The sequence below is a fragment of the Callithrix jacchus genome, chromosome 1 (assembly GCF_049354715.1).
Source record: "Callithrix jacchus isolate 240 chromosome 1, calJac240_pri, whole genome shotgun sequence".
NCBI lineage: Eukaryota > Metazoa > Chordata > Mammalia > Primates > Cebidae > Callithrix > Callithrix jacchus.
Window position 1 is genome coordinate 163,292,725 of NC_133502.1, and position 144,179 is coordinate 163,436,903.

Consider the following 144,179-nt stretch of genomic DNA (forward strand, 5'->3'; position numbering starts at 1 on the left):
GGAAGGTTGAACACCCTGGAAATTACTTCCCAACTGAGATGTTTTGACTGTTTCATGGGGGGCAGGGATAGGGCTCAGGCCTTGAGGGTGAAGTGGAATTTTAAGAGAACTTTCGAGACGGAGGAGGTTTCCTGAACTAAGCCACAGAGGCAGAGACTGAAGGACATGTTTGAGAAATGATAAGCTCACACTAGAGACTGTGGTCTTTGAATACTGTGGCCTCAGACCCTGTTGCCTGCCCTGTCCCCATTGGGGTTATTACTGACTCCTGTTTGATGTGGTTTCTTAACCAACCCAAATCTGATTCTTGTGTGGCTTGTGGGGAATACCTTAAAGCTTAGGTACATGCACAGTTCTGGAGAGGGGATAGGGCTTGGGTTTAGAGACTCTCCAGTCAGCAGCCAATGGAGAGGTAAGCCTCCAGCTTGAGGCCTGGTTGCTGCAGGGAGCCTGTTTGTTTGGATTTATACAGCCAGGAGAGTGTTGCTATGGCTGAATTGCATGCAAACAGTTCTTATGATCTGGAACAGCAAGTTGTGTATATAACATGACAGCATTTATTAAAGCAAGATAAACTCAGCAACAAAGGATATGGCTGGAGCCATAAATTCCTCTGATCCTTGCTTCGGAGCCATCACATTCCATTTGAATGAGGCCTATCAGCCCAAACTTGACTTATTTTATTAAATAAGCCAATCTTCTGAAAAATCTCTAAGACAATGAACTGGGAATTACTCTCCCTGCCATATACCCTTGTTTAAAAAGAGAAATGTTATGTTTTGAGTGGTTCTGACTCACTGTATTTACTGAGGACTAACAGATCTGCCATCCAGGGCAATGGGTTCCCCGTCACTAGATGTGTTCAGTCTGAGGTTGAAGGAACATGGGCTCTGTCCCTTTTTGGGGACTGTGATGTAGGGGAGAAGGCAATATTCCTAATAGGCCTTCTTCCTAGTTCTAAGGGTTTAGGATGGTAGAAGCCTGATGAAGCATCCAGTTGAGCTTTTCCCCTACCCCACTCTGTAACCTACACTCTCTTGGCACAGCACACATTTCCCCAAAGAGGGAGAAATTTTCATTAAGAGACCAGCAGAGAGCAGGAACACTGGAGCCAGAAGACTGGTATTTAAATCCAAATTCTATTATTTATTGAGTAGCAGCCACAATCAAGTCATTGGGTTTCTGTGAACTGCAGTGCGTCTCATATAAAGCGATAATGGTGGCAGCTGCAAGGTACTAGCATTTGCTATACCCCAGGCTCCATGCTAAGGGCCTCACATGGACAACATGATTTATCCTTCACACAGAAATGTTCTGAAATAAGAAGTGCGAGCATCCCCACTTTACAGAACAGGAAACCGAGGCATAGAGAAGTTAGGGACCTTGGGAATAGTGGAGCCAATAATTGAACTCAGGCAGTCTCCCTCTGGGGATCTTACCCCTTGTGTGATAACAATCCTCACCTCATTGATATCATAGAGTTTCTAAAAGGTTGCATTAGAAAATGGGTATAAAAGCATCTTTTAAACCATAATCTATTAGTCTTTGAAACACTGAGCAAGATGCTGAATCTCAAGTTGTAAGCTTTTTCTTTTCTTTTTTATTTTAGAGACTGGTCTCCCTCTGTTGCCCAGGCTGGAGTGCAGTGGTGTGATCATAGCTCACTGTAACCTTGAACCCCTGGGCTCCAGTGATTTTCCCACCTCAGCCTCCTGAGTAGCTGGGACTACAAGTGTGCACCACCAAAATTGGTGGCTAATTTTTTTTGTTGTTGTAGAGACAAAGTCTCACTATGTTGTTTAGGCTGGTCTCCAACTCCTGGCTCAAATGATCCTCCCACCTCAGCCTCCCAAAATGCTGGGATTACAGGCATGAGCCACTGTGCTTGGCCTGTAAGCTTTTCCGAGCATGCTCAACTTTGTTTAAAACAGTGCTTTCCTTCCTCCCAGTCTTCAGTCTCCTTCCACCCCTCCCACTTGACCACCATTCCTACTTGCCTTTCCAGTCCCAACATTCCTCCCTTTGTTCAAATGATGGACTTTCATGAAATTCAGACTCAACAACAAAAGGCAAAATAACAAACTCAAAAGTACTTGTGCTTTTATTTAAAAAAAAAAAATACAATCAGGTACTGTCCAGAAATGTTTTGGAAAGCAAAATCTCTTTAAAAGTCCTTAGTTTTCATCATCATTATTATATTAATAATATTAATCATATCCTTAAAATGGAAACAGTATTGCTTTTCTGGTTTCTGTCATATGAAATGTAAAAAAACAAAGGGACGGCTTCCAATGACACATTTAATCTTTGCTAACAAAAACAATGACAATTAATTATACAGCTTCATGTAAAATATGGCTGGTTCTAAAACAAACTACCCCTGTACATCCTACCCCTCTTCTAATTCCCAGAGCCACCCAAGAGAAGTAAAAACCATTGTGATGTCGTCACTGGAAGATTTTTTCTGAATCCAAACAACATAACAGAAACATGTTGGAGACTGATGTCTTTGGTGCAAAGACAGAAACCGCATAGGAGGTGAGGTCTGTGCTGGCGCTGTTGGCCCCAGGGATCCGTGGTCAGCTTTGACTCTCACCAAATGCCCAGGTGTGGACCGATGGTTGGGCTGGCTGTATTGATGCTTTGGTAAAATCCTTTCCTTGCTCTGGGCCTTATTCCCCTCTCACCCAGTGGTCCCTGGAATTTACGCCCGTTTGCGCCTGCCTTCTAGATTTCTGAAGTTGCTCGGTCTCAGCTTCATCTCAGCAAACTGGATTGAGTGTTCATGGCCCTTCCAGTGGAACCAGTTAACGCCCTGTAAAAAAAAAAAAAAAAAAGAGAGAAGTCCCCCAGGTTGGTTACTGTTAGGCAAGGTGTTCACTGATCATTGCTATTTAATCGTTCAAACTAAACGAGTTCTGTTTCAATTTGACCGTTTGGCGTATCACAGCTGCCTCTTGCCTATCTCTCTGTTGGTTTGGGTTGTGAAAACTTTCAAAGGGACTGGCTGAATCTGACCCAATTTTTCACCTTATTCAAGAATCACCTGAGTTTTCATGGAGCTTTGTGCTGCCATCTTGAAGCAAATTGTGACTGATGAAACCTGCCATCCCAAGAAATAAGTTGTGAAGGAATTAAGGTCATGATTAGAGGTTCTGGAATTGAGTAGCTATATACAGGGTGTGTGTGTGTATGTCTGTAATTCACGGGATTTCTATGGAGTATTTTAATAGGAGTTTAATATGGAATAGCAGAAAAAACATGAACGAAGAACACATTTTGCAACTTGACATATAGGGTTAAATATTTGTGCTCTTACCTGAGAGGTAAATAACCTTAAACAAGTTCTCAATATTTGCTGAGCCTCAGTTTTACTATTTTTTTCTTTCTTAAGATCTGACAATGCTAGCCTTGAAAGACGTGATGAAAATTAGTGGATTTGTAAATGAGCTATCACAGAGCTGGGCACATGGTAGGTGGTTGGTAAATATTACTTCCCTAGTCTCAAGTAGGGGGAAATGTCCTTGAAATTTAGGCCAAAGCTTTCTACAAGAAAAGCCTGTAATTGTGTCTTGGCTTCCAGGTTCCAAGTTTGACTCTTCAGTGAAGTCTGCAGATGGTAGAGTCCACCCATCGAACCTCACATGGCCCCTTGCCCCACTGTGAGGAAGCTAACAGCTAGTGAGATGGGAGAAAAATAGAGACAGTTTATTTGCTTCTAATTTTTTGATGTTCACTGACATGAGTGGCTTCTGAGTCTTATAGGGATGTGAGGTTTAAGAATGGCTCATTCATTTCATGGGCAAATGTGCTTGTAATCACTCAGTTACAGTGAGTATGGTAATCCAACAGCCTGGTACACACGCTGCCTCCCTTTATCCTGGTTCTTTCCTCTAATAGTTCAGGGCTGGAAGCCACACCTTCTTGTACTGTGGTAGACACTAAAGCCAGAGAGGGAGAGTGACTTCACAGAGGCCACACAGCAGCTGGAGCAGAGCGGGAGCTGGGGCTCAGCTCCTGTGGCTCCATTCCACGTCATCTCTTTCTTCTTCCAAAATAGAATGGAAGGATGGAAAGAGAGGCTTGCTTTCTGACATGTAGCTTATTTTTTTCCCAGAAGAACTTTGTGTTACACAGGTGTTTTGAGACAGGGCAATAAAGATCATTAAAAAAAAAAAAAACAGAATGGAAGTATTGGTGAAATAGCACAATAAGATGGAAACAACACAGGACTGCTGTCAAGAAATGTCCTGTAACTCTTGCCTCTTCTGGAACACAGGCATGAAAAACCACATCCCAATTCCTGTGCAGGCTAAAAGTGATAAGCACTTGAGATACAGAAGGTAAGAGTGCTTTGAAAAGTACCAGAAATTATGTAAGGTAAGGTCTACACTTAAGGTTGCAGGTGTTACTCGCTAGCTGTTAACTAGGGCATAAACACACGTATCAAAATTACTAATATTGAAGAGCAACAGGTCCCCACACCTGCTGCATGTCAGGAATCCCTTGTGGAATCTAACAACAACAACAAAAACCCAACAACAAAAATGGAAATATTCAAAAAGATAAGATGCTGTATCTCGCCTGAAATCATTGAATCAGAATCCCTGGGGTTGTCATAAAGTATAATTTGGGCCGTTGCATTTTCACTAATTCCCTGGGATTCCAGTGATCAGACCTCTTGAGAATCCTTGCGGTCCAGGGATCAGTGTGGTGTGGCCACATGGGCACACCCCTCCCTCCTCCCTGGGATGGTGACTAACTTCTGTGGAGGGACTGGGCAGATGCTTGGTTGTGACTTATCTTTATACTTTTCCGGAATGTGCCAGTGTAGGCAGGGCTCAGAGTGAGGGAGATTACGGAATTTGATCCGTTGGCCTATTTCTAAAGGGGATGGAAAAAATCTGTGTCTGTGACTGCAGAAGAAGTGCTAGAGGTGTGTGCAGTGCAGGGAAAATGCCAGGGGCTGGAAGCGGGGAGAGCTGGCTCTGCTGCCAACTTCACTCTGTGATCTCAGGAAGGTCAGCTTTCTCTGGGCCTTGGTTTCTTCACATAATGAGGAGACTTAAAGTCTGTGGACTTCATCCCAAGGTGTTCTTGGGATCCTGAAGGTGCCCAGTCCAGGGGTTCTGTGTCATCAACCCTGCTTCACCTAAATGGCCTCTACTTTTATTTGCTTTACTTTTAGGTTTTAAACAGAGAGGAAAGCTTTGTGTGAGGAAACCTCTCTCTGTTTGGAATCCATTTGACCAGTGGTTGTCCCTGGGATTGTCAAGTGTTAACCCGTGCTGTTTCTATTTTACCTACCTGCAGTGTCCTTGACATTGCTCACTGCCTTGTGAAAAACATATTGTTATATAAGTAAGGTTCCTGCCTCCTAATCTCTGCTAGGGTAAGGGGTTAAATTCTGCTTCCATCAGCCCCTCTTGCTTCCCAAGTCCTGCCTGCTCTGGGCTCTCATGGTCCACTCACCTGACTGTGGTTATTGTCCCCATATCTCCCCATCAGGTTGACACGGTGACAATTCCTGTACCAGAAAGCCCCCTTGTAGGACAGAGCACAGTTGGTGATGGCTGAATCTGTGTCCTTGTCGAAGGTGGAGAAGGATCTGCCATTGTGGTAGGCCATGGAGTCACCTGGGAGAAACAGAAAAATCCCAGCTGAAATTTCCATCCTGGACTGTAAAGGGTAGAACTAGAGGTGACCGCTGGAAGGTTCTGGGGGTGGGACTAGCCTTGAACATTGAGCCCAGAGTCAGGATTGAACATGGAACTGAATGGGGCATGAGTGTCACCCCCAGTACTTATTTCCGACAGAAGCCGCGTAATGTGGTGGGAAGAGGGCCGTAGCTGGCTTTGGAGAGTCCAGCTTCGAGTCCCATCTTCTCACTTTTTAGCTGTGACCTTGCACAAGTCAAGCCTCTTGTTGAGCCTCAATTTTCACATCTATTCAATGGAACCAGCATTTTGATTCTATTTACTGAGCAGTGCCATTGTGACAATGGATATAAAGGTGTATGCCAAACAGCTGGCATGGCATGCAAATACATATGATGATTGTTGTTATTTTTAGGACTTTTCTGCATTATCTTTACATAAAAGACCTCAGAGAGCAAGGAGAAGTATGCACTTAATAATGGTATGCTCTTCTCCCACACAGAAATTTTATTAGTCATGCTTATAATTAAGCCCTTCAGACATTAGATGTCCCTAAATACCCCTGTATCACATAGCTATTTTTAAAAGTGTTTATCTGGCCGGGCGCGGTGGCTCAAGCCTGTAATCCCAGCACTTTGGGAGGCCGAGGCGGGTGGATCACGAGGTCAACAGATCGAGACCATCTTGGTCAACATGGTGAAACCCCGTCTCTACTAAAATTACAAAAGATTAGCTGGGCACGGTGGTGCATGCCTGTAATCCCAGCTGCTCGGGAGGCTGAGGCAGGAGAATTGCCTGAACCCAGGAGGCGGAGATTGCGGTGAGCCGAGATCGTGCCATTGCACTCCAGCCTGGGTAACAAGAGCGAAACTCCGTCTCAAAAAAAAAAGTGTTTATCTGACCATTGTTCCATGATTCTTAGACAAGAAGCCCATTTCCATATAGTACTATTTGGAAACAAATTTGTAATTTAACATATTAAAATTTTAAAGCATTGCAATGCCATTGCTTTGTGGCATCTCCTTGCTCCCAACCCAGCCAAGTGCTGTGTGCAAAAATTTCAAGACTCCGAGGTATTTAATTTGAAGCAAGTTGTCAAAGGGACCCAGACACATTTTTAACTGATGATGCTACCCAGAGCCTGAGGACTGCACGTAGGTATTAATGAAACAGGATGCTCTCCTGCAGAGGGCCTGGCTGCAGCCGAAAATCACAGAGGAAAATGCAACCTTACAAATGTTATCTCACTAAAGGGAAATATTATGGCTCATTCCTCAATGGAAGTACAAAGAGAGAGGAAGAGAGGCCACATTCCTGCTGCTTGATGAATTTGCTTGCCCTATAATATTATTCTTATGCCTGAAGCCATCTCAACCAAAGAGGTATTTATTTCCAGGTCATAAAATACCAACATTCTTTGAGGGATTCAAGAAACAGAAAGCAATGTTTGCCCTTGGGTGTCTCTCTTTATTATCACTAAATTGCCATCTCAGAAGAGCTCTGTGCCTCCTTAGGCCTCTGGCTTTTGGTAACCTTTTGTCTGGAGAGTTTCCCCCATATGGATGTTTTCATTCAAGGCTCAGGGAGGTTGGAAATGTGCCAAGCATCTGTCTCTTCTGCTTTCACAAACATAACAGAAAGCCACCCAAAGTGGGCATGGGTTGCATGGGGTGGTCCACACTCTGAGTCCCGACCTTTCTTTGTCACCAAGAATGCTGTCGGCAACAGTTTTCTGCAGCCAGGCTTGCATCCACCTTCTACAAGCTGTTTTACCTTAGGCAAATCTCTGAGCTCTTCTGCACTTCTATATTAAAATAACATCTATATAAAATGGTTTATGAGAAATAAAGGAGATGAATACAGGGGGAATATCTACAAAAGATGGTACCTAGTAGGCCTTAATATGTGTTGTTTCCTTATTTATCTCTCCTGGAAGAAACCAGGAAACCACATCAAACCAGTTCAAGTCCAAGAAATTTTCAAAACCTAAATGAAGGTTATGAGCCAGACAAGGAATGGAGGGGCCACTTGAGAGGCAGGGACCTTCTGTTCATGGGGATGCAGGCTGAGACCAGATGACCAGGGATGTCTTGGAAGAGATTCAAGCAGTTAGGTGATGTAGTAGAGAGTTTGTTCCTCAAAGTGTGCTGCATAGACCAGCAACACCAGCCATATTGGCATCACCAGGGAACTTGGAGAAGATGCAGAATCTCGGTCCCATCCCAGGCAACCTGCATCAGCATCTGTACATTCACAAGATTGCCAGTGGGTGCATATGCCCTGAATAAATTGAGAAGTGCTGGATTGGATGAATATTAAGGCCTTTGGGAGACTTTTTTAAAAATCAGCCTACAACTGATATCTAAAACTGGGTAAGAAAGATACTTTTTTTTTTTTTTTTGAAAGGTGAAATCAATCCTGATTGCCCTGATTCTCAATCCTAGTCAGTTTCAGGATCCAAATATCTATCCAACCATTTTGAATCACAGTTTTTCTGGATTGGACCCCAGTAGGTAGTTAAATATTTGTTGATTTAATAAATGGCTTAATAACATTGATTTAATAAATGTTGATTTAATTAGTGAGGAAGGAATGAAAGAATGATGAATGGGGAAATTAGCTGTAAATGCCAAGAAGGCTCTAAGTGGCTTCATAGGCTCTAAGTGCAGCTGCTGCTGTACCTGCTGTCCCGCTGTACCCCTCCACCTTCAGCTTGTAGCGAGTCTTGGCATCTCCCACGCTGAACTTGTCATAGACAGCGAAGGCTGTCTCCCCATTGTCCTGCAGGTCCACCCGGAGCTCGTACTGCCCTTGGGCTGTGATTTTGTTCAGGTTGTCCAGCCCTGTGGATGACAGGCAAGGGTTGCTAAGAAGCACAGGTGGCTGAGGCCCTTATTTCTATTTCACTCTGTAAAAGCAGCAGCTGGGTAAACTTAAAAGAGGACCAGCTGGGCACAGTGGCTCATATCTATAATCTCAGCACTTTGGGATGCTGAGGTGTGGGGAAGCAGGGGTGCGAATTACTTGAGGTCAGGAGTTTGTGACCAGCCTGGCCAACATGGCAAAACCCTATCTCTACTAAAAATACAAAAATTAGCTAGGTGTGGTGGTGAGCACCTATAGTCCCAGCTACTTAGGAGGCTGAGGCAGGAGAATTGCTTGAACCTGAGAGGCGGAGGTTGCAGTGAGCTGACATTGTGCCACTGCACTCCAGCCTGAGTAACCAGAGCAAGACTCTCAGGAAAAAAAAAAAAAAAAGGCCAAATCACACAAGGCATGGGCTGAAAGCTCACTATTCTGCTTGCTGGTATAACATTGGACCAAATGTGTGATGTTTTTGAGTCTCAGGTAAAATTGGGTTGACATTTTTGCCCCACTTCCAACCTCAGTGCATTAGTGAAGACCCAAGGAGATAAGGTGTTGAAAGTACTGTTTACACTCTGAAGTGTCTTACAGGCCAGGCTCGGTGGCTCACGCCCATAATCCCAGCACTTTAGGAGGCCATGGTGGGGGAATCACCCGAGGTCAGGAGTTCGAGACCAGCCTGGCCAACATAGTGAAACCCTGTCTCTACCGAAAATACAAAAATGAGGCAGACATGGTGGTGGGTGCCTGTAATCTCAGCTGCTTGGGAGGCTGAGGCAGGAAATCGCTTGAACCCAGAAGGCGGAAGTTGCAGTGAGCCGAGATCGTACCACTGCACTTCAGCCTGGGTGACAGAGTAAGACTGTCTAATAAATAAATAAGCAAAATAAAGTGCCTTACAAATGAAGGACAATGGATGATAATATGATAAACATTTCCTGGCATAGGCAGTGGTATGTAGAACAATGTTCTCTGCAGGTAGGTGGTTGGAAAGTGTGGGTTGCATGGATGAATGGATGGGTGATAAATTGTAGAGTTGACTTGGGAAATTCCAAATTTCAGCTCAACTGTTCATTGGTTAAACTCCTATGGGTAAACCACTCAACCTCTTTGAGGCTGTGATTTTATCCACGCAAGGCGGCAAGGAGAGCAAAAATCACCTGCTGACCATCAAGTAAATCCCAGAGACAAAAACTCCTTATCTGAGCGGTTTAGAGTTAATTAGGCTTCCCTATTATCTCAAGCAAGCATCTGGGGTTCCAGGTTTCTTTCCCAAAAGTATATAAGTAACTAGAATTTCTATACGTCTCTGGAATATATGCATATAGAAAGTCATTTTACAACCCTTGCTGACATTAAGGCACAGAAATATCTACAAATGTAATCATTTATTATGATGTACATGGCTAATATGGTCCAAATTGCCCTTAAGCTCCTGCCTTAAGGTCCATAAATATCCCTAAGGAAAAATCCACTGCAGAGCTCTCAGTCCTTTGGAGGCATTCTTTCTTTCTAATACACTTTGCCTTTTTCAAACTTTCTTTCTAATACACTTTGCCTTTTTCAAACCTATACTGTTGTTGGGAAATTCTTACCAACCCACAAGTCAACCACTTCTGATACCTGACACCTTGCCCAGCAGGTGGCAATTGAGTACTTTGCAGGGGTGCTATCGGGGTTAAAGGTTATGGCTGTAAGAAACTCATCTTAGCACCTGGAGCACAACCTAGGGCACAGGAGGGAAGCTGTCAGTGATATCAGCGAGAAGCCTGCTATAACTGGTCCGGCGAATGCCTTAAGGCTATGTAAGGGCTGACTTGAGGCTCTTCCTTAATCAGATTTTTACTTTTTGTGAATGGAAATAAAATATCAGGACCGCAATTTATGCCAAAAGGAAAAAATTGAACTGAAAGCTGAGTCATGCAAGAAACTGCCTCTCCTTTTGTCCCTAAGCAGATGCTACAGATAAAAAGGCCAGATATCTCCTCAGGTAGTTATTCTCTCTTCACTTTATCTTATGTAAAGTGCTGAGTACTTTACATGCATGATTTGCTGAGTGTGAGATGAATACATAATTGACCATTCTCTTTTTTTGTCATTCTTTTTTTTAAAAAATCTTGCAACATGTGGATTCGGTAACGTGATCATACCTTCCACTTTCCCTACCAGCCCACTTTTCTCCTTTAAATACTAAACCTCTCAACATCATCTTTGAAAAGAAAAGAAAAAAAGGCATGGACCACAGGTTGCTCTTGTGGCTTTGTGTTCCTTTTCTTCTGGGCATGTCCTTAACCTTGGCTAAGTAAACCTCTAAATTGATTGAGATCTATCTCAGATACTTTTGGTTTACATTTTAATGTTTCAGAGCATTTAAATGCTTTTTCATTAAGAATTTGATATTCTGTGTCTGCCACCAGAACTAGTGCTTCTTCCTCATCTCCTTCTCCCCGCTAGGTCAGTCACTGTGGGTTAGAAAAAATGACAAGGAGGGTATTTGAGATACAAACATGCAGAGCTGGGCATTACCAAGCCAGAATTCTTCTCTGCGGTCCCCGAATCCAGCAGCATAGGCCTTCCAGTTTTGGTAGAAGTTCTCACGTCCGTTTTTGCGTCTCAGGAACACCTATAAACATATTGATGAATCTGGGTGTACTTAAGCTATTGCAGGAAAGAGAGGGCATCGTTCTGAGAGGAAGAAAGCTTGCACTGTGAACAGAGCGCCAGGCCCTGGCTCTGTCCATCCTGAATTTGCCATGTGACTTTGGGTGGTCACCTCTCTTCCCTAAGCCTTGGTGTCCTCATCTGAAAAATAGGGATTAAAAATGCCATCCAGTTTTGCGTAACAATGACGTGTCAATGTAGGTTCATTGATTGTAACAAATGAACCACTATGGTGCTGGATGTTGATAATGGGGAGGTTGTGTGGGTGGGTGTCGGGTATATATGAAAACTTTCTGTTCACTTAATTGTGCTGTGGACCTAAAACTGTTCTAAAAAAATAAAGTTTATTAATTAAAAATATCCTACCCAGCTCCTATGGTAATGGGGTTGGAATAATTCATCTAAAACTTTTAGCACAGTTTATTTCCCCATTTCAAAAGGTACCGAGCTTGTTTCCCATTCTTTTGTCTAAGAGAGAATTCCCAAGTGCCTCTGTATGACAGGCAGTATCTTGCAAGGCCTCACATGTGTGGGTGTCAGGATGCACCAGGAAGAGGAGATTACCCTCTTCTCCTCCCCTGCTGTGCCCTGTCCCTCCTCCCCGAGGCCTGAGAGCTCCGCAGTCCCTGATGGTACTCACAATCCATCCACCCCCATCGGAGGTCATGTCACAGAAGACTTCCAGTGCCTGGGTTTTATCACCATTCAGATAAATGGTGTAGAGGCCAGAGGTCGTGTCTCCATTCAGCATTGCTTGGGAGCAGTCCCTGGGGAAGGGGTACAGGAGTCCAACTGTGGAATAAGTAGAAATGGTGATGCTCACAGAGCAGAAGGACTGAGCTGGAGCTTAAGTCTCAGCTTAGCTCAATTGACTAGAATGCCTGGATAATTTCCAAGTGTAGTAACGTGATACAAACAATTAAAAACTCATAGAAATAAACAGTCTTGGAACTATGCCTGGTAGATGGACCTAAGAGCTGATGGTCATAGCAGTTCTTTTTTCTGACCCAAGGACATTCATCTGGAGTTGTATCATCAGTTGTTTACTTATTTATTTCACAGCCCTTGTGTAAGAGCATCTTTAGGACACATTTATCTTTAGCATTTGGCATAAGATCTGGCAAAGAGGAAGCACCTTCTTTGGCAGATGTGTGCAGAATGACTGTCACGTGAATTGTGAAAGACAGGGCTCTCCAAAGGCCAGCTCCTCCCATTCTCAGGAATGAATGCTACTTTTATTTACTAATGGAACAACTTGCAGGTTTGCCATCTGCAGAAGACTCTGTGGCAGGTGCAGGGGGAGGCTCCTTGGGCGTGGAATATCTGAGCCCAACTCTGACTGTAACTCACAAGATAGTCTTGAACAGGGCATTTAATCTTTGAAAGCCTCTGCCTCCCTACTAGGACACTGGGCATTAGGCCCATCATACCGGCTTGGTGGGAGGACCATTTGTGATTCTGAATGTGGACAGGCTTTGTAAACACCGGCTTGATGAAGGAGAAAGGAAGAGACTGTGAGCTTATCTTAAACTCTGACAATAAAAGGACCACACATTTATATGGGCCACATACTGGGCTAGGAGTTCAAATGCAATAACTCACGAACCCTTGCAAGACTCTGTTGAGGGAGGGATTACTACTAATCTCCCTGTATAGATGAAGAAACCAAAGATTATAGGATGGAAGTAGCATTCTTAAGGCACACATAGCAAGTGATAGAAATAGGGATTAAATCCAGATGGGCTCCCTCGTTTTCTTTCACCAGGATGCTCATAACCTCCCACTCTTGCCTTCCTCAGGCTTCCAAGTAGAGGCAGTGAATTGATTCTTTTCAGAGGTTTGTTTGGAAATGTTAAAGTCAAAGGGGGAAGTCAAGGGCTGATTTGAAGTCAGATGTCAAGGCCGGATTGCACCCTGGGCCTCCTTACTTGTGGTGAAGATGGTCTGGATCAGATTGCTCCTCAGGGGCCCACTGAGTGCCTGGATCTTGGCTGTGTAGTGGGTGGATGGGCTCAGGTCTGCCAGACTGTAGGAGGTGGTATCTGGACCCACGATTACTTCCTAAGAGCAGAAGAAAGAGTATAATGCCTTTTGATCACAGAAATTCTCAGGGTATAGATAAGAAGTCATTCTATTTATTCATTCATTTACCCATCCATTCATTTATTTACTCAACAAGAATTCATTGAGTATCCACTCTGTGCCAGGATCCATGTGGCCTGCTGAGATATCAGAGATGAGGAGGGTGCAGCATAGGCAAAGGTCCTGGGGCCAGAAGTGCAGAGCAAGTTAAATTAATATGAGGAGGCGGAGACTGCATCTGAGGGTGAGAGCCCTGCTATAGACTCCAGAGCTGAGGCTACCACCTGCCCAAGGCCCTACCAAACGATATTGGGAGAATGGGATTATAATGATTAATTTTATGTGTTAAATTGGCTGAGCCATGGGGCCCAGATATTTGGTCAAATATTTTTCTAAACGTTTCTGTGAAGGTAGTTTTTTTTTTTTTTTTTTTTTCTGGATGAGATTAATATTTAAATCAGTAAGCTTGAGTAAAGCAGATTTAAAAAATAAAATGAAATAATATGAGAAGGCAATAAACTACTTTAAGCATACTTAGCTTCAGGTGCCGGAACAGTGGAAAATGTTACCAGATTATAAAGAGCCTTTAAATGACAAGCTTTGAAACAAAGTTTATCATTATAGGGTGTGAGGATCTCTGTAAGGTTTAAATGCTAAGCTTTGGAACTTGAAGTTTATCATTATAAGGAAGGGGGAGGCTTGAAAGATGTTTGGACATGCAAATGACATAAACCCAGCTGTGCTTTAAGAAGCTTAATCTGGTGGCAAGATGAATCACACAGAATAAGGGACTTAGAGGTCAGTTAGGTCAGTGGTCCCTAAATACAGCTCTTTATCACTCTGGGAAGCTTTAAACAATAGGACGCCTGGGCCTCATCTCAGACTAACTGAATCATCAGAGCCAGAAGTTGAGCCTTGCTATATTTGAGAACCTTCCCAAATGATTTCGAGGTTCAGTCAGTTTGGGGATCTCTTGAGTTAGGAAATGATTATAATAGCCCCATAGGCATGGTATGATGAAAACTTAAGCTGACCCTGCATGCCTCTCTTCTAGAACAGAGATATCCATTAGACACGTGTTGACCAACTCTAACTATGCCTGTAGTCTGTGGCTGGTCTCTGTGCTGCGGTACAAAGGTGATTGGTTTCAGTTTGCAGGAGGTCCTCTTGGTAGCTTCCAGTTCTTTTCAGCAAATGACCTTGGTGTCTGGGATTGGAATTCAACCTACACTCCTGGTAAACAAAGCACAATGCTGTTCTCTACAATCTGCAAATACCCAGCTGAGTTTGGGCAGTCACGTGTCAGTGCAGAGACTCCTGGAAGGTTCTCCTGCATCCTGGGAACTAGGAAGGTACCTCATCCTGATTTTTTTTCAATGGGAGAATTGAGTTTCAGAGAAGCTAAAAGACTTGCTCTCATTTCATAAATTGTTTGAGGCAGAGGATGATCTTGCATCCTGGTTTCCCAACACCCTGACTAGGATTCTTTTCTCCTATACCAGGTTGATTTTTTTTTTTTTTAACTAAGACATATAAAGCTGGTGAACAGACATACAGAAAAATAAACTGGGGTGAGTGTTCATTTAATACCCAGTGGCCTTTGTGCCACCCTGGTTCTAGTCCCTGGGGGAAAGATTAACTGTCAAGGATAAAGTTGGGCTCATTGAATTACTTAGGAATACAATTACCTGTCAGCTCTCTAGGCTTCTATGCAAAGTCATTTTCTAGGCAATCAGGGTACCTAGGTGAAAATGAGACTCACAATTCAGGTAAACACAGAATCCTAGAATGCCTGACCAGGAGAAGATCTTAAAGATAAGACCAAAGCATTCATTTTACAGATGGGAACACTGACACCCAGGGAAGATAATGGATGTGCTTTACCTCACACAGTGAGATAGTTCACTGTTATATCAACTCCAGGAAGGGGTATGACAGTAATTAGCAATGTGTCCAGTTCTGGCTAAATGAAAGATTGGATATAGCCACTTATCTCTACTTGTTTCTGAAACCCACTAAAAAGACAGCAAGGGAATGTAAGGTATAAATCCACAAAGATGAGGGGAATGGGAGAGGAGACAGCAACAGGCATGCCATGTCAAAAGAAGATAGAAAGTGAGTGGTAGAGAGACCGTGTAGGGGAACGAATAAAGAAAGCCGAGGTTAACTAAGGAGCATGGGCAGAGCCAGTCAGAGGCTGTTAAGTGCAAGCCACGGAGTCCAGCAAGTTCAGGAAAGGAATGTGTACAAAAGCAGAGATGTCTTTGAAAGCCAATGTGGAGTGTGGTTGTACAAAGTTTTGATTTGTTTAGAAGCTTTTCTTGTGAGAAACAGACCCTGAAATCTCCCCATTCCCTTCAACAGCCTAAATGACTGCCCTTTTCCATCCAGATGGAAAAGGGTTTATTCTCTGGAGAGGTTGAGCCAAAGAGGAGGCTCTGGATTCAAATCCACCAGGCTCAGTTTTCAAGGAGGCCGAGGTGTTACACTGGAAACATAATAAGATGAAGGTTTGTACATAATGAGAGCCCAGGCTTTATGTCACTGTTAATTGGGGTCCCCCAAGAAAACTGTTGGGTATTTGCCCATTCATTCTGCAGGGAGCCACAGAGTTGACAAGCCCCGCCTGTGCAGTTGGAACTTCCAATGAGCTCTTTCATTCCTACTTCAAATACAGAAAGACAGACCATGACTGATAGACAGTGGGCAGATATCTCCAACGTGAGAGGCAGAGACCCAAACCCAACCCAACCCAACCCAACAACAGTAGCAAAACAAAGAAACTGGAAACAAACACTGTGCAGGATATAGAATAAAACACCAGCAACATATATTCTCAGAGATAAAGAGATGATGATACATGAAACACAAGGTGCTAGAAAAAGATGAAAGTGCAGAGAATAAGCAAAAGATCTTGTAAATAAAGTAAGATAACCAAAATGAAAAATTCAATAACAGGTTTGAAAGGTAGAGTTTAGGAAATCTTCCTCACTTGTCTGAAGGTCTAAAGTTATTTCAAATTAAAAGGTAAAAGAAAGAAAGTTATCGGGCAGAGAATATAAATACTATAAACACTGGATAAAAACAGTATTAACAATTGATGTCATAAGAACATGGTGAAAAAAATTATAATACATAATATAATGATACCATCTGTGAGATAATACACGTGGCAAACATGCAGAAGAACCTTTTGGTCTTCGTTCAACAAAATATTAAAAGATCAAGATTCCAGCTCCTAAAATGTCCTCAAGTCTTGTAAGCAGTGGTTCTTGATCTTGGCTGGCTATCAGAACCAGAGTCTGGTTAAAATGAGAGAGGCTGGAGAGTATGATTCAGAAGGTCTGGCATGCCGTCCGGTTTCTACTAATTTTTTTTTTCAGCTCCCCAGTTGCATTGGGGTAGAAAAACAGCATCAGGTCATTCTTCCATACTTTGAAGATCATGAAAATGCTTCAACCAGTAGTGAGAAGTTGTTATATACTTAAAATACCTTGACTGTGCCATCTACTGATTCATAGACCAGCAGGTAACCGGTGACTGATGCCCGAGGGGGTCGCCAGGTAAGGAGGGCAGTTTCCGACTGAACCTCAGTAGCAGTCAAGTCTCTTGGAGAATCGAGGTCTGGAAAAAATGGGACGATTAATATCAGATAAAGTCAGCAAGTGTAGGACAGAAATCTGGGCTGGGTATCAAGAAGACTGGGTTCAAGTCCTTTCCCTACCACTGAACTATGTGATCTTTGGCAAGAAACTCATCTGTTTATAAATAAGGTGGTTGAGCCAGATAACCCCCAAAGACAAATTCTCTATGGTTTATCTCGTCCCAAGGGCTGGGTGTTCCTAACTGGCCTTGGTTGGATTTAGGGAGAAATATACAGCTGTCAACATCATTATGAAGCCCATTGTTTCTAAGTAAGAGGACAGATGAAGGCTAATATTGGTGCTCACCCCGACAGAGAAGACGGTTCCTCTGTTTCCCTGCTTGCAATAGTTTGTAAAAAAAATCTCAATGTACAGAAACCTACCAAACATCTAGAAAAAAAACTGCCTAAAAAATCTGCCTCTTCAAAAATATTTTCCTGCCTGGAACATGGATCATTAAATGCTAGGTTTAGGGCCAGTGGGAACTGTTTTTCCACTTACAAAGCCCTCCTCTTAAAATTTTTTCCTTGCCCATGGGGAGACCAAGGTCATTTCAGTTCAAAAGGAAATGGTGTGTTTCTTCAGGCCTTGACTGAGTGGGCACTGGTGAATTCTGCTGCTGATATAATCACACTGCAAGGCCCTGACTTAAGAAAGAAGAACTGGCTAGGGGTTCCCATTTAGAATGCAGGCTGTGGGTGGGCGTCTCAGAAGGGAGAGCTTCCAGCTCTCGGTGTCTTTCTTTGTACCTGTTGTGAACTTGGCAGTGATGGTTGAGCTCTTCTGGGGACCTTTCTCTGCAAAGATTCTCAGTGTGTATTCCATGGCAGGCTCGAGGTCGGTCAGAGCATACTCCACTGTGTTCCCGGACACCGTGCGTGTAATTTCTGGCACTAAACATGAAATACACATACCGAGTTAGTTACCTCTCACTGTCTGAGCTACGAGTAGGCTTGGCAAACCGCACACACACCTCCTTTGAACATAGAAACTTTCAGTGACCCTGCAGAAAAGCAGGTCTGATTGCTGAAATGACTCATGCTCTCTTTCTCTTGAGCACTCACCTCACATGTAAAGGATTTTTCATATGGAGATTAAATTTTTCCAGGCACCAAATCAGAAGGAAGGGAAACTGGGGGTCAGGAGATTTTTTTCCACATAGTGCCAGCAGGAATAGCTTTGCCACTGAGACTGAGGTAGAGGACAATTGGGGGGGACATTCCAAGCCTTGTGCTGCCCATGCTTAATGTGTCCTGATGCTTGCTCTCCTCTCTTTGTCAGTTATTCACATGCCCTTTTTAAATTTACTAAATGTCATCAAGTCATTAGGCTGAAGGGTCACAAAAATTGGACAGTGGTGGCTGCACCAGAGCCTGTCCACTGTCTCTTAGGACTGCTGGATCATGTCTAGTGGTAGAAAGTGATACTGACCACAATGCCCAGGGCCATGTGTTTATTTCCTATTCACAGATGACCAGCCATCCTGGTTTGCCAGGGACTGAGGGGTTTCCTAGGTGTGGAACTTCCGGTGCTAAAACTGAGACAGTACCAGGCAAGCAGGCACAAGTTGGTCACCTTACCTCATCATTTGTGAGCCCCCCTTCTCTTCTGAACCAAGCCCCTTGTTTGCCCTGAGTCCACAATCTCCATGGTTCCCATGAACTATACCCTGATTTATTTTAGGTGCAACACCATCTCCCCTGACTCAGAAGAGTTTTCTCACAGGGACTATTTAAGAATTAAAGAGTAAAAAGAATAAATCCAACATCCCTCCTCCCTGCCTCTCCCCCACCCTCAACTGTACTCTGTCCTCAAAAAGATATTTTCTAGATGCTTTCCAGGGCTAAATTAAAATTTTCAGAGGCCCCAAACACAGATGCTGGTGACTGCCCATATTGTCACTGATAGCAAAACACCGAACCATAAAATAGAAAACTTACCTATACCTGGAAATTAAAATTACATAATTCTTTCTAGAGTAGCTCATTACAAAATGATGGAGAGGTTCATTGAAAAGGACTCTCTCTTTCTCCTGTCTCATACTTGTATTTGATTTTACTTTCTGATGGCTGTAGTTTGCTGGTGCTCTAAGCAAGTGTTTAATCTGCCAACTGGGTAAATTAGCACTGGTGGTTGCCAAACAAGAAAATATATCCGATTTTTTTTTTTTTCTGAGACAGACTCTCCCTGTCACCCAGGCTGGAGAACAGTGGTACAATCTTGGCTCACTGTAGCCTCTGCCTCCCAGGTTTAAGCAGTTCTCCTGCCTCAGCCCCCTGAGTAGTTGGGACTCCAGGGGTGCACCACCATACCCAGCTAATTTTTATAGTTTTTGAAGAGATGGGGTTTCACCATGTTGGCAAGGCTGGTCTTGAACTCCTAGCCTCAAGTGATCCACCTGCCTCGGCCTCCCAAAGCGCTGGATTACAGATGTGAGCCACTGCACCTGGTCTACAATTTTTCACTTTTCAATTGAATTTGCTAAAACTAGCCTTTCCTGTGGTCTCTGAAAAGCTGAGACTCCTAAGTACAGCCTGAAGCTGTCTGGTTAAGATTTTAGATTCTGGATTTCTTCTTTGTAAAAGATGTCAGCTGCTTCCTAAACAGGGTGTACATGCTGGTAGGAAGAGAGACTATGAGGAAAGGAGGAATAAGCCAGGAAAGCATGTAGGGGCTAGAGATGTATCTATTACTTTTATTTTAAATGGCTTACTAGACTCCCTTGAGGTTGCAGTTGGGAGCCACAAGAACATGACTGGCCTTTTCAACTTGCCCGTGCGTTTTTATCACCCTGTACCAAATGCGGCATGGAGAAGAGAGAATGGGAAGTGTTTACAGCAGGAAACACACTCCTTAGAGTGAGGAAGACTTGGACAAAACCTTACCTTTCTCCCCTGTGTAGGAGATGACATAACTGTCCACCGTGGCAATGGCCGGCTGCCACCTGGCCAAGGCTTCCGAGTCAGTGATGTTGGCTGTCACCAGGCCAGATGGGCCATCCAGAGCTGCAAAGAAAGACGGTGAACAGGAGGGAAGTCATTGGGTGGGACATCAGATCCCAGCTGCTCTGCTTTCCACACTGCTTATGGAGTCCTGGTGTTAGGACACAGTGTCAGCTGCATGGAACGGTTCAGAGACCTGAACCTGGAGCCAGGCTGACCTGGCTTTGAGTAATGGCTCAGTTACTTTGGGCCTCTATTTCCTCACGTGTAAATAGGGCTAGTAATTCTGGCTGGCTTCATCCTCAGTGTTATTTTGATTTTCCCATTATATTATGGGTAGAAAGGAGCTGTGTAAACTGAACAGGGCTAAACACATGACAAGAATTATTATAGTTTATATCACTTTCCCCAGGGAAAGAACTTACACAAACAGAAGGAACTAGCATAGTTAAGACTGCCCAAGCCATTTTTTTCTCCTCTCCTTTCCTCTCCTCTCCTTTTTGTTTCTTTTTGAAAGGTCTCACTCTGTTACCCAGGCTGGAATGCAGTGGTGTGATCTCAGCTCACGACAAAGTCTACCTCCTGGGTTCAAGCAATTCTCCTGCCTCAGCCTCCCAAGTAGCTGGGATTATAGGCACAAATCACCACACCCAGGTAATTTTTGTATTTTTAGTAGAGAGGAGGTTTTACCATGTTGGCCAGACTGGTCTCAAACACCTGGCCTTGGGTGATCCACCTGCCTTGGCATCCCAAAGTGCCGGGATCACAGGCAGCAGCCACTGTGCCTGGCTTCAAAGCCTTTTCTGAGCCTTGAATGGTATCTCTCATTAGGCGGCTTGCAGAGAATATAAAGCCAGGCTCTGGGGGCTGATGGTTCTGGGTTCTACCATGGCTTCTTGGCCTGGTGCCTCTGTGCCCTGGGGAAATCCATTTCCCTTCTCCAAACCTCACTTTCTTTAGTTGCCAAAGGGTGACTGTTTAATTAATAAAGACTAGCTAAGAAATGTATGTAAAGTGTACTAGAGAGCTCTCAATAATTGCAGTTGTTATTAAGATCTCTATTAAAGGTATTTGAAGTCTTAAGTATGCTTTTCAAAGGACTTGTTCTGAGAAAGGATGACTATTCAAAGGGTGTTTATCCCTGGCCTTTTGAAACTGACCTCTCCCACTCCCCAACATCACTTTCTCAGAGGCTAACCTGAATCTAACCATTTCCTCTTGCTTTTTCACTTACTTCTCAGTTATGCCCATGACAGTCCTGGCCGGGGTGGAGGGAAGCTATCCTCAGCTTATTTCACAGAGAAGCACCTGAGTCTCGAGGGATAAAATGACTGGCCTGAGAGCCAGGATGTGGCAGGGCAACTGCGGAGCCCACATTGTCCACTCTGAGTTTCTTCCTGCTTCACTGTGCACGGACAGAATCTCCTTTAACTGGTGATGACAATGGGGCATTGGGAGGGACCACGTCCAGCTTTTGCAATCTGTTGCCGTGGAGAATCCATCGATGAAAGATTTCTTTGGGGAAATAAGGGCCTGTGAGGAAGGGTGGATGGGACTCTGGGTTCAGATAGGATGTTTTAATTGTGTGTTGTCAACTCTTTTTGGCTATGAGGATATTTTTAAAATTTCCTATGAGGCCCATTCTTTGTATCCCTTAATGAGTTGGACTGGATAATTGCTCATATATCAAAGGATAAATTGTTTAGAGACATGGCTGTCTGAAGAGAAATTTTCCACTTCATTCTCCTTCAATGCAATTCATTATTTCCCCCTCTTTATAGGGTACTCTACCAATCAGATTATACTAGGAAAGGAACCCTTTCTTTTAGAAGGATAGAGAGTTTGGAGTCAGACCGACACATGTTCAAATTTGTTCCAGCATTTACTAATTATGTGGGCTTGGCCAAGGTATTTCACTTCCCCAAGTCTCAGTTGTCTCCTCTGTAAAATGGGAACGATAATAGCTGTGAGAATTAGATGAGAAGGGTTTAGTAACAGTGCCTGGAATGCAGGAGCCACCAAATAGAGAGGAGTTGGCTTTCTTGCTGTCACCATTACATGCTCACGTGAAGCACCTGCTTTGAGGGACCCTCATAAGGGTTCCAGGCAATAGGCGGGGAGGGGAAGGAGGTGGTAGCCTAATACATATGCTTTACAAATACCGTTTCATGTGAGTTATACCCTGTTAGGGAAGCAGAATTGTGTCTGAAAGTAGACCCCAGAAAAATGGACTGGTAGCTCATGTAGCTGGTAGAATTTGGATTTTAATTCAGGTAATTACAACTGCCAAACTTGGACCTTGTCTTTCACCATAGTCCAGGAAATAGAGGCCCAATGAAGTTAAGGTTACTCAGCTCACCAGAGGCTGGGATGAGCCAGAAATGAGGACTTTGGCACTCTAAATCCTGTTCACTTTCCACCAGGATCTCAAAAACGAAACCCATTTATTTCTAGCTGCTGAGTCATGAGTTACAGGGCTGAAGGTGAGAAATGACATAAGATGTACAAGTGATCTTTGAAAAATACACACACACACACACTCCCCACCAACTCACTTGTGGTAAATGACCCTGAGACAGGTTCACTTTCCTCAAAGCCCTTCATGGCAATGATGTTGACAAGGTACTCTACCCCAGGTATGAGTTTCACCAGCCTGGTCTGAGTCTTGGTTCCATCCACAGTTACCATGGAGGGTTTACCTAGAACACAGTAAAAGCAAGACCAGGAATAATGAACCTCATTGACACTTATTCACTGCTGCCCCCAAAAAGGGTGGATCTGGTTTAGAAATGAAACTATATTTTCATCCAACACCACCTTCTTGACTTCTCATTTGCTCCTACCCTCTGGCATAAGGGAAGAAGCCTTACTTTTTGTATAATGCTTTTTCCATTGATGCAGATGCCAAAAACAAAGCCAGGAGAGAGAAAAAAGAACATAACAAATGGCAAGTTTCCATTCATTAGAGCGCTGGCATGTTGTGTAAGTTTTATTTAATTATTTTTCCCGGCAAAGAATATGGGAAGCTTACTATGTAATAGATATCTGAGCTATTTCCCCCATTGTCTTGGCTTAGGATTATAGAGACTCCTTTACTAGTGAAAATTCTACTTATTAAGAAAAGAAAGCTGGTCATAGTCAAGTTTGTGCTGTTGCATTTATTAAAAACCACAGAAATTATATTTCTTAGAATTTGGGGGCTAATGAAGAGCTTGCAAATTAGCTGGTCAGACTTACAATACAGATGCAACAGCATTCCTGTGAAGAGGTTATTAACCATCCTCTCTTTACACACTTCCAGAAACAGGTAGCTTACTACCTGCCAGTATGTCTTTAGGCAGATTTGACTGGGCTTCCACCCTGTGCTCTCTACTATAGCCCATGTGCTTTGAATTAGAACTCACGCATTTTCTAAGGCACAACTTGCCATTGTTTACTGAAACAGACAGATTTGGTACCCAAAGGCAAAACTTCTCAAACATCCAAGACTAGCTTTTCAGATGAGTGTGCTCAGAGAGAGAAATGCCAATACATTTAGAATCTTTTGTCATTGTGTGCAGACAATACTGGAGACCTATTTCTCAAAGAATTTTATAATTTCGAGGCGAAAAAGGTCTTGTTCAAATGACCCTTCACATGATAGTTTCTTCTAAGAATCTCATAGCACTTTACAAATGAGGTACCTTCTCTCCAGATGGTTTCAAAAATAAAGAATTCATTTTCTTTGGCCATGTTGTTTAGGGGGATGAAAATTGTCAGAGTCTCTTTCAGGAATCCATCCAAACCTGCAACACTCCTCCTCTCCCTCACCCCCCTTCCAAGTCTCCTACCTCCTGTAATGGGCACATAGGTAATTCGGAAGTTCTCCACCTGGGCAGTGGGTGCCCTCCAGCTGACAGTAGCTGAGTTTTCAGTGATGTCGGAGAAAATGACTTCCTTTGGGGAGCCCATGGCTGTCAAGAAGAAAACACGAGAGAAGCCCAGAAACAGTTAACTATCTGGTCCTTCAGTGGTTCTACTTGAATTCCTTATTGAGGAAAACTCAGTGCCTAGAGTTTGTGTCTGAGCCAAGCCTTCAGGATGGAGAATGTGGTGATCTGTGGTTAAGCTGTGACTTGCTAGGACTAATTGTTGTTTCATATCAGATACAGGGCTCAGGGTTGTAGAAGAGTCATTTGGTCTAATTCAAGGCGAGTGATAGCACCATAGCCGACTTCCAGGGAATCAAGAGAGAATGGTTTCCTAGAGTGGAATATGCCCCCCTTTTATTTTTAATTTTTTTTAGCATTTCCTTAAATCTTTGCTTTCTAATTTCTTTTATTAAATAATACCAAGACTTGACAACTGTATAGTTCTTTGCAATTTGTAAGACTTAATCCTCCTATAGAAACCCCTGAGAAGATGTGGTTGTAGCCATGTATACAGAGGACAAAACCAAGGTTTCCTTAAACATTCTTGTCATGTGATTTTTCAGGGTTCTAGGAGTAGCCAGCAGAGCCAAGCAGAGTCTGGAATCCTGGAAATAATGCTCACACAAACACTGACCTGGACAAACCCATTCCTAGAACTGGAAGGAGGTCCAAAGCCAAGAGAACAACCTCAGGCTCATCACCAAAGCAAACACCTAGTGGACACTGGGTCTACCAGTGAGGAAAGCAATGCCCAGAGGAAGTTTCTGCCTCCCCAAATACCTCCCCTCAAAACCCAGTTTCATTTGGCTTTTCTCTATGTATTTTTTGGCTTCCATTTTTGTCCTCTTCAGCTGACCATGCCTACCCAGAGAATTCAGGACACAATTTTCAGGCTCTAGGGAGCCCACTTCCTCATCTTTCCCCCTCTCCAACCCACAGGGATTATTACATTCTGAAACCCACAGAAGTTCAGCAAGGTTTTTTTTTTTCCTTCCCCTTTCTGTATTTCTCTCTGATCCAAGGCATCTCCTCCTACAGCTTTCTTCTGTGACCTGGTAGCCACCCCCAGACTCTGTGGCTGCCTGGGTTTTTGCCCTGTTCATGGAAAGTTTCAGAAACCACATGGGTCTCTGGAGCCTGGAAGATCTTAATTGTCCAAATACCACTGAGAGGCTGGGTGACCTGGGGCACGTCCCTTTATTTCTGTGAACCTCAGTTGCTCCATCTGTCCAGAGGGAAAAGTGGTACCCACCCACAGGAATGTTTTGAGGATTAGCAGAGATAATAAATGTGAAACTCCCAGCACAGCATCTGGCATGCGGTGAGAATTCAGTAAGTATGATTGCCCTCTCTTTATTTTCTTTCCAATATCCCTCTTTCCTCCTTGAGCCATACTAGACTTTAAGGTGTCCCTTAGGAAAGATCAAGATGAGGCCAACTGAGAAAAAACAAAACAAAAGAGTAAGGTGTATAAACGCAGGCAGTGAGGATCTCCCTCTGCCAACCTGGTGTACTCTCACTGTACCTACACCAATGACTGAAAAACTCAGTGGTGTAGGTACATTTTAGTAGGTGTATCTTATAGCCAAACACAGTAATATCTAATACAGTTATGGTGGGTAAAGAAATTCTGCTAAATACTAAACATTCATGATCTTACTTAAACTTTGTGGCTGAGCTTTGAGCTAAATTCTCTTTTCCAGATGACGGAATTGAGGTAGACCCATGATTAAACTCTGAGGACACTGCCCCACAGTTGTTGGCTTAACCACTAGGCAACACTGTCTCTCGCTGCCACTTCTACTGCCCTGGGAACTGAGAGCTGGCAGTTTGTGCTAGGGAGGGGTACCTTGTGAGTGAGAGGAGGAACTATAGCAGGGCCTTCTTAGGAGGAAGAAGGATAGACGATTAGAGAGAAGAGCTTACAATGGTATGAGGGAGGAAGAGAGGAGAGGAGAAAGAATGAAAACAACGAAAGGGGAAATTTATAAACCCGATGAGGTGAAGATAGAAATTAGGCATCTTCTGTACTCAAGAGCCTCCTGTCCTGTCTTCTCCTGGTCCTGGAGCGCAGGCATGTAGACAGACAGACACACACACACACACACAGAGGCTCCTATGTTTGGCCGTAAACTACAAGGCTCTAGAGAAGAAAGTCAAAGAGAGAACTTTACAAAAGAGGAGGGTCTGCCTCACCTTTTTTTGTTGTTCTTTAAAAAAAAATGTAACTCATGATTATTCATTCTATTTTTTGCTTTAGAACTGCAGGGTTTGTAGAAAAAAAGAAGATCAGCAAAACAAAATCAATGATCAGAAGTAAACTTTGAAGAGCACTGTTTATAAACCAAGGTCAAAATCAAGGCTCTGCCTCTGATCTGGAGTTGTTTTATGGGTAGCCACAGGGAGGAGGAGACTCAGACCTGCATCCCAGGATAGGGTGTTCCTGTTAAGAAGAAACAGGATTTTTCCTCTTACTAGGTTGCTGCCTAGATTCTAGCATTTTCTCCAAGTCTACAAATACTGATTATAATTTTTCCATTGGTGGTTTCTTGGCACTTGTTAGGTCCTGAAAACTTGACAATATAAAATATCTATCTTTAGACAGACAGGAGAGGTTTTGGCAAGTGTCATGCCTATGCCTGTCAGAGATGGCAAGCAGGTATATTGATTGGTTTTCTGTCATCCAGCCTGCTCACTTTTAATAGTGTTAGAATAAGCTGGTCATTGGGTTTTACTCCAAATCTAGCTCTATGACTGTAGAAAAATCACTTCACCATTCTGGGCCTCTGAGTCTTCATGCACAAACAGAAGAGTTTGAGCTACATTATTTCTCAGGTCCCTTTTAACTCTCCTGGTGATTTTGTGGTTCTGTCCCTTGGTTTCCTTTGAAGCAGCTGTCTCCAGTGAATGCCATATCTCTGCATTTCCCTCAGCTTCATGAAATAATTTACTTGTTGGAGGTCTTTCCTTTTCTCTGTAGTCATGTTCATCTTAGTATTATTATTAAAAAGAGTCATATTACTATTGTTATTATTTGAGATAGAGTCTTGGTCTGTCATGTAGGTGGGAGTGCAGTGGCACGAACACAGCTCACTATAGCCTTGACTTTCTGGGCTCAAGAGATCTTCCTGTTCCAGCTTCCCAAGTAGCTGATACTACAGATGTGAGGCACTACACCTGGCTAATTTTAAAAATTTTTTTGTACAGGCAGGGTATCACTATGTTTCCCAGGCTGTTCTCAAACTCCTGAACTCCAGTGATCCTCCTGGCTCAGCCTCCCAAAATGCTGGGATTGCAGGTGTGAGCCCTCACCCTGGGCCTAAGAGTCCTACCTTGAAATAGCTCCTATGGAAAAAGGTGATTAAACTCCAAGGACACTCTAGGTGCCTTTCAGAGTTGTTATGAGTATCACATAAAGTTAGAGAGCTTCACAAAGAGCAGCATGTTAATCTTGCTCGCTCTCTCCTTTATCTTTGCTGATCACTGTGCTGATTATTCACATGTAGCACTTTATAAATATTAATCTTTATAGGTAGAGGTGCCACTTCTCCGTATCTCCCTGGTTGGTGTAGCTCGAACATTTAGCCAGAGAACAAGGAGGTGTATCTCTGGATAAAATATGATGAGATAATAGATAGAAGAAAGAATCTGCGGAATGTAAAAAAAAAAGATGAAGATTGTAATGATGATGATGCATTAATGACAACGTGGATAGCTCTCATTTGCGGAACCCTTGCTATGTGCCAGAACTTCCGCTTTGGGCTTTACATGAATTATCTCATTTAATCCTCACAACCCCATTAAGTAAATGGCATCATACTTTTATTTGCATAAGGACTTAGCCAAATTGTCTAAGGAAACACAATCTGTAATTGAAAGAGCCAGGGTGGGAGTGCCAGTTTGCCTGCACCCAAAGCTCCTGTGATTACCCAGCCCTGTGAGAAGAAGACCCTTGAGTCATGACTTTTCTCTATTCTCTCCTGTTTATTTACAGTACCTGTTGTTGCTCTAGCACTGACTGGCTGGGATCGCCTTCCTTTGCTTATTCCATAGAGTTCAATTTCGTATTCAGTAGCCTCTCTGAGACCTGTTATGTCCCTGGTACGTTCAGGGGCAAGTAGGGTTATTTCCAGTGGCTCAGACTGTTTTTTGGTATCTCTTATTTTGAGAACAAAATTGTCGAAGACCCCTTCATCAGCTGTCCAGGACAGACGGAAACCATCTAGGGTGGCATCTGAAACCAAAAGGTTGTCAACTTCCGGTTCAGCTTCTAGAGGGAGAGAGAATGGCGGGAGAAGGAGGAAAGACAACATCATTTACCGGTCTGTGCAATCTTCTCTCCAGTGGGGGTATCAATATGTAGTGATGCCCCAGCTTTCAGAGATGCAAGTGTCCTGAGATACCGAAAATAAAATCATTCAACATTAACAAGTCCAGTAGGATCAGGAGAGGGGAAAGATGGAGTTGAAACATTCAATACAAGTCAAGCATATGCTTGCATATGTGAGTTTTGTCTAAAAGCAATTCTGTAAATCCACATCTGAACTCAGCATCGGCCCCTCCCACATATTATTAAATAAGTTCAAAGGCAGTAACTTGTTTATATTTGCTCTCTGTCTTCCAGTGGCTGAGTGCCCATCCTCTGCAAGACCTTTTTTCTTTTTGAAAAGACAAATAAACCAGCATTAACGATCTGTAGAGCTGCTCGTGATGATACTGCTGATTACATTCCCCTTGAGTATAACCAAAATGGCTTTAAAAATGTTACGGTCTTTTTGCTTTTTCTTAGTGCTGTTTCACTAAAAAAGGCTCCTACCCTTGCCTTTTTTTTCTTGCATTCTTTCTTGCTATTTTATTAACCATTAGATAAATGTTCAGATGGTAGAACTGAGATTGGAGTCTTTTCTGCTACATACTGTGGACCCAGGGTTTCATCTTGTATTGCCTTAACTAGACAAAACTCAATGTCAGTGTAGATTTAGAGCTGAGTTTCCCAAAGTGTGCTCAGAGTGGTACTATTTCTATTTGATCCTCTTCCTTAAAAAGTATCCATTGTCAAATAAGTTTGGAAAATACTGCCTGGATAAGTACTTCTTGGAGATAATGCATGTTAGGATGCTCTGAAGAGGCTTGCAGTTAAAGATCCTCTTTAACTTTAACTCAATCTTTCCAAACTTACTTGAACGTGGAATTTCATCACCAAGTAGGACCTTTGAACATTCTGTGGAGCTAGTAATCTCTAGAAAGACTTTGAGAAACACAGATTTCCAACTGGCAGAGTTGTTAATTTCTGTAGGAATCATTAGTCTTGAGAATATTATGGATTTAGTCTGTGTTGCAGAATCTCTCTATATTAGTGATTACCAATAAAACAAGTTCACATTTGGTTTTCCAATGATGAGCCCACTGGGTAAGTTTGTTAAGATCATGGTTGAGACTCTGAGATGCAATAGGTTTTAAACACGTTTTTGAAATATACTCATTGGTATATTTCTTTTGAGAAGGCTGAAATGTGGCTGGGGACCAGCCAGGTTGATCATCAGGGAAGATGATATAAGATAAGCACACAAGAGCTATGAACAAGACATGGTCTAAAGAATTTTGAATTCAAAGTGGAAATATTTCGACCTTCTCATTTCTGGGGTGACAGTAGGAAGTGTTCATTAGGTACATATGACAAGAGGGAGTGTGGGGAGAACATGAAACAGCAGACACATTTGTGGATTAAGGAGGGAATGTGAACAAAGATGTTAAAGTCATGGCGATCTGGGAGACAGGTTACACAGGAGGGGACCAGGAAGAGGAACGAATGGCTCACTTGATTTGAAATACCTGTAACAATCTCAGCCCTCAAGGGCTTGGTTTGGTGCCCTTGGGTGAAGCCAGAGACCATAACCTCATAGCCAATGCCAGTTATGAGGCCTCTAAGCTCCAGCTTCCTCTGGTTTCCTGAAAGTGTGAATTCCTGGGGGTCCAGCAGCTTCCCAGAATCCACCACCGTTACTAGAAAGCTGTCAAAGGCATTCTCCGATGCCATCCAGGAAACTGTGAACCCGTAGGGATTAATGTCGGAAATGGTTAAGTTTTCCAGAAGGGGCAGGGCCTCTGAAAGAAGGGAGGAGTGAAAATAACTCAGGTTAGCAGCACTGACTCTGTCAGGATAGCACACGTTTCCAAGAACACCAATAGATACCCAAGTCCATCATCATTCCATTTGTGTTATATGAAAATGAAAATTCAATAAGAGCTTATTGTGTGCCAGATAGTGTTTTCTTGTACAATTCTCTTAATAGCCTGTGAGGTAGGTATTATTCTCCTTTTACATGTGACAAAAATGAGTTTCAAAGAGGTTGATTGATTTGGCCAAAGTCACAAGCTAGTAAGGGATAGAGCAAAGTTTTCAGTTGGGTCTGACTCCAAAAGCTATGTAGTTCTCTATACGAATAGGATACATTGTGTTGAATTTGGATCCCTTTCTCTACTTCCCACTGCCTTCCACTTTTTTTTTTGGAAGTATAATTTTTATTTCATTATACTTCATATGTTTCTATCCCTCTTCTAGTGCACATTTTGAGTCAAATTAATGAAGCCAATTAGTGCCATATCCTCACAAACTGAAATAAAAAGAGGAGGTAAGTTTTTTGTTTACGTGTCAAAGTTAATAGCTTATGGTTATAACCCACTAAGAAAACAAAAGATTTGCTAAATCTTCTGCTGTTTATTTTCCTGGATAAAGTAAGAAAACACATCTGGGTCTTAGTAAGTTCTGTAATCATCCCTCCTTTCTTCATTCATTCACCTTCCTTTCTTCACTCACCAAACATGTAGGTCCCAGGCATTCTGATTTCTCAGGTGCTAAAGGGCCTGTTCACACATTGGGATATCCAAAAGAAGGGAGCTTATGTTGGCTGTTTCTGTTAATAGTTCCCAACTTACAAGGCTTCACGTGATTATCCTTGTTAATCCTCAGAATGATACAGTAAGATGGATATTGCTACCTGCCTTCCAACTCCAATCACATCTAAAAAAATCGGAGATGTTAATGACTTAGCTTAGGTGATACATCCACTAACTGCCTAAGCTGAGACCCAACCAGGTCTTCTGACTCCAAGTTCTATGTTCTTTCCATACCCAAAGCCAACCCCAATCAGTGATGGCAATCCTGAGGGATAAGGAGGGTTAGTGGAGAAGGTCCAGTATCTCTTTTCTAGTTTTTTGTTTGTTTGTTTTTAACCCCTAGTAATGGTAAATGCATTTTTTTAATCAGAAGAAAAAAAAGGAGACAGAAATTTCAAAGTTAGCTGCATCTAGTTTAGAGACTTCTTTTTCCATTGCAGCTAAATGGAAACTTTCAAAGAGATAAATGCTCTTGCATTAATTCACCAATGCTCACAGTCTAATCCGTGAGACATAAAGATAAATGTTTAAAAAAGAAGCGTTTGGTGACTGAATGAATAAGGGAATGAATGCCTTCATCCCCTGAATAGAGATTTAAATTTTGCTGTGGCTTGGACTTCCTGTACTTATTTGGAAACACTTGGTGTTTATTCTGAGGCATTTTTTTTCCATGTAAAGATTTCCCAAGAATCATAATCCTATCAAAGGCGAAGATGAAATCATTTATACTGTGCAAACAATCTTGGTCTGAGAGACAAGGGTATCAAATTCTGCTCCTGGATTTTGTTTAGATAAGTGGCGTCTCTCTTTGATAGCTGGCCCCTTTGCACCTCCATGCCATCAAAGCAGTGAATTCCAATGAAACTGAGGGCATTCAGGCTAATTAGTCAATCAAGGGCTTGTTATTTAAGATTCCATCCTGTTTCATTTTTTTCTTTTTTAATATGCTTCTCTTAAAATGCAATCTTTTCACATCGTGGATTAGCTGAGACAATGCTGTAACTGGATATAGGATTCCGAAGACCGGCTCTCTCAGCTTCCCTTTCTTCTGTCACGTGGGGGGTCCTGCAGGCCACTACAAGCAATGGCCTGATAGGATCTGTGGCCATTTCTCTTGAGTAGTAAGAATCTCATCTTGTTCCTCCTTGTCTCACTCCCTTAAGAAATTACCATGTTCTGCATTTGAAGACTCATCTGAATGATTTAATTCAGATTAGGTAACTGGATAGGAAAAAATAATCACTTTTTAATCTTATAATAAAACACATCCAATGTTCTCTTAAAAAGGAGAGGGAATTCATGATTGCATAGGTCTATTGTTCTATCTAGGCTTATTGGTTATTTTTAAGAAAGCCACTTTCCCAATAATGTTGGGAGATGGTAGGAAGACCATAGCATCTATAAAATACCTACTGGATGCTAGGCAGTTAAATTTCATCAATTCCATTTAATCTATGAGACTAGGCTTCCAGAAGTACCTGCGGTATCCTCTCTCCATGCATAAGGAAATTAGGGTTCAAATAAGTTAAGAACTTGTCAAAGTTATGTAACTAAAAGGCTGAGGTTTAGAAACCACATAACTTTGATCTCAAAATCCTCACTCTTCCAGGATGCCATGCTGCCTATAATTAAATATTTAATTATACTAATTAACATGTCTTAGTTATGGCAGTTTAGACCCTGGGAGAGACCTGGTTTAATGTGAAATATCCGATGGCAGTCTGCCTTCTGGAGATTACCATTAATGCAAAGCAAGAGACTTCTAAATATTGTCTGAGGCTCTTTGGGCTAGAAATTTAGTAAACTGACACCATGTGCAGCCTTTGCTATTGCAGTCTTGGCTGCCACCAGTTGGCAGCATTTGCCAAATTGAACACTGGCAAATGTTCAAGAAGTCAAGTTTAATGAATGGGTAGGGCTTAATTAAACTTGGAATTTATCTGCCATCTTAGGGTGAACCTTCATCAATCTATTGTATTGCCAATTTTAAAATTATTTTTTAAAGAAAGGGATGGTTATATTTTTGGGGTACATATATGAACTGCCTTACTTCACATGATTTATGAGCAGAATTCCTATCTTAGGCCTTTACTAACTTAGGATTCACTTTTTAGGTAAAATCTCTAAACTGTGGATAAAACAGCCAATAAAACTGGGCACAAAAACCCTAAAAGCTTTATACAACTCTTGAGAACATTGTCTCCATTTCCCAAGGGTAGCTGTGAAAGACCTCTCTTTTGTAATAGTATCTGCCTTCTCTTTACTTAGAAGTTTACATGTATTATCTTGGCTATCATGAATAATGTATTGCAACCTGTGTCAATCAGTGGATGAATGGATTAAAAAAATGTGTGTGTGTGTGCATATATACATAAATTTTTATATAATTTATAAATATACATATTCTGTGTTGTGTATGTATATATATCGATATCTATATAGATATCGATATATAAAATGGAATACTTCATAGACTTGAAAAAGAAGAAAATTCTTTCATTTTCAGTAACGTGGTTGAACCTTGAGGACATGGTACAGAGTGACATAATTCAGGCACAGAAAGACAAATGCTGCATGATCTCATATGTGTGATCTAAGAAAGCTGAACATATAGAAGCACAGAGTAGAATGATGGCTACCAGCGACTGAGTTTGGGGAGATGAAGAAAGGGGAGATGTTGGTCAAGATGTATAAAGTTCAGTTAGACAGAAGGAATAAGTTTTAGTGATCTATTGCACAGCATGGTGACTGGCCATAGTTAATAATAACATATTGAAGATTTCAAAATTGCCAAAAGAGTAGATTTTAAATATTCTCAAAGCAAAAAAAAAGGAGGTGAGGTGATTGATATGTTAATCAGGTTGATTTAATCATTCCACAATGTATGTGTATATTAAAACAATGCATTATTGTCCATAAATATACAAAATTATTATTTGTCCATCAAAAAATTAAAGAGTGTACATTTGGAGTGAAGACTGTATTTTGGTTGAATTTTCCTTTAAGATGACTTATCTGTTTTTCTCCCTGTGTTAGAGTTTTAAACAGGCAAGTGAGAACTTCTGATTGAGTACCTGTAACGACAAAGGCAGTGAGGGTCTGGTGGGGTCCCCAGCCCAGGTGGTCCCTGCCACACTGACGTCATAGCCAGTGTTCTCCACCAAGCCCGTGACGTGAGCTTGCTTTGCATCTCCTGATACTGTCAATTGCTGGGACTCATGCAGTGAGTGAGTGTCACTCACATTGATAACAATCTTCGCAAAAAGCCCAGCTTGAGTAGTCCATGACACGTTGAAGCTGTTTGGAGTAATATTGCTAAGAATTAGCGTGCCCAACTGTGGCTCTGGCTCTAAAGGAGAAGGAACATGGGTAGAAAGAGAGAGAGAGAGAGAGAGAGAGAGAGAGAGAGAGAGAAAGCAGATTTCCCCAGAATGTAGCCATCGAACACGAAAGCACTGATATCTCCAAATATATGCAGAAGAGGTAGTATGTTAGCCTGTGTCTACACCTGCACTGAATATGATGGGAGAGAATATATTGCTTTCTCTGTGGGCATAGATTTGTGTTCTTTTTCTAATTTTTTATTTTTATTTTTTAGATTTGTGCTCTTTTAAAGCATAGACACCACCATTTGCTAGTCATGTATGAAGAAGAGAAGACAAGCCATTAGAGTGGTAGATCAGAATAATGTGAAGGATATTAAGGCTACATTGTCTAATGTTTGTAATGGGGACACAAGGTCTGTAAGATATTCCAAGAAAAGACAGCTTTATGATTAAGTATGCATGGGAAACACTGAATATTGTATCTTACCATAGAGATTCACAAGGCGGGTTTGCATTTTAAAGGCTCTGACAGGCTGCTTCTATAAATAAAACTATTTCATTTTCTTTAGCTCACAATTTCATAAACTTACTGATCAATGCATACCCTATCTGAGGAATATTTTTTGAATATGTCAAGGAGCTGGTATTCCAGAGAACATGCTTTAGAAAATGCTTCTTTGGAGTCTCCTTATTTAGTATTCTTTTTAGTATCTATTGGTTGCACAAATTACAGGCTAATATCCATATAAGAGAAATTTTTACAGTATTTAATGTGCATTGTAGAAAAATCTATATTTCACTCTTTAATACCATAAAGGCAAAGATGGCTTCCATTACAAATTGCTGGTGAATGCAAAGTAAAAGAACAACTTGAAGTTAGGCATTACATTTTTGCTTAGAAAACTCACTTACTGGATAATTTGGACAGATAGATGGTTTCCCTGAGGTTATATAACTCTTTTCTGTTAAAATCTGGACATTCAGTTTTGAGAGCAACTCATTTAATGTTAAAGGGCCTATACGGCTAGTTGTTTATGGGGCTTGTCTCCTAAATGCTCATTTATCAAATAAAACTAATTTTAAAATAAGTGCAACCCAGATTGTACTTTAGAGAGTACTGAAGGATTCAGATATTAAGCTCAGGATTTAGGGTTGGGAAGAGGCACACCAAAGCATTGGGAGTTATTTTGCTTCAGCTCCAAAATTTGGAGGAAAGAAGGGGCTCATTTGGATAAACTTTACCTGTACAAGGGCACAGCATAACTTGATGCAATAAAATCTCTAAGCACGAAAAGGATTTGGTTTGGAAGCAGTATACAGCCATTAGCATTGACTTCAGATTTCCTACTTATCAATTAGTTTGAGAAGGTAACAATGCAATTGTTTTCAGCTATAACCTCAACAAATTCCCTCAATCACACAAAAGATAAACATTTTCCAAGTGGAACTCTGTTATTTCCCTATATTTTGCTGTAGAAGCAATCTCCCAAATTAAGGATGCATGCTAGAATTCTTTCCTTTTCATGCTATCAGACAGACTGTCAATACCAACAGATTCATCATGCAGAATAAGACTTAGATGCCTGAGGTCAGCTTTACCTCCAGCTGTTTCTCAAAGGGTGCAACCAAGCTGAGAAATGAGATGCAAGAAAAAACAGAGAAAGTGGTAGTTAGGGTATGGTCAGTGTTCCATGCAAAATTAGGGGCATTTTTCTCTCACTCCTTCCAACCTTCTGAAATGATTCCTTGACATGCTAGCTGCTTCCAGGAAAGAGAACCATTTTCAAAAATTTAATGCTATGAATATTCACCACATGCACCAAGATTTGGACAAGATGATGGCTGGAGAGAAGAGCCTGAGACTTTGTGACAGCTGTCAGTGAGTGACAAAGCATGCTTGACAAAATACATGTCAAAAAAAAAGGGTAGTCTTCAGACAAAAATCTCAAGAACAAAATAAGACCACTGGGTCCTCTCATGCAGTTGTTGATTTCTGATTCAGTGTCTGTTCTCAGCACGCTCAGCTCAGGGCACGCTTATTTTTTAAAAATTCTGCTGGAGAGAAAGAGTGTAGATTTTTCTGACCAAGTCACCGGAAATGGCATGCACATACCTCTTTGAACATGACATATGCAAACTTTGATTAGAAAGACCACAGGAAGATGATAATGGTGGACTGGAAAAGATTATTCAAGATCAGAGGAAAGGATGGTTTAGAAATTCAACCGAAGCAAGTCAGGGTAACTCTATACAAACAGAACAACTCCAGATGTGAATGGATATTTAGGAAAAAGAGGTTACATTGAAATTCTTTAATTTGGGGTGAGAGTCATTCTAAAGCTTTAAAGCTTTTATTTGGATGGTTCTAGCAAATTTGAAGATTGGGAGCAACTAGGAGGATGAAAAGTGTGTAGCGAGTGATTTTTGGAATGCTATTCAGAGGAACTTCAATGAAGAGTGAAGAAGCTATAATAGGAAATACCTGTGGTTGCTTGGACCATCAGGGTCTGAGCACGATGCCCGCCAATCAGTCCATGAAGGTGGGCAGTGTAATTAGAAGCAGCTTTGAGGTTGTTGATGACAGAGCTGCGAGACACCCCAGGCACAGAGAGCACCATGGTCTCATGGGGGTGATCAGAATTACTGACTTCTATAAGAAAGCTATCAAAGACAGACTCCTGAGCTTCCCACGAGATGGACACACTGCCCCAGGTCATGTTTGAGACAGTGAAGTGGCTAAGAGGAGGTTCAGCTACTAAAGCAAGGCGGGGGGTTGGGGGGGGAGGAAGAAAGTGTGTCAATTTAAAACACCATTATAGAGTCAAAATCAAAACACATAAGACTAAATCCATAAATTTTAGACTACCCTTTGTTAATAGTAAAATAAGTTGTCCTTTGTTGAAAATCAGTTTGAGCCATGAGAAATAAGTATACATGTTTGCCTAATTTTCTCCTCTAGGATTTTTTATACTTGAATCTGGCTAAGATAGGAACTAGATAATGTTGGCTCTCTGCCTTATCTGTGGACCACCTGATGACAATTTGTAGCTTCATGTAGAAAGAGGACAGACCCTCCCTCAACCATGGGTGACCTAAATGACAGGCAATTTTGATGCTATAACGTCAACCCTTTTCTTGGATTTCCCAGACTATGAGTCCCCTTTTTGTGGACTATAAGGAAAAATCTCCTGTGTTTGTTCTGTATTTTTTTTCCTAGTTTGTGATTTCTTCATTACCTCTCAAGAGATGGCACTGTCTAAAATGTGCTAAGAATATTATTTTGAGTGTACATGGCTCCCCTTTATAAATTCACTTAGAGTTCTATTTTACTGCATGGCAAAGAGCATCTGACTTACTGCACATCTCACAGATACCACAAATTTAAAGTGAGAACACATTATTCTTTTTTTAAACTAAGGCCCTTGTTTGAAACACAACTATTCTTCTTTTATTTTTGCCATCTATCAATTCACTATTTTCTTGAGGGCAAGACAGCATGGGCTGGTCTTCTAAAGGTGATGTTGAAACTGAAATGGTCTGAATGGCATGGTTGCCTCCTGTGCTCATCTGATAAGTAATCTTTGCTGTTTCTCTTTATTTTCCTAACTGGGGGGAAAAAACCACCCAACACCATAAACGCAATTATTAAATCATTGGGATGTTTGGGTATTTCAAGATCAAAGAGACGAGGAAGACAAAGACACTAAGCTAATACAAAAAAATATTTATAAGACCTCTTTGACTGAGGCAGACATCTTTCAAAGTCAAGAACAGCTCTTCTTATATAGCTTTTTAGTTATCAGAGGCTAGAATTCTTTTCTCTAGATTCCATGTGGCAAACTAGACTGAACTGCATTTTATGCTGTAAATATCCCGATCAGTGATAAATCTGGCAGGTGACTTTATGGCAATCCATTATTTGGGCTGCTGTTGGAAAAGAGTTATGTTAAACAGCACTCCAGCCTAGCACCATGGAAGAATTAGCCCTGTGGGTTGTACAGCCATGGGCGAGGAGAAGGAGTGGCTTCACCCTGCAAAGAAGACTGTGGAGAGAGTGTGTTAGAAATGGGAGAATGCCCATGTACCTGTCGTGGCTGTGGCACTGATGGTTTTAGTCCGGATGCTGGGAGCAAGTCCAGAGAGGTAGACAATAAAATCAGTACTAGGGGGCAGCCCTGAGATATGGGCAGTTCGTTCAGCACCAGAGATATTATATTCTGCAGTCTCCAGCAACCTACTGGAATCAATAATTTCAATGGTAAAGGTCTCGAAGATCCCCTCGGTAGCTGTCCAGGAGAGATTGAAGCTCTCGGGAGTTATGTCAGAAACATTTAAGTTTCCAATTTCAGGTTCTTTGGCTGAAAAAGGAGGGGTAGGGGAGAAGAAACAAATAAATTTGAGTTAATTATCTGGCTTTTTTAAGATTAGGGTTGTTAATGGAACCATTGCTGGGTAGAGAGATCTGATAGTTTAGGGCTATGATGGAAGGAAGCAATGTTACCAATTAGTGCCAAAGAGAGAGAAAAAGCAGTTTTGTTAAAAGAAAAATTAGAAAAAAAGAAGGTAAGGGTATGGCAATTAGGTTTCTCTACATGCAGTTGCCACATACAATCAGGCCCTAGCCAAGAAGATGTGCTGAATGGTCTTATCAGGAACTGTTGCATCTCAGCTGCTCATGCCTCTGGGAGCCCTACCTCAGAGTTGCTGGCCACCAGTCAAAAGATATGAGTCCTGGCAGCTTCCAGTCTCTTGAATTGGATTCAGGAGACCAAGATTACTTGGATGCCTCCCACAGACATTCTTTGCTTTGAAGGAGCTCCCATCTATTCAAATGAAGGCTAAATAATTCTGATGCCATTATCCTCCCAAGGTGGTAACTTGAGGCTCCTGATTTTGTGACTTAATGGGAATTCTCAATTTCTCAGTGTGATTCTTGTTTTTTTTTTATACTTCAGACAAGGACCAGCCAGCCATTCTCATATTTTGTTGAAATAGCGTGTCCTCACTTAACTGCTGCTGGGCTGGTCAAAAAGGCTAGTACTGCATTGGCAACCAAGAGGTCTAAACCAAGGCAAGGCAGTTTAGGTCATCCCTTTCAATGAACAAGTAACATTTTGTCTTGGAGATGGTCCTGCCAGTGCTTTCCCCAGCCACAAGAATAAAATGTGCAGAGGGCAGGTAGGAGCAGGGTTTGAAAAGCTAGTACTGTCTCTTTAGCAAGAAAGAAGGCTCCTGGTCTCTGAGATCCTTCTAATAAGTTTGTTGAGATACAGATCAGATGGGATTAGGGTGCTTCCCACCCATAGGCCAATTCATCAGTGGCAAGAATCTTGCTATTGTTAAGAAGAAAAACAAACACATAAAAATACGGAGGCCATCCAAACCACAAGATCTGCAGGAAAGATCAGAAGTGGTGGGTGATTACTTTGCCTTCTGGGAAGGGATGGTTTATGGGTGTCAGATAAAAAAATGCCTGGGTGCCTTCAGAGTAGCCTCAGCTGCAAATTCTAGGCATTTCAGGGTCACTGTCAGGCAGTGGTTTATGTTTATTTATATTTATGTTAATAAGTGAAATGACTGAGGTTAAAAGGCAGAGCTATGCTCTTGCTAGATTCAATTGGGATGTACAGGTATGCATTAGAGTTTACTTGCAATAATTATTTTAAAAGGGGGAAGTCATATGCAAAATGAAGCAATAGGCTCTATGAGCTTCAAACCCATGGAGGCACATAATAAAGATGAGCAATGGAAAACAGTGCCAGGGGAAGGCTGCTGACTTTAGCAGGCTCCCGGGAAACACTGAAGCCTTGTAACAGGGTTAGAGCGATGAGTAAACAGTAATGCACCCTCCTGGGTCTTGGTCTGGGACTGGGAGTTTGCCATCCAAAGGCCAACACTCCAGAGAGAAAGTTGACTCAAAGAGCTAACAGGGTATCAGTTCTTTGACATTCATAGCCCAGGACATTCCTTGGTCCAAAAGCTGCTGTGTGTTCTTGTGCTAATGAATGGCTTTCTCTTTGGTACAGTCTCCAGTCATAATTGTGTAATTTCTTTTTTCCCTTATGGTCTAGCTATTTGCTAATTTGATGTTCTAACAATGACTCAGTATCTGAGAGAATTGCCCGGAGGAGGGTAATTCAGTTCTCTTATTATACTGGGTGCATTTTAAAGAAACATTTCTTAAATGCAAGAACCACAGTACCCATATCCTTGAGGGCTTTAGAGCTAGGAAAGCACCATTTCCAACTAACAAAAGACTCTCTAAAGGAAATAATCTGTGCTCTACCAGAACTCCTATACACAGAGTGGGGCTTTTAGTTAGACCCAAGCACTGGAGAAGTGAATTAAAACCATCTGGCTGATTCCTGAAACAAAAATTCATCATTCAGAAAAGATGTAGAATCAGCCAGGTAAAGTATGAAAGGCAGGGGGTAGGGGGGCTGGAGATCAGAAAGGGCAACATCTGCATCATTCGCCATCCACGTGGCAAAGGCATGGGAACAAAGGCAGCCCACAGGGAGGTCTCTGAGCATGCACAGCCAGCCACTGAAAGGCACATGGACAGGATTCAGTTATGGTGAGATGCTGACTCTGCACATGATCTCTAGGAGAGGAAGAAAAGAACCCTGGGGAGAAAGCATTGTCAGGGAGAGAAAGTACCTGTGGAGGCCTCAGCAGAGAGCACTGGTGTTCTATAGCCCTGGATCACCCCATAGATGGAGACTCTATAAGGTGTGGCAGCCTTGAGGCCCGGGATGTCCACAGCTCGGAGGCTGCCAGGCACTGTGAGGTTCTGGGCTGCTTCCACCTTGTTGACCTCCTGCACCTGAATGACAAAGTGCTCATAGGCCTGGTCAGCTGCGGTCCAGTTGAGTCTGAGGCCATCCCAGCCAACCTGAGATGTGGCTAAATCTCCCAGCTGTGGGAGCTTTTCTGAAGAAGGATAGAAAGGTATTTGTCAGTTCTGCAAACAAAAATGAGGTAACCAAATATCCCACAACCCAACTCTAGGAAAGAGAGAAAGGGGAAAGATAAATTTTTTAAACATTTAATTCTTGGTCTCTGAGCATTTGCAATTTGAACTGTGGTTCTCTGGCCGTAGCTCTCTTCAGGAGTTGAAAATGGCCAGAAAGGTGAACATCTGCCTGGTTTATCCTTGAGATGGCAAAGACATCTGCACCAATGCACAACCCACTGGGAGCATGCATTACCAGCAGCTGAAGTTCACATGGAAAAGTAGGCTTGTGGGTCAGGGTAAGAGAAATGGGAATGGTTAGAAGTGCAGACTTTGGAGGCAGGTGGTCCTTGATTAGAATCCCAACACGAGCATTTGCTAGCTGTGTAATCTTGGGCATGCCACTGAGCTTCTCTCTGAGCCACCCTCTCTTCACCTTTAAATGGAGTGGATGGTGCTGTTTCCTGGGATTGCATGATGATTAACTGGTAATATTGATCAACTTCTTAGTAACATACTGATACATGGTGAGGACCGATAAGTGGCAGCTTGATAAATTTATCATTGTTCAAGTGTGTTCCCTTGGAATTTCTTACTCGGGGAGAAATGCCTGCTTTATTTCATTATTTGTAAATAGAAAGGTTATCTCATCACTAGCCACTGGCTACCTGCCTGGGTTTATAAAGTGTGTGCTGTCTCAGCTGTGAACAAGTATGATGTTTTTTCTTTGGTCTTTTATCAGCTTTCAGGGATCAAAGTTTAGGTTCTGGGTTCTCAGCTTGCTTCTTTTTTCACCTTTTTCTATTTGTACTTTGTGTCTAAATGAAGAATGACTGTATCACAGAGCATGGCTGTTTGTGTGCAATGAGTGTGCCTACTTTTAATTAAAAGAGAGGATGTTTTTCTCAGGAAATGGTGCAGAACAGAACCCACTATTAGTGTTTCTACAATGTAGAAAGGGAATTTAATGTAGTTGTCATTGGTGATTGAGAAAGTTAGGATTTAGGATATGGAAAAACCCACTGCTTTGTGGGATACTCCTCAGGGTTAAAAGCAATCTCCTAGCCACTGTTTTGGAGGCTGAAGTGGCCATGGGTTAGAAGTTAGGGAGGAAGCTCTCTGCAGAGATTTCAACCAAAAAAAAAAAAAAAAGGTGAAAGATAGATACTTGTTCTTGGGTATCCAAGGATTCAGTGCATTGTGAAAGTCTTAGCAACTTCTTCCTTTTAAGAGGGGCTGTTTTCAAACTGTGTTTCACATAGATCTAGAGCTTTTCTAGAAGAACTGTGTTGAGAACATGGATGGAGATATCCCCCCTTCCTTCCAGGTTCATGAAGAATAGCTGTTCATTATCTGTCAAATAGCAGGGTTCCTTAACCTGCTATTTCATAAAGGAGTTGTACTGCTAAAGACAAAAGTTTGCAGACTGTAGATGAAGATAATGAGCATCTTGCGCACAGGCCACACCTGTCTCAAAGGTCCATTTTGCTTGTTTGATCAGAAGATATTCCAGGAAACACAGGAATATGACCTGGCCCCTGATTTTTGGAATTGTGTGTAGTTTCTAGCAACCACCAAGTTTATTTGTTATATATAAGCAAGGAATATTTTTTAATTAGGTGATTTGGATTGCATTATCAAAAGGCAGGATATATAGAGTGGGGCATGGGCTTAGGGCTCAGCATAGAAACCCTATTACCAAAAAGTTGGCCTTTTTCCTCATAGCCCTTTTTGAAGCTATTTCTAGAAACCGCATATACAGCACATAGTTTTCTATAACAGATGGAGCAGAACATTTTGGTGGAAAATTGAGAGGAATTGTTTTTCCTTCCCAAATTGAATGAAAAGCATTGAAGTCAAAGGTGGCTGTCCTTTTTTGGAAATGTCCCTGCTTTGAGTATCTGTTAAGGAATGTCTTAGTTTCAGCAGAAGCTAACTGTATCACTTCCAAGGGTTATTATGCAGAGATATGCCTATCAATTGGGTATTAGTTGGTGGCTCTGAGGCTAGTAATGTTTTTTCTAGAAAGTTCTGATCCTATTTTTGTGCCACAGCCCTCATGTTTGTGCTGTTTTAAAAATCATGAGTCTGTTGCTGATGATAATTGAGCTAGTTGCTATTCAATATTTACTACATGAAGGGCAGGCACTTTACTAAGCACTGACGTTTATTCGCTCATTTATTACTTATTTATGACAGTTTTCTGAAGTAGGGTTATCATTGCTGATTTAAAGATGAAAAGAGGAGGCTCAGGCTGTAAAGAAATATACCCAAGAATAGAGGCAGGGAACACTGGCTCGTGCCTGTAATCCCAGCACTTTGGGAGGTCAAGGTAAGTGAATTGCTTAAGCCCAGGAGTTTGAGGCCACCCTGGGCAACATGGTGAAACTCCATCTCTACAAAAAATACAAAAAACTTAGCTGAGTGTGGTTGAGAGAATCACTTGAGCCTAGGCTGCACTGAGCTGTGGTCACACCACTGCATTCCAGCCTGGGCAAAGAATGAGACCCTGACTCAAAAAAAAGAAAATATATGGCATAAATACACTATATTAGGTATATATTTGTGTGTGTGTGTGTGTGTGTATAATATATCTATAGATCTATATCTATATATAGATATATACACACACATTCCCAAGACTATTTAGCCAGTGAGGTAGAATTCCAACCCGAACCCTCCTGAGTTTATGCTGTCTGCCGACAACATAGAGGTAGAATTCTGCCACATGTGGGAATTTTGCACTATTTTAATGGCATGCTGGCTTCTATCACGTCTCAGGTCTGGGAGGAGGATCATATACCTGTGATGACCTCTACAGCAAGGGGTCGAGTGCTGTGGCCCCTGACCTCGCCGTGCAGGGTGATTGTGTAAGGAGTGCCGGCCCTGAGGCCTGGGATTTCCACGGAGCGTAGGCTGCCAGGGACGGTGAGATTGTGAGCCTCTTCCACCTGGTCAGCCTCCTGGACCTGAATGATAAACTGGTCATAGGTTCCATCTGGCGTGGTCCAATTCAGTCTGAGAGCATCCCAGCTAACCTCGGTCACTGTGAGGTTTCCCATATCTGGAACCTCCTCTGCATAAGGACACAGAGTTGCTGAGTTACTTAAAAAGGCAATTGCACTCTCGGATTCAGGTGAGATGGCATTTTGGCTAAGGGTGGGATGAGTCGTCTGGTTAGTGTTGATTACAGATGCATGATTTACAGCAGGTGTTGAGCACACTCAACTTGTTGGCACTAAAGCCAGTGTTTTTCTATTCAGCCTTTGGGAATGAAAAGTAGTTTTAGGAATTGTTCACATTTTCTATTCTTGACATACAAATAGGGCTATGGGGAGTCCTTTCGTGTTCTTAAAATGAACTCATGAGCTCAGAGCTATTTTTTCTTCACTTACAGGTTGGGCTTTCCAACTTTTTTGATATTGTGACTGAAACTTACTTTGAAAGAAAAGTCACCTCTCACTTTTTTAAAGGAAGAGTAGCTGGAATTTTCCATGGAACTGGGCTACAACTAGGACTTAGCCAAATAAGGGATGTGACATTTAGGAAGAACCAGAGATGATTCACTGGTATTTCCCCAATGTTGTAGGAGCTGATCTCAGTTTAGAGCAAGATAGTGCTTTGATTCTTCCTGAGCAGAGACAAAGGGGAGAAAGTGAATTAATGAATTAGTCTAGAATACCTGTCAAGACTTCAACAGAGAGAGGGGTTGTGCTGAAGTCCTGAGTGACCCCGCGAATGGTGATGGTATAATGAGTGGCTGCTTTGAGCCCAGGCAGGTCCGTGGACCTCAGTCCTCCTGGGACCGTGAGGTTCTGGGCTGCCTCTGCTGTGTCAGCCTCCTGCACCTGAATGAAAAAGTACTCATAGGCCCCTTCCGGAGCAGTCCAGTTGAGTTTGAGGGCATCCCAGCCCACCTCGTCCACCACAACCTCTCCCAAATTGGGAGTTTCCCCTGGAGAAGGACAAAGAACTAGTTTAGTGATCAAATCCCACAACAAGGTCCAGGGAATCTTTAACACAAGAAAAGTCTTTGAATTACTTTAAAAATGTGACTTTCTTTGCATAAACATAAACATGCATCATGCAACACTTTAACGTTTAGAAATGGAGCAAAGAGAGGGAGGCATGGGAAAATGTTTTTTTGTTTTTTTTTTTAAAATCTTAAAGCATTGCCTTAACCCTCAGTAGATGAGAGAATTTTGTGATTTTGTTTCCCTTTCGTATATAGTGCCTTAATGTCCCTTAACAGGAGGGAGGCTGTTTATGGAGTTAAAGGTCCTCTCCACGGGAGCTGTGTGTTTAGTCCCTCAGGTTGAGCTCTGTACAACTCCCAAGGGTGTCATTCAAGTGGAGTGAAGCATTAAAGGTGGCCTTGGGGTTGTGTAGCCTGATGGCCTCATGTCACGATTATACCCCATAGACATAACTAGTGGGAGAACATGTCCATTCCAAAGCTAGTTGTGTTTAATGATTCACTGACAGTTTCCTGCTGGGAAAAATAGAAGCTATAAATAGAAAGGGAAGAGATACCTGTGGAGGCCTCAGCAGAAAGCACCGGTGTTCTATAGCCCTGGATCACCCCATAAATGGAGACTCTATAAGGCGTGGCAGCCTTGAGGCCTGGGATGTCCACAGCCCGGAGGCTGCCAGGCACTGTGAGGTTCTGGGCTGCTTCCACCTTGTTGACCTCCTGCACCTGAATGACAAAGTGCTCATAGGCCTGGTCAGCTGCGGTCCAGTTGAGTCTGAGGCCATTCCAGCCAACCTCAGTCACGGTGAGGTTTTCCAGTTCAGGGGCTTGCTCTGAATAATGACAGAGATGGGATCAGTTAAACTATTCCTCAGGAAGTTTTGCTTCTGAGAACCTAGGAATGGCAAGCTCGATGCCATATTTACAGGCCATTGCAGCCCAAGTGCCGTGTTTTGCTCACTGCCTCCCCTACCAGTGCTTTCTCTATTAAAACATTAGCAGGACAACAATGTACTATTTCTTTTGCGGCCAGGTGTGGTGGCTCACACCTATAATCCCAGCACATTGGGAGGCTGAGGCGGGCAGATCATTTGAGGTTAGGAGGTCAAGACCAGCCTGGCCATCATGGTGAAACCCCTTCTCTACTAAAAGTACAAAAATTAGCTGGGTGTGAAGGTGGGTGCCTGTTGTCTCAGCTACTCAGGAGGCTGTGGCAGGAAAATCGCTTGAACCCAGGAGGCAGAGGTTGCAGTGAGCTGAGATGGCACCACTACACCCCAGCCTGGGTGACAGAGTGAGGCCCCATCTCAAAAAAAGAAAAAAAATTTGCCTTCTTGAATATTTGGGTTTTTCTCTTGGAAATGATACTTTCCTGTTGATCAGTGTCCTGCAGAATTAGACAACTATACGTCTATGTTAGCGATATTCTGAGCTTCAGTTTTCGTTTTGGAATGTCTTGCTTCATAAGGGAATGGCCCTCAGTTATTCTGGGGGTCTTGGTTTGAGCTGTCTAACCTTCTGTATTTTGAGACAGTTGGCTCCTCTTGGATTCCCTTCTTTTTTTGAGGCTGAGGTGGGTAGATCACCTGAGGTCAGGAGTTTAAGACTGGCCTGACCTTCATAGTGAAACCCTGTCTCTACTAAAAATACAAAAGTTAGCTGGGTGTGGTGGCAGGCACCTGTAATCCCAGCTACTTGAGAGGCTGAGTTAGGAGAATCACTTGAACCCAGGAGGCGAGGGTTACAGTGAGCCAAGATTGAGCCACTGCACTCCAGCCTGGGTGAAATAGCAAGACTCCATCTCAAAAAAAAAAAAAAAAAAGCTTATCTTCTTTTTATGCTGCCTTAATATCCTCTGGGAGGTCTGTTTTATAGTTTATATTGGGATTTTGTCAGTTTCTTGGGTCTAAATCATTTACACAGATCATATTAGTGAAGATTAGAGACACTTTGAAAACCTGTTCCTTATTAGAAAAAAAGAAAGAGGCCCTGGGAGAAGCAGATCTTATGAGGCTCAAGGAAAACTGAATGCACCCTCTTCATTCATCTACTGAATGCATGAAATTCCCTAAAAACTCACTGGTCTGAACTTGACTTAAGGGAGAAAATTTGGCCAGAGCTGAGCTTAAGTGGACTTTGCATAACTTAGGAAGGAAAGTATTTCTCTGTAAACTAGAGAGTAGAAACTGCCTTTAAATCATTTAAGAGAACAAATTGTTTTTTAATTTGTTCTTCACATTGCTGCTATTTCAAATGAGACCTGTGTGTCCATTAGAGCAGGCTTCTAACTTGAAAATCTTAGCTTGGAATTTGATTGAGGATATCCTTTCAGAGGAGAAAACATTTCTTTACTAGAATTGATTTAACTCAGACGTTTCCAAGTTCTGGGGAACATTCTTCCTACTTGTTTCATATTGTCAGAGCATATGCTCTTTCGAATTTTGTTTGATCGAGAACAGAGATCCACAAACTGTTAGCTGAGGCCCACATCTGGCCTGCTGCTTATTTTGGTAATCAGCAAGCTAATAACAGCTTTTTATTTTTTTACATGTTTGGGAAATAAATCCAAAGAAGAATTTTATTTCATGGTACATGCCAGTCGTATCTGGTGCCACAGATAAAGTTTAATTGTAGCATAGCCATGCCTGTTCACTTATATATTGTTGATGGCTGCTTTTGTGTTACAAAGGTACAATTGAATAATTGTGATGGAAACTGCCTGGCCCATAAAGTCTAAAATATTTACCATCAGCCCTCTACAGAAAATGTTTGCAATACTTGATCATGAATGCCAGTACACAGACTCTTCTTTAACCCCAGCTCATGTCCTGAAGCTTATACCTGAGGCTCTGAAGTGTTTCTTAACCACCTAAACACGGCCTCGATGAGAAAGGGAGGACCCCAAACTCCAAGCGATGTATCTAGATTTAGGAAAAGAAAGGAGGTATCAACTACCTTTAATTTTGCTGGGCCTTGTGAGGTCAGAAACAGTGGCCCCTGATATAGTGATTATATCCCTGACCTTGGGATTTAAGCACAACTAAAACTCAAAAGCATGTCCTTCTCAAATATTCCAGCAGCCCTGATGCAGAAAGAGATATAGGACAAAAACAGAGCTAAGTGAAAATGAAATCAATCCTATGTCTTTTTAGCTCCCCTTCTTATCCCACTTTCCTGTTTTTGTTCCTCTGCTGTCCACCTGTCAGGCGCTAATCGGTCATTGACAACGTACCCCTTCGTGTGAATTAAGTTACTATCTTTCCTCTGCGGGTGTCTATCTTTTAATACTTATCTTGTGACATAATGATATGTGACATAAAACATATTCTTTTCCATGAAAGAAATTCTAAATGTAGCTTGTAAGTGATATTGGGAAAGTTACCTTACTGGGGTTGGGGAAATGTGATTATGGATTGCCCATTAAACTGTGGCAAGAGATGGATGGAGAGAGAAGATGCACGTTGGAAAAACTGTCTTCCTGATGGGAATCATATCTCTGAATCAGGTTTCTAATATGACTCCGACATTTTTATCTAACGGTCCCCACATCCTGTTTAATCTGTTCATATAGTTGATAGAGTGATTTCTTTTTAACATAATGTCATATTGTTCAGTAAATAGTACCAGTGATGATGGTGTTGGTACTTCTGCTAACACTTTTGACTATTTCTCTACTTTTTTTTTTTGGTAGGCAAATCAAGAAAGAGCATTGGTTTATAACTCAGAGAGGCAGTAGTTCGGCCATGTCAGTAGAAAATGCTATCGGTGCCCCACCCAGATCCCTTTATTAAATAAATGCTAGCTAAATAAGTAAAAGGTACAGCTTCCACAAATAAAATCAGTAGCTAAATTAAAGAGAGAGGGGTTCAGAATTATGAATGAAGGGGGACTATTATGAATAAAAATACAGTAGACAATAGTTGAGGTGAGGACCAAGAGGCTTCACATAAATGCTGGCTCCACATTTCAACAGCAAATGACACACTGTGGACTTACTGCCCTAGCAGCCAAGGGTTTCCATTATAGATTCCACACTGAATTTCTTGGCATTTCTTTATGAAAAGGCTGTTGTCTTTTTCTTACAGCTGTGCACTGGAATCTACCCTCTAAACAATGTCAGTGGGCCTGGGAAATTAGAATTTCGAAATCCCATTGCTGTGCTCCTGGTGGGTTGAGCAGCTGGTCTGGAGGAATTTCTGGCAGTGCCAACTTAAAACCTTTAGATGGTTACTATCTTCTCGACGCTAATTATCAAGTGCTGGCTTGATGAGAAACCCACTTCAGTGTCCACTTATGGGAGAAAGGGTGATTCTCTCTCAGTGGGGGAATGGTCACATCCAAGCCTGACAGCCCCAAGGGGTATATTCAGTAGCTTTCCTGTCATCTCGCAGAGATAAGACAATTGGAATGAGAATCACTGGCTGCCTTAAACACTTTCAGTGATTTCTTTATAACTGTTGAGAACCAAGCCCCTTTGCAGATGTCCCTGATGATTTCTATAGCCTCCTATCCTACTATTTTCCCACTCTATCATATAGCAGGCCTGTAGAGCTTGCAGTTCACTAAGGTAAAATTTCTCATGTCTTTCAGCTTTTCAGATGCTATTCCTCCTGCTGGAAATGTCATTATTCTTTCTCCACTTGCCCAACCCCTTTTCTTTTTCAGAACTCAACCAAGCATCACTTCTTCCAAAAAGCCTTCTCCAATGCTCTTCATACCCTTTGCTTAGGTCTGTGAGGCATACCTGCCTCTATGCTCCTGTGGCCTCCCACAAATCCCTCTAAAACAGATAAGCTACGGTGTTACAGTTTTGGTTTTGGTTCTCTCTCTTATAGCAACGTGCACCATTTCTTGAGAGGAGAAGCTGTTTCTTTCTGTTCTACACACAGCATCGCCTGACCCACGGTAGGTATGAAATAAATATTTGTTGGATGGATAAATATTTGAATAAACTTCAGTTTGCCCTGTGAGAAAATCAAAATAGCAGATCAGAAAAGAATGTTCTTTATTACTTGTAGCTGTGGCTAAAAACAAAATTCCACCTCTCTTCTTCAAAATTTTTGAGAGTTACTGGGATGTCACTGTCAAGGCTTATGCTGCTATGAAAAGATGCTTTGCTGGGTTTGTGTTTCTACCTATCACCCCTGCCTCCTGTTGTTTACAACATGCAGCAAATTCATGGCTTTGACCTTAAGCAGGGTGTAGTTGTGTTTATGAGAGTACAAAAGCAGAGAGAAAAAGGGAGATAGAGGAGAGGAGAGAGAATAGAGGAGAAAGGAGGAGGAGAATAGCGGGGAGGAGAATAGCGGGGAGGAGAGGGCAAGAGAAGGGAGGGATTGGGAGAGGAAGAGAGAGAAGGATGCCTGGTATGCATTAATTTGTTAAATGCCAACAGACATAGTACCTTTCTTTCTTCCCTCCCTCCCTTTTTTCCTCCTTTTCCATCCTTCCTTCCTCCCTCCCTTCTTCCCTACTGTTTCTTTCCTTCCCTCCCTCCCTTCCCCTCATCCCCCTTTCCTTCCCTTCTTTTCCCTTCCCTTTTTCCTTCCTTCCTTACCCAGATTAAGCTAAATTTAAGACTTTCTAAGGGAACGATTTTCCACCCCTTATTCCTTAAGGAAAGAATTGGGCTGTGAATGCAGAGGTGGAAGGGGAGAATCAGAAGGTTCAATGGAAATGCTGACTCTGGAGTAGCCAGGGTCCCCAAACCCTTATGAAGCTCATACCACTTACTTGTCTGTTTTCAGGGCACTGTGATGCAGCAGTAGATAAAGGAGTTGGTCATTATGCTCTGGCCACTGATGGGGAGTTAGGCCCTAGATATTATGGTAAGCCAACACTTGCATAATGTCAAGGCAGATAAATGTCACAAGGAACTCTAGAGCAGCATGAAGGGGTAGATCAGGATGGGGGTGTCTTTCGAAGTTGGTGGTCAGAGAAGCTCTCTGTTCTGGGTCACACCTGAGCTACTGAGTGAAACGAGGGAGGACGCTGTGGGAAGTGCTGGGAGAAGAGTGGTATCCAGGGAGCGGGAGTAGCACACACCAAGGTCTGAGGGTGAGAGCAGGCTCAGCGAGCTTAAGGAACAGTGCAAAGGCCGAAGAGGCCATGGAGCAGTGAGCAAGGGCATGAGTGGCAGGACTGAGGTCAGAGAATGGGCCAGCCAGGCCAGATTCTGTAGGGCCCTGTAACCCACAGCTGGATCTTTGGGCAAGAGGTGCAATTGGTGACCAGGTTATGCATACTTTTAGTGTGGTGCCACATCAAGGAAAAGCCTTGCATTATGGCCCAATCCATTGCTAAAACCCTGGAATTCTCTGGGAAAACTTCCATTTTTCTTTTTTCTGTAAACTGCACAGATCTTGAGTGGCACCTTGTAAACTTCTGCTATTAAGAATCCAACGATACGGAGCTGGGAGGTTCTTTCTTCTGATGGTTGAACCTAACACTCTGCAGCATTTCAGGACTTACAGCAACCTGGTTGTTTCACCCAAGAGCTCTCACTTTTCCTGTTTTCTTGCTTCCTATATGCTTACCAAGGCCAGGGGCCTGGGCTTCTACTTCTTTACCTATTCTGTGTAACACATAAAGTCCTGTTTGCCTTTTATGTCTCCGTCCAAAAGTGTCTTCCCATTGTAAGCCTTTCCTGATTCTCTGAAGTCAGATCCAGTGTCACCTGTGCACTGGCTGCATCCACTGTACCCTCAGTCACAGTGAGCAGGATATTGCCTCAGTGTCTGTTTGCTAAACAGTGCATTCCTTGGAGTTGAATACCCATCTTCTTTGCTCTAGTAGCCCCAGAACTTAGCACAGAGCATGGTGATAGTATTCTATTGACTGAGTGAATGCGGAAGACTTTAAAAGTTAGAATTCAAGAGAGGGAAATAAATGTCTGCTTCACCTTAAATAAAGCTCATATATATATATATAATTTTTTTCCCTCTGGAGAAAGGGATAGGGTAAATATTCTGTGGACAGTGGGGAAGAACCAGCAAAAAGAACTTTGCAAATTTTTCCCACACTGAAGAATGTCTTTAAATATGAAACATGATATCTTTGAAATGTATTAAGGAGGTGTGGTAGGGGAAATGAAATTACTGAGACTTTGGAATGCTGATATGGGGCTCACATTCAGAAACAGAATAATTCTAGCTAGTAAATCTCCTGGCAATGGCCATGTTACCTCCATTCTCTAGTGGAGAAGCCCCACACCCCAGAATCTCCGGGAGATAAAACCTCTCCAATGACTGCTGAGGTGTGGGGCTTTCTCACTGGAGGAAGGAAGCAATGTGGCCATCACCAGAAGGTGGAGGGGCCATGACATCTGCGTTCTAGGCAGCATAAGGGAGGGAAAACCAAAATTCCCAAAGAGGAGCACCTTCTAGGCAAGTCAATCACTTCTCCGTAGTTCGTTGGCCACTCTTGGCTGTAAGGGAGACACGGAAAGGTAGCCTTTCATCCAAACATGTTGCTTCCACATAAAATTGAGATTATTTGTAAAAGGGAAATTTGGCAGACTGAGGGGCAATGAAAATCTCTCTTAGAAACAGCATTTATCAAACTCAAGGGAAAGCTGAGAGAAAGGGGCAGAGGAAGGAGGAGGAGGATGAAAAGGAGGAGGGAGGGAGGAGGAAGGAAAGAGAAAGAGAAAGAAAAGAGAGGGATTTGTCTTTTGTCTATTTCTGATTCATTTGTTGCCCCTTGAAACTTTATAACAAGCTCATGTTTATAAAGCTGAAATACTTAAATCTCTATGGTAGATTTATTTCTTCTTGGTTCTATCCCCCTCTTAGTTTTGACTAAATTACTCTTTCAGAGCATCCTTGATTATCATCTTATAGTTACATTAATGCAGAAGCAGTTAATGCAGTCAACAGAATTGACCACCTGAACTCATTTCAGATGCTGGCAGAGACTACTCATTGTCTGCCAAATTTCCCTTTTACAAATAATCTCAATTTTATGTGGAACAACATGTTTGGATGAAAGGCTACCTTTCTACGTCTCCCTTGCGGCCAAGAGTGGCCAATGAACTATGGAGAAGTGATTGACTCGCCTAGAAGGTGCTCCTCTTTGGGAGTTTTGGTTTTCCCTCCCTTATGCTGCCTAGAACACAGATGTCATGGCTGTACTACAACAGCCGTGTTGTGACACTGAGATGACTTTGAGAATGGACAAGAAAGACAGAAAGAAAAGAAAGGACTAAACATGGTGGAAAAGAAAGACAGAAGCAGCCTGTGTGCCTCACAATTTGAAACTAAGTTATCCCTGTATGTCCCAGCTCCAGATTCATTTAATAGGAAAGAAAACCAACTTCTATCTTACGTACATGACTGTGATTTGAGACCAAGATACTGCGACAAAGACTCTTCAAGCCAATTCCAAATATGCCCATTCTTCTAACCCTTTTCTTGCTTATCAAGGTTTAACTGGAATTAACATCTCTTGCCATGATCTCTTTGCCAGCTGCTCCTGATTTCCCTGGATCACTGTTGTTCTTGAGTTCTGTCTAGATCCTGAGTATCTAGTCTTCTCCAAGCACTATGAGCAGGCACACACGAGTCCACATAACAATGCTGACTTTGAGAACTACTTTTCCTCAAGTATCAGCACGGTACAATGTATGTAGTAGGTAGTCAGTACATGCTTACTAACTACATTGGAGGTAAAAACTATTACTTGCCAAGCCCTGGAGAAGTGACATTTTCCACCTATACATTTTGAATATTTGGTGGCCAAAACTGAATGGGATTATTTTTTGTAAAGGAAGAAATATTTTAAAAACCTGATCGTCTCTTCAGTTTAGCTACTAAGTAAGCATGGGAGCAGGTTCAGTGAAGAGGTTGCATGGGCCAGAATGTCAGAATTAAGCTGTTGTAATAGACAAACCAGGTTAATGTCTTAATGACTAAGAGAAAAGAGAAAACGAGAGGGCACCGTGGAAGTCTCAAAGGGACATGTGCCCCACTCTTCAGGAATAACACGGAAGGCAAAAACCTGGAATAAAAACATTTTGTGGAAAATAATAAAAAAAATATTGTTACCAACATCTTGGTCATCTTTAAAAGAAATAAAATGAAAAGTAAATTCATTGTTAGGCCAAAAGAAGGAAATAGAAAATAAACAATTAAAAAGATTCTGTGAAGCACACATAGTTTAAAAAAAAAAAGAAAACAAAAATCATAGGCAAATGCAAACACAAATCCTGATGTTTTAGTTCTTCTAGGAAGAGATATTTCAAAACCCTAATTGCCCTGTGGGAGAACTTTGCTGTATCAGTTGACAGGAGGCAGAAAAGATGAGTAAGCAGCCCTTTCAAAGTGGCATTCAGGGGCTTCAGGCATGGAGAAAGTGGCTTGTTTTGGCAAATGGCTTACTCATGTGAGGGCAACCTGGCTGAAGAGATCTGAAAACCTCAGAATCAACCTAGAGTTTGGAGGAAGCTCAGGGCAGACTCACCAGTGGATGCCTTCAGGCGTGCAGGCTTGCTCTTCTGCCTGCCCTTCTCAGCTGTCAGGAGGATATTGTATTCCTGTCCTGGTCCTAGGCCTCTCAGGACATAGGAGGTGGTGTTTCTTGGCAGCTGCACCTCCACCCGCTGGCCTGTGGGGAGGCTGTAATTGAGGCGGTAGCGGTCAAACTTGGCCAATGGTGTCCTCCAGAGCAGGGTCAGGCTGGTCTCTGCGGTTTCAGAAACCCGAAGGTCCTTGGGTGCATCCAACTCTGGAAGGAGAACAGAGATGAATGCTCTTCAGGTTGCAAGGCAGGGCTGCATTGGGGCTGAAAGTCAACTGCTCTGGGCTAGAATCCTAGGTCTGCCACAGAGGAGCTGAGAGACCACACAGGATTCACCTCTCTGGGTCTCTCCTTTCACTTCTATAAAACAGGTCTAATTATAAGGTCTAATTAAGACCTGGACTTAAACTATGATCCTGTTACTTATAATCTGCTTGACAGGGGTATAAAAGTTAGGTGTTTTCTCAGAGAAAACCCCATAGATATGTTTGCACTAGACAATAGTTTATTTAAAAGATGCAATTGATTACCAATTTAAAAATGTTTGTGAATTTCTTATAAAGCCTGGTTCCAATTTTTCTTTTAAAAATCTTCCATCCCTTTTCCTGTACAGGGGTTGACGTTGGCATCATATAGATGGACTGTGCTTATGTTCCTTTTGAATTTCAACATTGGGGGTAGATGGCACTACAGGGCCCTTTCTCCTCTGGGCTTCTACTTTTTCTCTTTAAACAGGTTTTGGCCACATTGGCCCTGTCTCATCTTCCCAGCACCAGCTCAGTGGGATGGGAATCCCAGGTATGCCTCACCTGTGGCTGCGTTGATGGTTGCTGGATTGCTTTCCTTGTCTTCCTTCACAGCAGAAACTCCAATCCCATATTCAGTTCCTGGCCTCAGACCTAAGGAGAGAATGTGCAAGCTGAGATTCATCCTGAAATCAAAGGGACTTTCAGAGGATGATAAAAATGGCTTTGAGTTGGTCTCTGGAGGTTACAACCAATGTTCAGAATGTTTTACAAATGAACTCGCTGCAGTCCAAGTACGTGGTATGGCTGGAAATTGGACTTATTTCTGAGGGTCGCAAATGGGGACACGTGGGAGGAAGTGCCCGTCCTTTAAGGGCCCTCTAGGGCTGGCTGGCTCAGGTAGGCAGAGACGCAGAGCTCACCTGTGAGTGTTGTTTTGGTCGTGGCTTGTTGGCTCTTTGGAACATCAACCTCAGCATGGTCCCCTCCGGAGATGGGTGCATACTTAATTCTGTAACTGTCAATAGCTGCCTTGCCATTCCTCCATTCCAGGGTGATGCTGTTATCTGTATGGGAAACACGTCGAAGATTCCTGGGAGCATCGAGGCCTGTTTGAGAAAAGAAGGAACATTTGCATTGAATATGTCAGTCACAAGAGATCAAGAATCTTTGACAGCTCAAGCTGACATAGGAAAGGTGCCTGTCACTGGAGAGAATATACAACATTCTCAGCACTCTCATCAGTCCTCATAGTTGATATGCAAATCTAAACAAACGCTACAGATTTGGCACCTTTCCCTATTATCCTATCATGGATGACTGCAACAATTTAGCCATTTGTGTTTTTCTCCGACTTTGTGCTTAAAGAACAATACAAAGACTCAAGAATAAGCTCATGAGAGCAAGAACTGGTCTTTTGCATTTTCTCATCGTATTTCTTTTCCTTTTCTTTCTTTTTATTTGTTTTTGTTATGGAGTCTCGCTCTGTCACCAGGCTGGAGTGCAGTGGTACAATCTTGGCTCACTGCAACCTCTGCTTCCTGGGCTCAATCGATTCTCCTGCCTCAGCCTCCTGAGTAGCATGTGCCACTACACCCAGCTGATGTTTGTATTTTTAGTAGAGATGGGGTTTCACCATGTTGGCCAGGATGGTCTTGATCTCTTGACCTCGTGATCCGCTCGCCTTGGCCTCCCAAAGTGCTGAGATTACAGGTGTGAACCACTGTGCCCGTCCTTCTCATTATATTTCTAATAACTCACAAAGTGCTTACTGAGCTCTGAAAAAATATTTACTGAATGAAAAATGGACACTTCTGAACTTTTAAAATAATGCCAGAGGCTAAGGTGATAGGAGGCTCATTTGTCATATATGTTTTACATATATTGTATTTTACTTCAAAAATATTTATTTAAACTTTAAGGAGAACTCTTGTCAGAGAATATCAGACCAGCATCTTCTATGTATGTCCCCCGCCCCCGAAGGTGCATTGGAAGATTATTTGGAATTTTGTGGGTTTTCTTGAAAAAATGAATTCCAATTGCTACAATATTTTCAAATTTAAAAGAGTAGAAATACTCCCTCCATTTTTCTTACTGTAAAATGAGCCTGGAAGACATCCCAACATGGAGTGGGATGGAAATTTTTCAATCTCTCCTTTACTGTATCTGTTAACAGGGGAAGGCCTTTTACCTGTTGTGAAGGTCTCTTTGGCTGGGTTGCTCGACATGTCACCTCTGCGGGAGATGAGGGACACCTCGTACTCAGTGTCAGGCTTCAGGTTCCCGATGGAGTACTGGTTCTCGTCCTCTGTGAGATCGACGGTGGTACGGTCGCCTGGCGCATCTTTGATGCCGTAGGTCAGCTCAATGCCGTCGATCTCAGCCAGGGGCTTGAACCAGGTGATCAAAGCAGTGGTGTCTGTGACATCTTTCACCTCCATCTGGCTGGGGGCATCCAAGCCTATGATGGGCAGAGGACAGAATGAGTTCAGAGGTCAGGGCCAGTGCCTGAGGCTGAGCAGAGAGAGGACTTCGTGACACTCCAGGCCTGTGGGTGAACACTTAGCTGTATACTAACCGCTTCACTTTAGTTTACCTTTCTGATCCTCAGTTTTTGGTTTGAAAAGCTCTAAGTAGGGATAATAGCAGCTATCTCTAGTGTTTTTTGTTTTTGTTTTTTCAAATCTTAAGAGAGATAAAGCTTGCAAGGCATCTAGCACGGAGCCTGGCTGATGGATGTCACATTAAAAAAAAAAAAAGGTTGAGGCCAGGCGCGGTGGCTCAAACCTGTAATCCCAGCACTTTGGGAGGCCGAGGCGGGTGGATCACGAGGTCAAGAAATCGAGACCATCCTGGTCAACATGGTGAAACCCCGTCTCTACTAAAAATACAAAAAATTAGCTGGGCATGGTGGCGCGTGCCTGTAATCCCAGCTACTCAGGAGGCTGAGGCAGGAGAATTGCCTGAACCCAGGAGGCGGAGGTTGCGGTGAGCTGAGATCGCGCCATTGCACTCCAGCCTGGGTAACAAGAGCGAAACTCCGTCTCAAAAAAAAAAAAAAGGTTGTTCTTTTGTTATCATTACTGTTCTCATAAGTTGAGAAAACATGCTTTGGGGATACGTCATTTGAAAAAATGAACTTACTCTTACTACATTAGGCAAAACTTCCTGAGTGGCTGAAAACTTTTCCATCAGAATTACAAAGCAGAAAAGTGAGGCAGTAGACTGTCTTGACAGTGCATGGAAAGTTATTTTTGATAAAAAAAAATTCACTCAAGAAGTCATTGCTGTTTCAAGCCTTGCCTGTTTTTGCATGCTTGTCTTGGCTTTCTCTGCCCCACCCACTCTGGTGGTGTACTTGGATAGCTGCTCAGAGCTCTGGACGCACATTATGCGATTGAGCACCACCTGGTCTCTGCACATGCTATTCTCTCTTTCTTCTAAGATCATACTTCCCTCCCCAAAAAATCTCCCATGCATCCTTCAAAAACCAACTTAAATGTTATCTCCTAATGAAAAGGCTTTTTTTTTGTTTGTTTGTTTTTTTACCCTGCTGCAGTCAGGTAAACACATATTCCCTCCCTGTGGCTGTGGCTGTCCTTTAAGAGCATTCCAGTGTCATACATTTTTCATTGTTTCATAACAGATTCCTGTACAGTAGAACCAATTTAGATGGGGTCATTGATTCATTCAGAGAGTGAGTCTTTTTTAATTCCCAGCATAGAGACGGGCACATTCTGGGTATTCAGTAAATGTTTCTTTTTTAAAACATGTTTGTGTTTTCAGCATTGGTTCAGTAAACAGTAACAAGCAAAAGGAAATCAGCTTTATACAGGGATTAAAAAGGAAGAGTAATTCGCAGCTGATTGTGAGAAAACTGCAGTCTGTTTTTGAAGTCTAAGTGTTCATATAACAGTCTCAGCTCACGGATAATGTACTTATCAAATGTGTAATGAAAATGATGCCACAAAAATGGATGGAAGCTGCCTGTTCTACGTTCTTATAGGTGCTAGCAAGCACCCAAACCATACCTACTCCTTTCCTTAGTACCGCTTTCATTAAAGAAGTTGGGATTCAGTCAAGGACACTGATATCCCCCAAATTTTGGACCCTTGAATAGCAGAAACTAACACTGCTCTGTTCTTATTAAGTGCAGACGTGGTTCTTTGTTATCTATGTCTTGAGTCTTATGACAACCCCACCAGAAGAATACTGTAAACCCATTTTCAATTGTGGGATTTGAAGCTTAAAGAAACAGATTTTTCCAAGGTGATGGTGGATGGTGAAGATGGAATTCAAACTCAGAACTGATTGAATCCAAGCCCATCCTTTTTCCCCTTTCCATGACAATACCTCTCAATATTGACCTCAAAAGTAAGTGTAATACCACCTTTATATAGATGCCAGAGAGAAGGAGCCAAAGGTGTTTTGAACTGAAAGTTTAAGGCCCTTTAAATCTGGAAAAAAGGTTAAAGATTTAAAGGCTTCAGGTATATCAGCAAAATGAACAGGTAAATAACTGACCCCCTATGTTGAAATTTATATGATTATGCAACTTCAAATGTGAGAATGTTTGTTCTGAAATAAGAAGAAACAAAGCAGCCAATTCCCTAATTTAGATTAAAAAGAAAAGAGCAGTGAAAAAGAAAATCTTTTGTATTTTCAGTGCACCTCCTCCAATGGCAACTAAGCATTTGCTTTGCCTTCTCTTTGTCTTTCTGTTGATCTAATGATTTTTTTTCCTGTTGGTACCTGCTTTTCTACCTACCACAGTGCGATGTCGTTAGGATGATGGAAAAAGCTTGCTTATGAAGGAGAAAATCCGTGGAATTGGCTATGAGCTAGGCAAAATGTGCAAATATTTAAATGCAAGATGTTCTTTCTTGTCATTAGCAACTGATTTAACTTTTCCAACAACCCCTGCCAAGAAGAGTCAATTACTTAAAGAGTTGATGCATATGTTATCTTGAAGAAAATAAACAGGTTTTCCTTTATGGAAGTGCAAAATTATGCATTTTTTTTCTTTTTAAAAAACTTCAGCCTGTAATCTTAGCACTTTAGCAGGTTGAGGCAGGTGGATCACTTGAGGTCAGGAGTTCAAAACCAGCCTGGCCAATATGGTGAAACCTCGTCTCTGCTAAAAATACAAAACAATTAGCTGGGTGTGGTGGTGGGCACCTGTAATTCCAGCTACTTGAGAGACTAAGGCAGGAGAATCACTTGAATCCAGAAGGCAGAGGTTGCAGGGAGCTGAGATCGCACCACTGTACTGCAGACTGGGAGACAGAGTGAGACTCCGTGTCAAAACAACAAAAAAATTGCTTCCTGGTAGAGACTCCAAATTCAGATATTTTTCTTACCAGATGATCTAGAACTTCTAAATCCTATTCTACTCACAAGAAGTTCTGACATCATTAGCATTGAGTAAATTTTTATTTAGTTTCCCATTGAAGAGATGGAATCAACATTCTGCATAAATCAGAGCCTAGTCAATGTTAGCAGAAACCGGGTTAAAATTATAAAACTTACCCTGGCTTAAAGTTATGCTCTTGATAGTGTTAACTATGTGATGTTAAAGTGATTTAGCCTCTTACAATTTAACGTTAATATTTTCCCCTCATCTGTCCTAGAACTGGGTGCTAATATTAAACTAGTGACATGGTAGATCGTTAGCAATGGACTTAATTATCTTCAGGTGGTTCATGCCCCTTTGAAAGGCGATTTTGAAACTCCTTTCATTAAGAGACGGATCTGTTTCTCCATTCTTTAAACATAAACTGGCCTTGGGATGTACTTTGATAGAAGTGATCCAATGCCAGTTTTGAACCTGTTCAACAGTTGTGTGAACAGGACCAGCATCCTGGAGAATGAGACACCATCCTGTCTGAGGCCATCCTAGGCCAATCCACTCCTTAACCACACAGATATATGAGGAGTGCAGTCAAGAACAGATAAACTGCTCAGCTGAACCCAAACCTAGATCAACAACATGCAAAGAATTGTTATTTTGAACCACTGTAACTGGACTTTAAAAAATGTAGCAAAAGTTAAATGATATAGATGCTATATGAGAAGGCACTTTCTCGACCAGGAGATGCTATGAGGTACAATCAGCCTTATCATTGTATCAGGGGTAATAAAGGTGATACTTACGTGTGGTGGTCACCTTCTTCAGGCCAGGGCCCCGGGTATTGTTTTTCACTATGTGCAGAGATATCTCATACTCTTGCCCAGGAGCTAGACCAGTTTGCTGGTAAGAGGTCTCTGGCCTCCTCAGGCTTTTGGTGATCTCTCCCTCATCTTCTTTATTCTGAAAGATAGAGGGAGCTTGGTAAGACTTAGGGGAGGTGTTAGTCTCTTAATTTATGTGATTCATTCACTCTGTATTCATTCATTCCTCTTTTATTTTTTCATCTATTCATTAGGCACTTACTATGCATCAGATCCGTATGTGAACTACTGAAATACAGAGATGATAAAGACGTTTCTCTGGTTTGTTTCTCCCTCTCACAAACCTTTACCCCTTTGTCATGCAAGTAAAATGACAGAATGTAAGAGCCAAAGGACTTCTGAAGCCACGAGCTCAATCCCTCCTTTGGTAGACTGAGACCAGCATCAGAGAAGCAGGGTGACTGTTGGATAGTCACACAGCTAGTTGGTGGCAGAGGCTGGGCTTAAATTCAGAGAACAAGTTCCCTGCCTCACATGTGCTTTTGGACCTGGAGAGAAGGGCTGCTCAAGTCTGACTTGTACCTGTATTTTGAGGGAGAGACCATTTCTTCTCTTCTTTGCCTCTGAGTAGAGATTTCCAAGGTGATGAGGGGCAAGTGGAACCTTGAGATGACAAGTTCTATTTGTCTAGGCTCTTAGCCCTAAGTGCTACACTTACTGACTTATCAAAATCAGGGGGAAACCAACATCCCTTAAAATATAGATGCTAATACAAAAGGTGGTAATTAGTCTTGTCCTCCACTGAAAGCTAAGGAAATCGAGTGGATATAAAAGTCTTCAGAACCCATTGATGATCTTTCAAATCCTTGAGGTCAAATGGATCTGCTCTTTTGTACTCCTTACCATATTCCGGAAGATGATCTCCCAGGTTTCAAAAGCAATGTCTAGAGGATCCCACTCCACTTCCACAGATGTCTCCTTGATGGACTTGAATTTCAGGCCTTCAGGTGCAGGCAAGTCTATAAGGAACAACACAAATAGAACGTAAGGATAGGGCAGGTATGTGGGTGGGCAACTCAGCCACGATTCCACTAAACTTGACCAGATGTCTGCAACGGTCAGGGCTGACAACCAGAGCAGGTGTCCTTTCACAGCTTCTTCTGGGATAAAGTCTACTATGAGGCTGTATAAAAATTAACATTAGAACAAACAGTATCACTAATTGTGTCTATTTCATATAGTGAAATCTAAAATGAACACAGGCTTTGTAATCAGCCAGACATGGGCTTAGAATCTAAGCTCTACTATTAGTATCAATGTGAACTTGAGCAAATTGCATACAGTGCTCTTAACCTCAGTTTCTTCACCTAGGAAAGGAAGATAAATATGTCTACTTCTTGGGAATGCATTGAGGAGTGAGTGATGTACTCCCCGTAGACTGCTGGGCCTGGTTCGTGGCATGCAGAGCAAGTTCAATAAATGGCAGCCAATGTTATTATTAAGCAAGAAAGGGTCAATTTCTAGCCAGAGCTTGCTTTTTAGATATGAAGGTAATTACATTGATGCTAAAATCATAAACCAGAATGTTTCCACTTAAAAAAAATAGATAGTGAGCTCCACTGAAAAGCAATAGAGTGGTGAAGAGCATAAATCTGCCAGGACTGCCAGAGGTAAACTGCTTGTTAGTGACATGATTTGGGATAAGATGCTTAACCTTTCCATTTGATGTGTTTCAACATGTTGAAAAAAAAAGATGCTTAACCATGCAGTCTCAGTTTCCCCATCTATAAAATGGGGTTAACAATAGCTCCTATTTCATACATATACTAACTCACAATATGAGGACTCTTTTTTTTTTTTTTTGAGATGGAGTCTTGCTCTGTTGCTCAGGCTGTAGTGCAGTGGTGTGATCTCAGCTCACTGCAACCTCTGCCTCCTGGGTTTAAGCTATTCTCCTCCTCAGCCTCCCAAGTAGCTGGGATTGCAGGTGTGCACCACCACACCTGGCTAATTTTTGTATTTTTAGTAGAGATGGGGATTCACCATGTTGGCCAGGCTGGTCTCAAACTCCTGACCTCAGGTGATCCACCTGCCTCGGCCTCCAAAGTGCTGGAGTTACAGGCATGAGCTACCACATCCAGCCAAATGAGGACTCTGATACTAATATTTAGGCTTCCTACAACAAAGTCTAGTACATAGCAAACACTTGCTATGTGTTACTTGTAATGATTCTCTCTGGCAGGAAGTATATAGGAGAGCTAGGAGAAAGATTTTATGGAAAACGAGATATTTCTTTAAGAAGTGATTTTATGGATTTAATTCTAGGCTCTTACTTGGTGTAACTATAACAAACAACTATAGGATGGTAGGGGCCGTGGCGAGGGAGGGCTGAGGTCAGGTGAGGCTGCCCAAAAGAGTTCTGCTCACTCACACGTGGCCACCCTGGCACTGACGGGAATGCTCTTCTTGTTCTCCAGGATGGCAAATACCCGGATAAAGTACTCCACACCAGGCTCCAGTTCCCGGATGATGGTGGACGTCTGGTCCCCGGGCACACGGAACTGCATTTCCAGGCCACCCTCATGGGTGGGTGTGTACACGACAAGGTACTCTGTGACCCGCATCTCGTTGTCCCAGGCCAGGTTGACAGTCTCTTCCGTCACTTCTGTCACGATGAGGTCTTTGGGAGGAGACACTAGCAGGAATAAGAAAGGACATCTGGAGTCAACAGTGTGCCCTATAAATTCCCTCTAGGTTTGTTTCTCTTGATCTGTCTCTTCCACCTTCAGCCACAGAGGACTGAAGATCTTCCATTGTCTCTAAAATGCAGAAGGCATCAATGACCCCCTGCTGTGACTCATCTTAAGACCTGTGGTGGCTGTTCCTTAGTCCATTTCCTTCAGGCTGGAGTCCCAGGTCAGCCATGTAGCCTTTGGTGTTCCAGCCTCTCTAACTTTCTCTGCTCCCTGGATCTTAGTTCAGATGCAGGCCGTTGGGATGGGAAAGTGCAGTCTCAGCTTGACTAGCTGCTCTGAACTGTGAGTTACATGTCCCTAGCACTGGGAGGGTATTTTGGGCTCATGATCCAACGTTCTTATTTTATAGATGTGTATAAGGCAAAATGACATGACCAAGTTTGCTCACTTCATCAAGTTTCGAACTTAGAGCTCCTCCCTGCCAGCCTGGTGTTCTTTCCAACTAGGCTTCCCTGCTTGGGCCCCACTGAACGCAAAGCCATTTATTTATGTCTAGATACCAGTAACTTTAGTAAAGGCAAAAAGTCTCCATTATGACAATTGTAATATGTGTGGAAGAGAGAAGTACAAGAAGACATTCATTAAACATGAGCATTATTTTTCTCTCCTGTGTTTTCATTTAACCAGAGTTTACTGAGCATTTACTATGTACCAGACCCCATGCTAAACTGCTAGAAATAGTGCCCTTTTAAGGATAAGGAGCTTACAGACTTTAGGATTAAAAAAACAAAAACAAAACAAGCAACAAAAGACAATTAAAAGGCAGGCAATCTCGTGGATAACAGGCATTTTGTCTTTAGCTGAGTATGCATTTGAAACAGTTGTTTTTATGTAATGTCACTGCAAATTCAATTTAGCTGAATTTTTACTTCCATTCAAATAAGGAGATTTTGCTTACTGTTGGTTTGATGTCAGTGGAGACTAGGAAGGAAAGCTAATGTTTAGCAAAAGAGAGGTTATGTCTTCATCTACCTCATCTTGGATAACAGATGTTAAACTCCGTATAGATGAGTTAGGCAGACTCAAATACCAGGTCTGTGATGTGTCAGCTGTGTCCCTGAGACAATTATATTACCTCTCTGAGCCCTTCAAGCCCTTAAACAGGTCACCTTGTAACAACTGAATGAGAGGGTTTCTTAAAGAGTCATTATGGGTATGTGTTTAAATGGATATATTGATATGTACAAAGAATCAGTGTGTATGTATATTTATAAATATAAATGTAGTTTTCCACCCCACACTAGGTGTCCACTCCATCACAGCCATCATCATGCTGGTCCGTGCCCTGGGACTCACCCTCTGAGCAGTCTTCTCCGGTGTAGCCCTCGTTGCATATGCAGCGGCCTGAGACGCACTGTCCCAAGTTGCTGCAGTCATTGGGGCAGGAGCGCTGGCCACAATCCAGGCCTGTGAAGCCCTCATGGCAGATGCACTGGCCATCCTCACAGCGGCCATGGCCATGACAGTCACTGGGACATCTTTGCTCCTTGCAATCTTTGCCTGTGAATCCTTCATGGCACACGCACTGCCCGTTCACACAGCGACCCTGGCCATGGCAGTCATTCGGACAGGAGAGTTCTGCGCAGTCAGGGCCAGAGAAGCCATCCTCACAGACGCACTGTCCATCCACACAGCGGCCCCTGTTGCTGCAGTCCCTGGGGCATCGGCGATCCCGGCAGTCTTCCCCAGTGTAGCTGTCATCACAGACACACATGCCATTCACACAGCGGCCATGCTGGTGACAGTCATTGGGGCAGCTCATGTCACTGCAGTCATAGCCCTTGAAGCCTTGCTCACATACACATTTTCCCTGGACACAGCGGCCCCGACTGTGACAGTCATTGGGGCACCGCAGCTGGCTGCAGTCCTCCCCAGTATAACCCTCATCACACACGCACTGCCCATTGACACAGCGACCATGGCCACTGCAGCCATTGGGACACTTGAGCTCCCCGCAGTCAGCTCCTGTGAAACCATCATCACATTCACACTGCCCTTCGACACAGCGGCCATGGTTATGACAGTCAGCAGGACACCTCTTCTCACTGCAGTCCACACCGGCAAAGCCCTCATCACATACACACTGCCCCTCCTCGCACCGGCCGTGGCCGTGGCAGGCGTGTGGGCAGGTGAGTTTCCCGCAGTCTTCACCTGTGAAGCCTTCTTCGCAGTAGCAGGTGCCATTGATGCAGCGGCCCCGGTCGAAGCAGTCGTTGGGGCAGATGAGCTCACTGCAGTCCTCGCCCGTGAAGCCCTCATCACACACGCACTCATTCTCCACACATCGCCCACGGTTGTAGCAATTGTTGAGACACAGAGGCTTGCTGCAATCATCGCCTGCAAAGCCGTCGTGGCATACACACCAGCCATCTACACATGTGCCATGCTCCTCATTGCAAGGCACGGGGCAGACTTCCCGACTGCAGTCAGCCCCAGAGTAACCTTCGAAACAGATGCAGACTCCATTCACACACCTGCCCTGGTCATTGCAGTCGCTGGGGCAAGCCAGCTGGCTGCAGTCCTCACCCGTGAAGCCCTCATCACAGATGCACTGCCCATCAATGCACTGGCCTTGAAGGTGACAGTTGCCTGGACATTCGGGCTCAGAGCAGTTGGGGCCTTTCCAGCCAGATTCGCAGACACAGCCACATCCTTCAGTGCTGAAGTTTCCCCGACCGCTGCAGAAGGGCCTGGTGTCCACACGGCCTGCAACAAAAGAAAGAAGTTCTCAGCCAGGCTCAACAGCCACATTTCTTGGTATCTACCCAGGGCACTCAGAATCAAATTCAGCTGAAGGATGGTTGCACCCTCAGGCTCCATGTGGCTTAATATCCAGTTGTTTAGTGTGTGAAATCAGATAAGACTCACATCCACTTATACCAGGTAGGAATTCATAATCTGGACTCCCCGAAATTGTAGGCTTTTATGCAAAGACAGTGTGTGATTATGTGTAGGTATATGTGTGTAGGGGGGTGTGTGTGTATTTCTACCCCCGGGGAGTGGATTCTTAGTTTTTGCCACATTTTCAAGAAGTCTTATAAGCCCTGTGATGATTATGAGTCACTGCCTTTTGGAATGCATTATGCTGGGCTATGTTATTTCTTTAGTGCCTCGTCAAGGCCAGGCACATAAAAGATGCCCAAGAAACAGTTGTTGAACTGAAAGTAATTCTGACTTTTTGATTCTATATCTATGCCACATTTGGGAAGGGATTTAGGCTATCTGGAGCTCAGTTTTCTTATAGGTGAAGTTGGGCCAACAGCCCGCTTCAGATATACCCCAGGGAAGTGGGCTGTTGGCCCAACTTCACCTATAAGAAAACTGAGTTAAGTGAACACATTAAGAGCTCACTGTTGTATCCTTGTAATTTTTTCTGTTTTCTTTTCCAAAGTATTTTTGTGGAAGGTTGGCTCAAGTTGGTATGTGGGTTTATATAACCAAAACATTCTAATTTTCCACAACGAAAATGAGGTAGCTGAAGTGTGGCTTTCTGATTCTATAAGGACACCTTTCAGTTTGCCTCTGTCCCCAGAAAAGCATCTGCCTTCATCTTTTCTTTTCTTTCTATTCTAACGGCCAAGTGGAGGTCAACGTGAAGAATGTGGGGTCAAGGTTGACATTATTTCAACCCCTTGAGGCCTAAATATTGCCTTAGCTCAGTATGCAGAAGTCATTGGTTTCCTTGGAGCTTAAGAAGAAACAAGAGTCTCTTCTATAGTCTCTGAACTAGAATATATTCACTCTATATTCTCTGTACCTACAAACAGCTGTATTAATATATTTCATCTCCTTCTTGAAAGCAGGAAGAAAGAAAATTTTTTAAAAAGCTGATTTGTAAAGTGAGAATCTAAATCTGTACTGACCATTCGTATTAGGCATTGAAACGTGGATAGTCTGAATTGAGATGTGCTGTAAGTGTAAAATACACATCAGATTCCAATAGTATCAAATAATGGACTATAAAATATCCATTAATAATTTTTACATTGATTTCGGGCTGAAAAAAAATATTTTGGCTATGTTGAATTAAATAAGAGATGATTAAAATTATGTTTGCCTGTTTCTCCTTTCTTTAACGTGACTACTAGAAAATGTAAGATTACACATGTGGCTCATATTTCCATTAGACAGCACTGCTTTAAGCAATCATTTGAAATCACTACTTAGCATTATTCCTACTGTGTATTCTCATCTGCGTTTTTCCAGGGAGTTGACAGAAGTGGAAGATAAACTAACTTATGTCTAAGGAAAATGTTTTTAAAAATCTCCTTAGAAACCTAGAGCCTGTCCTGCAGAGCCGTAAGAGTATTTCACTCAGGGTGGTTAGGTCTACTCTTGAAATAATTGTTGAAGAACATTTTGGTAATTTTTTTCTGAGTGGCAGAAACAGAGATTTTCAGCTCTGATTTGAAGTTGTTGAAACTCCTGTAGTTTTATCAAGTTTAGTACTGGAGATAAAGACATAGTTCCAAAGCAGCAAAATTCCTTGAAAGGAGATGCATGTGGAGACAGGGCATCCATGGGAGAGTATGAGCTCTGGAGACCCACAGACACATGCAAAGCCCCTATCTCTCTCTCTTTTTTTTTTGAGGTGAAGTTTCGCTCTGTCACCCAGGCTGGAGTGCAATGGTGTGATCTCGGCTCACTGTAACCTCTCCCTCCTGGTTTCAAGTGATTCTCCTGTCTCAGCCTCCTGAGTTGCTGGCATTATAGGCATGTACCACCGCACCCAGCTAATTTTGTATTTTTAGTAGAGATAGGGTTTCACCATGCTGGTCAAGCTAGTCTTCAAATCGTGACCTCAGGTGATCCACCTGCCTTGGTCTCCTAAAGGACTGGTTTACACTGCACCTGGCTTAAGCCCATATCTCTTATTATTCTCATATCATCTTGTGCCAGTGTGTTAATGCCTCTGAGTTTCATTTCTTTGATCTGCAGAACAGGTCTTATCTTTCCCTTATCTAACCTTTACCTTAAAGGTAAAGGATTAAATGAGATAATCCAAAAGGGCCTGTTACACAGAGGTAGCTTAACTCATGATTGTCATCATTATAATAGCTATTACATTGGAACTTTTTCCTAATTTTTATAGACTCAGCACTATCACAGGCAGCACTGTGCATTTGTAAGAATACTGAGATGTGGTCAACATGGTGAAACCCCGTCTCTACTAAAAATACAAAAAATTAGCTGGCCATGGTGGGACGTGCCTGTAATCCCAGCTACTCAGGAGGCTGAGGCAGGAGAATTGCCTGAACTCAGGAGGCAGGGGTTGCGGTGAGCCGCGATCGCGCCATTGCACTCCAGCCTGGGTAATAAGAGTGAAACTCTGTCTCAAAAGAAAAAAAAAAAAAAAAAAAAAAAAGAATACTGAGATGTAAGGAACTCAACTCCGTATTGCAGGACCTTCAGGAATCCCATCCTCCTTGGCCTCAGTTTCTCTATTTGTACAATGAGGTAATGGGGCCACATCAGTACCTATCAGAGAGTGCTCTCTGAAACAGAAATTTCATGGCATATTCCTAGGTCTTAGGGTAGAAAGTGGGTAGATTTCATGGTCAAATATATTTTAGAAACTTATAATCAAGGTGAAATAGGGTTTTTCAAACCCTATTTCTTGGAGCCTGAAACTTCTTGGAGCCTGAAACCCCTCTGAGAAACAGTTGTTGCCAGGACTGCTCCAAGCAGGAGAGAGATGGTTACAGTGTCCACATTTATTTGAACATGAAATCTCTTTGTAATGAACACTCTGGGGAGCTAGTTTTCTAGTGAGCCCACTTTGAAAGCAAGCGATGGATGCTGCTATGCTTATCATTTCTCCACACTTGCACAGCGTGGGACTGGGCGGGCCGCCAGCTCGTACCTGTGGCGGGCTGGAGACAGCAGCCAGCTCCTGCGCTACATTGCTCCCTCAGGGAAGACACCAGGTTCTCCAGCTCCTCCAGTCTGCTCAGCAGCTCCTTAACATCAGGGGCTGCGGCACAGCCACAGGCCCGGCGGGGGATGTTGATGCGATGCGTGAAAACAATTTGGTTTTCCCCATCCACTGTGTGCTCCTGGAAGCTTTCACTGGGCTCTGAAGGTAGGGTCAGGTCTTTCTCCCCACTGGGTGACTCCAGATCCACTGAACACTGGGATCCCACTGGCAGCTTGATATTGTAGACATGGTTAAACACCACTGGCTGGTTCTCCTCTGGCAGGGTGACATTCACCCCACTCTGTCGCTTGTGCCGGATGACTTTCTTGAGGACTCCACCTTCAGTAGTGAGGGCAAGCAAAGCAAGAAAGACACCTGCCAACAACTGAGTCATGGCCCCCATGGTGGAGGTGGCTTTGGCTGGGTGTTGCTGGGGTTCTAGTCTTCTAGGGTGTCCCACTCTCAGCAGAATTTGAGATTTAGAAGCACAGAGTAGACTTCAAATCAGTTGTCCCTGATCTTCTTAAAAGAATTATCTTCTACAAGGAAAGACAAAAAAAATTATGAGTATCTACTATTGAATATATTGAATATCTATAATTCAAGCAAATTCTGATTTTATATCCCTGTATTTGAAGCTTTCCTGATAATCTTTCATCATATACCCCTGTAAGATCATAAAATAGTCTCTAAAAGAACTTTGTCACTTGAAGGAATGATTTCACTCACTATTCAACTTTTGGATATTTAGGGAGACAGAAAAAGAGAGAGAAAAAGTAAAATATTGAATTAAGATAAACATAGGTTTGTATCTGGATGTAGCTCTGGTTCCTTGGACAAGTTATGTAACTTTTCTTTCCTTTATTTCACTTTCTGTATGGTGAAGATCATAACTGCTAATGACAGGGCTAAAAGAATGATGTAGAAGTTATTTGTATATTCATTAGTTCCCTCAACATTTACTACATCCTCTGAATAAATTATCTTGTTATAAAGGCCCTAGTTCCGGTAGATGTTCAGTAACTCCTGCCTCTCATTACTGATGCTCAAAACTGACTTTCACACCATCTGCTGGTTCTCTTCTCTCAAGAGGCAGAGGTTAAAATAAAGGACTCTGGGAAGCAAACTGAGTTTTAATCCCAGCTGAACTTCTTACTAGTTATGTGACTGTCAGCATAGCATTCAAAATACTCTGCACCTCCATTTCCCTGCTCCTTGATTTATTTTCAGAACCTTCAAATGTCCAGTTTTTAGAAGAACCTGACAGCATATTCCTGAACCAGTTGTCTAGACTGAGGTTCACAGCTCAGAAAGCATGTCCAAGAGCCTCTGATGTCTCCTCCAATCAACGAGCACTTAGAGAATTTTTACAGAGGTCTGTGGGTGGCAGAAATAAATGTAAGACTAAGTATATACCCTCAGGGGACTTCACAATAGAATTAAGAAGAAAAGGGAATTATCCATTCAGTACTTAGGGAGCAAATCAAGGAAGAATGCATAGGATTTGTTTTGTGGTATAGCGGATAACTGCCTAAAGGGTTTTGAAAATAAAAAGGAAATAAAGAGAATGGTGGGGCATAGCTTATGGGAAATGGAGGGCAAAATTTAAGCTGAGCCATAAATAGTGAGAAGAATTAGATGGAAATGGCTTATGGAGGAGAATATGCTACCATGAAGCACTTCTCACTTTGCCAAGTTATCGTATTCATCTGTCTTAGAGCTATTCACCTGTATGGGCAATCAGGTGGCAGAGAAAAGGGGACTTGTTAGAGGCAGTTGAGAAACTGAGTAAAGACAGGAAGAAATGGTAGTTATAATATTCACTAACACAATGCCAGGGAGGCATGTGAGAATGATCTATACATCATATGAAGTCATTCATGGGTTTCCTTAATTAGGAAATGCACCTGAATAAAGTTCAAAAGATAATTGAAGAGCTGTTTGTTTTCCGTTGTTGTTGGTTGGTTGTTTTTTGAGACAAAGTCTTGCCCTGTCACCCAGGCTGAAGCATAACGGCATGATCTCAGAACACTGCAACCTCTGCCTCCCAGGTTTAAGCGATTCTTTTGCCTAAGTCTCCCGAGTAGCTGGGATTACAAGCGCATGCCGCCACGCCTGGCTAATTTTTTGTATTATTATTATTTTGTATTATTATTATTATTTTTTTTAGTAGAGATGGGGTTTCACCATGTTTCCCAGGCTGGTCCCAAACTCCTGAGCTCAGGCAATCCACCCGCCTCGGCCTCCCAAAGTGCTAGGATTACAGGTGTGAGCCACCATGCCCACCTGGTTTTGGTTTTTAACACGTCATTTACAAATTGACATTTCCCTATGCCCATACTATTCTTATATTTGCACATTGTAAGTTAGTTATTATGCCAATTAGCTGTGGCGCTTGGGTTGCTCAGCCTATAAGAAGTCTTCTAACTTTTTTCCAGAAATCTTTTATCCTAGTAATAGAAGGCATCAGCATGATTCCAACTGACCACTTTCTTCCTCACGACCGAAAGCCTTTGCAAAACTTAAGAGAGGAATTGTGTCAGGGAAAACTGAACTGAGAAGTGTTCCTATATGACTGATCAAGGGCCTCAAGACTGAGAAAGCACTAGTGCATTTAACCAAGAAGGTCCTACCCACATCTGTACCAAATTCTAGTTATATTCTTATAGACACTTTACTAACTATCCCTGTAATATCTCCTTAGGGCATCTTCTCCCTAGTTAGACAAAACAAAAACAAACAAACAAACAAACAAACAAACAAACAAACAAATCAAAGAAACAAACACCACCCAACCTTCTTGTGAGCATGCTTTCTCATTGAAATTAGCTTTTTAATAACAATGTGTGGGTCTGCAATGTAGGTAAGGCCACTGAATGAAGATTATTATAAAAAAGGAGACTTGGCATCTTACTTGTTTACTTTCAAACCAATTTGGCCATCTTACTTGTTTACTGGACAAATATTTATTGGTTACGTAGTCTAGTAGAACGGCTGCTCTAACTCTCGTCACCTTCACAAAGTCCTTCTTTCCTACCCCTTTCCCAACAGTTCTTGGCTTTTTTTTTTTTTTTTTTTGAGAAAGGGCCATGGGCCAAGCTTAAAATGTTTTTGGACTTCCACCCAACACTTTTGTGTGTGTTGCTAAATGACTTAAATTTCCATTTAAAAAGCCATTATAGTAGCCGATTGAGACTCCAAGGCAATGAGTTTAGGGTAATAATGACCAGAGTGTGAGTAGAGTGAGGATTTCTCACTGTATATTAAAGAGACCTGCACTGGCACAACCAAATGTTGCATCATTTGGGAAAAGTGCCTGTTATTCTTGAGCATTGTGTATTTCCTATTGGCTCATGGTGGTCTGAGTGTAGCTGGATGTTTTTGTACTTTGGGAAAGACCTATTATATTTTAAGCATTGTAGAAAATGGTTAGGCTTTGGAATTAGACATACCTGGTTTCAAATGCCACTCATTAACCCTGTAACTTTGGCAAGCTACTTATCCTTCTAAACCATGAACTCATTTATAACACAGGAGTCAAAACCTTTCCAGAGAAAATGAAGGATTAGAGACCTGTACATGAAGTACCCAGCAGGGTGTCAAGCCTGTAGTAGGCACTCATTAAACAGTAGTTCGTATTTTGTTGCACTCCTGAGAACAAAACCTGACAAGAGTCCACGCCAACAGCCTCCTTTTGCTTAAGCCTGAGCTTGACCTCCTAGTTGAATGCTCCTAACTCAGCAGCAACTTGGATCTAGATCAAAGAGGACCTGCAGAAATCACTGGTGGGTGAGGAGATAAAATTACTAGAACTAGAAATATTTATATGAGAAAGGGAAAAATAGGGAGCAAATAATGACCTTTAAGAATGTAAAACATCCTCATGCAGACAACTGGCTATTTTATGTCTCTTCTGTGGATGAACCCAGAAAAAATTACTTGAGATTGCAGGTGGAGATATTAGGTTAGACATGAAGAATCAGGTTCTGATAGTAGGACTTTTATGATTTCAGAATGAGCAACTTATTCTACAGAGGCTCTTTAAAAAACATAGATTATAATCTTTATAGTGATCAGCAACAAAAGGTCTGGAAAATATCTTGTAGGAGGAAGGACTACAGACCTAGGCATGTTTATTTTGTAGTTGAGAAAAGCAAGTTTGGGTGGAGCAGGGATGCCATGTCTAAATCCTGGCAAAGCGGGCACTGGCTTGCTTCTTGTAGCCTCTAAGGACAGAACGTGTGTGTGTGTGTGTGTTTGTGTGCTGGAGATGGGGCAGGAGGGAGGGTGGTTTTATGAGAAGACAAATTTCAGCACAACAGGAGAAATACTTTTCTAGTTGGAGTTGGCACCCAATAGAAAGGACTTCTTTGGGAATGCAGCAGGTTCCAAAGCACCAGAATATAAATAGAATGGTGTTGAAGGGCACAAGTTTTGTAGACGAATTATCTTAGGTTTGAATCATTGTTTGATCACTTCCTGTTTCTTGTGCAAGGTATCATCTATGACCACAAACCAGAGTCCTGTCATCAATAAATGTGATAAGGGTGTCCTCACAGGATCATCGTGAAAAGTGCATGATATAATATGTGTTAAAAAAAATGGCACACAATCTTTGTTTGCAGTAAGAGCTTAATAAAGGGAAACATTTGTAATAAAAAATATGGACTTTAATTTCTGTGTTTTTGTAGGATTTTCTGTCTCCTAACCCCTGAAACCCCTACTTTGACATATGCAGTTCTGTTTTTAAGCAAGGACAAGAGTTACAGCATAGTAAGAACTTTTCGTCTCTCAGCGATCCCAGATAAATATGCATGCCCTGGGAGATATAACACACATACATATATATCTCCCCATATATAATATACTTGCTCCAATTATATTATAATATGTAATATAACATAATATTACATATGTTATATATGTAAGTGTGTGTGTATCTTTCATGGTGATATTTAAGGATCTGGTAAGTCAATGATTGCAAGGAAGGGCATCAGAAAGAGACATAGTCTTTGCATTGGCTCAAAGTACAGATTTTTTGGGGTCACATATCAAGGACAAAGCTATTTTCAAGCTAAGTATGTTGTGCTGCTTTTTGCTCTGCCTCAGCGTATGTATCTAATGCAAAACAGTACACACATGTGTCCAACTTTGCTTTCTCTTTTTATCAACATTAATTTTTAGAGTCAAATGAATACCTGTGAATTACGGAATTGTTTTTGTGAGATGTTCTATGTATCTCCATCCCCGTCAAGGTCTCAAAAGCAAATTAAGCTGGTAAAAATAATCCACAATAAAAACTTCTTCATGTGATAGGAAATTTAAAAAGAGGTAAAACACTTTAAATTGATTGATCTTGAGCTGCTGTGTCCAATATGCCACATGTGATTATTGAAATTAATTAAAATTAAATGGAATTAAAAGTATCATTCCTCAGTTGTTTCACTCACATTTCAAGTACTTAAGAGCCCATGTGGTTAGTGGTAACAATATGAGACAGTGCAGACAAAGAACATTTCTATCATCTAAAGAAGTTTTATTGAGCAGTACTGGTTTAGAGGATTGCTTGTTTTTATTAAGTCCGTGATATAAAATGAGGTAATGGAGACTCAAAGAGGGCAAGGAGAATCTATAAGAAAGTTTCAATGTTAAGTTTCTTGACTAATGAAAATGTGTGAGTACCTCTGACACAAGTGCCAGAGGATTAGGGAAGAAAGATGGCTTCTTTTTAGCAACGAACTCACTTAACTATAGCAAGCATGTGTGTGTATGGTAGTTTCCATACCTTACATGTTTGAACATATTCAAGGGTGAGTGAGAAACAGTCCTTAAGGCTATGGTCCTTCGGAGATCTGAAGAGGTAACTACCCTGTCTCAGATCTGCACGCTTTCTCCAACCTTGTCCTTGGGTTAAGAAATCTTTTTTCCTTCCTCCCTCTGCACACCTTAAAGTCTCCTAAGAATCTTCTCCCCATGTCAAACTAAAACCAAGTTGTTAGAGGAACCACTCAGGCCATGTCTAACGTCGCTTTCTGTCTGCTTCAGCCTCTCCTTAGAAGCTGGAGGAACCTTTCAAAGACAACTCATGACTCCCATTCCTCTGCTGACCCTGCACTGCTTTGCTCCAGAGTTTTGAGGGCACTCAGTCCATATCATTCAGCCATCTAAACATTTCCATTAATGAAGCAGCTGTGTGTGGGGGAGTCTTGTCTTTGCAGTAAAATAAACCTGTGTTAGAATCCAGTTCTATCACTTTAGCAGTTGCTCCCTATGGCCATTCCCTTTCCCCTCTGAATCCCTTTCCCTGCCTCATCTCCCTGAGGATACATATGTCTATCTCATAGTGTTACAGCAGTCTGAAATGAGAAGACATATGTTAAGTTACGCGCACAGTGCCTGGCACACAGTAGGGGCTTACTATGTGGTAGCTAATGATAACAGCAGCAAAAATAACAACACTGATCAAATAGAGAATAGATCAGAAAGAAAACCTCATTTCCAGAAGGGATGGGGGAATCAGGGAGATACATTCATGACTATAACAAGAGATTGGCCACCTTCATATCAGTTAATGCTCAAAGTGGAGGGAGGCTGTATTCTTTTGAGGGGCCCAAGAAAGACATCTCAAAAAAAGTGGCATTTGAGATAAACTTCAAAGATGAGCAAGATTCAGAAAAATGGTTGGGTACAACTCTAGCAGGTAGGTTCAAAGGGAAGCCTACAGCACCCTAGAAAAAAGAAGCACCATGAGAAAAGGCAAGAAAGTTGGAATGAGTGGATGGTGAGGAGAATTAAGAAGATGACTGTAATAACAGTGACATCTCCTTGTGGGTGCCTGATTCTTACCAAGGTGGTGTAGCATGCAGGGATTATGGAGAGGTCTTGTTCTACTAGGGTATAAAGTAATGCATAGGAAAGTGGAAAGAGAGAGACCACATGGAGTTGGCAGAAGCCATATTGGGAAGGATATAAAAGATCAACACGAAGAGCTAGTACTTAACTCAGTAAGCAATGTGGCACCTCCATAAGCCTAAGTGCCTAACTGCTCACAGTTAGTCATCTGTTGAGAAGGCTGGATAGAATATAGACTTTAATATTTAGTCTCCCATTCTCCAAATACCTGGTACATTTATGGCCCCAGACCCCTGCAAAAAATAAGAAGATAAAAACAATAGTCCTGAAAGCTTCTGGGGGAGAAGTGAAGGGTGGGGGAGAGATTAAATGTTAGGCTTTAATCTTATTTCAATTGCCTTGGTATTAAATGTTACCAGTGTTGGATTATTTCTTCAGATTTTGGCATTATAGATTTTTATTCAGAGCATTACTGTGAGATAACAATTGATTTATCAGGTTGGGGAAGCAAGGCCAGTGTCATGCCAGTCCTAATGGCTTTTTAGCATACAATTTTACACGTGAAGATGTCTCTTGGCTTGGTGTCAAATCTTTCTTTTTTCCCTTTTACTAGTAGAGCTTTTTGGTAGCTAACCTTTGGAAGCAACAGGGAATAGAGTAACAGTTATTTTTAGGCACCTCACTGCAGGACAAAGACCATTGCCAGACGAAGAAATCAGCAATCTTTGAACTTTCCTCTCATCACAGCTGGGGAATAAACAATTTCATTTTTAGATAAAGATAAAACTTCCAACTGAGTAGAATCATATTTCAAAATTAGTTACTCATGACTTCACTTTTAGTAGCTCACGGAATATATTTACCTTGTTGACTTAAGTATGTACACGGAATATCCCAAGTTTGGGAGGACAAGGAGAATTCCTGCTGTTTAGAAATGCGGATGAATTTGTTTCCACATCATTTTGGCAACCCATGAGGCAGCTTATGCCCAATTTTTCTTCTCTCTTACAGGCAAAAGAGTTTTACTGTGCACGGTCTGTCAAGCATAGAGTTGCTTACATGGGCGTTCTTAAATGTCCTAGAAATTCCTCACCCTTTGTCCTTCCCAACATCCATAAATTCCTTTTGGAATGTGTCAGGAAGAGAGAGGAGCCAGGAAACAGCCTCAAGTGTGGATTTTCTTTTTTTCTGAGGACATCTGATCCCCATAGTTGAGTGAGTCCAGCACAACCTGTGTCATGAAAAATTGAGAAAACTCTAACTGCCAAACCAAAGACCCTCCTAACCCTAGGTGTTTGAAGAATTCCAGAACTGAGAAGCAGTTATCCATTTAGGCAGCACTGTGGCTTAACTGGTGCCCAGGTAAGATGTTGGGGAGCCAGCGATTATCCAAGAGGACTGAGAATTAATTTTTTAAATGATTTATTCTTGCATTCAATAAAGATGTGTTGAGCAAGTATAAGAATAGGCTACACGATAGCTCAGTAGTGGTGGGGGGTTTCAGAAGCCAGTGATGGATAGGTATTGTCCTTAATGAGCTCACAGTCCAGTGTAGAAAGCAGACGTGCAAGCGGATACTCGTCGGGAAGAATGATAAATGCTAAAATTGACAAATATCCAAGAAACATCTATGCAATGTTTGAGGATATCTGCTCTAGCATCACTCAAACACTGTTAGATCCTTGCCCTGTCACTTGCTATTAATTTGAACCACATGGAATCACCACTCTTTTAAGTCAGAAATAGTTGGGTACTAGCAAATCCACAGGGTTTCATCCAGTAGCTGTCTTGGATGTGTAACATTGCCTGTCTGGGCCTTAATTTTCACATCTGTAAAACAGTAACACTAATAACCACACAAATAAAGTTCTTACAACTGAAAGTGATAAAAATGAGATGATGCAGGCCAAACACTCAGTAGCTAACACTTAAAAGGAGGGAGACCTTAGCAACTGGCGTGTATTGGCATTATATGATTATTGTGTCTTCTGCCTGGAGACAGCATTTCTAACAGAAGGCTGCTTTCTGAAGGATGAGATCCATAAGACAAATCTGGGAAGCCCTCTCTTTCCCACTGTTGTCTTTTCCATGGAAATGTATAAATCTTAGTTTGTCAAGTGGCAGGGACATTCTAAAATTTTTAGGAAAGTGAGGAGGCTGTGGCTACAGCCCTGGTTTTCCTCTTAGCCTATCTACTCTAACTCAGTAGCAAGAAAAGCAAAGGAATTAGCCTGGGTTGCAGCTCTTTTCTGGGAGGTCAGGACCCTGGCCAAGGTTTCTCAGGGGCAGTGCTGCCGCTAGGATGGTTGTCCATGCTGCTGAGCCAGGGCTTTCTCCAGAACAGACTGCCTGTGGTTTAGTCTTTCAAGACTGTGTTCCTAACGGGAAACATTTGGCCCAGCTTCTCAGTACTTTCCAAAGACACAGACGGACATCAAATTATAGAACCAAAATCATACTTGAGCAGGACTTAGAAGCAACTGTAGAAGAACACTGGATACAGGCACAGCAAGTCTGGGGCACAAAACACTTCATTCTAGTGTACAGGGCAGACATTGCTAATCGATAACAACACACCTCTGAGGAGCCCCACTTGAGAATCATTCTGAATCATCATTTCAGGCAGGCAGTTTAGTAGTATATAAATGGAAGTAGTAGATCACATGAAACTTATTTGCTGTAATTATTATTTAAGATAGTAACTCAATTGAAACACCCAGAGACAGTCACCAGCTAATTAGCCAATTAGTAAAGCAGATATTAAAATCTAGGGATTTTGCCTTTTCGTCAAGGAAATTGATCGAGATCGATTTCTTCCCCTAGACCACTGGGAAGCCTTCAAAAAGGAGTGCATATGTACAGCATGGTGATAACAGTTAATAATAACATATTGTGTACTTCAAATTTGCTAAGATAGTAGGTAGCTCTTAAGTGTCTTCATCATTCACACATAGAGGTAACTACGTGAATTGATGGATGTGTTAATTAGCTTGAATCTGGTAATCATATCACAATATATACATATATTAAATCATCACATTATATACCTTAAATGTATAAAATTTTTATTTGTCAATTATACCTCAATAAACTTGGAAGAAACTTTTAAAAAGTGGATATGAAAATCTTTCAGTAATTCTTAGTCTGAGGTCATTGTAATGATCTCCAGAGAGAAATATTGGTGGTGGGATCCTGGAGAGCATTTGTGTTAAAATAGTTTTAGACTTCTTGGCCCTGTTGACTGTCTGTCTGTCTATCTATCCATCCATCCATCCATCCACCCAACTTTTCAGTACATATGTGCCAAACCCTGAGTTACGCATGAATAATTCAACACTAAAGAAGATAAGCATGTTCTGTATAATCAAAAAGCTTATAATTTCCTCCCAAAGAGTAAAAAAATGCAACTTATTTTATTTTATTTTAGATGGAGTCTCACTCTGCCGCCCAGGCTGGAGTACAGCGGTACAATCTTGGCTCATTGCAACTTCCACCTCACAGGTTCAAGCAATTCTCCTGTCTCAGCCTCCTGAGCAGCTGGGATTACAGGTGCCCACCACTCTGTGCAGCTAACTTTTTGTATTTTTGGTAGAGAGGGTGTTTCATCATGTTGACTCAGGTGATCTGGCTTACAAGCGTGAGCCACCACACCCAACTGCAATTGATTTTAACTCCATGTGTAGTGAATTTAGTATCTGTGATATTCTTAAGTGCCACTGCAGGTTGGGAACATGGTACACAATCCCAAGGCAATTTCAAGAGTGAATTGCTGTTTACTTACTGTGGACTGCCCAACATGCTGGGTACTTTGGGAAAAAAGGCCAGGTAAGGAGTTATTTTTTGTTCCTAGAGATCTCAGAAACTAGAAGATCATATACAAGCAATGATATTAATGATATTAATGCCAGCCTGAATGAGATAATTGTGGAAGTGTCTCTTTGCACTGGGAAGTTCATGGAGGGCTTTTTGGAAAAGGAGAGACAATAACCAAATATTGGTTGAAGAGGCCTCGTAAGGTCACAAAGTTGACATAACAATAATATTAAGGAATAAGTTGACATCATCATCATCATCACAAGTAATACAGATATCATTAACTATAATTTATTAAGTGTTGATTTTGCCAGAGCCTGTGCTTAGTTAGCATTTTAACTCTCCAACTTCAAATTCATACAATTATGAGATAGTATGTGTGCCCTCATTTTGCAGCTGAAGAAACTGAGACATAGAGTCTTTACATGGCTTGTGCAAGTTCAGACATTATTAAGTCATGGAGTCAGGATTTGAACCAAAGCCCATCTGAGTCCAAAGTCAGGGCTCAGAACCATGATTTTACACAGGCTTTTGTGTTGGAGGGCCAAGCAAAGGAGCTATGAGTCAAGACCAGCCCCAACCTCTGACTTTATAGCTTCCCAATACCTGGCTCAAAGGAGAATACGATCAATTCCCCAGAATTATATCATTAAGATGCCAGACAGCCTGTGGCTGCTGAGGAAATGAAGCAAGCTTACAGATACATTTGGGGTGCTGTCATTTCTCAGTAATCACTGAGAGAGGGTTCCAGATGCCTTGAAGGCTGCTAGAAGCCTTTTGCCATCTCTGAGTGAACAAATCTACTAGTCCTTCAAGGTGCTCCTTAAAAACATCTACTATTGAAAGTTTTCTCAGGTAACTTTGGCCTAAATTTATCTTTCTCTCTTCTGAATTGTCTGGGGAATTGATGTGATATTATTTATCATTTTAAAAAGACTTGGAATAGCTTTATTATGAATGTGTAACTCTATCTCTTAGGAAATTAGCTAATTCTATCTTGTATTTATATTAGACTATAAACAGTTTGCATATAGTTATTCTGCATTCAGTTAGACTGTATATAGACTGTGAGCTCTCTGAGGGCAGGGATATAGCTGAGACAGTCATCTCTGAATAAATACAAAACACTTTATCTAGAACACAGTAAATGCACAATATATTTATGTTAAATAAAATGAAGCTGAATGTATTTCCTGGTTTGAACTCATACATAGTAGTTTCTCATATTGTAGAATTAATGAATGAGCAAATATTCTTGTTTTTCTGATGGTCCTAATGTAATTGGTTATCCTGTGATCTCTTCTAAAGTAAGATTTATCAAGGAATTCATCACAGCCTCAGTTCTGTGATTAGTTCATTTTTCTTCCTTCAGTTATTCGGTGAGTACTTACTATGTTCCAGACACCACACTAAGTGCAGAGGGTACAAAAGTGACAAAGACAGACCTAGCTCCTTCCCATGAGATTTGAAGAGCTCAGTGCTTTCTACTTGAGACAAGATTTTTTTATGACCAAGTAAACTCCTTTGGCAAAAGGTGGACTTGGCCAGGCCCAGGATACACTCAGCATGAAAATTTGGTTTTGGTGTGAAGGAAGCATCCTGGGTTATTAGTTAGTAACCTTTCCAATTTCATTGCAGTGTTTGTCATTTTGTTGTATTGTTAAATCTAGGTGTCCCTGCATCATTTGAAAATGTGACCTTCATTACTTATTTTTAAGTTACCAGATATTTGGCCTTTTTGAGGCCATACAATAGGAAGTGCAATAAATTGAAGATCTGGAGGAGAAGCTCTGAGATGCACTTCTGCCAAGCAGTTCTGACTAACAGGATCATTGTGCGACCTTGGGCAAGTCACGTCCACTCTTGAGACCTCAGTTTCTCTTGTAAAATAAGCAACTGCGAATGGTTTCAAGCCCTAAGATCCCTTTGGTTCTAGTGATCTATGGTCCATTGCTACTTTCATAATATTTTTGTTAAACTTAATTTTGAATTTTATTTTAGACCCAGGTCGAATTGCCAACATTAAGTACAAAACCCTCCAAATACCGTTTCTTTCTGTAGTTTGGCTTAACCATTGGTGAAGCACGACTTCCTCCCTCCTGCTCCTTGAACAGAGGTTTCATTACCAACCAAATTAAATCCACAAATCTTAATCCATAAAATATTTCCATGCAGACACAATAATGAGATTCATATTTGTGGTTTAGTATACCTAAGAAATGCTCACATGAAATATGACTAGATCCATTGATACATTCAGACCATAAACTGCCCTGGTGTGGTCTGGTTTCAATTTTGGAAATAAAACTGCAGAGCACTTACTTTCTCTCTTCTATTTCTTGCCTAGACAAAATAAATAGATAAATAAATAAATAAAAAGTAGTTCTGACCAAGTGGCAACAATATAGATTTCTGTAAAATTCTGAAAAAAGTTGTTGCAAAAATAGATTCGAATTCATTTCCCAATGGAACAATGGCTTCTTCTATTTTGGCCTTCATGCAGAATTTTAAGAAATCTAGTTGGCTCTTTCACAAGCATTGGAAAGTGGGTTTTCAAAGTCAGGAGCCAAGGTTAAGAAATGGAAGAGATTAATCCAGGAAGAACTGGTTACAGACAGACTTGCAACACAATCCTAAATAAGAGGACTTCTGAATAGGGCTCTGTGAGATGGTGGCCTTTGTCAAACTGTTATCAGCCACCCATTTTCAGAAATTTAGTCCTGAAAGACCCTGGACAATTTTAAGGTAGCATTGTGATGGGAGAGACAGGGGCATCGCCTTTAGAGTCAGGAAGACTTTAGATCAAATTCTACTTACCTGTTGGGGGGCCTTGGCTAACCTCCTATACCTTCTTAATTGTGGCTTATTCAAGTAAAAAATCTTTCAGGGTTGTTTGAGAAAGTATATGGGACAACAACCCCACAAGTGCCTGACATATTAATAAATGTTACCCCAATGTTAGTATAGCTTCTCCTTGTTTTTCTTTTCCTTCTTGTCTCCCTGTATTAGGGAGCTCCAGGACATTGGGCATATTAAAAAACAAGAGAATAATAGTGTAGAGGTGGTTCAAGCACTGGCTAAGAAGTACAATTAGTCTGGAATCACTATTATGTTTCAACTCAAAGAGCTGACATAGCTACCTGGAATTGCTTTGAGAAAGATTCTGTGGCCATGACTAGGCTTTGGGGAAAAGGTGCTGTGATGGATTAGCAACATCCGTCATGGGTACAGGAGTGAGAGTGTTGACACATACACCAAATATTTGGCATAGCAAAACTAGACAGCTCTGGAAATCTTTTCTCATCCAATGTGCTACTATTCAAATGAATGGAATCCTGCTTGAGTGGAGTTTGCATCAGAGGGAGCCAGATGGAGCCACTGACAATTACAAAATCCTGTATAAATCAAGTTCAATGAAGTCAGACACATTTTGATAGAATATGACTCGTGAAACAAAAATATGTCTGTAGGACTGGAAGCAGGAAACCGGACTCTCAGGAAAAACTAAGACTACTCCAATAATTAATTTGTGTGACCCCAGGCAAAGCAAACATACTTTCATGGCCTATTTTACCTTTCCCAACAGGGGACCATCTAAATGTTACAATAATAATGAACATTAATTGAACATTTCAGCTGTGCCAGACACTGCTTTTTGTGTCTTCTGTGGATTATGTCATTGATAACCAAGACCTCCGAGGTAGTGGCCTTTATTTTCCACAGTTTATAGATAAGAAAATGGAGGCTCCCACAGCCCCAGATCACATAGCTAGAAAGGGGGAACAGAAATTTAAATCAGGTGAACTGGCAATGAAATATCTTTATGATGTACAGACAGGATAGGAAAAACTGCAGAAGAACCTGAAAAATAGAGATATGTACAATTCCCTTGACTTGGCTTTACCTTAGCTGTGAATTTAAACAGCATTTTCTAATGTGTAATCTACAACATGTTGATAGGTACTAATGTGAGGGAAAAAAATTTCCTAATTTAACATGTTTGGAATATATTATTTTAAACCAAATATGATTTTAAGCCAAACAAATTACATAACTTTCTTTACTTCAGGGTTTTCCAGGGCCCTTTAATAGGTTCATGCCCATTGAGAATCTCCAAAAAGGGGACAGTTTATACAGCATTTCCCAAATCTTGATTATTCTGTTTATAGTGAGTCACAGGATTAGGTTTGATGGCACACGATGGGGGAAGGGCTGATACAGAACAAATCTTAGACCCTTTCTCCTTTCATTTCTTTCTGTATTATAAAGGAGTAGTCATATACCTAACTACAACCTGCCTGGGATAAAACGTGAAGACCCATGTTAAAGGATCTTGAGAAATTTAAAGGGAGAGTGAGGAAAGTAAATTTAAAGGGAGAGTGAGCATTTGGCACTGCACAAATCAGGTTACCAAATGTAGGAATTAGGGGTCATTGTTTGTATTTTACTTGTAAGAGAACTGAAGGCTTAAGAAGGTTAAGTAAGTGGCCCAGACAGTAATTATTTGAATCAGAATTAAGAACAGTCTCATAATTCCAAGCTCTATGCTCTTTCTGCTATATCAAGTTACCTCTGAAGCAAAATTCATTGTTCAATTTAAAGAATTAGTATTTATATAATCACTATCAGAGAGAAACCCAATATCATTAATATAAATAGAGTTGTTGAATTTCCAAAATGGAGCAAGGTGGGATGGTGTTAGGGAACTGGGGCGCACATAACTTTTATTTACAGTCGTGAACTTGAGGGGAAGGCATAAGGCCAAATGGACTATAGCATCTGTGTCTCAGGCAAATCTTTCAAGTCCCTGGGGAACAACCTGTTCTTCTTGAGTCTGGCCTGGAGAGAAGGTTAATAAGTGAGAAGAAGATACAGTGAGAAGTAGCAGACGGGGGAGCTAGAAGTCTATCATTTCTGGAAAACTGGACTTCAGACTATGTACTGTCTAAAATAAGTGTGGTTTCCAAGAAATCAATCAAGGCAGGAAGGCATTTCAGAGGGGCTGGAAATTACCACTTTCAGTTTTGAAAGCATGGACTTGTATGAACAAACAACTTATTTGTATAAGAAAGGAAAGGAGGGAAAATTTCTTCTAAATAGGATCATTTAATTCAGCATATGGCAGGAAATTTTTAAGAAATTTAGCCAGAAAGAAATACAAGTCAGAGGAAGGCGGAGGCAAATGAAGATGAATCATATACATGAATAACTTTGTATCATTCTTCTGAACTTCTTTTAGGTATAGAATTTAGCATTATGTTTTTGGAGGGGAGACTTATTAGATATACTTTTTTATTCTGCTTCAATCTCTTTATACGCATAAGTATGATAATATCCACCTTGTTAGGTTAAGGTGACTGGAAAATAAGTATAAAAATGCAATAGGTTGACTGGAAAAGATTAGTAAACATTTTCTTAAATGACCAGATAGGAAATGTATTGAGTTTGGCGGTCAGATAACTTCAGTCACAACTATTCAACTTTGCTCTTGTAGAGACAGCAGCTAGAGATAATACACAAACAGATGAGCATGGCTGTGTTCCAGTGAAACTATTTATCAAAATAGGCTGCCACCTTACGGTTTGCTAACCTTTGCTGGAATATAGCAGTTATTCAATAAATGACAGCGTCTACTATAAAACCAAATACAGATTGAATAGTAAGGAAACTAACATTTTGTTGAGTGCCTATTATACATGTTTCATGCCAAATCTTACACTAAATGCTTTTTATACATGCTATCATTTATCATGTCATTTGTTATAACAACCTGGTGAGTTAGGTACTATTATGCTTATTTGAAAATTAATTTGAGACTCAGGGAGGTTCCATGACTGGTATAAGAGGCAGAGCCAGCTTTTAAATCCTGATTTATTTGTGGCTCTAAAATGTGTGCTTTCAACTACGTTGAGCTACACTGGGCTGGCTCCTCAAGGAATTTTATTCAGTTAAGGTAAAAATTTAAATTTTTACTGCTTCATAAAGAAAGAGATCAGCATTCAAGTGGATACCTTCGCCTCCCATTTCCTAGACTTTAAGCAGCTCTTTGGTGGCTGTGCACATGTAAGCACCAAAATATCTGACCTCTGTCTTTCTTCCAGAACCTCTGGCTGGATCTCAAATTTTATACACTTCCTCTTTGGAGAATACTTAAGCCAAGGTATACTGTTTGCAAACACTTATTTGCCTCAGGTAGATGCTGGCGAGTTTCCTTTGGCCTCAAGTGGGCTTCCAGAATCTACTGAGGCCTGGCTGTGCTCATTGATTGTCTTTGCCAAAAAGAGCTGCTAATTAGGATGACATCCTGTTTGTCTCTACCTCTAGAGCTAGGTTTTCCTACCTGGGCATGCCTATTTTGTCCTAGGCGGGTTATTTGGATTTTTACTGCAGATCTAGGTGAACAAAAGCAAATTTGCAGTCCCTTTAAAAATCTACAAAGCCTTGTACAAAAGTGAAGAATTTCCAAGAGTACATTGCAAGATGTTTTTAGGTAGATGTCCTGTAGAAAAGACTATCTATGGTCAGGTGTGTTTGGAGATACTGGGCTAACGAAAGTTGCATAGATTAATGACTGCAAGATTTCTCAGATGATGCACTCTACTTCCCCAAGCCTTCCATTGGCTTCTAACCACACTCAGAATAAAATTCAAACTCCTAGCCATTGCCTACAGAGTTTCTTCTCTCGTTTTATTCTGATGTCTGCACAATGGCACATTCACATCTCACCCCACCTAAAAGAGCACCCCTCTTACCACCAGTCATTGTTTATCCCCTTAGCTTGTTTTATATTTCTGCTTAGCAAATATCACTACCTGAAATTGTACTATAAGTTTATGTGATTCCTTTTTTATTTTCTGCCTTCCCCCTGCTATGGTCTGAACGTTTGTGTTCCCTCAAAATCCACACATTGGAACATAACCACCAGTGTGATCATATTAGTTGGCAGGGTTTTGGGGAGGTACTTAGATCATGATGGCAGAGCCTTCATAAATATATTTGTGCCCTTATAAAAGACACCCCAGAGAGCTGCATTATGTCTTCCACCATGTGAGGACATAGAAGGTGCTATCTTGATCTTGGACTTACCAGCTTCCAGAACCATGAGAAAGTAATTTCCATTGTTTCTAAGTCACTCAGTTTATGGTATTTTGTTGTAGCAGCTTGTATGGACTAAGATACCCCATCAAAATGTAAACTCCATGAATAAAAGGATCTCACCTGACTTGTTTTGTATTGTATCACAAGCCCTTATAACTATGTATTGAATGGACACATGAGCTGTGCATTTCCAAGAATGGAAGAGTATCAAGTGTTCCCCAAACTCATTTGGCCAAAACACCCTCTTTTAGGTGATTACTATGAGAATGCTTTTCCACAAGACACATTTTTGGGAACTGCTTCTCTAGTGGAATCTTATCATCAAGAATTATTTGATCAACAGGTAACAAATCAATGACCACAACAAAGCATTTATATTGAATGCCAGTTTCTGTGCTAAGCAATGCTTGTGAGCTACATCATATAATCGTCACAATAAACTTTTAAAGGTGCTATTATTTTGCTTTTAATATAGATAAGAAATATTAGCTTAGAGAAGCTAAGGAACTTGGCTAAGATCACATAGCAAGCAAATATCTCTTGAACCCAGAGGATTCTGATGCCAGAGTCACACTCGTAACCATTATTCATGTCTTCTCATGGACTGTGAGTTTCTCCATGTGCTAAAATAGAGAGCTCTTTGTCTCCATCCCTCCCTTGAGCCTATTCTTTCTTCTTACTAGCTGTTGACTAATCTTTGTTATAACTTCCAGATTTTCAGCTACCTCTTGTGACTCAGCTTCAAGTCCCCAGACAGGAATCCTCTGTCCTTGGTACTGGTTTTTCTAAATCCAAAGCAATTTGTGTTTTTATCCTGAAGGCCACCTCTGAAAGCAAAGACATTCCTTGAAGCCTGTGTCCTGAGACAGTTTCCTGTCCTGGGGCTGGGCTGGTTTCTTCCTGTCATATGTTGTGTCATCACACTGCACACTTGCAAGCCAGTGGGTAAAGCGTGAAAACAACTTCAAGCTCTGGGTTTCTGAACAAACTGCTAAGAAGGGGATGTCCAAATCTGGGATGCAGCAAAGACTCTATTAGTTGCTAAAGATTAACTTTATTCAGTCAGATACAATGTTTTCTCTTAAGAATCACATTGTCAAGAAAGGCAGACAATTTCAGGATGATAAGAGGGATGATAGATTAAAACACACACACACACACACACACACACACACACACACACACACACACACGTAGAATGAGATGACAGTAGAGGGGCATCTAATTTACCTGGAGGAAGTGGTACCTGAACTGAATTTTGAAAGAAAAATATGAATAGGTGAAAAACCTAGGAAAGGACATTCTAGGCAAGAGGAAATGGCCTTTACAAGGACATAAGAATAAAAGGGTTGATATGGAGAATATGAATTACAGCTGAAGTACAGGATCTGTTTAGAGACCAGAAGCAAGATCAGAGAGAATCCCAAATGTCAGACTATCTGAATTTTTTTGCAGGCAGAAGAGAAGCACTTGGAAATCTTGAGGCCTAGGAATGTTAGTCTCTACAACTCAGGTTGAAGAAAGGGAAGGCTGGGTTTCTGGGGGCCAGTGGGAAGGAAAGCTGTTACAGTGGCCCATTTGTGAAACACTAAGTCCTGAACTAAGAGGATAATGGAGGCGGGGCAGGGGGTGATGATGGAGAAAGTGGAGAGGTAGTGAACAGATTTACTTGTCAAGACAGTAGAGACTACAACACTTATGTGTGGGGACAATAAGAAAAAAAGAATCCAAGATTTTACTGTTCATTATATCTGCTGAGAGGAATCGATTGAGGTGGGAGGCGGGGTGTCAAAGGATGAATTTTAGTTTTGGTCACATTGACTATCTTGCTTTGGAATAAAATACATTTGGAATTATTGCCTTGAAAGGCCCTTCCCTGGGGTGAAATTCAGGAGAAATTATGGCTACCCAATGCGTGAAAACAACTAATGCAAAACACCTGGCTATACTACATACACGGGAGGATGTTAGATAAAAACTAGTTCACTTTAGTGGCTGCCACAATTTTTTTATTACTCATCAGTGGAAGTACAGATGGGTTGAGTGAACATGTCATTGATAAGAGGTTACCAGTCTCTGGCAGGCAGACTCTAAGGTGGCCCCATTGACATTGCCTCCTGGCATTCCCATACATGTCTGATTATCTCCTCTTGAGTGTGGGATGGCCCAGTGACTTTCTTCTAACAAACAGCATATGTCTAAGGTGACGGAATGTAACTTCCATGATTAGATTACATAGGATTGTGATGTGCCTCTTACTTGCAGACTGTCTTTCTCATTGGCTTTGCTAATGTAAATGGCCTTTTGGGAGAAGCCACTGTGGCAAGGAACTGAGGGTGGCCTTGGACCAACAGCCAGCAAAGAGCTGAGGCCCTCAGTTCAATAGCTCTCAAGGAAGTGAGTCCAGCCAACAACCACATCAGTGAGCTTGGAAGCTAATCATTCCCCAGTTCAGCCTTTAGATGAGACATCAACCCTGTCCAACACAGATAATAACCTCATGAGAGACCATGAAGCAGAAAATCCAGCTGAGCTGTGCTTAGACCTCTAGATACCATGAGATAATAAATGTATTGATTTAAAGTAATTTGTTATGCAGTAATAGATAATGAATACAGAGACACCAGTCATCCTTGGCTCAGTCCACGTGAGCTAAGGCTGTTGAGAGAATAAGACTTTGTTCATTTTTCTTTTCTTAAAGAATGTCTTAATTCTGAAACTTTTTATATTGTCCCTGGCTTCTGAGAGCAAGAGTCAGAAGACCTAGGATTCCACCCTGACCCTAGTTGCCAACTGGCAGGAGATCTTAGGAAGATCTTTCCCTTCTCTATGTCTCAGTTTCACCCACTTTAAAATGAGTTATGCTAAACCAGGCCAGCAATTTACAAAAATATTCTGTTTTTTCCCCACAGAACCCTTTTGTCAAATGAAATTTCATGAGGAAGCTCAGTGCACAGAACAGATAAGTGGAGGGGGCTTTCTTTGAAATAAGGTTGATGGGAATCCCCTGCTTGGCCTTCCTGTCTCTCCACAGCAGCCCCCAAATCTCCTGTGAGGTTCTTTTTAAAATCCAGTCTGCAAGATTCCGGCTTAGAGGCTGCCTATTAGCCCTTTTAATAGAAGTTAAAGCATTCCTCTGTAATATCTCTGCATCTACTTTCACAAGCCCATCCCCAAACCCAGGCCATCTCCTCTGGGATGGTACTAATGATGCATCTGCCCATGGTGGGCCTGTTTTGGGGGGAAATGAACTCCAGCAGACAAAGCTCCTGCCTTCCTAATGTTCTTGATCTCAATGGTGTACAGTCTAGTGGGGCAAGGAGGGCAATCATGGGGAAAATTATGACATACACAGTGGGAGACGTGCAGAGCTCAGTGGGGACCTGGAGCAGGGGGATTCCAGATAGTCTGCAGGGCACTCATGGCTTCCCTTGGGCAGCACTTGCTTATGTGTGTTTATGCTTCAGGTCTCAGGCTGGTCACAGGGATGTGATATGAATTGGGCTTTGCCCTCATGCAGCTTAAAGTCTAGTAGAGAAAACATGTTACTCTATGGGTCACATGCTAATTATTATTATTATTATTATTTTGAGACGGAGTTTCGCTCTTGTTACCCAGGCTGGAGTGCAATGGCGTGATCTCAGCTCACCGCAACCTCCGCCTCCTGGGTTCAGGCAATTCTCCTGCCTCGGCCTCCTGAGTAGCTGGGATTACAGGCACACATCACAATGCCCAGCTAATTTATTGTATTTTTAGTAGAGACGGGGTTTCACCTTGTTGACCAGAATGGTCTCGATCTCTTGACCTTGTGATCCACCCGCCTCGGCTTCCCAAAGTGCTGGGATTACAGGCCTGAGCCACCGTGCCCAGCCACATGCTAATTATTTAATTACAATTTCTTCAAGAGGTGAAGCCTGAAGGAGCAAGCTGGAGAGAGCAAAATTAGCCAGTCTGTCAAAGAGAACACCAGGGCCCAACAGACAAGCTTTTGTGTCTTCCTTTTTTTTTTTTTTTTTTTTTTTTGAGATGGAGTCTCACTCTGTTGCCCAGGCTGGAGTGCAGTGCTGCCATCTCGGCTCACTACAACTTCCGCCTCCTGGGTTCAAGCAATTTTCTGCCTCAGTCTCCTATCTGAGATTACAGGTGCATGCCATCACATCTGGATAATTTTTGTATTTTTAGTAGAGACAAAGTCTCACCATCTTGGCCAGGCTAGTCTTAAACTCCTGACCTCATGATTTACCCATCTTGGCTTCCCAAAGTTCTGGGATTACAGGTGTGAGCCACTGTGCTCTGCTGCTTTTGAGTTTTTCTTAGCTTTGCTGTGTTTAGCCCTCTCTCTTGTCAGAAGATGAATGGAAATAGGGTGCTGATCATGACTTCCCCACCCAAATGGTTATAACCACCTTCTCAGGACTGGGAACCAGGTTTGCATTTTGACTCTACCAAGCTTTTTCTGCATGGTATTGAGTAAGCTATTTAAGTGTTTTCAGCCTCACGTTGTGCATATTTGAATGGGGTGGGGTGATGAGACTTACTAGTGGCTATGGTTGACTAAACGGCATGATGTCTGTAGAGTCCTCAGTAAATATCAGCTATTATGATTATCTCCTAGGATCCTCCTAGGAAAACATTTCAGACACATTCTTGTCAAAATTAGCAACAGCCAGCTCACCTCCTTTAGGGTAAGAGGTGAACAATGGCTAATTCTGAAGCAAAACTATCTATGTTCCAAAGTCAAGATATATCTCTTGCTCTTGGTGTATGGTATTTGGGGAGGGTGAAAGCACCAAACAAAACTATCTGAGCTACCATGGGTATATCATGAAGGACCTGTGAACTGCAGGAAATTTCAAAATTCTGAGACATCTTGGCATGAAGTATATATTTTTAAAATCTCCATTCACAAGTAGACTAAAAATACACATGGAAGGGATTTTCTATTCACAATCTGCTTTTAACATGGGCATTTTACTTTTATTTCACAATGAGGGGTCAAAGAGAGTAATGATAGTGATAGAGTTGTTTCTGAAGTGGAGGCAAAGCTGGAAATGTGACAAGGTGGAAGGAAAGTTCTAGGCTTTAGGGGATAATGGAAAAACGTGGTCACCAGGGTTAGAATCAGGTTGGTATGCAGAGTTTTCTCCTTTACAGAGAAGTATGTATGGCCCCTGAAGGTAGGTAAGTCCACCATCTCTGTCTTTTACATTGAATAGAATTATGGCCTGGGGTTTGTAGGAGGCTGGTTTTTCACACTTTGAAGGGGTTTTCCTCCTTGGAAGGGAGCCTTCATCTAATGTTTCCCACATGTTGAAGGTGTTCAAACTGGTCCAGGATAAGATTCAAGGGGATTCCCTACAATATTCTCAGAGTGAGGGGTGTGTGAATCATAATCTTCCTGAGGCTTCTGCTGAATTTGTGGCTTGGAGCCTACAACCATTTCCAAATTGTCCTGGGATTCACTGTCCCAAGGCTGATTTCACTTTACCTACCAATCAGCCCTTTTAAACTAGATGTTTGGCTCACCTGTGTGCCTACTTTTCCGAGATGAAAATCAGCAGGAGTGACCTGACTGCTACCTCTAGTTTCATTCTTCCCTCTTCCAGGGCTGAAATTTGAACTTTTCTGTTTCCAGGCAGAGAGTTGCACCACTGAGAGCTGACCTTTGTTGAGAACCATGAAAAATGATACATGGAGGGCTATTCTGTGAAATCAATAGGCACCAATGCCAGCTGGGGGCTTCTCCACCATCTTGATCATTCCCTGACGGACACCATTTAAGGTTCTAAAGTTGGTCAGCACAGCCCGATTTCAGAAGGCAATGTAGCACAGCACAAAGAACAGTAGGGTATTAGTTAGAAAGCTTGGCTCAGAGCCAACTCTGCCCCTCAATTACGGAAAGACCTCAGATGAGTCACCTAACTTCCTTGAGTATCGATTTCTTTATCCATAAAATTGAGCTACTAATTCATAATTTGTAGTGTTGGAGTGAGAATTAGATGAGAAACCATTGGCAAACCCTCCTATTACATATGTGACACATAGCCCTCACTATTAACTTTGTGTTTGTGTGTTTGATCATCACAAAGGGACTGTATATTTTGAGCTAACTAAATGTTTGCAACCTATTTTTTACATTTTAAACTGAAGTGGCTTCAGTATGAAGGGGCTTGCACTTTAGTCCGGTGGATATTTTTTCTTTTAAGAAAGCACAACTAGATGTCTATAGAAATCTAGAGAGAGAAGAGAGAATAGGTGCTTTTAATTCATTGTAAGTACTAGAAAGGGTAGGATTGAGGGGGATATGTTTTTCATTCTGTCAGCTTGAATTCTCTTTCCAAATTCCATTCTGGTTATATGATCAGGCTACTGCTGTATTTATGGGTGGCCACAGTCTGCCTGGAGGGGCATATTTAGTCAGAAAGGAAGTGTTTTCCTTCTAAAGGCAGGCAAGAAGCAGAGAAGCATTCAGAAGGAACACGACAGAATGTGCCTCTGACTTGGTGATCACGGGGACCCGGGTGTGAAACCTGGCTCTATCACTCTGAGTTCTAGGACCTTGGAAAAGTTATTCAGTCTTTCTGTTCTTGACACCACCTCTTTGTCGAACAGGTACAGTCTATACCTCAGAGACATGCTGTGGATTTTTAGTTCAATGATCCCACAAAGGGCCTATAGTTTAGAAATTAGGCTCATCATATATTTTTGCTATCATTGTCATTAGAATGATTTAAAATAGCTTTTGTTAAACCTTTTAAATTTCTCATACATATTCCTGCCTATTGCACTATCTGTGGACTTGCTCTTCTGTTATAGATGGTGACTCAGAGGGACAAAAATCCTTGTTGAAGGGCAGAATTGCAACCAGAATGCACACAGCATGGTTTCCTGATTTGTAACCGTGTTTTGCAGTATTCGAGATTCCATGGCAATGTCCCAGAGGCTAAAAGCAAAGGTGTAAGTGTTAGACCCTGTGATCTCACTTCAACCAAAGCAGACCCACACTGACCTGTCATTACCGGGGTTTTGCCCTAAATTCATGTAATGAATATTTTCATCATTAAAAATAAGTTTAATAATAATGATCTTAGAACATTCATCTTGGACAAGTCCTTGTAAAATGATAAAGAGAAACTAAGGAAAGTTTCCATTTATTGAAACCTTAACATGTGGCAGGTACTATGCCAAGAGTTTGCCATATATCATATCATTTGAATGTTGCAAGAGCCCTGTGAGACATAGTTTGTCATCCCCTTTATATGAATGACAAAGCTGAGGGCTAAAGGTTAGTAACTTCTTAGAGTGCGGAAGGGGAAGGTGAGTGGGAGATGAAATAGAGAAGCTAGATTTTTAAAACAAAGCATAGAGAAAAAAATATTTAATGACTGTAGAGCTTGGTGACATCCTTTTCAATCCATTCCCTGTTTGAGCAAACCAGAGAATATTCATATTGTGCAACTGTCACTTCCCCGCAAAGCGATCACCTTCCTGAAATGCAAAAGGCCAGAACACACTAATTTCTATCTCCTGCAAATGGCTTGTAAACACACAATGCCAGAAACTCTTCACTGGCTTATCGAGGACTGAATAAATCTTCTTCAGTCCTGAACTGGGCTTGCCTGGCTGGGGTGGGTAGTCGTTTTCATTTCTAAAGCACATATGGGAAAGCTCTGTAAAAAATAGGGGGAAAAGTCCACAAAAAACATGAAAAAGAGGCATTCATTCTTCAAGTGGGGCTCCCTGTCCTGCTCTCCCTCCAGACAGAGAGCTTTTCCAAAGAGTTTCCAACAGCATCGTACTTCACAGCTGTCAGCTTTAGAATCTGCAGATGCCTAAACTCAAAACCTCCTGACATACTGAAATCAGAATTTGACAATTACATTCAGCCCCGGGCTGCTACCTTTTCTCCAACCTGTGCCAACACAACCTCCTGCTTGTAAAATACAGCCAAGTCTCAGACCTGCCAGCCTAGTGTCTCACCCTCAGATTGGGCGAGATAAAACGTGGGGGCTGGGGGTGGGCTGAGGAACAACATGCAAGAAATGAGCCAAGATTGGCGAAGTGCCTCCTTTAACTTCCAGAGTGATGGCAGATTTTGGCAATCACAATGATTATCCATACTTCCAGGTATTGAGCAGTCACTGCCGATCTTTCTAGACCTCATTGTCTCCTCAAATGATGGCAGATGCTGTTGTCCCCATTTTAGAGATGTAAAAACTGAGAATTAAGGCGATGATGTATTTTTCTCAGGGTCATATGCATGGTGGTGGGGAGAATGCCAAACACCTCTGGCTTCAAACCTAAGCTCTTATTCTCCTTACAACACTGATGGGTGAGAGGAACCCCTGTTTTCTTTCCAAGGTACATCAGGGGCAGCAGGGTCCCTGTACATGGGCAAGTTGTTGCTGGTGATTCTAGAGACAAGTGGGATGCTGCTGGCTCTAAGCACCCTAGGCACCCTGCATAAAACCCTCTCCACCACTCTCTAGCTGCCTGTCAGTTATTCATCTGGCCAGGACCAACCTTCCCTCTTCTGTTCCCCAACTCTCATCTCCAGGGTGAAGATTTTGAGGACCAAATGAGGGAATGGGTACAAAACTCTTTGTAAACTTCATGTAAGGGCTGGTTAGATGTAAACTTTTGTATTCTCCCTGCACTCCTCTATCAGACTCCCTTTAACCCATCCCAGGGGCAGGCTGTGAGCAAACTTTGCCTTTAAACCCTACTTCCCTAACCTCAACATAAAAGAAGATTATCTCTATCTCCACAGGTGAATCAGCCAGGATAGGGGTAGGGGGGCAGTTTAGGAGAGAATTCTTACTCCTCTGCAGAACAGCAGAGGTAATAATTTTACAAAAACTCCTTCCAAGTGAGACTATTCATAAAGTTACAAAACAAAATTACAAAACCAGAACAGTCAAGGTGCATCTGATCATAACCAATACATATTCCTATTTTTTTCCATCGGTGAAAAAAAAAAACACCCCAAAGTTTTATAATAATATAAAACCACAACTTATGTGGTACCAGGAATGCAATCCGTACATCTAAGGATCTCTAATGATGAAGGAGAAACAGACTTACCTTTCCGATGGGAGAGAGACCTAGATCCTTGGAAGAAGTAAGTACCTGGAGCGGGCAGCGGCGGCGGTTCCCAGGTGCGCGGCCCCTAGAGCCCCCCCAGCCGCGCTGCCTTTGTGCCCACAGGAGGCGGGGGCGTGTGTCTGCGCGCGGGAGAGGCGGGTGACAGTAGGCAGGCTGTGGCCGGTGCAGCCAACTTTGGCTGGCTTATATAGCGAGCTCCTTCCTCTGTAATGGGACGCCTCGCCTCCAGACATCCTTTCCCACTTTTTCAGTTGGCGAATTAAAGGAACAGCCCTCCCAGCGGAACAGGGTTAGCTCAGGAAAGACTCACTCACTCCTGGCTCTAGGCCAGGAAAGGAACCCATTTGCATACAATTTACGGCGAAAGTAGGAATTCCTGCTTCCCCTCCCGCCTCCCCGCTCCTCACCCCGAGCCGTTGTTGGCGAAGTGTGATTTTTGCCCTGCTCCCCGCCCGGGTTTTCTAATTGTGAGACGGAGGCCGGGGAGCAGGAGGGAGCAGGGTCCGCAGCCCTGACTCCCCTCCTGTACTGGGTCAAGCTGGAAACAAGGGACCAGGGCTCGCCTGGGCTCTGGGCAGCAGCTGCTCAGTGGCACCTCGGAGCGAGCACAGGGACTGAGCCCAGTTCCTGGAAAGAGGAGATAAAGCCCTTCAAAAGCCTGGGGCGGTTTAGGTTTCTCTGGGCCAGCAGAGAGGTAACCCAGGATTAGTTCTCGGCAGGTGGGGAGCGCTCCCACCAGCCCTGCATTTCTTAAGTGGGAGCCAGCCTTGCCCAGCTGCTCAGAGGCAACTTTGTCCCAGCCCCAGCGTCCTACAGGAGGGTAGCTTTTTGACATTGTTCATGCCCTGTGCCTGGTGTGGTCTTCTCAGCTGGATCTCCAGGGGGAAGGGTTTCTGAGGTTTTCTCTCAGTGCTGAAAGGCGTCCCCCACAGCCGTTTCTTTAAAGAAAAGTAATCATTTAAAAAGGTAACAACCTAATCCTTGAGCGCTAAGCCGCGCTTTGCTTTCCAGCCTGCGGTGGATTGCTTCCAAGCTCTGACTCATCCTTCGTTTGTTGGTTAGCATGCATTGAGTGTCCGCAGGGCACACAGGGGCGTTTAAGGGAGTGGAGAAGTGGCACTTCACCCTTGCCTAGAGACTTCTGAGCCGGTGGCAGAACATAGTAGTCTGTGACAGGCGAGGAAAATGAAAGATCAAATGTAATCCAACCTGCAACTCCCATTGAGCCCTCCCTTATTAAGTCTATAATAAAGGTGCTGTGCAGAGCACTTTATGAACACTCTTTTTATTCACTATTTTTATTATATCCTTGCAACCAGTAAGTAGGATGGGCACAAGTGTCTCCTTTTTACAGAAGAAAACTGAGGTTTAGAGAAGTAATGAAACTCCACCAAGGGAGTACGCCTGGGAAGTGTTTATTATTAGAACACTGGGCTCCAGAGTTCTGTGACACGTTACTGTTTAGGAATAGGGAAGGTTGATATTTAAACAATGTTTTATGCCATGTTAGACTGTTAACACCACTTTTGTAGAAACTACAGCCATATTTGAATATGAAATATTATTTCTTTGTTTCGTAAAGCTAATTAGGAGAGATCTTTGATTTTTAAAAATTAACTGCTAATAATGGAGGTCTCAACTTTCCACTTATTTACAACATTAAATGATAACATCCCCACAGTTATTATTGTTGCTGTGGCCCTCAGTTTCCCCATCTGAAAAAAACAAAAAGCAAAACAAGATTAGGTCATCCTATGGTTGCTTTGGCTGTAGTATTTTAAGATTCTCTGCGAAAGTGACCCTCCCAGATAGCAAGAAAGCCCATAAATAGTCATGTCATAAAACTGCTCATTTGAACTTTTGATCCATTTTGGCTGATTCAAATGATGGTTGTTTGGGAAGTTTTAAAATCTGTGCTTTAGCCAAAGCATATTTCAGTAGCATGAAGCTGTGTTTCAACCAGCAGTGAGTGCTTCCACGCCCCTCAGCTTTCCTAAGGCTATTGAGTTAATCTCTTGGGTTAGGGAGTAAAATATTAGAATAGTGTATCATACACATCATATGGTATATAAACTATATTTGTATATAACATATAATCAATACATATTTATAATTCTGTATAAGTTTTAAAATAAGACAAGAGAGCATGCTAGTCAATGGGATGATAAATGTGGCTTTTTCAGGGAATTTTCCACACTCGAATTCCTCTCCCCAGTTCTCTCAGGATTCTACAATCATTGATTGGTGTCTACCACAAGTGGCGTAGCCAATCACAGGGAAACTAAAGCCAAATATGACTAGGCTGGCCCCCAAGTGGAGCTGACAAACAAGAATACTATTATGCATTAAGTTAACAACTATCATATCAGTATATTCTGATAACATAGGGAAGAGATGATTTATGCATTTTTAGGAGAGGTTGCCTGTAAAAGGCATTTTCTCCAAAAAGCCATGTGGCATCTTAAGCTACATAGCTTTTTGGCATTTGAGTAAGGAAGGCCCAGACAAGGACGTGTTTTCCATCCCTGTACTGTTCTCAGCCTTTGTTTCTGGTAGGTGGGTCCATATGTATCATGTACTCTACAATACCTCAACCTTTGTTCATGCTAGGAGGATGCCCTAGGATCCTCACCTTCATGTCCTCACATCTATTTATCATCAGTTCTGATCTGACTTCACTATAGTGCTTCCTAGATGGAAGAAGTCCATCTAGGAAGAAATGCTCCCATGCTCTATGGCATGTGTAACTCTATTAGGACATCCATTGCATCTACATGGTATAATTATGCATGTGTGTGTCTAGATTTTCCTCCTAGACTCTAGGTTGCCTGAGGCTGGTGATCACACTGGCTTTTTCTGTACTTGGCATAGAGCTTTGGATATCATAGAAGCTCAGCAAATATAGAATGAATGAAGTAATGGAGGAACAAATAAATGTTTGACATGTTGTGCTTTATTATTAAATTCTTCCTTTTACAACCATAGAACCTGAAAAGGAAACTGGATTATTGTGTTCAATGCCTCCATTGCACAGATCAGAAAATGGGGCACTGAGAGGAAGAATGACTTGCCTGAAGCCACTATGCCTGTTTTCCAGGAAGAAAACTGTCACAGTCAGAACTGAGCAACCAAACCACACTAGACATTACAGCAGAGGATGTTTATGGAAATTAAGAACCATTTATCCTCCTGTTTGGCAGAGGCCATACCTCTTGGCATCTGATCCCTCATGGTTGCATCCTTCTCAGAAGCATAAGCACTTTTTTCCACATGAGAGGGCAGAATGCGTGTAAACACCACCTCTGCATAGAGCTTCCTGCCAAAGATGGATTTTGTTGTTGCTTGTTTGCAATTCTCATTCAGGAGTTGCTGGTGGAGGCTGTGGTTTGGAGGCCAGAGGAATGTGGGGTTTGCCTCAGGTGAGATCATTCTCATTTCCTTAAAGGTCTGTTACATGTAATACTTTTTCTTCCAGACAGAACAGCCAGTGAGTGGAATTTTGGACAGGACTAGTGCTGAGGAAGCTGAGTGTCCACTTCCCCATGGAATCCCCTGCTTCCTACTCTGATTACGTACTCCTTCACTGCTCCCAACCTCCTCCTCCTCTTCTTGGGATTCATCTGGTGTGCTAACTCCAGTCCAAAAATCTCATGTGACTCCATAATTACCAGAAATCTTTCCCAAAGCTGGATGGATCTCTGATCCCACACAGTGGGCCCATCATTTAATTAAATGCATTTGGTTAGAGTCAAGGTTTTCCAACTTGCCTACAGATCTTTCTTGAGTGGTCTTCTTTTCCATCTCTTCTCACTTTTCCTTAGACAACAAAGGTCAATTAAAAAAAAAGTCAAAGACTGTATGGAGTATGTGGCAAGACATATGACAACTTCTCTGATGGATGGACTATGGCAATTTACCTGCACCATCAACCAAGAAGTCATGTCTAGTCAGCACAGCAGAGTGGAGAGCATTGGTTGAGTGTCCGCATCTTGAAGCTGCATCAACTTGCTGTGTGACTTTGGGAAGTTCCCTTTCCCCGCAGAACCCCAGTGTCCTGGTTACCAAGTGGGCAATTCCCAAGGATTACAGAAACTCAAAACTTCCAAGTAAAATTTTTAAAGAAATAATTTAGAAGTCTCCAAGCATTTGCACATCCATTTCCCTAGGAAGAACCCTGCCTTATTGCCATGATGAATTAATTCCTTTATTTTTATTTTATGTTTTTTGAGATTTCCTTCATAGTGCTTCTTCTAACAAAGTTTTTATGACCCTAACACCCAGATGGAAGGGCTTCTCTTTCAGGCTCATTCACACCATCATTTTCTAATTTTTAGTATGTTGCCCATTTTGTTTCTTTTGCCTGTTTACCCTGCTAGATTATGGACACCTGAGGGTAGGTGCTGTGCCTTTCCATTGTTTGTCAGCAGTTCTGTTTGTCACCAGCATCTGTTGATGGCTGCTGCCTATGCCATACCATTTGTTAATTATTTTGAATAGCGTTTCTGCATATCATAGTTTTTAGAATAGCATATGACCTGTAGCAGATTTGGGAGGTAAGCAATAAAAACATTCTTGAAGTGACTTTTTAAAGATGTTTAGAGACCTTAATTATTATCATCGATTCACTCATTCATTTGCCAAGCTGGTCTGTGGGAACTACTTGATGGCAAGGACTGTGCTTTTCACCTGTACAGATCCAAAGCACTTGGAGGTCAATTAATATTCCCATGAAATGATTGACTGATCAACTAATTGGCTGCATAATGGAAAATGTATGATATTAGCACACAGTGTTGGGTTCTATTTGGCTCAAGTGCTTACAATGTGAATTACCCTGAGAAAAGCATGTCCCCTCTCTGAAGCCCCTCTTCTTCTTCTTGGGATTCATCTGGTTTCCTGTTTCATAAAACTGAGGTAAAAATCTGTACCTTGAGTACTTTTCAAAATTCGTATGACGACCAAGTAAGAGGGTATAAGACAAAGTGTTTAGCAAACTGGGATGCCCTCTGTAGCGTTTTCTGATGCTAAATGATGTGGTTCCCTTCCCCACATCATCCCCCAAATCCCAGTAGAAAGCTCAATCTCTGCATAGCTGTATTGTTCTTATGAAAGCATGGAACTCAGCTTATATCTGAAGCACTTCTGGGCTTTGCAGGGGCTAGCAGCAGGGAGAGGGGAGTTGAAGCCACCTGATGCAGTCTTGTTAACACATTCTAAAGACTGCCTCTTTGGAGGTTGAAGGTAAAGAGGGAGGGTTTAAAAAAATAGCATTGCTCAAGCTAAATTAGAAGATCTGGAGTCCTGTATTCCCCACAGAGGGCTGGGGAGGCAGTTTTGATCACGTTTACCGGTCTGAGCTCAGGCTGCGGTGATGAATACAAGTGGGTCAAACCTTCTTGGGCTTAATACAGGTCCCAGAAGGAATATATAGCTTTGAAATCAATGCAAATTGAATTTCTTTGTCTGATTTTCCACAGCTGGGTTGGCTACCTGTGAAGAAGTATAATTTGCCTCTTTTCCTTCTCGCTTAGGTTTCTTAAGATTTCTTTTGTGGACAACAAAGAATAGCACTGATTGAATACTTCCTGTAATCTAGGCACTGTTGAAGCAGTTTGCATGTATTACATTATTTAATCTTTACAATGAGCTTATTGGGTTAGTCCTATCATTGTTTCTATTTGCAGATGGGGATTGTGAGACATGGAGAGGTTACATGGGTAATAAATAGTAGCAAGAGGATTCAAAGCCACCAAGAGGATTCTTGCTCCCAATTTTCTATTATTGTGGGTGCTTCCTTATGTATTTAACGTAACAATTGCTCAAAGGCAAAGATGATATTTTTTGACTCATGAACCAGATTGAGTGATTTTGGAGCTTGTGCATAAAGATCTAATGAGGCAAGGAGGGCTTTGGTTATTTTGCTTTGTCCCTGTGTATTTGTGCTAATCCTGGAGTTGTGGGATTACCTAGCATAGACTTGATTTCAAACCTTCACTGAACCAATAATAGCTACAAAAAGGAGTAAGGCCTTGGTTAAATTACTCAACACCTTTCTTATAGGTCATTCATCTATAAAACAGGTACGATAATAACTGATACTCCTTGGAGCTAGTTTCAGGATTCGAAGAACAGTACTTTGTCAAATGTTTATGCTGTTGCTAGCCACACTCTAAGTAATCTCAAAACGGTGGCCTTTGGCTATTGTAAATAAGTCACTTATTCTACTCTGAGCCTTTACTTCCTCATCTGCAAAATGATGGAAAAGATAATGTCATAGCTATGTTTCAGAACTTTGCTCACTAAAATAAGAAGGGTTAATAAAACAAATGCACATGCAAATAAAAAATATACAGCTCTTTTCATCATAGGACAAGATTTTCAGATTGACTGAACTGTACTATTCATCCTATGTACTTAAACATTCTTAATAAAGTTCCCCTCCAACCTGCTACACACATGCAACACACACTCTCTTTCTCTTTCTCTCTCTCTCTCTCTCTTCATTAAAATGAGTATTTGCCTGAAGGGATGGTTAGTATTGCTGAGAGAGAAATAGTAGTTTGAACTTTCTTTGAAAAGTAGAACTACATTTGCTCATCCGTTCAATAGCAGGTATTATTTTTGTTAATCGTCTTTCAAGCCTTATACATTCTGTTTCTCAGGTGAAAAACTTTCCTTTACTCAGAGACAGCTGGGTGGTTTCACTTGCCTCAGAGCCAGCAGCTCCCTCAGCAGGGACAAGAGGTTGATGGACTGGCATCACATACGTATTTGAGTCACTCTCCTCCTTGGGAAGTACTCTGGGCTGGCCCTTTGTCCCTTACCCTTCCCAAGGAGGAGACTAGATTAATCCTTATTATTTTACTGAGCACATACTGGGCAGTCCTTACCTCGACAACTTCCTTGCCCCACAACTTTCCAATAGTAGGGTTGGTATCAAATATACCCACTTGTATTTGCTAATAACACGACAAAGCATTGGCATTATCCCAGTCCTCATGCCAGGCCATTCCCCTGTTACAAGTGAGAAAACTGAGGTGAGGAGAGATCAAGAGACTTGCTGCAAGTCACACAGCTGGCGTGTGGTCTCACAGAAGGTTTGCACATGAAAATTACTGGGCTTTTTGGGTTTCCATTGCAGAGCCATCTGTAAAGAATATTATTTTATTGGTCTTAGGGGTACAGTGGTATACAGAAGAAGCTCATGATCTGACACTGGACAGGTGGGGTCAATCTTAGCTCTGCCAGTTATTAGCATTTGACCTTTTTCAATTTCCTTCACTTATGTGACCCCATCTTGTATCTGAGTCTGTAAAAGAGGAGTGAGAATGCTTACTTCACAGGGATAAAGGAAGGGCTGAGGGAAACTGAATAAGGATTCCCAAGATGTGAGTTTGAATCCATGAAATCTGTGAATATTATCTTGTATGGCGAAAGGGACTTTTCACTGTGGCTAAGTTAGGGATCTTGAGATGGGGAGATGATTTTTCACATACTTAAAAGTGTCCTTGTAAGAAGAAGGCAGAGAGAGATTTGACTACAGAGGAGGAGAAGGCAGTGACTAGGGAACAGAGATTGCAGTGACGTGGCTACAAGCCAAGGAATGCCAGCAGACGGCTGAAAGAGGCAAACGATGGATTCTGCCCTGGAGCCTCCAGAAAGACCAACCCTGTTGACAACTGGATTTTACTGAAAACTCACTTCAGGCCTCTAGTTTCCATAATTGTAAGAGAATACATTTCTGTTGTATCAAGTCATTAAGTTTGTGATAATTTGTTAGAGTAGCAATATAAATCCAATACAAGAAATAAATGAGAGAGTATCTTTGCCTTGTGCATGATAGAGCCTTAACAACAGTAATGTTTAACTTGAACTCATGGAAACAGAGAGCAGAAGAAAGGTTACCAGAGTCTGGAGAGGGTAGTGGGAGGGTAGGTAGGGGGTGGGGATGGTTAATAGGCACAAAAAATAATTAGAAAGAGTAAACAAGATCTAGTGTTTGATAGCACAACAGGGTGACTATAGTCGATAATAATTCAGATGCACATTTAAAAATAACTAAAAACGTATAATTGGATTGTTTGTAACACAAAGGATAAATGCTTGAGGGGATGGATACCACATTTTACATGACGTGGTTATTAAACAAAACATCTCATGTACCCTATAAATATATACGCCTACTTTGTACCCACAAAAATTAGTGAATTTTAAAAAAGGGAATGATTAGTATTGGTCTGAGAGATTATTTTTCTGGGATAAATGGCATTAACTTCACTTGAAACTGAAATGCTTTTCCATAGAGATGCAGCTCTATGACATAAATGCGCATAGCTAGATTTTCAAGTAGGTTTTTGTCACAGCTCCTTCATGACATTTTAGGTGTAGGCTGAAAGACAGAGAAGGAAAGGGAAGTTGGAGGCAGTTACAACCTCCACCATTAGCCTGAGAGTTTTGAAGTGGCCTCTTGACATGGGAGCTTTGCAGCGTCCAGTGGTTTAGCCCTCAGTGGGGAGTAAATCTGGACTTACACATGACATTCCTATCATTGCAGTGTCAGTCTGAACCCAGCAAGTGGCAGGCTTATCTGGGTCACTGCTCATCTGTAATTCAGAGGATTTACCCACAGCACACTTTGACAAGTGTGAAAAGAGCTATGAGACAATCCTGCTCAAGTTAGAGATAAGAAAGGAGGGTCCAAAGCAGTTGCCTGTCTTGCTTACTCTGAGCTAAAATCCAGGTCTGCTCATTTGGGAAACTGTGTTCCACATGGAGGAAGGAACTTGCCTAGATTAGTGTAAGACCAGCCAAAACCTAAGGATTTTATTGCTTAAAAAAGTTCTTCACACCCATTCAGCTTCTTCACTTAGAAAGGACATAAAAAGGGAACTGAGAGGAGTAGGTGAGCACACACCAGACTCTCCACTCCCTCTGAGGTTCTGAGAGCTGTATGACGCCCCTTCTCTCCTGCTTTTTTCTGGTTTTGTGTGTATGCAGTGCTCTCATCGATGTGGCCGTGGTATTAGGGCACTAATGGAGCCCCTTAGTGAGATGCCAGGCAAGTTTTTCAGACATCATCTCAGAAAGCAGCCTTAGGGGAAGTTCAAAGACTTTCTAAACTCTTTGGAACACCTGCCCAGGCCAGCATTGGATTCGACATACGGATGAATGGTGTATGGAGAGTCCTCGAGTGAATATAGATGGATGACTCATCATTTCAGGCAGATGATAGAAGATTTCCCTTGTGGAAATACTTTATAAGGAAATTATAGTGAAGCCTTAGTAATCCCCATGGACAGGAGGGGGTGGGGGCCAGGATGAATCAGTGAGACAGCTGCCTTGTGGAAGATCAATCCAGGGAAGCTTACTTTGAAGTAGATTCTGCCAGTGGCTTCTTTAAACTAGTAAAGTATTGCCAAGGAGAGATCTTCTGAGAGTCTGGCTTAATGAGAAGAAATCAGTCATAAGTGGTTGCTTTTGAAGGAATCGGAAGTACTTTGGCTCTTTAGCAAGTTGCAATCTTGTTTGCTTAGTTAATCTAAGAAGTAATTCATATAAAATTGCTCTTGTTCAACCATATTTGACCTAAAAAAATGGTACTTTAATATGATTAAACTTAATACAGTATAAGCCCTAGCACATCTGTGACAAAGACAAATTCGAGACCAGACCTTGGCTAAATTTAAAAAGGTTTTACCCAAAGACAGGCCAAGTTGGTGTGGGGCAGGGTATATGTGAAGGGCAATGAGGTAGCCCCAGGCTTGCAGTTCTAAGAGCCACAGTTGGCAGATGAATTCTTTTCTCCCACCTGTGGATACTGTACTGATATCAACACCATGTGTAGAACCTAGGTAGAGCAGGAAGACACCTAATTAAGAGATATCACAAGCTGATTGAGACTGAGTATCAGAGTACAGGTTTAGGCCCTTGGAGAGCCATAGAGATGACCAGATAGCATGAGTAAAAGGCATGGTGTTCTTGAGGCTACACCTGGGCAAACATGTGAATGGATAGTTGCTTTCTAATGAGCCCCTTAGAAGAGAATGGAGTTTTACTCTATCACTTCTATGACACTGGGGAATCTTCTGTAAATAGCAATTGTTAATTTTTATTAAGCATTTACTATGTGCTGGATACCATTTTTAGAACTTTACATACACTAACTTCATTTAATCTTCTTAACATATCTATGGATAGATACTATTATTAGTCCACATGAAGGCATGGGCAAGAGGAAGTTACTTGATCAATAATAAATAGCTGGTGTCAGATATGGGATTAGGACCCAAAACTCTTTATTTTGCACAGGATTCTCTTCACTATGCTTTCCTGTAGAGGAGGTTTGTATTAATCCATACTCACACTGATAATAAAGACTCATACTGATAATAACCAGAGACTGGATAATTTATAAAGGAAAGAGGTTTAATTGACTCACAGTTCCACATGGTTGGGGAGGCCTCACAATCATGGTGGAAGGTGAGAGAGGAGGAAAGTAATCTCATCTTACATGGCAGCAGACAACAGAGCATGTGCAGGAGAACTCCCTCCCACCCATTTTTTTTTTTGAGATGGAGTCTTGCTTTGTCACCCAGGCTGGAGTGCAGTGGTGCAATCTCAGCTCACTGCAACCTCTGCCTCCCAGGTTCAAACTATTTCCCTGCCCCAGCACCCGCGAGTACCTGGGACTACAGGTGAATGCCACCACGCCTGGCTAATTTTTTGAATTTTTAGTAGAGATGGGTTTCACCGTGTTAGCCAGGATGTTCTCAAGCTCCTGACCTCATGATCTTCCAGCCTCAGTCTCCCAAAGTGCTGGGATTACTGGCATGAGCCACTGCGCCCGGCCTGGGGACTCCCCTTTTTAAAGCCATCAGATATCATAAGACTTATTCACTAGCACAACAGCACGGGAAAGACCTGCCCACATGATTCAATTACCTTCCACCAGTCTCTCCCATGACACATGGGAATTATGGGAGCTACAGTTCAAGATGAGATTTAGGGGGGGACATAGTCAAACCATATTAATGTTTTACAGCTTTACTTTTCTTATTGAAAGAAAGAAAAAGAGGAGGAAGCAAGGAAAAGGCATGGTAATATTTATTTCTATTGTTGTTGACTGATTCTTCCAGCCATTTCTTCATTGCATTTATATTGATGGGATACACAGGCCCTGTGCTAACAGCTGTTGGCAATATAGCCACAAACACAGCAGATGCAGTCGCTTTTTTCTTAGGGTTACCTTTTAGGGTAATGTTTCTCAACCAGGGATGGTTTGCCCTCTTGGGGATATTTGGTAATGTCTGTAGGCATTTCGGCTGTCAGAGTTTGGGGATTTGCTACTGGCATCAAGTGGGCAGAGGCCAGAGATTCTGCTAAAAGTCTGCAATACAGAGGATGGTTTCCCAAATAATTCTTTGTCCCAAAATGTCAATAGCGCTGTTTGAATAATGCTGATCTGGTGAGGATGTAGGATGTAGAATTGTGAGATTACAGACGTGAGCCACTGCACCCGGCCTATGGACTCCCCTTTTTAAAACCGTCAGATCTCATGAGACTTATTCACTATTACAAGAATAGCTTGGGAAAGACTGCCCACATGATTCAATTACCTCACACCAGTCCCTCCCATGACACATGGGAGATTGAAAAGACCTGAAGTAGGACCTATGACCTTGGGCAGAACTAACCCAATGGGCATGCAATGAGATGGTGTGTGAGAGACGTAGGTTTCATGAGATGGGATAAACACCCTCTTATTTTTTTTATTATTTATTATTTATTATTTTTATTTATTTTTTTATTGCATTTTAGGTTTGGGGGTACATGTGAAGAACATGCAATATTGTTGCATAGGTACACACATCTCAGTGTGATTTGCTGCCTTCTTCCCCATCACCTATATCTGGCATTTCTTCCCATGCTATCTCTCCCCAACTCCCCACCCCTGCTGTCCCTCCCCTATTTCCCCCCAACAGACCCCAGTGTGTAGTGTTCCCCTCCCTGTGTCCATGTGTTCTCATTGTTCAACACCTGCCTATGATTGAGAAAATGCGGTGTTTGATTTTCTGCTCTTGTGTCAGTTTGCTGAGAATGATGGTTTCCAGGTTCATCCATGTCCCTACAAAGGACACGAACTCACTGTTTTTGATGGCTGCATAATATTCCATGGTGTAATGTGCCACATTTTCCCTGTCCAGTCTTAGTAGGTGAGAAGACTTTAACTGATCATGCCATGGGGTGCATTCAGAGGGGCTGTGTCCCAAATGAGTCACCAGGATCTCAGTATCATAGTTGGAGATGGAAGAAGCAGGGCTACTCACTTCTAGGGGTACAGACCCCCAAAAATGAGGATATCTGCTATACCCAGAGAGGCATGCAACTGGTTCCTAAATGTTCTAGGCCATATAAGATTTCTGGATTCTTGAATGAACCAGTAGACAAGAGAAGCAACACTCAACACAGCTGAGATTGAATTTTCTGCCAGTCACTTGTGTGAGAACTCAAAGGAGTATGGCATGGTTGAAAGAAATGAGATATATCTTACCCTCAAATACTGTAATGTACCCATTATGGGGAGATATATATATATATATATGTATTGCAAGCTTCTGGCCAGCCACAGAAAATGGTAGTTTCCTTGTTTATTTCAAAAGAAAACAATTGCAATTGAAGTAATAGCTTTCCCTGTTTTTATGAAAGTTGCATGATGGGGAGATGAGACCCATGGGTATTATAAACTTTCCAATGCCTAAACATTATGTTTTGGATGCTAACCTCTAGTTAGGAAGTATATATGACTTGGCTTATTAACTATTTCCTTTGTGTTTTAGATGTTCCCTTCTCCAAGGACCAGGATGCTGAGACCAGAGGTTTAAGAATTTGTCTCCAGGATTCCTGAGCACCTTATTGCTGTCTGCCCCAAGCAATCCAATAGAAACAGCTTGTTTCCTTTGGGTAACTGAGAAGAATGCTCAATGTTAAAATCATTCTCCAAGTCTTAAAATATCCAGTAAGATTTAACCGATACCTTGAACAGTGGCTGGCTCATGGTAAGCACTCTATAAATATTTGTTATAAGAATGAATGGTTGAACCTAATCATCTTTGAGGTGCTAGCTTGGATATGGAAAATTTGGCTTACAATTTTCCTTGTAAAAGCAGCCAATTAAATTCAACACAGCATTATTAATTATCTACATTTTTTTCTGGAACAATAAAAATAACAGACCCAATCTTTTGTTCTTGGTCATTAGATGTTGTCTGAGCAGGGTCGGCAGTAGAGTCACCAAAGCCTGGAATTGTAATTTTGTTGGAGTTCCAATTCAGTGGACCAGTGCCCCCTAAGACATCAATATCTTTATTTTACAGACACTTATTGTATTCAGACATGTATCACACTGGGGGTGCAAGTAATGGAACCATGTCATAGGGATTGAAATTTGATCCATCCAGCTCTGAAGGAGTTTATAACCAAAGAAACAGTAATTGCAAAACAATGTCATAGGTGCTGTAGTACAAGTCACCATAAGAGGCTATGATTGGGAAACAAAGGGATAGAGAATCTTATATTTCCATGGTGTGAGTATTTCCAGTGTCTGAAAATTCATTGTCATAGAAGAAACTCCAGAGACAGAAAGTGCACTAATGTTTCCCATGCATTAAGCATATTTTAAATGAGTGTTTACTATATGCCAAGTACTGTGGGAGGTTCCAGAGAGGCAGTGAATAAAAGAGACAACCATTAAACACACAAATACACAAACAAGTATATAATTCCAAATAGTAACGAGTGCATTGAAAGAAAAGTCAACTGACTGTGAGACATTCCATATTAGTTTCCACTTCCTGGTTTTAGTTAATCCCGTCAGTCCTGAGAAGTAAGTATTTTAATCTGTATTTTGCTAAGGAGTTAACTGAGGCTTCCAGCTGTAAAGTGTTTTGCCAACAGCCACCCAGCTGGTAAGTTTGGGAGCTGGGATTAGAAGCCAGAAGTGTCCAATGCCAAGCCCATGCACTTCACTCCAAGTCTTCATCAGTGAGCTCATGAGAGATGAGCCACCCCATTCAGGGACAGTTTCACTAATTTATTAGAAGCATGCTTGTTAAAACACATTCTTTCTATTCAGCCTGTTATTTACACTCCTTTAACATGTACCACCCGTGTAGGGGTTAATTATATGCTATCTCATGTTGATTTATAAATGTGAATTAGTCTTGCTTAAGTAAGGATGTGGAAAGTCTGATTCTCCCACTCAAATCTACCCACCTTCTATCTAGGCTTTTGCTGGCTATAGATGTTTTTATTAAATATTCCCTGATTTAAAGCATAGACCTTGAAATTTTTATGGTGTTGGATATAGACTCCAAAGTAATGGACTAAGAGAACCAAATGGCTCTGAGTTCCTTTAAAATCATGAAGATCTGTGTTCAAATCCCAGCGTAGTCCTTACTAGCTATATACTTCTAGGAAGACTTTCACACTCCTGGGCTTCAGAGTCCTTACCTATGAAAGGGAGATCAGACACCTAACCTTCAATGCTCTTTTAAGGGGTCAGTGAGTTAAAGTGCATAGCACCATACTTAGGACGCAGAAAGCACTAAATAAATGCTGCTTACTATTACTTCTAGGTTTTCCTCTGTATTTAACAGTTCTCAGCTGAACCATCAAAGCGAGCTGCTCAACTTTCAATTCATTTCTAAAACTACATAAGGAGTTGAAAACTTACTGTATTTTATTTTTTCTGGAATTCTTTCCCTTGCTTTTAGTAGAAAGGGTGTCTGATTCATTCCACTTTTTCTGTGCCACTGGTTCTCAAGTGGGGGCAATTTTGTCCCCCATTATTTGGAAATGACTGGAGATATTTCAGGTTTTCACAACTATCTGGGTGAAGATGCTACTGACAACTAGTGAATGGAGGTCAGGGATGCTGACGAACCTCCTACAATGCACAGAGCAGTTTCCCCCACACTTCCCAACAAAGAATTATCCAGCTGAAAAATGGCAGTCGTGCTGAGATTGAGAAACCCTGGTTTATAGTGGCTAGCAGACCAGAGCCCGGGTGAGCTCCAAGATGATGTCATGCTGGGGGAGACCCACGCTGGCCTGCGGTGAGACACATTACACGTGGGGGATCGCACCATTTCCTTGCAGACCCCTCACCTCACCACTGCCGCCGCCTCATATCCTGCTCAGGTCCCTCCTGGGAACCCAGGGAAACCTCGCAGCAGATGGGGTTTCGCTTAGTCACATTCTCTGCAGCCAGATTGGATTACATCGCCAGCAGCTCTGGCTCTGAGAGACCAGAATTGCCTGATGAACTCCGGGCTGGCCTTTCACCTTCCAGGACCCAAACTCACCCCAACACACAGGGTGAGGGGGGCTTATTTACAGTTCTATCTCTCAAAAGGACAAAAGCTGAGAAACAGAAAAAGCCAAAAGGATATTGGTATTTTCTGCTGAGAATGGCACCTGGTTATTTCTGCCTGCGTATTTCTTGTGTTTATTAGGACAGGTGATAAATATTCAGTAATCTTTTTGCAGAAATATATCAATTATAGAGATCTCCAGGGAGTCTGTATTTCATATGTGTCTTTGTTATAGGCCGTTATAACAGAATGCTGCAGACTGAGTAGATTATAAACAATAGAAATATTATTTCTTATAGTTCTGGAGTCTGGGAAGTTCAAGATCAAGGTACCAACAAATTCAGTGTTTGGTGAGGGCCTGCTTCCTGGTTCATAGATGACCATATTCTTGCCGTGTCCTTACTTGGCAGAAGGAACAAGAAAGCTCTCCGAGGCCACTTTCATTAGGGCACTAATTCCCTCATGAGGGCATCACCCTCATGACCTAACTTCCTGCCAGTGGTTCCACCTCTAACTACTATCACATTGGGGATTAGGTTTCAACATAATTTTAGGCCTATAGCAATGTAAAAGAGTCAAAATGGCTACTAATTTTTGAGAAGTTATAATAATATAAGTACTGTGTTATGTGTTTAACAAGTATTGTCTCATATAATTCTAAAACAATGATGTGTAGATTAGCTTCTCCACTTGAAAGCAGATACAATGGAAGATCAGCAAAGCTGGCTCACTTGAAGGCCACAGCTGCTAAGTGGAAAAGCCAGGATTCCAACTCATCTCTCACTTCCGGCAAGACCTACGTCTTAACCACTAAGCCAGATGCTTCTCACTAAATGGTTTAGTTCGATGCCAGTGAGAAGATAGCTACTCTTTTGCAGAAAGCATGACTAATCCAAGATCTTCCAGCAACTGAGAAGTGATGGAAGTATCTCTGATTCCTCTTGACATTGTTCTTTAGCAAATGGGTGAAACAGGTAAGATGAGTTCCCAAAGCCTCCCATCTCTCACCTGGGCATGGATTCTACACCTTTCCAATGTACACATGCTACTGCTGCCTCCTGCCTCAAATTCCAGGAGCTCCTTTTATACTAGATACTATGCTACGAGCCAGAGACCTAAACATTCAGTACCTGCTTTTCACAAAGCTTACAGTCAAATGTGAAAACACGACAAGGAACAATGTTATTACAATTCAGCAGGATAAGTCCTGTGACTGAGTGTTTTGCCGAGAGCCACTGGCTGGTAGGTCTTGGAGTTGGGATTAGAAGCCAGAATTGTCTAATGCCAAGCCCATGCACTTCACTCCAAATTTCAGTACTGTAGGTACAAGCTAGATGAGGGTTGTCCCAAGCTACAGGGAGGATTAGCTGACTTATCTCTGGAGTGAGTTTTGAAGCATCCTCAAAGCAAAGCAGTTTGGGAAAGGCATTCTGATAGAAGATACAGCACATGCAATAGCAAGGAGGCATGGAAGAGAAATCCTGTGCGCATTTCTCCTGAACTACTCCTGAGAGCACGGAGTAGTTCAGGAGAAATGCGCACAGGATTCACGGGAGAGATATCATGACAAGTACTGTGTGCTCAGGAGTGTGCAGTTATTCAGCTTTTCTGACCTCCCCAAAATGGCAATGTCCACTTAGGAACAGAGATTTTCACAACGGAACTGCCACAGCTAACCCTTATGAGAACGTCCATAATGATTTTGGCACCACCAGCCACCCCAGTGTGCTTGCTACTAGGTTAAGGACTTCTAGTCATGTGACCCTTGAGACTGTAGTCCACATAATAACATGTGCTACACATTCTAGTCTCTCATGTCTATAATGTGTGCCAGAGTAGGCATTAATTCTTTACCTACTTAGATACTATTTTGTTTTGCCAAGTTCTCCAATACAATGGTGTCCTCCCTCCCTGCATGCCTGGGGAACTAGTTAGCTGTTTCCTTTCTTCCGAGAAGAAGATAGACTTACTGTACAATTGCTGTGAAGAGAATCAGCTCCTTCCCACCACCAGCATCTGTGGAAGAGACAGGGGATGAGGATGCTTTGGGAACTAGAATCTCAATTTCTCGTTTGTAATCTATTTTTGGATAGGAGCAGAGCCACATGGAAAAGATTTGATAATGTTAACAAATGACACAATAATAACTAGTGAAGCCAGGAAGTGTTTCTTTTTATGCTCAAATGATGCACTTCAGTAACATAGACTTCTCATAAGACGGCCCATTCATTCTGTCTAAAATGCCATTTCATCTTCCATTGTGCAACCAAATGCCACCTGCTCCATAAATCATTCCTCCATATTTAAACCAGAATGCTTCTTTATATTTTACTTTTATCTCTATTCCTTGATTACCCCACTTTGCCAGGATTCTAAGTAATTGCTTTCTCATTATGTGACCCTCTCATGAGATTATAAAATAAAGAGAGTAACATTATTATGAGCCTTTGTGTGGCAGGCATTGGGATAATTGTTTAAAAATTATACTTCATGGAACCTTCCCAAATTAACTATGGGCAGATGTTGCCATCCCCATATTAAAAATAAAGCTGGGTGTGATGGCATGTGCCTGTACTCCTGGGACTCAGAAGGCTGAGGCGGGAGGATCGCATGAGCCCAGAAGTTTGAGTCTAGCCTGGGCAACATAGCAAGACCCTGTCTTTAAAAAAATAATAACAAAAATGAGTAAAATGGAAGTTCTGAGATTTTGAACTCCTAGAGGTCTTAAAATTTATGCGTTTATCTAGCACTGTATGCTACATCAGCATAACATAACATTTCCCTGGATATGGGAGGAACAAAACAAGTTTTCTTGAAATCCTTGGACCATTTCTTTTCCCTACTAAAGTAAGGCAATCTCCATAGAAGGTCTATCATATATTAAAAAAATATGCTAGGAAAGCTCAACAGTGTTGTATCCAAGCAGTCACAGCGTTAAACATCTTGGGCTCCTGCCACAGGCATTTACTGTGAAGTAAAGGACATGTATTGTTCTGTGCTTCATCATGATAGAAAGAACGTCAGTGACGTCATGAAATATTTTAGGATCAGATTTGCAACACTGTGCTCCTAAACAGCTGTGTGTCACGATGTGGGGCAGGGCCTGGGTATCTGGGCCACCCGAGTTCTGCTCCTTCTCTTCTTCTCTCTTGAACTTTAGCAGGCTCTGTGGCTCTTTGCCTTGTTGAAACAGCTAATGAAACACAAGCCTTCCTTAGGTCAATCCCTCATTTCGGAAAATCTTTAAACATCTCCGTGTGTGTGTGTGTGTGTGTGTGTGTGCGCGCGCGCATGTGTTGGTGGGGGTGGAGAGAAGAGTGAGGAAATAGTTTCCATTCAGTAGTCTGGAGCCTGATCTATTGGAAAATTTTCCCCCAAAAGGAAATGCTACAAGAGCTCTTCTTTTATAGAGTTTGAAGTGGATTCTTTTCTGTTTTGAAGTGCAGGTGTGAAAAATTCGTCATGTTCTCACGTATGGTCAGATAGACTGTTCAGACTTTTAAAATTGCGGCAGAGGCATTTTCTAGCCCTAGTATTCAATAAGCTGGATATGTGGGTTTTCTTCACTAAAGGGAACTTGTTCTCATGGCAATGATGAAGTCATGCTGACCATACTTGAAAGAGGGAGGCTGGGGGGTGGCCCTAATGAGTTAATGGCAATGGTCAAGTTCACTTAACTTTTGTAATCATAGTTTGCAAATGCATAGCATCTATTAGGAGAATGTTTAACATTCATTAGGAATTAAAGATGATAATGAGAATATTTATTTATTTATCACATATTTACCTGTCTCTTGCTAGGCATTGAGCATTGTTCTGGGAAGGAAGAAATTTAGATGAACCAGGGGGCTTGTCCTTAAGGGGCTCATAACTTAGAAGAGGAGACAGACAAGCAAAGTGACAATCATAACCTATTGTGATTAATGATTTTAGAGAGTAAGTATGGGATCTAAGAACTAATGGTGGCTCAGGATGTTGGGAGGAAGGCTTGCTAGAGAGGGTTACACTTGAACAGAATCTTGAATATGATTTACGGTTTGGGAGGAAAGGGAAAGAAAGGAGGCAGTGAGTGAGAGGCAGAGGAGTCTATCCACACCAGAGTGTGAAGATGAGAAACACCATGCTCCATGGAAATGTCCATGAAGTGAGGGTCGAGAATGGACAGAGGGTTTGGGTGAGACAGACGAGACTGGCAGAATCTCATATAGGACCTTGAGAGCCCTGGGAAAGATTTTGAACTCTTCTTTTCTAGAAAGTTTATAGGAGGCCATTTTGGGATGTCAACAAGGAACAATAAAGATAGATTTGTGCTTTAAAGATATCATCTTAGCTATTATTGTGAAGCAGAATTACAAGCAGGTTGGAGTTGGAGAGACCAGTGAGGGGTTGCTGTAGTCATGTAAGCAAGAGAGGATGGGGCTTGAGCCAGGGTGGGAGTTGTGGGGATGGAGGGAAATGGGCCGAGTCTAGTGATATTCAAGACAAACTTGCCAGGTTTGGTGATTGATGGAATATGGGTAAAGAGTAGAGAGAAGTAATATCCTGAAATGGAATTGGCAGGTAGGCAGAAGAGGGAGAAGTGATTGTTGTTTGGACCTGGTAGTCCCAGCTTAGGAATAGAAGCAATAGAAACAAAAAGATTCCTATGTAGACCTGGTCTCAACAGGAAACCGTGCCTGTGCTTTATCTCCAGACTTGGCCTGCCAGCACATGTGTATATAGCACCCTCTCACTTAAGATGGAGCTAAGGGCAGGCAAAATGCATCCTTTAGAGGCCCTTACCATGTTGATTTGGCATGTCTTTATTCTCATAGTCCAGTAAAATAATCATATGGCATACAGAGAGATGGCACCATGGTGAAGTGCATGCAAGTCAGACTGCCGGATTTGTAAGTAGTCTAATTCTTAATTAGCTACCTGAGTTTGGGCAAGTTATTGATTGTAACATCTGTGATTCAGTGTCCACATTGATAAAGTAGGGCCCATAGCTCTTACTTGACAAATTTGTTGAAGAGAATGAAGAAAAAAGCAGAATTACATATAATTACATATATGTAAAAATTATATGTAAAGCAGAATTATATTTATCAATTACATTGATAAATAGTGACAAAACGAATGAATAGTTCTTACCTTATTCTTGGTCCATTTTCTCTTCTCGGTATATGCACTGTATGTTGGGGATTCAGAGCCCTGCTTTCTTTAAGGGAGAAAAGGAAGTTGAAAGGTCAATTAAAGTGTTTTGGATAATCTGTATTATCCAATACAGATTATGTTAGGCATTAGGGTTAGGCATTTTTCTCATGTCCTCTAACCTCAGATTATCATTCTAAAGTCTTTATCTCATCATGTTCCTTCCTGTTGCCCAAAGGATCAAGTTCGATTTTCAAATGTTGAGCAAGGCTTTTGCCAGAGTCTGAATGTTTGTGTTCTCTCCAAGTTAATGTGGAAACCAAATCCTCAATGTGATGGTGTTTGGAGGTGAAGCCTTTGGGAGGTGATTAGGTCATGAGATGGAGCCTGCATGAGTTGGATTAATGCCTTCATAATAGAGACCCCAGACAGCTGCCTTTCTTCTTCTACTATATAGGGGCACAGCAAGAGGACACCATCTATGAATCGGGAAGTGCCCCTCACTAGGCACTGAATCTACTGCTGCCTTGATCTTGGACTTCCCAGCCTCTAGAACTGTGAGCAATACATTTCTGTTGTTTATGAGCCACCTACTCTATGGTATTCTGCTACAGCCACCTGAAAAGACTAAGATAAACTTCATGGCCCTTTGTAACATATGCCCAACTTGCTTCTTTAGCCTTATCTCCTGCCTCCACCTGCTAAGTGCTGACTCTACCCTCTGCTTTAGATATACTTTCCATTCATCAAAATGTCATGACCACATATGGCCCCATGCTAAAATGTGTGCTGTGCCTTCTCCTGGGACTGTCCTCAGTTCTTACTCCTTAATTAAGGCTTTGCCACCTCTTATAGAATTGATCATTCTATCTTCTCTGATCCCTGGTACCTTGAGGTTCTTTTAATATAGAGCTTATTGCAGAGCATCTCAATTATTTGTTGAGTTTGTCTTTCCCTTTGTAAACTGTGATTCTTCAAGGGGAAAACCTATATCTTCTTGGTCTTGGTAGCCTCTAGTCTTAACCCAGAGCATGACTCAGAGTAAGTGTTTAGGAAAGCTTTACTGAATGAATCAAAGGATAAGCCAATTCAAGTTAAAACTGAAGCAACAGTAGGTAGATGACATACCTTTCTTCCTCCCACCACCTTCTTGCTTTGACTTGCCTTCACTCCAGCTCAGAAAAGAGAGTATCAGAACTGACCAAAAAAGGAATGAATATCTTAAGAAATGATGCAACTACATATTGCTTTGCATGTGTTTCCCAGATAAGGCATTGATTCCTAGGCATTAGCATTATATACAGAGCATTACATACTGTAATTAAAGAGATCTTTAAAAAAATTTATCAACAAAGACCTAGAATTTGAAAAATCTTTCAATTTTCTAATGCAAGCTAGGGGACCAGTTACACAGGGTAGCATAGGTCAAAGGGTAAGGCCATAAGACCTGGACTGACTGGCTGAGGATAAATAAGGAAGTGTACACTTAGTCCAGTTGCAGCCCAAACTTGACATGTAATATTTTATTTATTTATTTATTTATTTATTTATTTATTTATTTATTTATTTATTTATTTTTGAGATGGAGTTTCACTCTTGTTACCCAGGCTGGAGTGCAATGGCGCGATCTCGGCTTACCGCAACCTCCGCCTCCTGGGTTCAGGCAATTCTCCTGCCTCAGCCTCCTGAGTAGCTGGGTTTACAGGCACGTGCCACCATGCGCAGCTAATTTTTTGTCTTTTTAGTAGAGACGGGGTTTCACCATGTTGACCAAGATGCTCTTGATCTCTTGACCTCGTGATCCATCCGCCTCGGCCTCCCAAAGTGCTGGGATTACAGGCGTGAGCCACCGCGCCCGGCCGACATGTAATATTTATACTTAGAAAATGCATCATTTTCACCTCCTTCATACAGATTTATCCATCAGTACATTGGATCTCCTTAAACACTTACCATTTGATGCCCCTATTATAATTACTGAAGAGAGTTTACTCTAATAAAATACAGTCCTTAGTAGTTTGCTTTAATTCTCTCTAAAATATTTTTGTAAAAATATGAAACTTTTTAAGTTGATAAGTGCTTTTATTATAAGCTTAAATAGTTGTGAGGGATATAATGTAAAGTATATTGAAAATATAGTTATTTAAAAATAAAACTGTCTTACTATTATAGATTTAGTGAATCAAAATTCCACTTTAATTTGATGCCATCATTCATCCATTTAAAAATATACAAATAAAACCTTCCTTAACAGTTGAAAACTCACATGGTTCTTTTTTTTGGTTTTCCTTAAATCTTTATTTCTACTTCATTTGCTCTGTAGAAATTTATCCTAATGTGTTTTTTTAATACTGCAAATTCTTTCACTGATCATGTTATTATATGATTCTGAAACAAAATGTGTATATAAATTGACATAAAATTTCTTTAATGTTCTGTAAATATAAGATCCTAACAAAACTCAATTTCTTCTGGATTAAATTATCATAACAATTATTAGAAGCATACAATTGACCAATCTACCATACACTTATTAAAATTTTGCTAAATGTGATGTGAAACAAAGTTTTATTCAAAATGCTTCTCTGAATGAGGTGAACTTTTAAAAGAATTAGATTATATTTCTGCTGAGGAATATTCATTATTGCTAATGTGAGGTAGTATTTCATAAATTATTTTACTTTTCATTTTTTGGTTATAAGCACTGAGAAACCTAGTCACAGAAGTAAGTAGATGGGAAAAGAAAAACTTTTCTTATAGCAGTGGTATAACCTCTTACTAGGTTGTATGCCAAAAATCACATAAAGATCAATCATCAAACAGCATTTTTAATAATTTCCCAGCTGACATTTTAATTAGGTTCCCCTTCAATTTTGTGGTAACCAAAGCATTGAAAGTCATCTGACTTGGAGAATGGTTTGCTGTGAGGTCACTAGTCATTCACTTTATCAACACTTTTTCTCAAAAGAATTTTGAATTGTGCTTTTGTTTGGTCCCCCATAAATTTTTATACCTCAAGGCAACTCAAGATGAGTGAAAGGTGTGACTTTCCTTTGTAAAATGAGAGAAAAGCATTTCCGGAAATGGGATTCTCTTGAGATTCCTGAGAAAGAGTGCAAATGAAAGCTGAGAATCTGAAAATTTCCTTATCTCTGCCAACTAGAGCCCTTGGAAAATCTTTAAGTAACTCTGCGGGTACTGTGCATCACAGTCTGGAAATTGTTATATGGGCTCTCCTTTCTGTACTTAAATTAAATTTCCCCAATGAGGCAGCATTGTTATATAGGTGACACAGAGAAAACAATGCAATGAAACCAGAAGTCAAACTCATATTGACTTGTATAGATCTATGTCCATAACTCAGAAATGGGAAAAACTAACTTGTTCTTCAGCAATTGAGGTTGACTTCATGAACAAGCTGGGGTTCAAATGAATCCTTAAATTATGGAAACAGAATGTTATGTCTGGAATGAACTTCAGATACCTTCTAGTATGGAGAGGACAATTAAATGTTGAATTTTATATCAACTTGGATTAAATATTTGTGATTGCTTAGAATTCTGTGTCAAGAAAGAGTCAGAGGAATCATCTAAGATCTGAAGGAAAGAATGCTGTGATTGATTAGTTATGCCTGTCAGAGGAAGCATGGAGAGAAGGGCACGGTGATCTGCACTTGCTACCCTAGGTATATACAGTTCTTATCACATGGACCGCAGGGAAAACTGAAGCCCAGTGAGAGCAGGAAGATTGACCCAAACTCCACAGTGAATTAGTGGCAGGCTGGGTAGAATTACTTATCTTTTATTTAACATTTGGCAGTCACTATAAACTTGGTAACATTGGCAACTGGAAAATTGGGAGATGTTTTAGACCTGGACGGGAGCAAATTATTAATTGAACAAATATAATCTGTCCTTTCTTTTAGGCTCCTTCACATTTGATCTCTGTGCAATTTGGTAAGAGGAGGAAATGGAGCATCATTTATGAAGAGACTGCAAACCTGAAAATACGGAGTATGATCTGAGTTGCTTCTCCAAAGGGAACTGGGAAAAATGCCAAGCCATACAAGCCACTGATTACTCATCTGGCTATTGTTTCTACCTCAGCCTGGCCCAGGAGGACAGAGCTACTGAGGAGAGGTAATAGTGGCTGGCAAGTTTTCGACTTTTACATATATCTATAATATCCACTCATTTTTAGCATCTTGCATATCCACAGGGCTTTATAGGAGTCCTTTTGCCTTATATTATTGAATCTTGGGATAGGGGTAAGAAACAAAGGTATAAGCAGAGGTCCAACAGGATGTAGGACATACATGTTGATGCAGGGGTTAACTTTATGTATAATAAATAGAAACACTCGCAAGATGGCCCTTTAGGAGCAATTCAGGATTGCAGCTCCCAGTGAAAGTGCAGAGGGTGATTGGATACCACATTTCCAGATGGATCTTTATTGCCCACAGACCAGGAGATTCCCAGGTGGAGGAGCCCTATGGGTTGCCAGCATGGCTGTTTTGCCGGTGCTGCAGCACAGTGGCTCTCCATACAAAATACACTGGTCTGGTTGCCCTTTTAAGCTGGCAATTGAAGCTCTGGGAAGGCAGATTTGCCCATTCATCTGATTAAATGGGTCTGAAACAGGGAGCCAGGCTAGGAGATTCCCGGGCTGTGCTGTTGTTTCATCCGGCAGTGGGTCGCCACACGGGAAATCACACAGATCCCGGTGCCCTTTCAGGCAACTGGAACACCTGGGAGAGAGTCAACCATTCAACTTAAAAAAAAAAAAAAAAGAAGGCTCTGAGGCAGGGAGCCAGGTGATCAGGCTTGGTGGTTCCCACCCCCACAAAAACAAACAAGCAAAAAAACAGCAATTGGAAATGTTTGGGGTTGAGAGTTTCACAGCAAGCACAGCTGAACCCAGGGCAGTGCAGCTCAGTGGGGGGGGTAGGGGCGTCTGCCATTACCAAGGCACTCCACCCCTATGAAGGTAGTCTGCCATTGCTGAGGCAGCCTGCCATTGCCGAGGCAACCTGCCATAACAGAGAGAGTCTGCAATTACAGAGGTGGGCCACTATTGGTGAGGCAGTTCTAACCACACCCATATAAACAGAACTGCAGGGAAGCTCATACAACAGCAGGGTGGAGCCCAAAGCAGCTCAGCAAAGCCTCTGCAGGCAGACAGTGACTAGACTGCCTCCTTGCTAGGCAGGGCAGCCCTGGAAAAAAAAAAAGGCAGCAGCACACAGATACTCATAAATAAAGCCCTATCTCCCTGGGACAGAGCACCTGGGGGAAAAAACGGGGTTTATGAGTTCTGCTGCAGCAGACTTAAACATACCTGCTTAGCAGCTCTGAATGAACAACGGAGCTCACAGCTCAGTACTTGAGCTCCTATAAAGAACAGACTGTCTCCTCAAGCAGCTCCCTGACCCCCGTATATCCAAAGAGTCACCTCACAAAGGACTGATCAGACTGACATTTGATGGGCATCATTCTGGGACAAAGATGGCAGAAGAAGAAACTGGTAGCAACCCTTACTGTTCTGCAGCTGCTGCAGGTGATCCCCAGGCAAGCAGGGCCTGGAGTGGCCTCAGCAGTCCTACAGGAGAGGGGCCAGACTGTTAGAAGGAAAACTAAGAAACAGAAATAACTTCATCATCAACATTCTGGACATCCACTCAGAGACCCAATCTGAAAATCAGCAACTAAACAGATGACAGGAGGATAAGTCCACAAAGATGGGAAGAAACCAGCCCAGAAAGGAGGAAAACACCTGAAACTAAAACACCTCTCCTCCTACAAGGGATCACAACTCCTCACCAGCAAGGGAACAAAGCTGGATGGAGAATGAGAGTGATGAAATGACAGAATCAGACTTTAGAAGGTGGGTAATGAGAAACTTCTGTGAGCTAAAAGAACATGTTCTAAGTCAATGCAAAGAAACTAAGAACCTTGAAAAAAGATTTGAGGAAATGATAACAAGAATGAACAACTTAGAACGGAATATGAATGAATTGATGGAGCTGAAAAACACAACATGAGTACTTCGCAAAGCATGCACAAGTTCCAGCAGCCAAATTGACCAAGAGAAGAAAGGATATCAGAGGTTGAAGACCAACTCAATGAAATAAAACAAGAAGGCAAGATTAGAGAAAAAAGCACAAAAAGGAATGAACAAAGTCTCCAAGAAATGTGGGACTACGTGAAGAAACCTAATCTGCATTTGATAGGTGTACCTGAATGTGACGAAGAGAATGAATCCAAGCTGGAAAACACTCTTCAGGATATTATCCAGGAAAACTTCCCCAACATAGCAAGGCAGACCAATATTCAAGTCCAGGAAATACAGAGAACACCACAAAGATATTCCTCAAGAAGAGCAACCCCAAGGCACATAATCGTCAGATTCACCAGGGTTGAAATGAAGGAGAAAATACTAAGGACAGCCAGAGAGAAAGGTCAGGTTCCCCACAAAGGGAAGCCCATCAGACTCACAGCAGATCTCTTGGTAGAAACCCTACAAGCCAGAAGAGAGTGGGGGCCAATATTCAACATCCTTAAAGAAAAGAACTGTCAACCCAGAATTTCATATTAAGCCAAACTAAGCTTCATAAGTGAAGGAAAAATAAAATCCTTTGTGAAAAAGCAAGTACTCAGAGATCTTGTCACAACCAGGCCTGCTTCACAAGAGCTCCTGAAAGAGGCACTACACATAGAAAGGAACAACCAGTACCAGCCACTCCAAAAACATACCAAATGGTAAAGAGCATCAACAAAATGAAGAATCTGCATCAACTAATGGCAAAACAGCCAGCTAGCATCAAAATGGCAGTATTAAATTAACACGTAACAATATTAACCCTAAATGTAAATGGGCTAAATGCACCAAACAAAAGACACAGACTGGCAAATTGGATAAAAAGCCAAAACCCATCAGTGTGCTGTATCCAGGAAACCCATCTCACATGCAAGGATACACAAAGGCTCAAAATAAAGAGATGGAGGAAGATTTACCAAGCAAATGGAGAGAAAAAAAAAAAAAAAGGAGTTGCAAATCTCATCTCTGATAAAATAGACTTTAAAGCAACAAAGATTTAAAAGAAGACAAAAAAAGAGACAAAGAAGGACATTACATAATGGTAAAAGGATCGATACAGCAAGAAGAGCTAATGATCTTAAATATATACAAATCCAATACAGGAACATCCAGATACATAAGGCAAGTTCTTAATGACTTACAAAGAGACTTAGACCCCCACACAATAATAGTGGGAGACTTTAACACTCCACTGTCAATATCAGACAGATCAACCAGACAGAAAATTAACAAAGATATCCAGGACTTGAACTCAGACCTGGAACAAGCAAACCTGATAGACATTTACAGAACTCTCCACCCCAAATCCACAGAATATACATTCTCAGCACCACATCACACCTACTCTAAAATTGACCACATAATTGGAAGTAAATCACTCCTCAGCAAATGTGAAACAACTGAATCATAACAAACAGTCTCTCAGACCATAGTGCAATCAAGATAGAACTCAGAATTCAGAAACTAACTCAGAACCACACAGCTTCATGGAAACTGAACAACTGGCTCTTGAATGTTGACTGAATAAACAATGAAATGAAGGCAGAAATAAAGAAGTTCTTTGAAACCAATGAGAACGAAGACACAACATACCAGAATCTCTGGGACACATTTAAAGCAGTCTCTAGAGGAAAATATATAGCAATAAGTGCCCACATGAGAAGAGTGGAGAGATCCAAAATTGACACCCTATTGTCAATATCGAAAGAGCTAGAGAAGCCAGATCAAAAGCCTCAAAACCTAGCAGAAGACAAGAAATAACTAAGATCAGAGCAGAACTGAAGGAGATAGAGCATGAAAACCCCTTTAGAAAATCAATAAATCCAGGAGCTGGTTTTTCAAAAAGATCAACAAAATAGACAGACCATTAGCCAGATTAATAAAAAAGAAAAGAGAGAATAAACAAATAGATGCAATAAAAAATGATAAAGGGGAAATCACCACAGATTCCACAGAAATTCAAACCATCATCAGAGAATATTACAAACAACTCTATGCACATAAACTAGTAAACCTGGAAGAAATGGATAAATTCCTGGACACTTGCATCCTCCCAAGCCTAATCCAGGAAGAAGTCGAAACTATGAAGAGACCAATAACAAGATCTGAAGTCGAGGCAGCAATTAAGAGCCTACCACACAAAAAAAACCCAGGTCCAGATGGGTTCACAGCCGAATTACACCAGACACACGAAGAGGAACTGTTACTATTCCTTCTGAAACTATTCCAAGTAATCCAAAAAAAGGGAATCCTGCCCAAATCATTTTATGAGACCAACATCATCCTGATACAAAAACCTGGCAGAGACTCAACAAGAAAACTTCGGGCCGATATCCATGATGAACATAGATGCAAAAATCTTCAATAAAATACTGGCAAGCTGCTGCAACAGCACGTCAAAAAGCTTATCCACCATGATCAAGTAGGATTCATCCTGGGGATGTAAGGCTGGTTCAACATTCGCAAGTCCATAAACATAATTCACCACATAAACAGAACCAAAAACAAAAACCACATGATTATCTCAATCGATGCAGAGAAGGCCTTTGACAAAATTCAACAGCCCTTTATGCTAAAAACCCTCAATAAACTTGGTATTATGGAATGTATCTCAAAATAATAAAAGCTATTTATGACAAACAAACAGCCAATATCATATTGAATGGGCAAAAACTGGAAGCATTCCCTTTGAAATCTGGCACTAGACAAGGATGCCCTCTCTCACCACTCCTATTCAATATAGTATTGGAAGTTCTAGCCATAGCAATCAGGCAAGAAAAAGAAATAAAGGGTATTCAAATAGGAAAGGAGGAAGCCAAATTGTCTCTATTTGCAGATGACATGATAGTATATCTAGAAGACCTCATCGTCTCAGCCCAAAATCTCCTTAAACTGATAAGCAACTTCAGCAAAGTCTCAGGATCAATGTGCAAAAATCACAAGCATTCCTATACCCCAATAACAGACTGAAAGAAAGCCAAATTAAGAATGAACTGCCATTCACAATTGCTACAAAGAGAATAAAATGCCTAGGAATACAATTAACATGGAACTTAAAGGACCTCTTCAAGGAGAACTACAAACCACTGCTCAACAAAATAAAAGAGGACACAAAGAGATGGAGAAACATTCCATGTTCATGGTTAGGAAGCATCAATATCATGAAAATGGCCATACTGCCCCAAGTAATTTACAGATTCAATGCTATCCCCATCAAGCTACCAATGACCTTCTTCACAGAACTGGAAAAAAACACCTTAAACTTCATATGGAACCAAAAAAGAGCCCACATAGCCAAGTCAATTCTAAGGAAAAAGAACACAGCAGGAGGCATCACACTACCAGACTTCAAACTAAACTACAAGGCTACAGTAATCAAAACAGCATGGTACTGGTACCAAAACAGAGATATAGACCAATGGAACAGAACAGAGGCATTGGAGGCAACACAACATATCTACAACCATACAATCTTTGATAAACCTGACAAAAACAAGCAATGGGGAAAGGATTCCCTGTTTAATAAATGGTGTTGGAAAAACTGGCTAGCTATGTGTAGAAAGCAGAAACTGGGCCCATTCCTGACACCTTACACTAAAATTAACTCCAGATGGATTAAAGACTTAAACCTAATACCTAATACCATAAAACCCTAGAATAAAATCTAGGCAAAACCATTCAGGACATAGGAGTAGGCAAGGACTTCATGACCAAAACACCAAAAGCATTGGCAACAAAAGTCGAAACAGACAAATGGGACCTAATGAAACTCCACACCTTCTGCACAGCAAAAAAAAAAAAACAAACAAACAAACAAAAAAAAACCAGTCACTAGAGTGAATTGGCAACCAACAGAACGGGAAAAAATTTTTGCAGTTTACCCATCTGACAAAGGGCTGATATCCAGAATTTACAAAGAACTAAAACAGATTTACAAGAAAAAAACAAACATGCCCATTCAAAAGTGGGCAAAGAATATTAACAGACACTTTACAAAAAAAGACATACATGAGGCCAACAAACTTATGAAAAAATGCTCATCATTACTGGTCATTGGAGAAATGCAAACCAAAACTACAGTGAGATACCATCTCATGCCAGTTAGAATGGTGATCATTAAAAAATATGGAGACAACAGATGCTGGAAAGGATGGAACACTTTTACACTGCTGGTGGGAGTGTAAATTATTTCAACCATTGTGGAAGACAGTGTGGCGATTCCTCAAGGACCTAGAAATAGAAATTCTATTTGACCCAGCAATCCCATTACTGGGTATATATCCAAAGGATTATAAATCATTCTACTATAAGGACACATGCACACAAATGTTCATTGCAGCACTGTTTACAATAGCAAAGACCTGGAATCATCCCAAATGCCCATCAATGATAGACTGGACAGGGAAAATGTGGCACATATACACCATGGAATATTATGCAGCCATCAAAAATGATGAGTTCATTTTCTTTGTACGGACATGGATGAACCTGGAGAACATCATTCTCAGCAAACTGACACAAGAACAGAAAATGAAATACCGCATGTTCTCACTCATAGGTGGGTGTTGAACAATGAGAACACATGGACACAGGGAGGGGAGCACTACACACTGGGGTCTGTTGGAGGGAATAGGGGAGGGACAGCAGGGGGTGGGGAGTTGGGGAGAGATAGCATGGGGAGAAATGCCAGATATGAGCGAAGGGGAGGAAGGCAGCAAATCACACTGTCACATGTGTACCTATGCAACTATCTTGCATGTTCTTCACATGTACCCCAAAACCTAAAATGAAATTTAAAAAAATAAAAAAATAAAAATAAATAGATTGTACCATGCATACCAAACTGAATATTGCTTTCCCTTTTTTTCCCTCTTAGATCTCTTTCTACATAAATCTGTGTGTGCCTCATTTTTTTACTCTACAACATAATGTTCAGTTGATTCTGGACTTTTTGCTATGACAAATAATGCTGTAATAAACATTCTTCTTGTGCATTCATCTGGGTGGACTTCTGAGAATTTATCTGAAGAATAAATTCGTAGTGAACTGACTGTAGCATAGGTTCTATGCACTTTCAATTTCCATATATTCTGCCAAATGGGTTGCCTTAAGAGGTTATACCAATTTACACTCTTGGCTATGGTATATGGGAACCCCTGCTTTCACTCAACCAACCAATACTGGGTATTTGCAAATATAAATAAATGGAGGGTTTGAATAGTTGTAGTTTTGAGTTAGACTTGAGGCATCCCTCTCATCTGCCCCAACTTGTGTCTCCCCAAAGCAATCTCACTGGGGGATGGCTAATGCCACAGACTCTGAGGCTTACTCAGAGCAGAGGCTGAATGCTGCTGCTTCAGTGGGAACAGGGGGTGTTTCTTCAGTGTGTGCCCTACTTGGCATCTGTCCCTTACAGACCCAGCCAGTGTGGTGAGCCAGCCTCTCTAACCATAAGAAAGAATGGATTGGAAACAAATTGATCTTTTCACAGCTGGCTATTCCCTTCTTTCCCCTCAACTTGGACCCAGTTCAGAACAAGGTTGCCGATGTTCGGCTGCAACAAAGCTGGCATTATTGAGCACTGCCTTTTTTGGGGGAAGCGTCGTTCTCCAAGAATCGCCTCTGTAGTTTCAACTATGACAAGCCTGGAGACTGAGCATAGCTGTGCATCTCCAAGGGTCTCCAAAGCGACACCCAACTCTGTCCATCCTGTTGATGACCATGTGCTCTTCTATTGGCATCCACAACTTTATTTAAATGATGTCAGATGACTCAGTTCAACAGAATCTAACCCTTTATTCAGTTCATCCACTCTGGAGACCTGTGGTCAGTGGGTAGGAGAGTTTGAGATTCAAAAAGAGTAGAACTATGTGAGCACTGGGAAAAAGAATCTAGTGTTTATTTCTAGCATCACCATTACTACTGCTACCCATCCTATTATTCTGCATTATTTTTCATCATAACATTTTTTTTAACTGAAAGAAATGGCTCCACAAAGGAGAAAGACTGTTTTATTTATAACTGCATCATCAGTTTCTAGAATACCTCCTGGTACCTTGGAGGTGCTTGATACCTATTTATTGAATGAATGAATGAATTTAATGAGCACCTTCTGTGTTGGACAATTTAATGTATGTGATGACATTTAATATTTAAACTCTGTGGGATATATATATTATCGTTGTTTATAGCTAAGGAAATTGGGTCTCAGAGATTAAGTAATGCTTCCAGAATCACACAACTGGTAATTGGTAAACCTGGGATTTCATGTAGACCTGATTGATTCCAAACCTGTTTTTTAGAACACTGAGATTCAAGTTTATCCATGCTTAAGCTCAAAAACATTAAAACATTTTGCAATCAGTGAGGGGAGTGGTCATCAAGGACATTTCCAGGTGAGCATGGTATGTTCAACAGGAAGAGAAACTCCTCCGTACTCCCACCAAAGTGACCAAGTACCAAAATGTTAAGCGTTAATTAAATCATATTCATCTGGAGACAAGCAGTAGGGCTAATTTATTTGCATGTGCACTAATTTTGAACTAAGTAAAAAGGGGATTCTAAAAGACCCTTATGCTGACAATGAATGAATGTAGTCAAGGGCACTAATATTTGGTAGTTATGTTGTGTGCTAGGAACCATTGAAATCTATAATTCCACTTAGTCCTTATAATAATTTCCTTTCTTTCCTCTTTTCTTGTCTCTCCCTTCCCTTCCCTTTCCCCTTCCCTTCCCCCTTCTGTTCTCTTCCCTTCCCTTCCTCTTCCCTCCCCTTTCATTCCCTTTGTCCTTCCCCTTTTCCTGTTTTTCCCTTCCCCCTTCTCTTCCCTTCCTGTCCCCCTTCTCATTTCTTCCCTTCCCTTCCCCCTTTCTCCTCCTCCCTCCCCTCCCCTTTACCTTTCCTCTTTCTTCTCTTCTCCTCTCCTGTTCTCCCCTCCTCTTCCCTCCCCTTCCCTTTCCTTCCCATTCCCCCACTTCCTGTTTCCCTTTCCTTCTTTTTTCCTTTTCTTTTTCTTTATTTTATCTCTCCCTCTCTCCTTCCTTTTCTCCTTTCTTTCCTTCCTTTCTCCTTTTTTCCCTTCTTTCTTTCCAAATACCCAGGCAAGAATTTTGAAGTTCAGCTTGGGTAAGCCACACATAGTGATGGAACCAGCATTTAGATCTACATCTCTTGCTACCCATCATGTCACATAATGTTGGGCAGAGACCAGGGTTTCAGTTGCCTAGGCAAAGTCATAGGCATGAAGGGTGCTGCAGGAATGACTGAGTGGCAGGCTCCTGACAGCCTCTTTGATAGACAGTGACCCCAAGGGCTACTTGGGTTTTGGCACCATGCCTAGTATGACTTTATCCTTTAACTGTTTCTTTCTTTTATCAGCCAACACCCTGAGGGAGCCCTGTCTCCTCCTTGAAACTCTACTGGAATGAGAGGTCTCCACAAGGGTTCCAGAAACCAATACAATGTGCTGTGGTTTCCCTGAGAACTGGCTTCAAGGTAATGCTCTGAGATCAGTCCTTCCAGCTCCCATCTCAACGATCTCCAAACTCCAGGCTCTCATGGGTTTTGAGCTGCCAGTTATGATGAAATATTAGCACAGAAGAAAATATTTTTTTTTCTATTCTGTGTTTCTTACCAGGACATGGTTTCAGAATGATTTATATACTTTGGATATTTTCAGAAAGTTTTTTTCAATGTTGTTCCTTCTTTAGGCATTTGTCTTATCACTTAGGCTCAGCTCAGCTTGATCCTTTGCTGGAATTTGCCTTTTTTCCCCCTTCTCATCTATAAAATGCCAAACATGTGTCCCCAGTCTGCATCCATGGAACTGAAAATCATGGGTAAATTCTTTATGTAAAAAGCCCTATAAATTGTGTTTTCAGACAAAATCAACACTAAAGAGCTGTCTCCACAGTGTTTGGGAATAAAATTGTCCCTCTGAAATGAAAACACCACTTTATATAGAGGAGTTTCCCCCAAGCATTTTGCTCTTTATTTATTGTTTGTTCATTCATGCTGTCATTTGACAAATACTTGTTAAGTACGCACCCTGTGTTGGTCATTGCACTGGGTACAAAGACTATAATGGTAAATCAGATAAAACTCCATCCTCAGGGATCTCATGGTCTATCATACTAGCCAACTGAATACAGCTGCTCCTCGACTTTTGGTGAGATTACATCTCAATAAACCCATTATGAGTTAAACATATCATAAGCTGAAAATGCATTTAATACACCTAACGCACTGAACACAGCACAGACAATGCCAGGCACTTTATCACATGTAGGCTTTACACACCAAATGATGATAATCTTTATTTACTGTTTGAATGACTGAGCAAACAATAAAGAAGTAAAGTTGAGATGACTTTTAATCCTACTAACAACCCTAGGAGATAGATTCTGTTATAATTACTGTTTCATGATTTGCGAAGCTGAGAATCAGAGGTGAGGTGACTTTTTAAAGTGGCTGGGTTGAAATTCACAGTGTAAGAGCCTTTGCTTCTCCTAGAGGCTCTGTAAAGGTCTGTTGAATAACTGAGTAGATGATAGATTGATTGACGTGTAGTTCCTCTGTTGACTTTTTGAAAGGGTCATTTCAGTAAGCAACCATAAAGAAATTATTATCTGCTAGAGATGGGAATAGGAAGTTTTCTAAATCAGGGTTGGCCACAAGTCTTTAGTTCAATCTATAAGCCCTTACTTCTGCAACCGTTATGTGTCAACATGAGCTATACCAGATGAAAGATAAAGAAGCGATTAAGCAAATTTATTCATAATTCAGCAACATGAGACTATGAAGGGGAGCACATTCCTTTGAGCCCACCCTGAGATCACAGGAGACATCCATTTCCCTCTTAAGGGAAATAGCGAGAGGTGTTTATCTGAAGGCCCCAGGTTTGTGCTCACTCATAGCTGAAGAGAGGGAGCTGCTGCCCTGTCCAGTAGGACTTACATACTGTATAGTGTCCTTATATCAATTCTTTTAAGGGCCTCTAGCATTTTGGAAGCATAGAAAAAAGAAACAACATTCCTGGCATCATGGGGCCATTGATGAATAAGAATGTTTATAAAAAGCAAGCATCTTTGCACTTTATACATTTCCAAACCTTTTAAAAATATACCTAAGAACTTCTTAGTTCCCCTCCATGGTTATTGGAAATAGCCATGTTATTCCAAAGTTGGAATTTTCCCTCTGTTATGATTACCTGATTTTCCAGGCTGGGGTAGGTATCCTTGTATTTTGGAGTCCGTTCTTCATCTTGTGGATCCTCTGGGCTCTCTCTTGAACTCCTGGAACATTTTGCTCCCACAGCTGTTGGAAGTGACCCATTGATGTAGCCAGAGCCAGTCACTCAGCTTCTTAATGGCAAGACCAAAAGGGGTGAAAGAAGTGGAAGTTATGGTTAGTAAGTGACTGACCTCATTCTGCAGGAATTCTTTCTGGAAAGAGAGAGGTACAATGTTGTGACAGGCGGCAAGTCATCTGTAAGGATGTTTACCATGGAATTCTAGCAAAATAAATGGTTCAAGAAGCTTCCCGGGTAACACAAATAGAGTCTGCTCAGAGGACCCCAAAGACAGTGACTGGAAAACTTTAGCTTTGTGAGGGAGGCTGTCTACTCCTGTGTTAGGATCAGCTGGAGCTGCAGCAGCATTTGAGCTATCCAAACTGCCAGGATGGTGTTTATAAAAGAAGCTTCTCCTTCTCAAGTCAATGTGACTAAAACAGCCAGCCATGAGATGTATGTGAAAGAAGTGCAGAGCAAGCTGTTATTTATTGAGTGTGTAGTTAGGAATTACTCTTTCCATTTTATGGAGGCCTAAATAGATTGAGGGATTTGACTAAGTTCACAAAGTTAGTTGAGTTCCAGACTCTGGGTTTAGATCCAGGCATGTCTGACTCCAAATCTGGCATGGCTGGCTTTCTTCAAAGCAGAGTTATGCATTGTACACATTTTTCTTGCTCCATTCCACCATTCACTGTCCTAGGTATACAGAATCCTGGGGCTGGGCGCGGTGGCTCAAGCCTGTAGTCCCAGCACTTTGGGAGGCCGAGGCGGGTGGATCACGAGGTCAACAGATCGAGACCATCCTAGTCAACATGGTGAAACCCCTTCTCTACTAATAATACAAAAGATTAGCTGGGCACGGTGGTGCGTGCCTGTAATCCCAGCTGCTCAGGAGGCTGAGGCAGGAGAATTGCCTGAACCCAGGAGGCAGAGGTTGCGGTGAGCCGAGATTGCACCATTGCATTCCAGCCTGGGTAACAAGAGCAAAACTCCGTCTCAAAAAAAAAAAAAAAAAAAAAAAGAATCCTGGAACATAGGATTGGAAGGACCTTTAGGCATCCCATGGTCTAGTCTTCTCATGGTACAGATTAGAATGGGCCCAGAGAAGGGAAAGGCCTTGCTCAGACTCACACAAAGGTTGGGCTAGAATAGACATCACCTGACCTCAGTTCAGGACGCTCACTCTAACAAGGCCCATCACGTCACATGGATAGTTAACATATTTTGCTGGTTGGTTAAAAATGATGTGTGGCAGAACCATCTCTCGTTCTTCGAGGCAAGTCATTGCTAAATCTTGACTCCCCTTTTGTCCCTCAGCTCCTTTTCTGGTTGTTGATTATCACCGTTTGATCTGTAAAGCCTTTCAACTTCATTTCTCCCACATGGCCGTGGGAGACATTGGAGATGCAAAGATAAATCAGTCCTGGTTTATGAGCTTCAGGAACTCAGGAGCAAGTTGGAGAGTCAGACATGAGAACAGCTTGTTTTCATACACTATGACACAATCTTATGTAATATATAGCTGAGGGTATACAGGAGTGAATATGAGGATACCTACCCCAGCCTGGAAAATTAGAGGAGCCTATGGATTAAGTGATTACAGTGACTCATGATTTCCTTCATACCAATATTTAACAGGTACCTGTTCTGCGTCAGATACTCTTCCAGATAGTAAGGGATGCAGCACTAAGAAAGCAAAAATATTCTTCACCCTCATGGGAGAAATAAAACAAGTATAATTAAACAAAACATTATTCAAATTTGCAACAGTGACAGGCTCATAACCAGGCAAAGATCTACAGAATGTTATTGGGTTGAGAATATATTTTTTACAAGGTTGGCCAGGGAAGGCCTTTTCAAGGGGAAGTCTTTTGATCAGAGGACAGAGAAAGCGACAGGGAAGAACCTTGCAAATATCTGCTTTCCAGGCAGAGTCAAAAACAGGACCAACGTCTTGAGTCAGGAACCAACTTGATTTATTTGAAAAAGAGCAAAAGCCAGTATGGATAGAGCAGAGTCATCGAGGGTTACTCCAGGAAGAGACGAGATACAGTGATAGACAATGACCAGATTGCAGACGCTGCACAAGTCACAGGTTGGTAGGGCTTTTCAGTCATTTCCTTCCTGGTCAGCACTGCTGGCAATACTATGGCATCAATGCATAGAGGGAGACAAAGCTAATAACAAATGAATCATTCTGATCATGCATCTTGAGATATTACTATAGATTACAATTAATGTGTTCCTGCCCACAAGGCCAGATTCCATCAAAGCCTCTTTTTGGAAAAGGCAATGAGCTCTCCTGGCCCCCGGCACTCCCACCCACCCCATGAGGTCTTTCTCATCATTCACACCCTACATTCATCATCTCTTTCTCTGGTTCTTTGTCATGTTGCTAACATCCCTTGATGGAGATGGTGCAACTACAAGTAAAGTCGTCTCCATAAATATTTAGACTGAATAGAAAATGTGCCAAAGATGCAAGTAATCTGTCCAGGTGGAGAAGAGACCTTTCTCTTTGTTATTTTCTTCAGGCTTGTAATTTAATCCGTGGATACATGTCTTTGAATAATACATAACTATCAATTTACCTAAAAGAATCCCCTAGAAACCTTAGCCTCTTCATCCTTCTGTAGTGTTTCTCATGGCATTTTCTTCTTACACTGGAGTGTACATTTCTCTGCCTTTCTTTTATCCCTTTCTTTCTTCTTTATTCCCATGTTTTTGATCACATACTGTGTGTCAGGCTCTGTTAAGCTCCTCTGTGCAGAGTCTATATTCACTGCCTCTTCTCCTCTCGTAGTCACTTGCCAATTCATTTTAATTAGCTTTCTCCCTTTACCCTCCTTTCCTGAGTCTGTTCTTACTGAGGTCAACCCAGTGTTCATATTACTAAACCCAGTGGCCGTCTTTCTGTTTCTTCTTTTACTAGACCTCTTCACTGAAATATATAACGTTAATTAGTGCTGGCTGGAGTGTGAGTCTCCTTTGACATCTGTTTGCATTGTTCCTCTGCTTGGACCACTCCATCTATTCCTTCTCTGCCTCTTAAATTTTTGGCTTCTTGTGGGTTGGGTTTTTGGTATCCTTCTTTGTCTAGCACCATCCTCCCCTGCCAGTGTGCCCTCATCCAGTCCAGGGCTTTGACTCTAATAGCTTCTGAATCTCTATGCTCTGCCTGTACCGGATAGCTGACTGGCTATGAGCATGGGCTGCTAGGTCTCAGACAACTCATACTCTCGTCTGATGAGTGGGTTTTAAAGTGACCCTTGCTGTACCTCCTTATTTCTATTTCAGTCTCATTTTCTATTTTCTCTTTACCTGTTTTCAAGTTCTCCTTCTACATATTTCATTAAGAGGGCAGAGAAACTGTGCTCTCTTAGTAATTGTATAATTGAAATGATTCCTCTTGAATGTTTGCTGATGACATATTTTGACTTGGCTTAGCTTTCTCAATCTTATGAGAATTTTAAAGTTGGAGGAATGTTTAAACTTCTTCCAGCTGCCAGTTTTGTGTAAAGAGCTCTTTTCTAGGCCTGGGAATGTGAGGGACTCTTATATTCTCCTTTAACCAAATGAATTTAGGACGAAAAGAAGGCCAAGTTGACAGCCAGCATTTCACTAGCATTCCACCTCTCTAAGCACCTATATATATTTTATCTGCTTTACTAGATGAGAGGAGTTGCTTAATTTTAAGGGCTCTCAGTCAACAGATGAACTTCCAGATTGCAAAAATTTAAAATGCTCAAGGCTGTACAGAAAAAGGTAAGGGGGCACAGACCTTTCAGTTGTCTACAGGTATTATCATTTGAAATTGACATATGAAGAAAGAAGGTCAGAGAAGAAATGTGACATGCCCAAGGCAATCCAACTGAAAAAGTAGCCAACGTGGACAATAATCCTAGCTTATAACTTCTAGTGCAATGACTTTTGCCAGCACACAGCATACCAGAAGAAAACAAGACCATTGACTTTCTTTAGTGAAAACTGCAAATTGTTGAAATCAGTAGCACATGTGCAAGGTCCAGGGTAACATCTAATTCAACACTGATATAATTTGAAAGCTAATAATTATAAGAATTATTATCCTGGTCCAACTGTTCTTTACACTGTTTCACTGTTGGTTAGTACATTGAAAATTACTAAATCTTGTTTTTGATTGGAAGAGTGGTATAACTTCTCTTAGGAATTATATTACTAGTATTCTGGTAAATTATCAATTCCTACACTTAAGGAAGCATAATTATAATAGCATTGTTTTTCTTTATTTTTGCCAATAAATCAGTAAGTCCTGCATGACTACATCCTGCTAAAACTTAATAGTTGATGTGGAAGGGAACTTATTCCATATAGAGAGATATTATACTATGTGGAATACTCCTTATTCCACATAGAGAGACGTTATAGAGTCCCTGGAAATGCTGGCTCCCCTCCCTCTTCTCCTTTGCCTCCAGCAGAAGAGAAATGAGTTTATGCATTCAATTGATGAGTTTAGGAGCTGCTGAGTATACTTAGCTCAATGTTCTTCGTGTGGTCCCAGGACCAGCAGCATTAATAGCATGAAGGAACATGTTAGAAATGCAGATTCTCAGGTCCCCCTCCAGCCTCCTGAACAAGAAACTCTGGAGATGGGCCCAGCCATCTGTGTGTTAACAAGCCCACCATATGGTTCCGATGACCATTTGAGTCTGAGAACAACTAGTTAGCTGGTTCCTTCATCCTCTCTGGGCCTGCCTGCTCACAGGTTATGTCTATCTTCTGCCATGTGGCTATTAAAGGGTCTGCCTGGTGGAGTTGGGAAAGGACATGCAGTTATGCAGTGCTGCCCTAGCATACGGGAATAGATGTTCCCGTATGCTAATTTCAGGTGCCATGTTAAAAATCTCGTGACTTCATGCATACCTACCTAAACCATGCTCTCCAACCAAACCTTATCTAATGAAGATGACATTTTATTCCCTTGTTTAAATATGACTCTAATTTCAAAGTATGAAGTTGGTTCTGAATTCACAGGTGGGAAAAGGATGTGTTGTCTAAATGTGGGCCCCTTAAAACCACGGTAATTGTCAGTTACTTATTCTTTATGGCCATGTATCTTGTACATTCTTAAGATGGAAGGAGCGTTGGAGTGGTCTAGCTCACTTTATAGTTGCTGGCAACTGAAGCCCAGAAAGGGGAAGGTATTTTCTTAAAGTCACTCTTAAAGTCAGCCTGGAATTAGCAGGCTCCCAGTCCTGGGCTCAGACCCACACATCCAGCCAATACAACCAGGGCACCCTTTAACCAGTTCCAAGTTGAAACAGAGGAAATGCATATTTGGAGCACATTGAAGATTTCCTAATTTATCTTTCTGCCTGATAATCATGGATGCCTCTGTATCTACCTCATGGCCCCCCGGTGAATATGGCCTCTCTCAATGTCAGATCCTTGTATTCCTGCCCCAGCCTCTTGCATCCAACTTCCTTGACAGGAACTGAAAATGAATTGCAGCTGTTCAGCCTCTCTGTGGAGGGGACCAAATTCTTAATCATAAACTGAGCTCATCCCAGGGAAAACACATAGTATAATGAGGAAGTCCTCTTAATTATGATATTAAACTAACCCTTGTTTCTTTTTAGTCCTTTTTATTTCCAGTCTACGGTCTAATTACGTCTCCAGGTTGGATTACTTGATCACCTGCCAAAGAGAGTTTCTATCCATTAACAAATCTTGGCCTTTAGAACTGTATTTTCACCGATCTAATTTTCACTGGCATTTTGCTTTTCTGTTTTCTGACTCCTTGTATGCATTTTTCATGTTCAGAGTTTCATAGCTGCTCCTCCTCACTTTGATGCTAGGGACCAACCAATTAATCTCTACTTTTATGGCTTGATATTGCCAGCTAATCTTTATGTGCAATTACTATATGCCAAATAAAATGCTAAGTGTTTTATATGTATTAGCTTAACTGATTCTCACTGCAATCTATGAAGTAGATATTGTTATAATTCCTAATTTTTAGATGAAGGACTGAGACAGAGTGAAGCTATGTAACCTTTCCAAGATTACCCAGTTAGTAAGTGGTGGAGCCAGCATCTGAGCTCTGGTTATCTGAGCTCATAAATTGCTGGTTATCCCTGGGTTATACTATGATCTCCATGCAGAGTGATCTGGCAAATATTTTTATATTATGCTTTCCTACTTGAAGCACCATTCTCTTCTTTGTTCAGTATCTACTGTGACAGACAGGCATTTGAGCTCAGGTCATGGGTCTCCAAGATCATTTTACACAATGATACATGTGGTGGTTTTCTGGGATGGCCCAGCTGACAGATAGGAAAGAAATCACCGGGGTAGGGGATAGTGTAATTGACAGCCTTCATGGAAGCCAAGCAAAAGGCATAGTTAGTTCAACTTCAGTGGCAAGGGGACAAACTAATGTTCCCTGGGAAATGAATAAGTGTTTTCTAGTAGTATACAACAACTAAAATGTATCCCCATAGACATAGACAACTCTTGGGTCTGGAAAATATTCATCAATATAGAGTATGTGGTAGATTCTGGAGATCCTACTGCTCACCTGGTGTTTCAGATTGGCCCCAGGTCATAGGAGGGTCCCTGGAAGTCCACAGAAAGGATTCTCAAGTTCTGGTAGGGGGAAGCTTCAAAGGTATGCAATCCAGAGAAAATGGATTAGTTGGGGACACCTACAGAAATCAAAGATCTAGGCAGAATTTGTTCCTAGAATCTAAGAAGTGTAGAGATAATAAAACTAGCTCTTGATAGAAAATTTATGTAACTTGTTTCACTGACCCAGGCAGAATGAATCAAGAGTTTGCATTCTGACATACAGATTAAACTTCAGGAGGGATGTAAGACTGAGTTGAATCCTGAAAAATTAGTATGAGTTAGACAATGAAGGACGGTGGTAAAAGTTGACGTTCCAAAAATGAACAACTTACCTCCTGGTATCAGTTACGATGTATTTGGTTGCCAGTGACAGAAAATCTGACTAGCAATGGAAAAAACAATTCTGAGTTAATTTTTTTTCACTTACTAAGAAATCTGGCCCTAACAATATCAAAGTTGGTGTCTGTATTTGATTTTATTTTTTATAATCATCTCAGATTGGCAGTCATGACAGTTTTGGACATTTCATTCAAATCAGGAGGAAGGGGAATGAGTGGTATTACCTACACTCAATACTTTTTATCAGAAAAGGAAAAGTGTTTTTAAAATACCCAGAAAATTTCCACTTGTTCAGGACTAGTAGGGGAATCCAGTGGAGCCTATTTACTTATTGAACATCTACTGTATAGTAGAAATTGGCTTTAAGACAAATAATGTAACCATTCTTGGTTGCTTTTCCAGGTTCTATGGTGGGAGAATACCACCAAGACTGTGTGTTAGGTTAGGTTAGCCCACTGAGTCTTCCATCACTCCTGCCAACCTAGAAGATTTATGATGGCAGAGGTAGTATTTACTCTTTCTTTATGTCTTTTTAGTGTAGAGCACAGTGTCATGCCCAAAGAAGGGATAACACAAAACATTCATTGCAAGAATAAATAAATTTAGTTCATCTCAACAGGCATTTATTAAGTGTGACCTTCATGCCAGGAACTGTATAGGTACAGAGCAAGGAACACAGAGCCCAGAAACTGGTGGACAGATACTCAACACATACATGTTCCAATATGCCATAGTACATGTTAGGATATAGAAACACACAGGGGGGCTCTTTAAGGGAACCCAGAGTGGGAACACATGGTCCACTTTGGAGGGTTGAAGAAAGGAGTCAGTCAGGATAGTTTCAGTTATGCTTAGGTAAAAATAATCTCTAAACCTTAATGTGCAACTACAACTTTCATCTCTCTACTGTGCTATGGGATGAGCTGGAAGAGCCAGGGGACTGACTTCATCTCCATCTGTGCCATGTTGCTTATCTGTGGCTCTGTTCCACTTTATTCTCTGCCTAGGGCCCAAGCTGACTGAGCTGCCTCTATCTGGAACTCTGTCAGATGGAGCAGAGAATGCAGCAACCACACATTGGCTCTTAGAAGCATCTTCCTAGAAGTTACACACATCACTTCCGCTTACCCTTCCTTGGCCAAAACAAGTCCTGTGACTCCACCAGAATTGAACAGGATGAGGGTATATAATCCTTCATGTGAGAGGTATAGTAATATCATCTACTACAAGGAGCCAAGACAGGGCCTATCTGATGGTGCTCTCTGTTCCTTCTAGTTTATCTCCCCATCTTTCTCCTTTCCCTAGTGATGAGCCGTCAACCTCACTTAGTGTGGGAGAGCTGTGGGCTGAGCTGAGTTGCCAGGGATGAGCTGGAAGAGCCAGGGGACTGACTTCATCTCCACCTGGTCCAGGAAGGGAGACTGAGGGAAGGGGCCTGGATCCAGAGCTGGAAAAATCTTGGCAGGATGTGGCTTTTTAGGAGGTAGAAAGATGAGTTTCCCCATCTGTCTCTTTACTAACATTGTTTGGAGGGAAATTCTCCCAGGATGTAGAGGCTGGTGGCCCAGATTCCGGAGACATCCTTGTCAGCCAGCACTGGCTCAGCACATTTCAGTTGTGAAGATTGACTCCTGGCTTGTGTGGGGCTTGGTATCTACAGGGGCCAGTAGGGGAGTGAGCCAGGGACAGCAACAATGACCAGAATCCTTCCTTATTTTCAGTGGAAATAAACATGCATAAATATGTCTCTAGCACATAAAGAACCAGGATGTGACCAGTTGGACCTGCATGTATGGAGCTTTGGATGAGAGATCACCTTAGATTTTTCTGCCACCTTAAGGTATTTCAAACTCCCTTACCTTTCCCTTGCCTGTCAGCTATGTTTGTGGACTCTGCATTCAAATTCTCCTTTAAAACACTATTTGGAAAATAAGATTTAAGATCAACTGTTCTTAAGATACAAACTCAAGATTCTGTCTGTAGGCACCAAAAATCATGCCCTGGATTTCCAGAATGGAGGTAGTTAGAATACCTGCTAAGAATACACAAAATTTCATCTTATTGCTGGCTCTGAAGTTTTCTTGGACCATCAGGCACTCATTAACTTCTCTGAGTCTCATTTTTCCCACCTGTTGAATGGAGATGCTGGTCATAGCTCTCCTGCTTACCTTAAAGGACTAGTGGGGCAACCCAGTGAGAATCTTTACTTATTGAACATCTATGGTATAGTAGACGTTGGCTTTAAGACAAGTGGGAACACATTGTCATTGATAAGATTTATGTAAATAAAAGAAATATTTATTGTCGTAGCTATTCTATTTTAGAAAATTAAAGTTGGGTCTACAAAAGTACACAAATAGGGACTGTACATCATTAATTCTTGCATCTAAATCTCTGCTTATGTCTTCAGAATATTTGTAATAATCTCCAATCACCTATTTTGGACCATGAATCTTCTGAAGCTGAAATGACTTCTTTTGGTTGCCAGCGTTTCTTACCTGGATTACGGCAGTATCCTCTTATCTCATCCCTCTGCCCTCAGTCTCAGCTGCTCCAATCCATTCTATGCATAGCAGACAAATATAAACATATTTCATTTCTGCTAAAAATCCTTCTTTTGTTTTATGCTCTTCTGAGACATCCACATTTTTAGACTCTCTTTAGAGGATCTTTAAATCCTAGCCTCTGATAGTTTCTCCAGATACATATCTTGATACATTTCTTCCTACCCCAACAGTCTAGTCATGTGCATTCCCACACAGAAGCCCAAAATCAATACTGGAGCCTCCGAAACCCCTGAATCCTTGATGAGGTCCCAGTGCCTTGGACCTTTGCGTATTTTTGGCTAGAACATCTTTGTTCCTGTGACTTCCCATTTAGGTTCAACTCTAACATATCTTTCAGATTTCTACTTGGAAGTCCCTTCACTTCCTCTGGGGAATCTTGCATAATATTCCGCTTTTCCTTTCTCCTTCCTAGCCCATAACAAACCTGACATCTAGTAATTGTAGTTGATATTATATAGTGTCTGTTTCATTTTTAGGTGGTTACTAGATTTTGAGCTCTTTGCAGGCAGATTGAGTCTCACTCATATTCTCTTTTCTTGAATTTCTTCCTTTCTTCCATAAATAGTACCTGATTTTCTACTTTGGGCCAGGCACAGTATTCTGCAAGTGCTCATATCGTCATGCCTAATATGGTGCCTGGTACAAAGCAAGCAATAAACATGAATGATGGAATAAGTCAACCAATGAAGCAAAGGTTTAGTTCAACCAAGTTAAGCCTTCCCTATGATCTAGGAGCTTCAAGAGGATTAACACCTTTTCTAACTTGCTTTTTACTGTGTTCTAGCTCCTTTTTCATTTCAGCCTCTGACAGAGAGACAGCTGAGTGAGAACAGGTTGCCACATTTTTGTAGGACATATCATCCAATGGGTGAATCACCCAGGCCCTTGATTGGGCTTACTATTTAACTTTATTCAAAAGGCTGAAATGTAGAGGTGCAAATTTGGCCCACTGCAGTTTCACGCTCATGGACTCAAGCAATCCTCCTACCTCAGCCTCTGGAGTAGCTGGGTCTATAGGTGCAGGCCAGCATGCTGGGATAATTTTTATATTTGTTGTAGAGATGGAGTATCTCTTTGTTGTCCAGGCTGGTCTGAAATTCCTGGGTTCAAGCAATCCTCCTGCCCAGCCTCCCAAACTGCTAGAATTACAGGCATGAACCATGGTACCCAGGCTATTAGGCTACTTTAACCTTCTTGTTAACTTGCTCTCCTGGGTTGTGGAAAGCGCATGGCATAGACTCCAAGGTTCTCTTACTTACAACTATCCTTTGTGCAGGCCACTCACCCTCCTTGAGGGTCCTTGTCCTCATCCATAACAAGGAGATGGTGATAGTCTTGTGAGAAACTATTTCAAAGATGCATAATCAGTACCTGGTTACTGATGCAGTCCTTGGCAAAGGATGTATTCTCCAAAATTATATCTTCCTGTTTCTTTTATTCAACATCCACTCAGCCAGGAGAAGACCATACAGAGAAAAAAGGGGGACTGTAAATAACAGCAAAAAGACAATTATTCTGAGAATGATTGGGCAAATTATTATGGCTCATTGTTGCTTTTTTTTGAGATGGAGTCTTACTCTGTTGCCTAGGCTGAGGTGCAGTGGCACGACATTGGCTTACTGCAACCTCTGCCTCCCAGGTTCAAGTGATTCCCCTGCCTTAGCCTCCCGAATAGCTGGGATTACAGGCATGTGCCACCATGCCTGGCTAATTTTTTTCTATTTTTTCTAGTAGAGATGGGGTTTCACCATGTTGGCCAGGCTGCTCTTGAACTTCTGAACTCAGGTGATCCACCCCCCTTGGCCTCCCTAAGTGCTGGGTTTATAGGCATAAGCCACCATGCCCAGCCGGACTCAATTTTTTTTTATATATAAAACTTATGTATTTTCTTTTTTATGGGGGTGTTGTAATTACTAAATGAGAGAATGAATGTGAAGTCCTTCTTCAAGGGACTGTCACACAGGGAAGCTTCAGTACATTTTGGTGACAGTAAATATTATATGATCCATCTTCATTCCTATCAATTTGGTCAGCTAAGCTGCATTTCAATTCTGAGATTCTTTAACTCTGACAGCTGGTTCAGACTGGCATAGATCCTGGGGGCAATGACAGAGTCCAGATGTCCCCATGGCATGACCTGCAAATTATGTACTTTGACAGAATATGGCGAAGACAAGAACCAGACCACGTAGCACTTTATTCTCACGCCAACTGCAGAGTCTAAATGTGTTTCCTGACACCTCAGAAACTTCTTGGGGGAGGGCTTTCTGTGCTGGGTGATGGGACGTGCTGGGATTTTGTTGCTTTCCTTCCCTTTTGGGTCTTAATGGAAAAGCTAAGTCACCAGCAACAGAGAAATAGTGGTGTCAGGCATTGTTGAAACTT

General features: G+C 41.7%; 1 protein-coding gene across 17 annotated transcripts; it reads right to left on the reverse strand.

Moving 5' to 3' along the window:
* Positions 1-2,083: 2,083 nt before the first annotated feature.
* On the reverse strand, positions 2,084-96,547 carry TNC (tenascin C). 17 transcript variants are annotated; one of them, XM_002743250.7, is made up of 28 exons: positions 96,366-96,547; positions 69,465-70,057; positions 64,898-66,307; positions 63,277-63,540; positions 61,749-61,864; positions 60,828-60,984; positions 56,866-57,135; positions 55,598-55,783; positions 55,239-55,328; positions 54,373-54,636; positions 45,474-45,746; positions 44,623-44,895; positions 43,744-44,016; positions 40,646-40,918; positions 38,071-38,343; positions 29,595-29,867; positions 27,760-28,032; positions 23,682-23,804; positions 22,407-22,550; positions 19,795-19,914; positions 17,659-17,802; positions 16,759-16,889; positions 13,112-13,244; positions 11,824-11,975; positions 11,049-11,145; positions 8,339-8,500; positions 5,473-5,636; positions 2,084-2,815 (listed from the first exon to the last, which is right to left on the reverse strand). In XM_002743250.7, the coding sequence occupies exons 2-28, from the start codon at positions 69,919-69,921 to the stop codon at positions 2,705-2,707; spliced, it is 6,606 nt and encodes a 2,201-aa protein (XP_002743296.3). In that variant the 5' UTR covers positions 69,922-70,057; positions 96,366-96,547; the 3' UTR covers positions 2,084-2,704. The 17 variants fall into 17 exon arrangements, with proteins under 17 accessions (XP_002743296.3, XP_009000362.3, XP_009000359.3 ...); XM_009002114.5 differs by lacking the exon at positions 43,744-44,016; XM_009002111.5 differs by lacking the exon at positions 29,595-29,867.
* Between the last annotated feature and the right edge of the window lie 47,632 nt (positions 96,548-144,179).

What these genes read in the sequence shown, in the direction of transcription:
- TNC (XM_002743250.7), bottom strand. Translation starts at nt 69,921, where the DNA reads ATGGGGGCCATGACTCAGTTGTTGGCAGGTGTCTTTCTTGCTTTGCTT. An exon ending in CCGATGGGGGTGGATGGATT is followed by an intron (nt 11,146 to 11,823) that starts GTGAGTACCATC and finishes ATATGTTTATAG; the next exon opens with GTGTTCCTGAGACGCAAAAA. An exon ending in GGGACAATAACCACAGTCAG is followed by an intron (nt 2,816 to 5,472) that starts GTGAGTGGACCA and finishes TTTTTTTTACAG; the next exon opens with GGCGTTAACTGGTTCCACTG.